The sequence below is a fragment of the Anomaloglossus baeobatrachus genome, chromosome 3 (assembly GCF_048569485.1).
Source record: "Anomaloglossus baeobatrachus isolate aAnoBae1 chromosome 3, aAnoBae1.hap1, whole genome shotgun sequence".
NCBI lineage: Eukaryota > Metazoa > Chordata > Amphibia > Anura > Aromobatidae > Anomaloglossus > Anomaloglossus baeobatrachus.
This window is the reverse complement of record NC_134355.1, coordinates 389,519,068-389,663,246: the sequence shown is the minus strand read 5'-3', so window position 1 is coordinate 389,663,246 and position 144,179 is coordinate 389,519,068. Positions and strand designations below refer to the sequence as shown.

The following is a 144,179-nucleotide window of genomic DNA, read 5'->3' as shown; positions in this document are numbered from 1 at the left end:
GACGGGAGAATCCTTACTGAATTATCAGTGTTCTCCCCCACTCTCTGTCCCATAAACACACTAATCTTAATGGAAATATTACCCGAGTGCAGATGCACATCGTCTCTACATAGGGATAATATTGTAGCAGGGTACCAGAACAAACCCCTGTGTCACACTTATCCTGTTTTGGGTATTTCCATAAACCAACAGACTAGTGACTCAAAGCCACTAAACAATTGCTCTCAAATAGTCACCATCAGCAATGTCTAGATAAGAATATTATTGGAACAATCTCACCACGGTGTAGATGTTGTTCTCTTGGAGTCATACCGTCCTCATCCTATGGTCACTAGCTGATCAACAGAAAAGTAGTTTATGCATGGGTCCCCCGGTTATTTCCAGGTACTTCACAGGATCCAGTTAACAAACACTTCTCAATGTACAATGCTCCACTCTCAACGCGTTTCCTTTATCATCAGGAGAGCGGCGTATATGGATCCAGAACGTGTCCTCACATCAGTGGACACATGCTACCAAGATAAAAGGGCGTAATTCAGTTTTTCACGCAAACCCATAGTACATTTGGCTAGCGGTATTCATATCCCATTTTCGCCTACTTACTGCGGTTCTGGCCTCCCACGTGTACCGACACACACAGCCATACCTCGTTCAGTTCAACCATGGGTATTTAAAGCCGCCGCCACGGCGTGTGACGTCACATCCGTCCGTCGGTCACATGACCGGAAATAGCGTACGTCACCCGATGACGCGTGCGCGTCACCTCAGGGCATGGTGGAACGCATCCTTCTGCGCTTGCGCAGCTGCATTAGGGGCGTTCAATCTTCACCTACCTCGACCCTTATTAACCCCATCCTACATCAGTGGGTAAACAGTACGGGGATCATAGGGCATAGATCACCATGCTATAGTTGAAACCTGTCACAGTCTGGTAAACACCACACGGTGAACAGGTAGTCCAGAAAGAATACAGCAAATTGGCATTTTCCTAAAAGACACGGAAAAAGGCTCAAAACATATGGTCACTTCGGATGTAAAAAAAAAAACCTAAACAAAAATCAGTTCTATACAAAGATACCTAAACTCACATGAGCAGAACGCTGCTCAGCGTTAATAACCATGGGTTGACAACTTATTGAGTAATACCAGGGGCCTGACCAGGTGGATTTTTAAATATATAGAAGAGATCATAAAGATTGAGGGCGCAAGTGGGTCATTGATGAAACACAAAGATAGAGGGAAATAGACACCTTCACCAACCTGCCCACTAGACTCACAACACTCCTCGAGAATCTTCCCTACCTATCATGTGGGGGTCGGCACCCTAAATAGACGGTGATTGGTGCCCCCACTCGGCCGGCGACTGACCCTCCTAGTGCTTAGGTCTGAACACTACACAAAGGGTGCAAAAGATAGTGTTTCATTCAAACCCCTTGGTTTCGTTGTGCCCAGCCAGTAGATCCACTTGGTCTCTTGTCTCAAGATGCTGTTATCCCAGTCACCCCCCCTCAATGGTATTGGAATCAGATCAATTCCCTGGAAGGAGATAAATTTGGGGTCTCCCTTGTGCTCATCGTTAATGTGCCGTGCCAGTGAGGTGTCATTCTTTAATCTGATGTCTCTCAGATGTTCTCCTATTCTTCTTCTCAGTTCCCTCTTAGTTTTTCCTACATATTCCTTATTACATTTACACGTGGCCTTGTAGATGACTCCTCTAGATTTGCAGTTGATAAAGGTTTTGATTTCATATTTTTTATTCATCACATTCGAAAAGAAATATCTCCCGGTTTTGATAAAGTTACAGGCTATGCACCTCCCACACCTAAAGCAGCCATTCACCTCACTAGGAAGCCAAGTCTTTTTATGGCTGTTTGTATTGGAGGTAGAAAAGTGGCTATGTACCAACCTTTCTTTCAGCGATCGTGCTTTCTTGTAGGTAACTGCCGGGTAGTCTTTTATCAGTGGGGCAATATCCTCATCCATTTTCAGGATGGACCAGTGTTTCCTGAGTATGTTATGTACCTCATCTGCACCGTTATTGTACGTTGTGATGAACCTAATGGTGTCATCTTTTTTATCCTTTTCTGCTGGAGTGTTTAGAATTTTGGTTCTATCCTTGCCTCTCACTTCTGAAAATGCTTGATTAATCACTTTTCTGGGGTATCCTCTGTCCTGCAGCCGGTCATTCAGATCTTTTGACTGTTTCAAGAAGAGCCCCTCCTCTGAGCAATTCCTCTTCAATCTTAGGAACTGCCCTTTAGGGATGCCCTTTTTAAGACTTGTAGGGTGCCCACTTTCCCACCTCAATAAAGAGTTTGTTGCGGTGGGTTTTCGGTATGTGCTTGTCAAAATCTCCCCAACATCGTTTTTCTCTATTAGCACATCCAAAAACGGCAATTTTCTACTGTTCACTTCAAAAGTAAACCTTAAACCCAGCGTGTTAGCATTAAGTGTCGATACCATTTCTGAAAGTTCAATCTCTGTCCCCCTCCACAGCATGAAGACATCGTCGATAAATCGACACCACAGGAGAATTTTTTCTCTATTCATCACCGACTCATCTCCAAACACCACAGTCTCCTCCCACCAGCCCAGGGTTAAATTTGCATACGATGGGGCACTAGGACTCCCCATCGCAGTCCCCCTGAGCTGGTGGAAGAAGGAACCCCCAAACAGAAATGTATTACATTTCAGGCCATAGTCCAGTAGTTCCAGAATGAACTTGTTGTGGCGTTCAAACTGCCTACCTCTTTTCCCAAGGAAATAGTTTATTGCCTGTAGTCCTACATTATGTTCAATTGAAGAGTACAGGGATTCAACGTCTATACTCACTAGTAGGGTGTCATCATCGATCGTTACATCTTCCAATTTTCTTATAAGATCAGTGGTGTCTCTTAAGTATGAGTCTAGGGCCAGCACAAAAGGTCTCAAAATATTGTCGATATAAAGTCCTGTATTCTGAGTGACACTGCCTATCCCCGATACAATAGGTCTCCCCTTCAAAGGTTCCAGACCTTTATGGATCTTGGGGAGGCAGTAGAACGTGGGGACGATAGGAAAAGATGGAAGCATGAAATCAAATTCAGTTTTATCAATTAGATTCTCAGTTATGGCTCTAGAGAGAATGTTTTTCAGCCTTACAAGATATTCATTTGTGGGGTTTGCCTTAACTATCTCATAGCCATTTTTATCATTAAGAATATTAAGGCACATTTTTTCATACTGGCAGACATCCATTAGAACAATGTTGCCCCCTTTATCTGACTGTTTGATCACGATCTCATTATTTCTTTCCAAGTCTACCAAACACTCCATCTCTACCTTTGTAAGATAGTATCGCTTCCTATGTGTGATTTTCAACGATTCCAGATCCCTGGTCACTAAATTACAAAAAACGTCAATAGATGTTGTTTCATTTAGAATAGGGGGCATCTTATTACTCTTAAGTTTAAGGTCCGTGAAGGGACCTTTTCCCTCAACATTTGGATTAGGGTCTTCAAGACTGAAAAGTAACCTCACGTCATCCAGTATCTCTAGTGGGATGCCCTGTTCTTTACAGATTTTTTTATTTTCATTACAGAAGAATTTTTTCCACCTTAACTTTCTTACAAAGAGATTTAAATCCTTAATGGCCTCAAAGAGGTTGAAATCAGAGGTCGGTACGAAAGAGAGCCCTTTGCTCAGTACTGTCATTTCTGGAGTGGATAATACTTTTTTAGATAAGTTTATGATCTGAGCGGCTCCACCTGAGGGAATCCCCCTCCCCCCTGACTCTTTTTGCTCCGTAAAAAATGTCCTTGCTCTAAAAAATGGCCAGGATTATAAGCACCTCTATTTTGGTACCTGCCTCTCCCTTTAAATTTATTTTTCCGATTTTTACCGGCTCCTTCAGTATCTGAAAAGTCTGTGTCTGTTGAGGTACCTTCGGTCTCACTAGGTTTACTAAATCTCTGTGGTGGAAAGTTATAGGCTTTATTTTCTCTGAAATCCTGCACGTCTCTTACATAAAATTTATGTTTTTTTTCCTTTAAGTGGTATTGATGTTTTTCAATGACGTTCTGTAATGTAGTTTCTTTTATGGCAAAATCCGCCTCCCCAGCGAATTTTCTCGTGATCTCTGTTTGCTCTTTTAATAGGGCATCTAAATTACTCAGGTTCTTTTTTTCCTCCTCTAATAGCAAGGTCATTAATTTAAGTGAACACTCCGTCACCTCTCTTTGCCAGCTGGCAATTAGATCGGAGTTTTTATACCTGAAATTGGGAGTCAATGAAATCCTTAGGTTTCTAGGGACTATTTTTTCTTTTAAATAGCATTCCAAAGATTGGATCTCCCACCAAGAGGTTACTCTATTTTTATAAATTTTAGTCAGTTCTCTGAAAGCCCCATTGATTGAGGGTGTGTATTTCTTTTGTATAAAACTTCCTTCCGAAAAGACTTCCCTTGCCTCCGAGACCCAAACACTTGTGTCAATTCCGGTTGCCAAGAAGCCAGCCATATCCCAGAAAACAGAAATATATAGCAAACTGGACGTGGTAATACTGTTTACCCACTGATGTAGGATGGGGTTAATAAGGGTCGAGGTAGGTGAAGATTGAACGCCCCTAATGCAGCTGCGCAAGCGCAGAAGGATGCGTTCCACCATGCCCTGAGGTGACGCGCACGCGTCATCGGGTGACGTACGCTATTTCCGGTCATGTGACCGACGGACGGATGTGACGTCACACGCCGTGGCGGCGGCTTTAAATACCCATGGTTGAACTGAACGAGGTATGGCTGTGTGTGTCGGTACACGTGGGAGGCCAGAACCGCAGTAAGTAGGCGAAAATGGGATATGAATACCGCTAGCCAAATGTACTATGGGTTTGCGTGAAAAACTGAATTACGCCCTTTTATCTTGGTAGCATGTGTCCACTGATGTGAGGACACGTTCTGGATCCATATACGCCGCTCTCCTGATGATAAAGGAAACGCGTTGAGAGTGGAGCATTGTACATTGAGAAGTGTTTGTTAACTGGATCCTGTGAAGTACCTGGAAATAACCGGGGGACCCATGCATAAACTACTTTTCTGTTGATCAGCTAGTGACCATAGGATGAGGACGGTATGACTCCAAGAGAACAACATCTACACCGTGGTGAGATTGTTCCAATAATATTCTTATCTAGACATTGCTGATGGTGACTATTTGAGAGCAATTGTTTAGTGGCTTTGAGTCACTAGTCTGTTGGTTTATGGAAATACCCAAAACAGGATAAGTGTGACACAGGGGTTTGTTCTGGTACCCTGCTACAATATTATCCCTATGTAGAGACGATGTGCATCTGCACTCGGGTAATATTTCCATTAAGATTAGTGTGTTTATGGGACAGAGAGTGGGGGAGAACACTGATAATTCAGTAAGGATTCTCCCGTCTTCCCATACGGTGGCATGCTATATTCATTGATTTTATGTGCACAATCACGTTTTTTATCAAGCAGTAATTAAAAGTTACATTTTAGGCGTCTTTTGTTCTATTAGTGGTATATCGCTAATTAATTATCTCTTTATTACCACGTCCAGTTTGCTATATATTAGTGATGGGAGTGGTCACAAAACAGCTGCATTTAAGGTGAATTACCAAAAGCTACTAACAGGGAAACTGACAGTAACCCATGCTACACCAACAGAAAGAAAATACATTTAACATAAAGAACCCCGCGAGATGAAGTGGAGCTCAGAACACAGAACTGTCACAAACACAAGTACAGAAAACACTCGTGATAATGGCTGAATGTAATTACGATATTGGTAACGGAATTACTGGTGATTAAATTAGTGTTTGGCGACACTTTCTGAAGGGAGCTATCCATCTTGTTACAGTAGTTACCGACCATAAAAATTTTCTTTACTTTGAGTGTGCTAAGTGTCTTACACCGAGACATGCTCGGTGGTCATTGTTTTTCAATACATTTAATTTTTTCATAACTTATTGCCCTGGGTATGAGAAAATTAAAGCCAATGCTTTGTCCATGAGTTTTCTGCAGGAGGGGCAAAGGCAACAGGGAAAGGAGAATCCCTGTTAGGAAACGGTCTCCATTCTTCAGAAAGGCGTTGTGGTTTTGGCGCTCAATACTGATTTTTAGTCTGAAATTGCTAAGGCTCAAGGTGATGCACCTTCTGGGGTTCCGGTGAACAAGTCATTTGTTCCTCTGAATCTTCATCTTAAGGTTCTGAGAGAGCATCAGTATTCTGTTCTGGCTGGTCACTCTGGGATTAAAGTTACTCTTATCTCACATTGCGTTGCTTTTGGTGGCCCATCATCCGGAGGGATGTGGTAACCTATGTGTTTGCCTGTGCGCGCTCGAAGACATGCCACACTCGTCTTTCGGGATGTGTAAATGTTCCCAACAAACCTTGGACAGACATTTAGATGGATTTTCTAACTAATTTACCCTCCTTTGCTGGTAATACGTTCATTTTGGTGGTGGACAGGTTTTGAAAACTGACAAATTTTATCACTTTAACCATCCTTACCTAAAGCGAAAACTTGAGCCCAGGTATTTGTGCGTGAGATTGTCAAACTCCATGGAGTACTGTTTAATATTGTCTCGGATAGAGGAACTCAATTTAACACAAAATTTTGGAGAGCTTTTTGCTTTCGGTTAGGGATTAAGCTATCTCATCTCATTCTTCGGTATTCCACTCTCAGTCTAATGGGCAACAGAATGTCTAAATCAAAATTTGGAGCACTGTTTACGTTGTTTTGATAATAAGGAACAGTGCTCCTCTTTACTTCTTCTTGACAAATTTACCATCAATAATCGCCATCATGAATCTTCTGGGGTATCTCCTTTTTTTACGTTTATTGTCGACATCCCCAGTTCTGTACTTATCAGGTGGGGCACTGATCAGGGGTACCTGGGGAGGACTGATTTGTCTCATCATTATCGTCCACATGGGAGAGGGTTCAGCAACATTTGCGTGAGATAGATTCTAAGAATAAACGTGCGGCTGACTGTAGATGTGTGCAGACCTGTGTGTGGGTGATCTGGTGTACTTATCTACTAAAAACATTAAGCTTAAGATACCTGTATTGAAGTTAGGAGCCCAGTTCATTGGTCCGTACAAAATTACAGCGGTTACTAATCCTGTTGCTTTCAGTTTAGCATTAACTACATCTTTCAAGAGCCATAATGTATTCTACAGATCTCTGTTAAAAAAAAAAAAATGTAGGTTCAGGAAAATCTCTTCCCTTACCTCTGCCTCCAGTCTTAGGGGTACTTTACACACACAGATAAATCTGTGGTTGCAGTGAAATTGTGGACAATCAGTGCCAGGTTTGTGGCTGTGTACAAATGAAACAATATGTCCATGATGTCACTGCAACCACAGATCTGCCAAAGATTTATCTCTGTGTGTAAAGTGGCCTTAAGTCGATGGGTCTTCAGAATTCCAGGTGTCCAAGATTGTTGGTTGTCCTTTTGTTTACCATGTGTTGCAATATTTGGTTGATCGATAGGGTCATGGTTCTGAGGAGAGGACTTGGATAGTACACTTGAATATCCATGCTGAGCGCCAGGTTAGGACCTTTCATCATCTCCATCTGGACAGACTGGGTCCTGAAGGTCCAGAGATCCCTCTTAGAGGGAGGGGTACTGTCACACGGAGATTTTCACAAAATTCACTGACAAAATTCACTGGCGCCATCAGGTTCTGTTCAGAATACTGACTGTGACACTTCGCCTGAATAACTTCTCTGAGGTCTATAATCAGCACTGTCAAACTCAGATGTCGACCAGCAAATTGGTAGTTCATAAGCAGGTTAGCAAGAGTTAATCTCTGCTGGTCTGCTTGTTATTATTATTAATATTTATTATTATTATAGCGCCAGTAATTCCATGGCGCTTTACAAGTGAAAGAAGGTATATGTACAACAATCATTAACAGTACAAAACAGACTGGTATAGGAGTAGAGAGTACCCTGCCCACAAGGGCTCACAGTTACAGGGAATGGGTGATGGTACAATAGATGAGGACAGAGCTGGTTGCGCAGTGGTGTGCTGGATTGAGGGTTATTGTAGGTTGTAGGCTTGTTGGAAGAGATGGGTCTTGAGGTTCCTCTTGAAGCTTTCCACGGTAGGGGAGAGTCTGATATGCTGAGGTAGAGAGTTCCAGAGTATGGGGGAGGCACGGGAGAAATCTTGTACGCGATTGTGGGAAGAGGAGGTAAGAGAGGAGTAGAGGAGATCTTGTGAGGATCTGAGGTTGCATGCAGGTAGGTACCGGGAGAGTAGGTCACAGATGTAAGGAGGAGACAGGTTGAGGATGGCTTTGTATGTCATGGTTAATGTTTTGAACTGGATTCGTTGGGCGATAGGAAGCCAGTGAAGGGATTGGCAGAGTGGCGAGGCTGGGGAATAGCGAGGGGAGAGGTGGATTAAGAGGGCCGCAGAGTTTAGGATAGATTGGAGGGGTGCAAGAGTGTTGGAAGGGAGGCTAGAGAGCAGAAGGTTGCAGTAGTCGAGGTCGGAGATGATGAGGGCATGTACTAATGTTTTTGCTGATTCTTTGTTAAGGAAAGCACGGATCCGGGAGATATTTTTGAGTTGTAGTCTGCATGAGGTGAAGAGGGCTTGGATGTGTGGCTTGAAGGATAGAGCAGAGTCGAGGGTTACTCCAAGGCAACGAGCTTATGAGACTGGGGAGAGTGAGCAACCATCAAGTTTGGTGGAAAGGCTTGTTGTTGGAGGAGATGAGTGAGGAGGAGGAAAGACAATGAACTCTGTTTTGTCCATGTTAAGCTTTAGGAATTGCGCAGAGAAGAAGGATGAAATAGCAGACAGACATTGTGGAATTTTGTTTAGTAGAGAAGTAATGTCAGGTCCAGAGAGGTAGATCTGTGTGTCATCGGCATAGATATGATACTGAAAGCCGTGGGACTCTATGAGCTGTCCCAGGCCAAAGGTGTAGATGGAGAACAGCAGGTGTCCAAGAACTGAGCCTTAGGGGACACCGACAGATAGGGGGGCGAGATGAGGAAATGGTGTGAAAATGGGAGATGCTGAAAGTTCGGTCGGTTTAGGTATAAGGCGATCCAAGATAGGGCCAAGTCTGTGATGCCCAGAGATGAGAGAATCTGTAGTAGGAGGGAATGGTCTACTTTGTCAAAGGCAGAGGACAGGTCCAGGAGGATAAGGATAGAGTAGTGTCGCTTAGCTTTGGTGGTTAGTAGATCATTGGTGACTTTGGTTAGGGCAGTTTCAGTAGAGTGATGTGGTCGGAAGCCAGATTGTAGCTGGTCAAAGCGGGAGCAGGAGGAGAGGTATGAGGACAATTCAAGATGGACATGCTGTTCCAGTAGTTTTGAGGTATAGGGGAGAAGGGATATGGGGCGATAGTTTGACACAGAGGATGGGTCAAGGGAGGGCTTTTTGAGGATGGGTGTAACGGAGGCATGTTTAAAGCATGAGGGGAATACACCACTTGTTAGTGATAGGTTGAAGAGATGGGTTAGGGATGGGATGAGGACTGCGGTGATGTTGGGGATGAGGTGCGATGGGAGCGGGTCAAGTGCACAGGTGGTTAGATGTGATCTTGAGTAGAGTGAAAAGATTGTTTTCTGTCATGGTGGAGAAGCTGGATTTGGAGGAAGAGGGGTGAGTAGCTACGATGAGGGGCTGTGGTGATTGTGGGCCAAAGCTTGCTCTGATGTTGTCAATCTTCTGCTTGAAGAAAGAGGCAAAGTCTTCAGCTGAGATGAGAGGAGAGGGAGGTGGTGCTGGAGGACGGAGGAGAGAATTGAAAGTGTTGAATAGCTGTTTAGGGTTGTGAAACAGAGAGAGGATATGAGGGATGAGAAGTAGGTTTGTTTTGCAGCAGTGAGTGTGGACTTGAAGGTGGTGAGGGACTCTTTATATGCAAAGAAGTGCTCAGTGGAATGAGACTTCTTCCATCTGTGCTCAGCAATTCTGGAAGCCCGTCTCAGTTCTTTAGTCCGACTTACGTGCCAGGGTTGCCTGTTGATTGTGCAGGTTTTGGTGTGTGTGAGGGGGGTAGCTGATTCGAGAGCTGCAGAGATTGTAGTGTTGTATAAAGTTGCAGCAGCATCTGCATCGTGTAAAAATGCAATATCTGTGAGAGGGAGAAGGGACTGAGAAAGTGCGTGTAAATCAAGGTGTTTGATATTTCTGCGAGGGTGTGAAAGTTTGTGGAGGGGGGTTGCATGCTTGGAGAAGAGAGGGAAGAGAATGTGAGTAGGTTGTGGTCAGACACGGGGAGAGGTGAGTTAGAGAAGCTAGATAGGGAACAGAGGCGAGTGAAGGTGAGGTCCAGCGTGTGGCCATCTTTGTGAGTAGCTGCAGAAGACCATTGGGTGAGGCCGAAGGAGGAAGTGAGTGTTAGAAGTTTGGAGACAGATGAGTGGGAAGTGTCAATGGGGATGTTGAAATCACCCATGATGATGGTGGGGATGTCGGTTGAAAGGAAGTGTAGTAGCCAGGTGGTGAAATGATCAAAAAAGGGAGTGGCTGGCCCTGTTGGGTGGTTAATGACAGCCAGTTGAAGGTTGGAGAGGCGTACAGTGCTGGCCAAAAGTATTGGCACCCCTGCAATTCTGTCAGATAATACTCAGTTTCTTCTTGAAAATGATTGCAATCACAAATTCTTTGGTATTATCTTCATTTAATTTGTCTTCAATGAAAAAAAAAAAATCGTCATAAAGCCAAATTGGATATAATTCCACACCAAACATAAAAAAGGGGGTGGACAAAAGTATTGGCACTGTTTGAAAAATCACGTGATGCTTCTCTAATTTGTGTAATTAACAGCACCTGTAACTTACCTGTGGCACCTAACAGGTGTTGGCAATAACTAAATCACACTTGCAGCCAGTTGACATGGATTAATGTTCACTCAACCTATGTCCTGTGTCCTTGTGTGTACCACATTGAGCATGGAGAAAAGAAAAAAGACCAAAGAACTGTCCAAGGACTTGAGAATCCAAATTGTGAGGAAGCATGAGCAATCTCAAGGCTACAAGTCCATCTCCAAAGACCTGAAAGTTCCTGTTTCTACGGTGCGCAGTGTCATCAAGACGTTTAAAGGCCATGGCACTGTGGCTAACCTCTCTAGATGTGGAAGGAAAAGAAAAATTGCTGAGAGATTTCAATGCAAGATTGTGCAGATGGTGGATAAAGAACCTCGACTAACATCCAAACAAGTTCAAGCTGCCCTGCAGTCCGAGGGTACAACAGTGTCAACCCGTACTATCCGTCGGCGTCTGAATGAAAAGGGACTGTATGGTAGGATACCCAGGAAGACCCCATTTCTTACCCCGAGACATAAAAAAGCCAGACTGGAGTTTGCCAAAACTTGCCTGAGAAAGCCTAAAACGTTTTGGAAGAATGTTCTCTGGTCAGATGAGACAAAAGTAGAGCTTTTTGGGAAAAGCCATCAACATAGAGTTTACAGAAGAAAAAAAAAAAAAAGAGGCATTCAAAGAAAAGAACATGGTCCCTACAGTCAAACATGGCGGAGGTTCCCTGATGTTTTGGGGTTGCTTTGCTGCTTCTAGCACTGGACTGCTTGACCGTGTGCATGGCATTATGAAGTCTGAAGACTACCAACAAATTTTGCAGCATAATGCAGGGCCCAGTGTGAAAAAGCTGTGTCTTCCTCAGAGGTCATGGGTCTTCCAGCAGGGCAATGACCCAAAACACACTTCAAAAAGCACTAGAAAATGGATTGATAGAAAGCACTGGAGACTACTAAAGTGGCCAGCAATGAGTCCAGATCTGAATCCCATAGAACACCTGTGGAGAGATCTCAAATGGCAGTTTGGAGAAGGCACCCTTCAAATCTCAGGGACCTGGAGCAGTTTGCCAAACAAGAATGGTCTAAAATTCCAGCAGAGCATTGTAAGAAACTCATTGATGGTTACTGGAAGCGGTTGTTCGCAGTTATTTTGGCTAAAGGTTGTGCAACAAAGTATTAGGCTAAGGGTGCCAATACTTTTGTCTGGCCCATTTTTGGAGTTTTGTGTGAAATGATCAATGATTTGATTTTTGTTTCATTCTCTTTTGTGTTTTTTCATTGCAAGAAAAATAAATGAAGATAATACCAAAGAATTTGTGATTGCAATCATTGTCAAGAAGAAACTGAGTATTATCTGACAGAATTGCAGGGGTGCCAATACTTTTGGCCAGCACTGTAGATGCGTACGGAGTGCACCTCAAAAGATGGGAGTGTAACAGAGGGTGGTAGTGGAATTGGTGTAAAGGAGCATTGGTCGGACAGGAGCAAACAAACTCCTCCACCATGCTTGTTACTGGGGCAGGGGGTGTGAGAGAGTTGGAGACCGCCATAAGAAAGTGCGGCAGGAGAGGCTGTGTCAGAGGGGGTGAGCCAGGTTTCTGTGATGGCAAGGAATGAAAGTTTATTAGTGATGAAAAGATCATGAATGTAGGAAGGTTTGTTGCACACGGAGCGAGCGTTCCATAGAGCTCCTGTTAGTGGGACTGGGGGAGCTGGGGCTGGGTGGATGAGTATGAGAGGTTGCGGAAATTTGTGATAGGTTGTGGATGAGGGTTTGGTGTGACAATAGGGATGTGGTGAGGAGGACCAGGATTAGGAGAGATATCTCCAGCAGTGAGGAGAAGCATTGAGAGTGTTAGTAGGTGGGAGCAGGAGAGGCCATGAGATGGTCGTATGTGTCTGGAGACACTGGGTGAAATGTGGAGGAAAATATCGGAGGGGAAGGTGAGATGGGTGGGAAGGAGGGAGGGAGAGATGAAAAGTTCATTACTGGGTTTAGGGATCCGATGGGGCAGTAGAACGTGAAGTATTATAGGTGTGAAAGTAATCATCCTTGTTCACCTGTTGTCGCAGAGCCAATTACATCTGCTCTCCTCCTATATATACTGACTAGACACTTCCATTAGTGCCAACCATAGTTTATTTTAGTTGGTCTAGGGACGTATGGTGATTCAGAGTAGCTGGTGCTGTGTGCAGCTGTGGAGTTTACCCTTGTTGCCTATTTGTTGCTATTCTTCTGGGGGAGGGGGGGGTTGGGGGAGGGAGGGGGAGTCTGGAGAGATAGCTGTTACCTGAACAAGGAAACAATCTTTGTTAGTTTGTAAAATAGTGTTGTAACATGTAAAATCAATAGGAAAAAAAAAATAAAAATGAATGCTGACGGCTATCCACTTTTGTTTTTATTTACCTTTTTCAATACTTGACTTTCAGAACTTATACAACGAAAAATACGGTAATTTTTTTTTTTTAAGACGCACCCCAAATTTGGAGGGGAAAAAAAAAAAAAAGGTAAAAAAAAAAATATGGGGTCCGTTTTATAATTTGGTGGTGTCTTACCAGGGAGAGGGGGCAGCAGCGGAGCTAAGGTCACAGGAGGCAGGAGCGGTGCTGGAGTACTGAAATACTGCGAGTAATATAGAGGGGGGCCCAAATACTCACTGCGGGTGCTGCTCTGCGCGGGGCCGGTGACGCGGCTACTGTGTGGGGGGGACGGGGAGTCACCAGCCATTCTAAAGATGTTGGCGGTCGGCGGTGAGTGCTTCAAATAATGGCGGTCAGAGTTGGCGCGAGTGCAGATGAGAGCTTGAGCCGAGTGCTCCATCTGCGCACACGCTGACCCTAGGCGCCATTATTTGAAACCCTGACTGCCGACATCTTCAGAATGACAGCACAGAGCAGCCGCTCACCGAGCAGAATGGAGCAGCCGAGCATATCGGCCCCACACAGAGCAGAGCGGTGCCGCCCGATGCACAGAACAGTGGTCGCACAGAACAGCATTGCACAGACCAGCAGCGCCGGCAGCACAGTGCATTGCTCGGAGCAACTCCCTGGCCTTCTTTGATCCCTCTGCACAACCCCCTGGTAAGCTACGTTCGGATTTTAAGACGCACCCCTCATTTTCCTCCTAACATTTTGGGAGGAAAAGTGCGTCTTATAATTCGAAAAAAGAGAATTTTGTTACTTACCGTTAATTCTTTTTCCTATAGTTCCGTATTGGGAGACCCAGACCATGGGTGTTTAGCTTCTGCCTCCGGAGGACACACAAAGTACTACACTTAAAAGTGTAGCTCCTCCCTCTGAGCTTATACACCCCCTGGTAGCCAGTCCTAGCCAGTTTAGTGCAAAAGCTTAAGGAGAATAGCCACCCACAAGTAGAACCGAGTAAGAACCGGAACAACCGGAGACTCTGTCCACGACAACAGCCGGTGATAACACACGGAACAAGAAAATTGCCAACAGGCAACAGGGAGGGAGCTGGGTCTCCCAATACGGAACTATAAGAAAAAGAATTTACGGTAAGTAACAAAATTCTCTTTTTCTTTATCGTTCCTTTGGGAGACCCAGACCATGGGACGTTCCAAAGCTGTCCCTGGGTGGGAATAAACAGAAAAAACTAAGAAGTAGGCGGAGCCTAACTTCACAAGTGGGCGACAGCCGCCTGAAGGATGCGTCTGCCCAAGCTCGCATCTGCCGAAGCATGAGCATGCACTTGGTAGTGCTTCGAAAAGGTATGCAGGCTAGTCCAAGTGGCAGCCTGACAGACTTGTTGAGCCGTAGCCTGGTGCCTAAAAGCCCAAGAGGCACCGACAGCTCTGGTCGAGTGTGCTTTGATCCCCGGCGGGGGAGGCACCTGAGTACTCTGGTAGGCGTCCGAAATGGTCGATCTAATCCAACGGGCCAAGGTCGGCTTAGAAGCCCAGAGACCCTTGCGCCGCCCTGTGGTTAGCACAAAAAGAGAGGTGCACCGCCTAAGCGCAGCGGTGCGAGACACATAGATCCGGAGAGCACGCACCAGATCTAGAGTATGCAGCGCTTTCTCAAAGCGATGAACAGGGGCCGGACAGAAGGAAGGCAAGGAAATATCCTGGTTAAGGTGGATGGGAGAGACCACCTTAGGAAGAAAGTCCGGGGTCGGACGGAGAACTACCTTGTCTTGGTGAAAAACCAAAAAAGGTGACTCCGAGGAGAGCGCAGCCAAATCAGAGACTCTCCTGAGAGAAGTTATGGCAACTAGAAAGGCCACCTTTTGAGAAAGACGATACAAAGAAACCTCCCTAAGGGGCTCGAAAAGGGGTTTCTGCAATACCGTGAGGACCAAGTTAAGGTCCCAGGGATCCAAGGGCCGCCGATAAGACAGAATGATGTGAGACGCACCTTGCATGAAGGTGCGGACCTGAGCCAGCCGGGCGAGACGCCGCTGGAACAGCACTGATAGAGCTGAGAATTGTCCCTTGAGAGAGTTGAGGGACAGTCCTAGCTGCAGACCGGACTGTAAAAAAGACAGAAGGATCGGCAACGAGAATAGCCAAGGAGAATGGCCGGAAGAGCGACACCAGGACAGGAAAATTTTCCAAGTCCTGTGATAGATCTTGACGGAGGAAGACTTTCGGGCCCGAGTCATAGTGGAGATGACTTCAGGAGGAATACCAGAAGCCGTCAAAATCCAGGACTCAAGAGCCACGCCGTCAATTTGAGTGCCGCAGAATTCGGGCGGAAAATAAGAATTATTCTTACCGTTAATTCGGTTTCTAGGACCTTCCACGACAGCATAGGAGGTTGTCTCTCCACGCCCTAATTGGGACAGGAAGCACAAGAGGTTTAAAAGGACCCTCCCACCTCTCATAGCCAGTGTCTTACAAAGAACCCATAGCATATGAGAAGTACAAACACATCCAGGAATATCGAGGATAAGGGAGGGAATTACCTGCTGTCGTGGAAGGTCCTAGAAACCGAATTAACGGTAAGAATAATTCTTATTTCTCTAGTCCCTTCCACAACCGCATAGGAGGAATACCAACGAATTGATACCTAGGGGGGACCACAGCCTGCAGGACCTTCCTGCCAAAAGCCAAATCCCTGTTGGAATCCAGATCCAAACGATAATGCTTCGTGAAAGTATGGAGGGAAGACCACATAGCCGCCTTGCAGATCTGCTCAGGAGAAGCCCCTGCCCGTTCAGCCCAGGAGGCAGAGGTAGCCTTGGTGGAGTGCGCCGTGAATCCAGTAGGCGGAGAGAGATGCTGAGCGAGGTATGCATCTCTAATGGCCCGCACAATCCAGTTGGCGACGGTACTCTTAGCCACCTTCCTGCCCTTATTTCGACCAAAGGGCTGGATGAATAGGTTATGATCAAGACGCCAAGGTGCAGTAACATCCAGGTAGTGCAACACTGTCCGATGAACGTCCAAAGAATGAAACATTTCCTCACCCGGAGTCCGAGGATGCTGACAGAAGGAAGGCAGGATGATGGACTGAGAACAGTGAAAATCCGAAACCACCTTGGGAAGGAAGGAAGGGTCCAGCTGAAAGACAATGCTGTCATCTCTGACGGTCAGATAAGGCTCCTGAATAGACAATGCTTGAAGTTCCCCGACTCTACGAGCAGACGTAATAGCCACAAGAAAGGCAGTCTTGTGACCAAGAGAACGGCTGTTACAGGAGGACAGAGGCTCAAAGGGAGACTGAGACAGTCCGGTAAGGACCACATTGAGATCCCAGCGAGGCGTCAGGACCCTCTGACGCGGACAGAGTCTACTAGCGGACACAAAGAAACGGCGGATCCAGCGATGATCCGCCAGAGCCGTGTCAAAGACTGCACTGAGTGACGAGACCTGAACCTTCAGGGTGCTAGGCCGAAGGCCCAGGTCTAATCCACTCTGGAGGAAGTCTAGAATCTGCGCAACGTTAGGCCGGAGCGGGTCAGGAGGCCGAGAACCACACCAGGAGGTCCACCTCTGGAGTACCCCACCTTGCCACCAGAGAGCAGAACACCGCTTGATCCAGACTCCATTCCCCCGGATGAACATCCCGACGACTCAGGAAATCTGCCTGAAGGTTTAGGGAGCCCTTTAGATGGACTGCAGAAAGGGATAGCAGGGACTGTTCCGCCCAGTTGAAGATCCGGGAGGACACAGACTTCAGGGGGCCCGATCGTGTACTGGCCTGATGGCGGAGATGTGCCACTGTGGTGACATTGTCCGAGTAGACCAGGACGTGAGAGTCCCGGACGAGATCCTGAGCCGCAAGGAGGGCTTCCCTGACTGCCCTGAGCTCCCGGTAATTGGAGGATTGGGAGCTGACATAAGGACTCCAGACCCCCTGAAATGGGGAGTTTGCCACCATAGCACCCCATCCCCGCAGGCTGGCATCGGTTGTCAGTGTAACCAGTGGCGTCTGAGTCCAGGCAACCCCCACCTGAAGGTTGTTGGGCCGCAGCCACCAGAGAAGGGATGAGGAGACGGTCCCCGAGAGGCGAAACCGTCTGTTCAGGGAGGACGGGAGTCGGTCCCAATGCGCCAGGATATGCTCCTGGAGACACCGAGAATGGGCCTGAGCCCACCTGACTGAGGGAATGCAGGACGTCATAGAACCCAGAGCCAACATAGCCGCTCGAAGGGTCGGGCGAGCCTGATGGCGAAGCTTTGAGATTTTGGCTAGCAGGGCCACCCTGTGGCCCTCCGGGAGAAAGGATGCCTGCCTGTCGGAGTCCAGCAGCACTCCGAGAAACTGCAGAGTGGAGGTGGGGTGCAACTGTGATTTTTTTGAGATTGGGGATCCATCCCAAGGACCGAAGGATTCCTAAAGACTTCTCCACATGGCTCCGGAGGGTCTGAGCGGAGGGAGCCACTAGAAGAAAGTCGTCCAAATATGGAACCAGACAGATACCCTGCAATCGTATGAAGGCGACCACCTCTGCCATGATCTTTGAAAAGATCCTTGGAGCCGAGGAGATCCTGAAGGGAAGTACATTGAATTGGAAATGAAGCACTTCCTCCCCGTGTAGAACCGCAAACTTGAGGTATTGCCTGTGACATTGATGGATGGGCACATGGAAGTAGGCGTCCTTCAGATCTATGGAGGCCATCTGGTGGTGCAGACCTATCAGGGGAATAGCCGATTTCACGGACTCCATCTTGAACCGCCGGTACCTAACCTGCCAGTTGAGACGCCGTAGATTGATGATAATCCGGACATCGCCAGACGGCTTTCTGACAAGGAAGAGACGGGAATAGTGGCCTATCCCTTCTTCCTGACTTGGGACTGGGGAAACGACCCCCGAGTGCAGTAGCTCCTGAATCTACGACCCCCGAGTGCAGTAGCTCCTGAATCTTTGCGTACAGTAGAGCCTGGGAACCCTGCGACGCCAGAGCCGTGACTCGGAGACCCGGAAGAGGGGGGAGATGAATTCTATTAAGAGACCCTCTGAGACGATCTTCAGAATTCATTGGCAGGAGGTGATGGACCGCCACTGGGGAAGAAACGCCGAGAGTCGTCCCCCCACCCGAGCCGAGTCACTGTTTGTCCTGCTGAGGACGTTGTTGATGGGGAGGGATGAGGATGTTTCTCCCTCTACCCTTAGGATAGCTCCACCGGCCCGCCTTCCCTTTCCCTCTGGGCTGGGAGGCCTGAGGCAGTGAGGGACGAAAGGACCGCTTCCTGGGGGGGTCTAGGATCAGGCAAGGCCTTACAATCATTCGCCTTGTCCAGAATATCATCCAGGGCAGGCCCAAACACCAAATCCCCTTTAAATGGAAGGGAGCAAAGTCTCATTTTGGAGGTGGAGTCTCCACTCTAGGCCTTAAGCCAGAGGGCACGTCTGGCAGAGTTAGATAGAACCGAGGTCTTGGCCGCCAGGCGGACTGATTCCACCGAGGTATCTGCCAAAAAACTGGTAGCCTTCCTAAGTAAGGGAAGGGATTCCAGCAACTCATCCCGAGGGGTACCCTGGGAAATATGAGCCTCCAACTGGTCTAACCACCTAAGTAGGGACCGGGACACACAATTGGAGGCAATGTTGGCCTGAATGGTAGAAGACGATGCCTCCCAGGATCGCTTCATGAGGCCCTCTACCTTTCTATCCATCTGATCTCTAAGTTGGGAAGTATCTTCAAAGGGAAGCGCCGTTTGTTTAGCTACCCTAGCCACCTGTACATCTACTTTGGGGACCTCCCAATGTAACCCAGAAGTTTCCAGAGGAAACCGGCGTCTGGGGTCTCTCCGGAAACGCTTCTCAGGAAATTCCCATTCCTGAGAGACAATATCCAGAATATTGGCATGAACCGGAAACCCTAATTGTTTGACGGTTTTCAGGCCAGCAAACATTTCATCCTGGATAGAGGGAAGAGACTGCACTTCCTCTAACCCCATAGTACTCCGAACCGCCCCAATAAGATCCCCCAAATCTTCTGAGGGAAAAAGGAAGGACTGGTCAGATCTCCCGGAGGAAGAACCTTCATCGGGACCCTCCGAGGCGGAATCAGCATCCTCATGATCAGACGGGGCTGACTGGAGTTTCCTTTTGTTTGGGGAAGAGGGGCCAGGAGCAGGGAGGGAGGCTAGTGAGGCCTGAATCTCCTGCTTCATCATGGACCGTAGCTCGTCTACCAGGGACGGCTGTTCAGCCCTAATAATCTGGTCCGTACATTGTTGGCAAAGCTTCTTATCCCAGACTGCAGGTAGCTTTTTTACACAGACTGGACACTTTTAAATCTTTTCAGTCCGTTCATAGCGGTCAGGTTTATCCGGTTTATCGGACCTCTCAGACCTCTCTGACTTCTCAGACTTCTCTGACTTTTCATTTTTGTCAAATTTCTTAGTGGCCTTGTCCTCCTGGAAAACACAGACCATAAAGAGCCATAAATATCCGTCTGAGACCTATGCATGAGGGACCACCCCCCCTCCGTACTTACTGTGGCAGGGGGAACACTGGGCTCTGCAGCTGCAGGGGAAGACATGTCAGGGAGCACAGCAGCAATCCTTACCGTGAATCTGAAGTCTTCAAGGCAGCCCTTATGCACAAGGGCCTGCCCCCCCCAGTGACCGGGAACGTTCCCCGCCTCCTGCATCCGGTCCCTGACAGGCCGTTTCAGCGTCGGCGTGTCCTCCACGCTGCCTCCGCGACCGGAAGTGCCCAACCGGAAGTTCGCTAGACCGGACGTCCCGCCCGCGGTAGCACTTCCGGATCGCCCAGCAGCGTGCATGCAGGAAGCGGCCGGCGGCTCAGGGAGGACGCCGGCCGGGGAGCTACACAGCCTGCATCACCCCAGAGGAGTTCCGGAAGGCTGGAGCAGCGGTCCCCCACAGCGTGAGGGAACAGTAGGGGAGGAGCGGCGAAGGCCCGACCGATACTGCCCGGCTTAAGGTAGGAACAAACAAACAAAAAAAATATATACTGTAGTTCGCCGGCCACCACAGCATAGGAGAAAAAGAAAACCTCTCCATGCCCCATGGGGACAGGAAAGACACTGGCTATGGGAGGTGGGAGGGTCCTTTTAAACCTCTTGTGCTTCCTGTCCCAATTAGGGCGTGGAGAGAACACCTCCTATGCTGTCGTGGAAGGGACTAGAGAAAACGGACCTTGCGAGAGCAGGTCTGGACGGTCCGGAAGATGCCACGGCATCTCCACGGACAGTTGGAGCAGGTCCGGATACCAAGCTCGCCTGGGCCAGTCCGGTGCAATGAGGATGACTCGACGGCCCTCCATTCTGATCTTGCGCAGGACTCTGGGCAAGAGAGCTAGAGGGGGAAACACGTAGGACAGACGAAACTGGGACCAGTCTTGAACCAGAGCGTCCGCGGCGAAGGCCTGAGGATCGTGGGAGCAAGCCACGTAAACCGGAACCTTGTTGTTGTGACGGGATGCCATTAGGTCCACGTCCGGAGTGCCCCACTTGCGGCAGATTGACTGAAACACTGCCGGGTGCAGGACCACTCGCCACCGTCCACGGATTGACGGCCGAGATAATCTGCCTCCCAGTTTTCTACTCCAGGGATGTGGACTGCGGATATGGTGGACTTGGAGTCCTCCGCCCATTGAAGAATGCGTTGGACCTCCAACATTGCCAGGCGGCTGCGTGTCCCGCCTTGGTGATTGATGTAGGCAACCGCTGTCGCGTTGTCTGACTGGACTCGAATGTGCCTAGCCGCCAACAGGTGGTGAAAGGCTAGGAGAGCTAGAAGCACTTCTCTGGTTTCCAGCACATTGATTGAAAGGGCTAACTCGGACGGAGTCCAAGTGCCCTGTGCTCTATGGTGGAGGTGTACCGCTTCCCAGCCGGATAGGCTGTCATCCGTGGTGAGAAACACCCAGGACGGAGTCAGGAAGGAGCGCCCTTGGGACAGGGAGAGGGGTCGAAGCCACCACTGAAGAGAGCTCCTGGTCCGTGGCGACAGAGCCACTAACCTCTGTAAGGAGGAAGGCCGCTTGTCCCAACAGCGGAGACTGTCCAGCTGCAGAGGACGCAGATGGAACTGGGCAAAGGGAACCGCCTCAATGGAGGCCACCATTTGACCCAGCACCTGCATCAGACGCCTGAGGGTATAACGGCGGGGCCTCAGGAGAGAGCGCACCGCCAACCGGAGTGACAGCTGTTTGTCTAAGGGCAACTTCACAAGTGCCGGCAAAGTCTCGAACTGCATCCCTAGGTACGTGAGACTCTGGGTCGGAGTCAGAGTGGATTTGGGAAGATTGACAATCCACCCGAATTGGGCTAGGGTGGCGAGAGTGAGCGAAACACTCCGCTGACAGTCTGTGCTGGATGTACCCTTGACCAGAAGGTCGTCCAGATAAGGAAGCACTGCTAACCCTGGAGGTGCAGGACCGCAATCACTGCTGCCATAACCTTGGTGAATACCCGAGGGGCCGTGGCTAACCTGAAGGGGAGAGCCACGAATTGGAAATGATCCTCTCCTATCGCAAAACGTAACCAACGCTGATGTGACACTGCGATTGGCACATGTAGATAGGCATCTCTGATGTTGATGGACGCCAGGAAATCCCCTTGGGTCATAGAGGCAATGACTGATCGCAGAGACTCCATGCGAAAATGCCGCACCCGGACATGCTTGTTGAGAAGCTTGAGATCCAGGATGGGCCGGAAGGTACCGTCCTTTTTTGGAACTAGGAAGAGATTTGAGTAAAAACCTCTGAACCGTTCCTGAGCGGGAACTGGGACAATCACTCCGTTTGCCTGCAAGGACGCCACGACCTGCGAGAAGGCGGCGGCCTTGGAGCAGGGGGGAGTTGAGAGAAAAAATCTGTTTGGAGGGCTGGAAGAGAATTCTATCCTGTAGCCGTGAGATATGATGTCTCTCACCCACTGATCGGAGACTTGCTTTAACCAAGCGTCGCCAAAGTGGGAGAGCCTGCCACCGACTAAGGGCGTGGCTGGAGCGGGCTGAGAGTCATGAGGAAGCTGCCTTAGTGGCAGAACCTCCTGCGGTCTTCTGCGGATGCGCTTTTGGGCGCCAGTTGGATTTCTGATCCTTGGCTGAGTTAGCGGACGAGGCGGAAGGCTTAGAGGATGACCAGTTGGAGGAACGAAAGGAACGAAACCTCGATTGATTCCTACCCTGGGCGGGTTTCCTGGTCTTGGTTTGTGGCATGGAAGTACTCTTCCCGCCAGTAGCTTTTTTAATGATTTCATCCAGCTGTTCACCAAACAGCCGTGAACCAGCAAAAGGGAGCCCAGCAGGAAACTTCTTGGAAGAAGCATCTGCCTTCCACTCTCGAAGCCACAAAATCCTGCGGATAACAAGAGAATTAGCTGAAGCCACCGCAGTGCGGTGAGCAGCCTCTAGCATGGCAGACATGGCATAGGATGAAAAAGCTGAAGCCTGAGCAGTTAAGGTAACCATCTCAGGCATAGATTCCTTGGTGAGGGAATGCATCTCCTCTAGAGAAGCAGAGATGGCTTTGAGAGCCCACACTGCTGCAAAAGTCGGGGAAAACGCGGCCAGCTTCATACACAGATTTGGCCACAAGGTCAATCTGACGGTCAGTGGAATCCTTAAGTGAGGTGCCGTCAGCCACCGACACAACGGTCTGGGCTGAGAGCCTAGACACCGGAGGGTCTACCTTTGGGGAGTGAGACCACTCCTTTCTGCCAAAGAGAGTTGCTCCTCTGACACTGGCGGATTGAGAGCCAGCACAGAATTAATAGAAGCAATCAAATCACTAAGATCTGAGTCACCCTCAGAGAAATCGATGGGATACATAGCCTCCGAGCCCCCAGTGAGGGCATCCTCCTCATCTTGAGAGTCAGCTCTTGAGACAGAGCCGTGGGATGGGGAGGGGGAGGAAACCCTGCGCCTTCTCTTAGAAGGACGGGGTCTGGGATCAGATGATGAATCCTCCGTGAGCTCCGATGGACGGAGGTCAGAGGATAGGAGTCCTCTGTCAAGAGTATTAGAGGCACCCTGTGAGGGGGGCTGATGCATATTCATCAAAGTCCTGGACAAAAACCCCATGGACTCAGCAAATGACTGGGATATGGACCTAGAAAAGGACTCTACCCAGGCCGGGGGTTCAATCACAGGTGCAGCAGCAGCCTGAGAGACCACTTGGGGTGAGACTCCAGGCTGTGGCACCGCCAAGTTAGAGCAGACATCACAATGTGGATAGGTGCTCGGCTCAGGCAGCAGGAGCTTACATGCAGTGCATGCAGAATAAAGCTTTGGAGCCTTGCTCCTTGTGTGAGACATGCTGCTGGAGTGGGGGCTTTGCAGAGAATGAACCCCAGGGAGAATATACAGAGGTCCACAACCGGAGACCGGCTGTGGCTTACCAGACCGCTGAGCGTGGTGTTGTGTGCCCTCCAGATCCCGAAGCCCGGTCCCCCAGTCGCAGCACCTCAGCAGAGATGAAGAATGCAGGATGTCCCAGAGCAGAGTGAACTCTGCCTGAGAAGAGGGCGTTCCTATAAAAGAGCGGGAACTGGAGGGCTATAGAGACCTGCAGGGAAGGAGGGACGCCCCAGCAGTGGGGAGTGTCCCTCCCCTGTGTAGAACGGCCGCCGGGAGGAGCCGAACCTGTCCCTCTGCATGAGTGACATGCGAGGGCAGGAAAATGAAACTAGGCCTCCGGCGAAGCCGGGGCCTAAATTTAAGCGGCGAGGCCGACAAGCAGGCACCATCGGCGCGGTTCTCAGGCAAAAGCTAGAGAACCCGCCGGAAAAGTTAAAACAATCACATACAGCATACTCTCCCCTTAAAAAAAAGAACCGGGACCCCCAACATAAACGTCTCAGGTACTTAGCTGCTGAGACGCAGGGCCATGTCCCTGGGGATGAGTGCTCCGGTCCAACAGAATCCTCAAGGGGCTGTGGATGGAGACCGGACTCCTGCCAGGCATGGAGACCGTGCTGGCTCCCACTTCAAGCCAGAGCCCAGAAGGGATGGTGAAGGAGCGCGGCATGTAAGGCTGCAGCCTTGTAAATCAACCTTAACAACACCGCCGACACAGTGGGGTGAGAAGGGACATGCCGGGAGTCCAGACATGGACCCGCTTTTCTTCAAACTCTTTCCAAAAGTCAAACAAATCAGATGAGAATGCATGTGTGGATGTATGCCTCCTGACACAAAGCAATAAACTGGCTAGGACTGGCTACCAGGGGGTGTATAAGCTCAGAGGGAGGAGCTACACTTTTTAGTGTAGTACTTTGTGTGTCCTCCGGAGGCAGAAGCTAAACACCCATGGTCTGGGTCTCCCAAAGGAACGATAAAGAAAATATGGTAATTCTTACAGATATAAAAATTAAAATCACTAAATAAACTTTGGAATTATTTGTTCTTAACTCTCCATAGTAATTTAAAACTTAAAAATCAACTAATATCTAATGTTTTAGTTATCTTTTCCAGTGATAGTCTGGCGAAGCCATAAATTCAAGGCAAGTACCAGGCTAGTTTGCATAGTTAACATATTACACTATGCCCAAATGCAAATGTATTGTGTACTTCTCAAACATATTATTGATCATCTTCTTACAACCATATTTGAATAGAAAAGTGAATGTATCAGCAGAGCATGACCCATTGGTTAAATTACATTTTTGTGTAAAATAGGATATGTCACCAGGTCAAAACCTGATAATTTTTGCACTCATTTTATGCCTGTTGCGTCTCTGAATATTTAGTGTTTTGGGTTTTTTTTGTTTGTTTTTCAAGAAAATTTGTAATCAGGGTTTTGTTAACTAATCTGAGAGCAGCAACATCTAGAGACAGGGCTCCTGCTTCCAGCGATGTGTCTCTCGGCTGCCTAGTGAGGTTTTGATAAACTTCTGATAATAAAATTGTGATTTTTATCTAGGACTAGTATACCTGCTGCCATGAAGACCACTAAATTCTTGAGCTCTAATCACTTAATCCTTATATCATGCTGCTCTGATGGGTAAGAAAAAAAAAATAACTGGTGACAGATTCCCTTTAAACCCACCAAACATTTCCAGAGATGTAGGCCTTTTCATTTAGTGCTAATTTTTCTGGTCTTTACCAAAGGGCAGGAACAAGCAGGACCAAGGGCATATGGTTCCTGGGCTGGTCCTTTACCAAACTCTTAAAGAAGTCTGTGACTGGATGGTCCTAACAGCCAGGCGTGTCTTTAAATGTGTGAGCGATCTGGCACAGTTGCAAAATAGATTTAAAAGATGTGGCGACGCGCGTACTTCTACTGTGCATAGGGGGTGCTATGATGTGTATTATAGTGTATTTAGGAGGGTATTATGCTACACATAGGGGGATATAGGGCATTATGCTGTGTATAGGGGGGTTATGTATACGTAATAGCGTATGGGGGCTGTGGAGGCATAATACTGTCTATAAGGGGCTATAGTGAATTAAAATTTCAGTCTGGTTGAGCGCTAATGAATGGGCTGCCAGCTTTGTGGATAATTGGTTTTATTATTAGTATTAATAAAAAGGGTAAACTCCTGTTTTATACAACGCGTTTCAGCAAAGTCTCTGTTGCTTTCCTCAGGTATAACAGCCCTCACTCCGGAGGGATTACCCATCCACTTACCACCGGGGTTGTGCGGGGGCGCACAACCTTACCAGGTGAGCAAATACAATTTTTATTAATAACTCCAGCCCACGGGTGCTTCTCATGTGCGCTACCCTTTTTCCTTTTCCAGTATAAGGGGCTATAGGGTTATTATGCTCCGTTTTGGTAGAAGTCTTGCAGTGCAGACACACACATACATATGTATATTTTCTGTTTTAGGAACATACAAGTGGATTTTATGTGCAAAATGGTTCTGCTAAATAAATCAAAAGGGTGGTGTGTGTGTGTGTGTACGTTCCACCGCAAGTCCTCCCATTTGGGGTCTGGTATGATTGCTGGGTCTTCTTTCTATAATGAATTGTCCTGTAGTATTCATAACTTTTTTAGCTGCATGGACATTTCATTATTGAACCACAACTAGGGCTTATTTTCGGGGTAGGGCTTATATTTAAGCTTTACACCAAAAATTTCTGCTAGGTCTTCTTTTGGGGAAAAAACGGTATTAGGCAAAATTAGGAGAACATGCAATTTCCAAGCCACATACTTTTCTTTCTGATATCTGGTTCTGTTCCTGGATCTATGCTGTATGCTTTGTTCTGCTGCTGAAGACATACGTTCCACTTGGGGGTGATCTCTTTTTTAAATAGTAAGCTTGACTTAGTTCAGTTCCTGTATCCAAATAGTAAGATCAGTTCTGCTCCCGTATTTATGCAGTAAATTTGGCTTTGTTCTGATATTTATGTAAGCTTGATTATGATCTTGTATCTAAGTTTAGTTCTATTCTCGTATTGATGCAGTAAGTTTTTCTGATCCCATATCTGTATACCTTGCCTGCGGATTCTGTCTCTGTTCTGCTATTCCTAGTTTGACCCTGCCTGACGACTACTCTCTCAGACTGCAGCCTTCCACAGGTAGTGATCTCCAGGGCCCTGTGTAATTCCAAATCCCTGTATAGGGGTTAAAGGGTTTCAGGGTTCTGGGGGTCCTGCTTGGTGAGTGGCTTCCCTCTAGCCTGTCCAATTACAGCCCGTCTGAGTCTGTGGATAAAGGCAGGCGCTACATCTATGCAGTAAGGTTGATTCAGCTCCCATGTCTATGTAGTAATCTTAGTTCTGTTCCGGTATTTATGCAGTAAGCTTGGGTCTTTTCCAATATTTCTGTAGTAAGCTTGGTTATGTTCCTGTATGTATGTCATAAGCATGTATATGCTTCTGTACCCATGTAATACATTTGTTTTCATTCTGTATCTAGGTTATAAGCCTTATTCTGTTCAACAAAACCAAGCTTACTATATAGACATGGGAGCTGAACCAAGCTTACAACATTACTCTGTTCACATATCTCTGTAGTAAACTTGATTAGTCTCAAGTATCTATGCAGTAAGCTTGGTTCTGGTACATTATGGAATAACATTATTTCTGGTACCGTATCTATGTAGTAACCTTGATTTGGCTTCTTAATCTATACTGATCTTAGTTATGTTCCTTTCTGTGAAGTAAGTTTGGTTTTGCTCTTGTATCTATATATTAAGCTTGCATCTGTTTCCGTATCTTTGTAGTAAGCTTGTTTCCACTTCCTTGTTTATGCATTATTCTTGGATCTGGTATACTAGCTATGTAATAAGCTTGGTATTGCATTTATATAATCAGCTTTATTCTTTTCTTGCGTCTATGTGTTAAGTTTAGTTCTGCTATCGTAGCTATGCAGAGACTTTGGTCTTTTTACTCTTCTGCTCTGCCGATGCCATGGTGATAGACTCTGGAAAACAGGTAGGCAGTTACTGTCCACTTGCCTTTAGGTCTCTAAGCCCATACACAAAAATAATAATAAAAAAAAAAAGTCTTGAATAACCCTTTTAATGGCCAATTCAAACAATAATAAAACACATTCACCCTCTTTGCGCAAAGCAGAAAGGGGGGGAAGCCTCTTCGGAGAATCCAAAAAATGTAATATAATTTAATAATTCAGGAAGAAATTCATAACCTTACAACAATCAGCAGTACCGTGACACGATCATGGAGCACCAATGGGTTGTCATGGCAGCGCGGAGTCAGATAATGACCCAGAGATGCTCATGCATCGCTCTTATCAGCAGAAGTGATCAGACAGTGTAGCCATAAAGACCCCTAGGGTTACCCCTTTTTGTCCCATTGTATATAAAACAAAAATAATAAAAAAAAAAAATACACATTTGATATTGCTGCGTTCAGAAATACCCGATCAAAAGCTAAAATTAATCTGATTAATACACAGTGGAGTGAAAAAATTACAAATGCCAAAATTAAAGTTTTTTGGGTGCAACAATATTGCATTAAAATGGAATAACAGGCGATCAAAACATTGCATGCATGCAAAAACTGTGTAATTAACGCCAGCTCAAGAGGCAAAAAAGTAAGCCGTCAATGAGCCCCAAATCCCGAAAAATGAGAACACTATGGGTCTCGGAAAATGTTGACAAAATTTTTTTCAACACCGTACAAGTAAAACTATACATGGTTTGGTAACTTCGAACTCATACTTACTTGGGGGAAATCATATTGCCAGGTCAGTTCTTTCAAAATAATGAACATAGTAAATAAAAAAAAAAAATTAAATAAACAAAAAACAAAAAAAAAACAAAAAAAAAAAACACACAATTGTGCAATTACACTTTATCCAATTTCACTGCACTAGGAATATTTTTTCCCCAGTTTCCAGTACAATATGGGGCAGAATGAATGGGGTTGTTCCAAATACAACTCGTCCCGCAAAAAAACCCAAACCTCATATGTTTATATTGACAGAAAAATAAAATAAAAAGTTATGGCTCTTGAAAGAAGAGAAGGAAAAAACAAACAACGAAAAATCTCCCAGGGGTGAAGGCATAAAGTGTAATAAAAAGTTATGTAAATGATAAAATCACTTTCGTTAAAAAAGAGAATTTTGTTTACTTACCGTAAATTCTTTTTCTTATAATTCCGTATTGGGAGACCCAGACATTGGGTGTATAGCTTCTGCCTCCGGAGGACACACAAAGTACTACACTAAAAAGTGTAGCTCCTCCCTCTGAGCATATACACCCCCTGGAGAACCAGATCTAGCCAGTTTAGTGCAAAAGCTGAAGGAGAATAGCCACCCACAAGTAAAGAGAGCAAGAACCGGAACAACCGGAGACTCTGTCCACGACAACAGCCGGTGATAACACGCGGAACAAGAAACTGCCAACAGGCAACAGGGAGGGTGCTGGGTCTCCCAATACGGAACTATAAGAAAAATAATTTACGGTAAGTAAACAAAATTCTCTTTTTCTTTATCGTTCCTATGGGAGACCCAGACATTGGGACGTCTCAAAGCAGTCCATGGGTGGGAATAAACAGAAAAACTGAGAAGTAGGCAGAGCCTAACTTCACAAATGGGCAACAGCCGCCTGAAGGATGCGTCTGCCCAAGCTCGCATCTGCCAAAGCATGAGCATGCACTTGGTAGTGCTTTGAAAAGGTATGCAGGCTAGTCCAAGTGGCAGCCTGACAGACTTGGTGAGCCGTAGCCTGGTGCCTGAAAGCCCAAGAGGCACCGACAGCTCTGGTCGAGTGTGCCTTAATCCCCGGCGGGGGAGGCACCTGAGTACACTGGTAGGCATCGGAAATGGCCGACCTAATCCAACGAGCTAAGGTCGGCTTAGAAGCCAAGAGGCCCTTACGCCGATCTGTGGTTAGCACAAAAAGAGAGGTGCACCGCCTAAGAACAGCGGTGCGAGACACATAGATCCGGAGCGCCCGCACCAGATCCAGAGTATGCAACGCTTTTTCAAAGCGATGAACAGGAGCCGGACAAAAGGAAGGCAGGGAAATGTCCTGGTTAAGGTGGAAAGGAGAAACCACCTTAGGGAGAAAGTCCGGAGTCGGACGGAGAACCACCTTGTCTTGATGAAAAACCAAAAAAGGTGACTCCGAAGAGAGCGCAGCCAAATCAGAGACTCTCCTGAGGGAAGTTATGACCACTAGAAAGACCACTTTCTGTGAAAGACGAAACAAAGAAACCTCCCTAAGAGGCTCAAAGGGGGGTTTCTGCAAGGCCGTGAGGACCAAATTGAGGTCCCAGGGATCCAAGGGCCGCCGGTAAGGCGGAATGATGCAAGACGCGCCCTGCATGAAGGTGCGGACCTGAGCCAGCCTGGCGATACGCCGCTGGAACAGCACTGACAGAGCCGAGACTTGTCCCTTGAGGGAATTGAGGGATAGTCCTAGCTGCAGACCGGACTGTAGAAAGGACAGAAGGGTCGGCAAGGAAAAAGGCCAAGGAGCATGGCCAGAAGAGCGACACCAGGACAGGAAAATTCTCCAAGTCCTGTGATAGATTTTGGCCGAGGAAGACTTCCGAGCCCGAGTCATAGTGGAGATGACTTCAGGAGGAATACCAGAAGCCGTCAAGATCCAGGACTCAAGAGCCATGCCGTCAATCTGAGAGCCGCAGAATTCTGGCGGAAAAACGGACCTTGTGAGAGAAGGTCTGGACGGTCCGGAAGATGCCACGGCACCTCTACGGACAGATGGAGCAGGTCTGGGTACCAAGCTGGCCTGGGCCAGTCCGGAACAATGAGGATGACCCGACGGCCCTCCATTCTGATCTTGCGGAGAACTCTGGGCAAGAGAGCTAGAGGGGGAAACACGTAGGACAGACGAAACTGGGACCAATCTTGAACCAGAGCGTCCGCTGCAAAGGCCTGAGGATCGTGGGAGCGAGCCACGTAAACCGGAACCTTGTTGTTGTGCCGGGATGCCATTAGATCCACTTCCGGAGTGCCCCACTTGCGGCAGATTGACTGAAACACTGCCGGATGCAGGGACAACTCGCCACTGTCCACGGTTTGACAGCTGAGATAATCTGCTTCCCAGTTTTCCACGCCTGGGATGTGGACTGCGGATATGGTGGACTTGGAGTCCTCCGTCCATTGAAGGATGCGTTGAACCTCCAACATTGCCAGGCGGCTGCGTGTCCCGCCTTGGTGATTGATGTAGGCAACCGCTGTCGCGTTGTCTGACTGGACTCGGATGTGCTTGCCTGCCAACAGGTGGTGAAAGGCTAGGAGAGCTAGAAGCACAGCTCTGGTTTCCAGCACATTGATCGAGAGGGCTGACTCGGACGGAGTCCAAGTGCCCTGCGCTCGGTGGTGGAGACATACCACTCCCCAGCCGGATAGACTGGCATCCGTGGTGAGGATCACCCAGGACGGGGCCAGGAAAGTGCGCCCCTGAGACAGAGAGAGGGGCCGAAGCCACCACTGAAGGGAGCTCCTGGTCTGTGGCGACAGAGCCACTAGCCTGTGCAAGGAGGAAGTCCGCTTGTCCCAACAGCGGAGAATGTCCAGCTGCAGAGGACGCAGATGGAACTGGGCAAAGGGAACAGCCTCCATTGACGCCACCATCTGATCCAGCACCTGCATTAGGTGCCTGATGGAATGACGGCGGGGCCTCAGCAGAGAGCGCACCGCCAGATGGAGGGACTGCTGTTTGACTAAGGGCAGCTTTACAAGTGCCGGCAGAGTCTCGAACTGCATCCCTAGGTACGTGAGCCTCTGGGTCGGAGTCAGAGTGGATTTGGGCATATTGACAAGCCACCCGAATTGGGCTAGAGTGGCGAGAGTGAGCGAGACACTCCGCTGACAGTCTGTGCTGGATGAAGCCTTGACTAGAAGGTCGTCCAGGTAAGGAATCACTGCCAACCCCTGGAGGTGCAGAACCGCAACCACTGCTGCCATGACCTTGGTGAATACTCGAGGGGCCGTGGCTAACCCGAAGGGGAGAGCCACGAATTGGAAATGTTCCTCTCCGATTGCAAAACGTAGCCAACGCTGGTGTGAAATTGCAATTGGCACATGCAGATAGGCATCTCTGATGTCGATGGATGCCAGGAAATCTCCTTGAGTCATTGAGGCAATGACTGATCGCAGAGACTCCATGCGAAAATGCCGCACCTGAACATGCTTGTTGAGAAGCTTGAGATCCAGGATGGGCCGGAAGGAACCGTCCTTTTTGGGGACTAGGAAGAGATTTGAGTAGAAACCTCTGAACCGTTCCCGGGCGGGAACCGGTACAATTACTCCGTTGGCCTGCAAGGATGCCACGGCCTGAGAGAAGGCGGCGGCCTTGGAGCAGGGGGGAGTTGACAGAAAAAATCTGTTTGGCGGGCTGGAAGAGAATTCTATCCTGTAGCCGTGGGAGATGATATCCCGCACCCACTGATCGGAGACGTGTTGAAACCACACGTCGCCAAAGTGGGTGAGCCTTCCACCGACTAAGGACGTTGCTGGCGCGGCCAGATAGTCAAGAGGAGGCTGCCTTAGTGGCAGCAGCTCCTGCGGTCTTCTGTGGACGCGCCTTTGTGCGCCAGTTGGATTTTTGGTCCTTGGCTGAGTTAGTGGACGAGGCCGATGGCTTAGAGGATGACGAGTTGGAGGAACGAAAGGAACGAAACCTCGACTGGTTCCTACCCTGGGCAGGTTTCCTGGTTTTAGTTTGTGGCATGAAAGTACTCTTCCCGCCAGTAGCTTCCTTAATAATTTCATCCAGTTGTTCACCGAATAGCCTGGATCCAGCAAAAGGGAGCCCAGCAAGGTACTTCTTTGAAGAAGCATCTGCCTTCCACTCTCGAAGCCACAAGATCCTGCGGATTGCGAGGGAATTAGCCGAAGCCACCGCAGTGCGGTGAGAAGCCTCCAGCATGGCAGACATGGCATAGGATGAAAAAGCTGAAGCTTGGGAAGTTAAGGCAACCATTTCGGGCATAGATTCCCTGGTGAGGGAATGCATCTCCTCCAGAGAAGCAGAGATGGCTTTGAGAGCCCACACTGCTGCAAAAGATGGGGAGAACGAGGCCCCTGCTGCCTCATATACAGATTTGGCCAGAAGGTCAACCTGGCGGTCAGTGGAATCCTTAAGAGAGGTGAAAAAGGGAAAACGGTCATCAGAACCACGCTTTGGGAAGCGTTTGTCAGGACAGGCCCTAGGCTTGGTCACAGTGGCCTGAAAACTGGAGTGGTTAAAGAACACACTCCTTGTCCTCTTAGGCAAGGTAAACTGGTGCTTTTCTGCCAGAGAGGGTTGCTCCTCTGATACTGGCGGATTGAGGTCCAGTACAGAATTAATGGACGCAATCAAATCACTAACATCTGAGTCACTTTTGGACAGATCAATGGGGCACATGGAGGTAGCCTCCGATCCCCCTGTAAAGGCATCCTCCTCGTCCTGCGAGTCAGCTCTTGAATCAGAGCCGTGGGACGAGGAAGGAGAGGGGACCCTGCGTCTCCTTTTAGGAGGACGGGGTCTGGGACCAGATGATGAATCCTCTGTGAGCTCCGCTGAGAGAGCCCTAGCAGCAGAGGCACTCTGTGAAGGGGGCTGATGCATGTTCAGCAAAGTCCGGGACAGCTGTCCCATGGAGTCGGCAAAAGACTGGGAGATAGACCTAGAGAAGGATTCTACCCAAGCTGGGGCTTCAGCCACAGGAGCCGGAGCAGCCGGAGAGACCACTGGGGGGGGGATTCCAGGCTGAGGCATTGTCAGGGCAGAGCAGGCATCACAATGTGGATAGGTGCTCGGTTCAGGCAGCACGAGCTTACATGCAGTGCATACTGAATATAGCTTTGGAGCCTTGCTCCTCGTGTGAGACATGCTGCTGAAGTGGGGGCTCTTGCCAGAGTGACCCCCAGAGAGTATATACGGAGACCCACAACCAGAGGTTGTGGCCTACCAGACCGCTGGAGCGGTGTTGTGTGCCCTCCAGATCTCAAAGCCCGGACCCCCAAGCACCTCAGCAGGGATGCTGCAGCCAGTGCTGATTGCAGAGAAAACGCTGATAAAATGGCGCCGGAGCGAGGAGAGGGGGCGGGGCCAACCCTGAGCGGGATCTGGAGGGCCAAAGAGACTTACAGGGGAGGAGACATGTACTCAGTGAGGAGTGTCTCTCCCCTGTGCAGAACGGCCGCTGGGCGGAGCCACACTGTCCCTCTGCATGAATGACATGCGAGGGCAGTGAAACCGAAAGTAGGCCTCCGGCGAAGCCGGGGCCTAAATTTGAGCGGTGCGGCCGGCGCGCAGGCACCATCGGCGTGGTTCTCAGGCGACAGCCAGAGAACCCGCCGGAAATGTCACAAAAAACACTCAGCACACTCTCCCCACATAATAAAAGTACAAGGACCCCCATATATAAACGTCTCAGGTACTTAGCTTGCTGAGACGCAGGGCCATGTCCCTGGGGATGAGTGCTCCGTCCAGCAGGATCCTGAAGGGCTGCGGATGGAGACCGGTCTCCTGCAAAGCATGGAGAACCGTGCTGGCTCCCACTTCAAGCCAGAGCCCGAGGGATGGTGAAGGAGCGCGGCATGTAAGGCTCCAGCCTTGGAATCAACCTTAACAACACCGCCGACACAGTGGGGTGAGAAGGGACATACTGGGGGTCCAGGCTTGGACCCGCTTTTCTTCAAAATCTTTCCAAAAATGAAAAATCAGATGAGAATGCATGTGTGGATGTATGCCTCCTGAACACAAAACAATGAACTGGCTAGATCTGGTTCTCCAGGGGGTGTATATGCTCAGAGGGAGGAGCTACACTTTTTAGTGTAGTACTTTGTGTGTCCTCCGGAGGCAGAAGCTATACACCCAATGTCTGGGTCTCCCATAGGAACGATAAAGAAATTATTTTTATTAAATATCAAGATATTGTCCAGTATTTTTGCTAGCCTTTAGTTTCTCCATTCAAAAGTAAGTTTTTATGATGCTAGGCAGAATTAATTTAAAGAAATCTAACCAAGATCTAATAACTGCTGGAGACCAATATTGTACTTGAAGGTGTGAATCAAACTTGCACAAATTTTACATTTTCCATGGGATGGAATGGAGTTTACTGAGGATGTACAATTCATATCTCAAGCCAAAAAGGTTCCCTTTCTAAACCACAGATTTAATAAAAATGGCGATAAAAATGTAGCAGTTGAGCTATCTTCAACTGCTGAGAATAGTGTCATGATTGTAATTTTATTTTTATATTTTGTAGCAAGAACATTGTTTAGTGCTGGTAAGGCCGGGGCCACACGGGGCACTATTTCGATGCTCGCATTACACTCGTCTCATGCTGGCAGTACAGCAGAGCAGAGTGTCATGCTAGTATCCCTGCGACTGAGCTCTGACTGTGCGAGCAGACCTCAGCTGCGGGGGGGCGGGACAGTGCTGCGGAGGGGAGGGAGGGATTTCTCTCCCTCTCTCCTCCGCAGCCGGCTATTGTGATTCTCGCTCTGCACTCGCGGTACACCGGTGTACCGCGAGTGCAGTGCGATTTTTCTCTCACCCATTACACTTGAATGGGTGCGAGAAAAAGAGTCTCGCATTAGTCACAGCATGCTGCAATTGTTTTCTCGGTCCGATTAGGGCTGAGAAAATAATCGCTCATGTGTGCTGACACACAGGCTAATATTGGTCCGAGGGGAATGCGATGTTTTATCGCACTCCACTCGCACCATTTTTCTCGCCGTGTGTCTTAGGCCTAACATGGAGTGTTGTTGCTTCAGCCATTACCATACATTGTGCTATTCCATTTAGCTCCTTATTCAACACCTATAAAGCTAACATCAAACATTTAGGCTTAATTTTTCATTTTTTCTTTTTACAAAGGTAGTAATGTTGAAACAAATATAAAAATGCACAAATTGCAGAATGTTAAATAACATTGTAGCTTTATTTAAAAAAAATAGTTTAACAAAATGTTATGATTATTACAGTATAGATAAACTAAACCTGGCTAAGGGTATGTGCGCACGTTGCTTTTTACCTCCTTTTTACCTGCTTTTTTGCTGCTTTTTCTTCTGCGCTGTTTAATGCCAAAATGGATGTGTTCTTCTATTCAAGCAAAGTCTATGGGAATTTGGGTTTCTTGTTCACACTATGTTGTTCAAAATGTTGCCTTTTTGTGGCCGAACTTTGGTCAAAAACTCAGCTTTGCAGTGCAAAACCCAAATGGCAAAAACAATTGACATGTTGCTTAACATAGTGTGAACAAGAAACCCAAATTCCCATAGACTTTGCTTGAATAGAAGAACACATCCATTTTGGCATTAAACAGCGCAGAAGAAAAAGCAGCAAAAAAGCAGGTAAAAAGCAGGTAAAAAGCAACGTGCGCACATACCCTAAATGAGGACCGCCTCAAGGCTGTTCTGGGCAAACATCAGAACAACATTATACCAGGTGACTAGAAAGTCATTGCACACACAATTACCATGCCTGTCAGATCATTAACCAGGTTTTATTTCCACTGTCCACAAACTACCAGAAACATTTCTCCTAATAGTAAAAACTGGCAAAAATACAGCTGGTAAATTACAAGGAAATCTTATTTAACCCTCAACTGGTGAGGTGGGGTTCGCAATAACCCAGGGAATTTTGTTCAGCTAGCACTCATTGGAAAATGCTGGTATGAATCATCAATGTATTACATTTTCTGATACTTGTGGGTGTCAAAAATTTGGTATACTCATGTGTAATCAATCGCCAATAAGAAAACGATTAAAACAAACCTGATCTTTGCATTTTCTGTAAAAATTAGAGATTTCTAAACACTGGGATATAGGAAGCCCCACATCACCAGTTGCGTGACAAAAATCCCACCTCACCAGTTGAGGGTTAATAGGCTCCTCAGGTATCATCCATTCCTGCAAACAAAGTTTAATCCGTCATTTTAAACTCCTCACCTCTCTTTCAGTCCACACTTAGAAGCTTTTTCTCCATATATTCAGATTCTAAAGAGAGTCATGTAACCTTATGAAAGGGTAGGCCTGTTACAATGTATCAAGCTAGGTGGAAACTATAGTGTGCAGACCAGGGCACATGGAAAACATTTGTGCTGCTGCCCTGTTTAGCTCACTGACAAATTGCAGCAAATCCTCAGCCTTGAGCAGGACTAAAATATAACCAGATACAGAGCCTTAAAGGGAACCAGTCACCTGAAATTTCGCTATTAAACTAAAAGAATCCCCTTCTGCAGCTCCTGGGCTGCATTCTAGAAAGGTTCATCTTCCTACTGGACCCCCTTTCAGACATAAATAAACACTTTCTAAAATCTTACCTTTTGGTATGCTAATGATGTTTTATGGTCACGGGGGCGAGCTGTATTTCTTCCGTTATTCCCCCCTCCTGCCGCTGTTCGCCGTCCCCCAGTGTTGATTGACAGATGACGCCGCTGCTCTCCTGTTACTCAGTGCTCCTGAAGTCTCGCGCATGCCCAGTGGCAGTATCGCGGGACTGAGCACAGTTCAAATTGCGAGGTGATCGTATTGCGCAGGCGCGAGATTATGGGTGGGTACTTGAATGACGCTGGTGATAATGTCATCTTTAGCGTCATTCAAGTAAATAGGTAGTGTATTTTTAACTAAATTTAAAAAAAAATAAAAATTAAAAAGTGGGCTCTTGGCTATTTTTGATAAACAGCACAGGTAAAGCAGATATCATCAGGCTGCAACTCCCATCTGTGGGCTTTTTACCTTGGCTGGTAGTTAAAAATACAGGGTAGCCCATTCCTTCCAAATTTTTAAATAACCAGTCAATGAATAAGCAGACAGCGGGGGGGCTAGTATTCTCAGGCTGGGGAGGACCATGGATATTTCCACCCCACCCCCCCCTCCGCTCCAGCCTAAAAATAGTAGCCCGCAGCCGCACCATAAATGTAGCATTCATTAGATGCGACAATTCCACCACTTTACCAGACTCTTCCCGGTTGCCCTGGTGTGGTGGCAATCAGGGAAAAACATGGGTTTGACACCAGCTGGGATTTATGTGCAGGCATTTATCACTGGCATTAGTAACGTAGAGGTGTCTGAGACTCCTCCCATTACTAACCCTGAAAAAAGTATAAAACACTCCCCCAAAAGGCCTTGTTCACCAATTTAAAAAGAAAAAAAAAACATGAAAATTTGATGTAGTCCAGGGACTCCGATGTCCAAAAAAACGATATCTGGAAGACACATAGGGAGAGCTTAAATAAATAAATACACTAGGCAGACGCTCTGTCTCCACTTTAGCTCTCACAAAACCCATCCAAAGTAATCCATAGAGATCCAGTAATGTCTCGTGAGAAATTCAGTGTGTCGTGCTACTGTAAAGTGCGACCCAGGAATTCCTCCCGAGTAATAATGCAGTGACGTCACCGACCGGCAGTGACCCTGTGAGAGCACGGATCAAAGCTTTTGCAGAGTCCTGCTGTTTCACAAGTGGTGGTGGGCGCTTAAACACACATTTTTATTAATAAATAAAGCTGAAATTTCTATGTTATGTGTCCATCTATTATCTATGTAGCGATGTTGATATACATGTGTCTATATACACAGAATATATGTATGTTTTTAGGTTAGTTACATCGCTAAATTTAACTACATGCGTTTGTGGGTATATGTATTTAAATATGTTAATTACTGTCATTTTTTCAAATTGTAGGTGGAAACTGTCTGCACTGTGGGATGCTGCTTCCAAGGACTACAGCAACAAAAATAAGCGCCATGTGTGGTGAACCATTCTTTTTTTTGTTTTACATTACAGCATTACAGATAGAAATGTTCATAAGCGGTGGTGACATAAGCTGTGGTGATCTGTTCGAGATCACTTTAATAAATTCCAACTCACGGCCAACCAGAGTGTCTCGTCACTATGCAGAAAAAAATAAATAAATAAAAAAAAAAAAAATTGCCTTCTATGATGAGCATCAGTTCACTTTAACAAGCCAAAGCGAACGGACGCAAGATATACAAGATAGATGGTTTCCTCTGGTGAACAGCAAACCTGAAGGGGCTGGAGCAGTTTTGCCTTGAGGAATGGGCAAAAGTCATGATTTTAGGGAAAGGAGGGGAGTGAATAGTTATGCACACTGAAGTTTTCAGTTAATTTCAGTTATTTTGCCTTATTTGTTGTTTGCGTCACAAAAAAAACAAATGGTCACAGTTGTAGGCATTTTCTTTACATGAACTGATGTAAATACTCAAAAAAAAAAAACAAAACCTGAAAACACCAAACCTGCGAAATTCCAGGCTGTGAGGTAGCAAAACATGAAAATTGCCAAGGGGGTGAATACGTTTGCAAGGCACTGTACATTCAAGGATACCATTAGGCTACGTTCCCATGGTCAGTGTTTGTTGATTTATTGACCCGGCAGAATTTCTGTGGTTTTTTGTTGGGTTTTTTTAAAGCTGCGTTTGTCTCTTTTTGGTGTGTCAGCCTTTAAATAAAGCGGCTTTGTTTTTGAAACGTCCTGGTATTGACATTTACAGGTGCGAATTACATACGTTTTTGATGCGTTGACACTGAGTAAACGCATTCAAAATGCATGTGTTTTTGTATTCCTGAATCTAATGCATGTCTATGGAGACAAGTAACCCATCAGGTAAATTTCCATTGCTAAACCCACAGTGGGATTTTTTTTATGCAAAAAAAAAAAAAAAAATACACTTGTGATCATAACAAAAATCAATAACTCAATCATTTAGTCGTCACATTTTGGGATTACATTCATTTATGATATTGGCAATTTTCACACAGTTTTTTGAGGAGTTTAAAACCCATCAGTATCACAAAGAACTTTTGTGGGGAGTTTTTCTTTTCCCGTGTAGTGTTTCCTACAGTGTTTTTTTTGTTTTGTTTCATGAAAAAGATTTTTGCAATTGGACAGCACCTATTTTGGAGGGGCTTCATTCGGGATCTGCTTCAAAAAAGTGACATGCTCATTTTTTATTTTTTTTTTTTTATAACCACCAGTGTTTTCCAAAACCTTCAGGAAAGAAAACTGAAAAAAAATAATCTGAACAAAGAATTTCCCATTGAAATGAACAAGAAGAGGATTTGGGGTTGGAAAGGTTCCACTCCAAAACATTCCTCAAAAACCTCTGTGTGAACATAGCCTTAATGTTACTGCTTGGCTGAAGCAGCAGACACGATCTCGTGTTCTCCAGAATAAATGCCAACGTGTAGCTGGTCATCTTGAACTGCAGCCCAAGACATCTGCTTTGTGGAGAACTTTGCGGTCCATTCACCCGTACTGTTAACCACTATGACCCCTCCACTTCCGTCGACCCGTGTTTTCATGTAGTTTAGACCCGCTTCTGCTGCGTCTTCTGTGGACATTCCTGGGAAGGAAAAAAAAACAGATATTCCAGATCTCATAGATGCATATTATCTTATTCATAGCAGAAAAACTGCAACCATGTGAAAAGGATTGTGCTTTATACATAAAGGGAACGTATCATCAGTAAATTATCTGTCGTTTAACCTCTTAGACGCCTTTAATTTAAAACTTCACTTTTCCTTTGAGCTGTATAAAGTTCACTTTTTTTTTGCTAGGTGAGTTGTAGTTAAGAATAACACTCCTTATTTCATGAAAAAAAGTACTGAAAATGGGAATTGGAGATGGAACTGAAAAAAACATGAAATTATTCCAATTTGTGTATTTAGTTTTTATGACTTACACTTTGCGGTAAAAATCACTTATGGCTTTGTTCTAGGCAACAGTACAGTCATATTTTATACAGTTAAGTTTTTTTTAATTTTCTCTTTATTTTACTAGTTAAAATAAACTTAAAAAAAAGCTTCAGACGCCATATATTCAGGGCCATAACTTTCACACAATTATGAGAGAAGTGATGTTAATTTTTTTTGTTTTAAAGATATCATTATTTATGTTTGGGGATAACGGGGGTAATTTCACCATTCATTTTTTAACATTCTTTATATTTTTAAAAGGGAACGTTAAATCATGTCTGGTTGCTTTACTGGAACAACATCTATTAGGGAGAAAATGAAGTTACCCTATATTCTTCCTGCCGTCCCTCCCTTCCCATCATTGGAGCGGTGCAGTGAGCACATAGTTCTGCTCACTTAACCGTGAGCACGATGTAATCACTTCTCAGCACACTAATTGATTGCCTGCTGAACAGCATGCGTGTAAGTACGTGCGTGTAAGTACGTGTGTGTAAGTACGTGTGTGTGTGTGTGCGAGAGTATGTACGCGAGAGTGTGTACGTGTGTGCGCGCGTGCGTGCGTGTCAGCGCAGAATAACTGTTCAAACCAAGTACAGGCGCATCATGGCCTGGCCAAACATTTCAGTGGCCACTTACCACCTGTTTGTTTGTTTTCCTCTCCATCGCCTACCTCTTGGATAGACAGCTCTGGCTTCATAGATCCAGAGGAGAGCAGTAGAAGGAAAGCTAGGAGGAGGGAAGGTGCACTTAAATATTTGGCCACGTCATGATGCACTGAGTACCTGTAGTTGGCTTTAACAGTCATTTTGGGCTTCATTTTTCAATGTGTCAACAGGTGATTACAGTGCGCTAACTGTATAGCGAGTGGTGACTATAACAGTTCCCTGAAACTGCCCAGAAGACTGGAAGCAAGAAGCTACAGGGAGGATAGAACTACTTATTCTTTCTATGGCAGCTCTTTCAGTAAATCAGCCAGAGAAGATTTAAATGTTATTTACCTAGAGATTACCACTATATCTGCTGGTTAAATTGCATTCATGGATCTGAATCTGTGATTTGTTTACTGCCTACATATTACAATGCAATATTGTAGTATTGCAATAAATTGTAAAATTGATTGCGTCTTATGAAGCCCAGCCTGGTTTTTATAAGTGTGGAAATATTGCAAAAACGGAGATCTTCAATTAAAAAGTTTGTATGAAAGCGAGCGATGGATGTCAGAAATGACTCACCCACATTCCTAATTTCTTAAAAGCAGCAGTCACAATTAACACCAGCATCTAAGAGGTTTAAGGCTATGTTCACACTAGAAAAATGATTTTTCTTAAGAAATTTCTTGAGCATGAAGTATTAGAACACCTGCATTAAAAAAAACCACACCAATAACACACCGAAAAACGCATGCGTTTTTACCACGTTTTGGTGCGTTTTTTGCAGGTTGGTCCCTGCGGTTTTTAATGCTTTAACAGCAGTAAATAATACAGATAATAGATAATTGATAGATAAATAGCTAGATGGATAGACAGAAAAATGGATAGATGAATTAAAAAAAAAATAAATAAAAAAAAAACATGGGGTCCCCCATATCTTTTGTAGCCAGCTAGGGTAAAGCAGACGGCTGCAGCCTGCAGACCACAGCTGGCAGCTTCACCTTGGCTGGTAATCCAAAACAGAGGGCACCCCACGCTGTTATTTTACATTAAATAAATAATTTAAAACAAAAAAATGTGGGGTTCCCCCCAAATTGGATCACCAGCAAAGCAGGTAAAGCGGACAGCTGTGGTCTGGTATTCCCAGACTAAGGAGGTCCACCATTATTGGACACTCCACAGCCTAAAAATAGCTGGCCACAGCCGCCCCAGAAGTGGCGCATCCATTAGACGTGCCAATCCTGGTGCTTTGCCCCAACTCATCCCGTTGCCCTGGTGTGGTGGCAAACGGGGTAATAAATGGGGTTGATGCCAGATGTGTAATGTCACCTGGCATCAAGCCCTGGGGTTAGTGACGTCACGCATCTATCAGATACCTGACATCACCAACCCAGTCAGTAAGAAATAAAAAATAGACAACAAAAAAAAGTTTTATTTGAAAAAAAACACTCCCCAAAACATTCCCTCTTTCACCATTTTATTGAAAAGAACAATCAAATCCGGGTCCGGCGTAATCCAATAAGGGGGTCCCACGACGATCCATACCATAGTCACTGTCCCAGTCAATGAAGAACAGAATGTTCCCCATTGGCTGGGAGAGTAGTGCAGTGACCTGAGCCAACATCAATAGGTCAGCCCAGGTCACTGCTGGGGATGACGAGCGCTGCTGTCAGGAGGTTAAGAGGAGATTATTACCTGCTGTGACGATCTCCTGCACTCCTGACGTCAGCGCTGTCACTGACTTACATTGCCTGCCGCGTTCTCAGCGATGAATCGCGGGAGCCCGTGACGTCACCGCTAGTGACAGTCTCGGGCCACCCACGAGATGTGACGTGAGAATGCGGCGGGCAATGGAAGGCAGTGACAGCGCTGACGTCAGGAGTACAGGAGATTGTCACAGCAGGTAATGATCTCATCTAACCTCTTGACATCAGCGCTAGTCATCCCCGCGGCTGCCCGCTCTGCAATGTGAGAAGCTGCTGATACTGCAGTGCGGGCAGCCGCGGGGCTGGCAGGGAGCGGGACACAGACTGCACGGGCACCCGACGGAGGTCACACGGAAGTGATTCCGTGCGGCGTCCAGGGATTGAATGTGATCTGTGCGTTTACTCTCTGCTCCGCTTCCTCTTCCTGTCATAATGACATCACTTCCCTGCAAGACGCAGGGCAGTGATGAACATTATGTCCCGAAAAACGTGAAATAACGCGGGAATAACGCAGTGAAACGCACAGAGTTTGCTACCTGCATTATTCCCTGCGTGATTTCATGATTACATTACAGTCAATGGAGTGAATAACGCAGTTGGCTGCAGAAAAGAAGTGACATGCTCATTCTTTGTCTTAAGAAAATCTACTGAAAGAATTTTCTTAAGAAAAAAAAACGCAGTGTGCGCACAGCTAATTTTTTTGCCATAGGTTTTGCTGGGGAATGTCTTCAGAAAGGTTACAAGAATTTCTGAAGAAATTTCTGCAGCAAAAACGCACCAAAAACGCAGGTAAAAAATGCAGTGTGCGAACATAGCCTTAAACTGTTGCGATCAGCTTAGCTTCCAGTTACTCTCGGATTACCAGCATTCGAGTTGCATGGAGCGGGCTCAGCTCACAAAATGGCATAAAGGTGCTGTGTATATATAAAGTGCTGAGCGGCAATGTGACAATGTGGCAGGTGTCTACTTTCGAAAAATATATAGTTATTTTTTTATCAATTTATTATTTAATGATTTGTACACGTGAAATGTGTGGAAATTCTCCTGGCTACCAGAGGTGCAAAATATCAAGAAACCCCTGGCAGTGAAAGGGATAAAATGAACAATATATCCACGTGATGGAAAATATTGCATAATTAACGGCATATTTATATACACCTTTGTGTCCTTAGTCGTACATGTGCTGTGAATGTTCTCAAAAGATCTGAACCCACTCCATACAGTACGAGTGCTGGCTGTGTTCTGCAACTAGCATTAGATGCGGTGATCTGAGCCATGAAGTTAAATTTATCTTAAATGTGATTTATTTTGAAAATCCTTGACTGAATGATAGTATAGTCCCTTTTGAGAAATTAAGTTTAATCTCCACAAGTTACAGCTGTCAGTCAAGCTAGGTGGTCAAACGCTGAATACTGAAAACTTCGATTCAGGCATGCTCTTATCCTGCAGACTCTAAGGCTATGGGCCCACGGGCGCTCGTACCTGCGGATGTATCCGCAGGTACGAGCGCATGTTTCCCGCAGCTGCCCGCCGGCGTCTGCAGCTATTTTTAGCTGCGAGATTACAGCGGAATAGCTGCGGGAAACATGCGGACATTCATGCGGCTTACCTGCGGACGTCCCGGCCTCTATCTCCATAGCGGAGGGCCGGGACATCCGCAGGTAATTCCGCATGAATAATTGACATCCAATTATACATGCGGATGCCTACATCCGCAGCATGTTTGGCAGCCGCACTTTCCGCAGCGTGGACACAGCACTCCCCATGTCCCATAGGATAACATGGGGAGTGACTGTACATGCTAAAACCTGCGGATTTATCTGGAAAATCCAGAAAAATCTGCAGGTTTTCCGCAGCAAAATCCGCACAAACAAGCTTCCGTGGGCACATAGCCTAATAGTAAAGATATGTGACCTATAGGCCGTAAGCTGGCGTGGTGCACCTTACATTGTGTGTATTTAGATTGCAGTATATTGGCATTGTGACCAGATATTGGTAAGTATGGCTCTTCTACTGTTATTTTTTTCCAAACAAAACCTATTAAAAACTAGTATGTTAACTGTTTACTGTGAGCACTTTGAAGCACAAAATGGAACTACTAAGCATATACAAGTAGAGCAAAGTTCTCCCTTACTACAGTATTTACTATAATAGGAGGCATACACTACAGAGTAATAAAAACAAAAAAAAAAACAAAACACATTGTTTGCTGTGTCGGTTGTAAAAATTAAATTACACTTCCAAGAATAGTATAAAGGGAAGTGTGAAAGAAAAAAAAAAATGGCACAATTAGGAAAATGGAAGCCGCTAGGAGTAGCAGATGCACCCCCACCACAATCCGCTGTAGTACTATCACAGCATAATGTTACATCCAAGAGCAACATCATCAGTATTCAAGAGCATTGTCTGCCTGATCTCAAATAACTAAGATCAATTTTGGAACTTTTTTTTTTAATTAAAAAAAACAAACATGAAATATAGTATACAGGCAGTGGGACTGAACTACTGGGTATGCAAGATCACCGACACCGTATTCTAAGAGAGCATTAAAAGAACACCAGGGAGCACCACCACAGGCATGTAACAGCATGAGACTAGACACAGGTGATGTGGAGAATACTCCCTTAGCCCCTTCACGATTTGCTTTCCATTTTTTTTTTCGCCATTGTTCTTCCGAAAGACGTACATTTTTTATTTTACAGTCAATATGGACGTGTGAGGGCTCATTGTTTGCGGAACGAGGCATACTTTTAAATTAAACCATAAGTTTTACCATATAATGTACTGGAAAACAGCAAAAAGATTCCAAATGCGGAAAAAAATTGCAAAAAAAGTGCAATAGCACTATTGTTTTTGAGATATATTTTATTCACTGTGTTCACTATATGATAAAAGTGATGTGTGGGTGTGATGCCTCAGGTCAGTGTGAGTTTTTTGTAGACACCAACCATAGGTTTACTTTTATATAAGAGGTTAAAAAAAAAAAAAATCAGAAGCTTGTCTGAAAAAAGTGGCGCACGTTTTACGCCATATTCCGTAACCCGTAGCGTTCTCATTTTTCGGGATCTATGGCTCAGTGACTGCTTATTTTTCGCGTCTCAGGCTGCCGTTTTTAACTGTACCATTTTAGTGCAGATGTTACGTTTTGATCGCCTGTTATTGCATTTTGCGCAAAATTCGTAGCGACCAAAAAACGTAATTTTTGCGTTTGGATTTTTTTTGCCACTATGCAGTTTACTGACCAGATTAATTTTATATATCGAGCGTTTCTGAATGCGGCGATACCAAATGTGTGTACATTTTTTATTTTTTTAACCCTTTGATTTTCAATGGGGCAAAAGGGGGGTGATTTGAATTTGGTTTTTTTTTTGATTTTTAAAACTTTTTTTAACTTTTTTTTTATTATTTTACTAGTCCCCCTATGATCTATGGATCAACAATCCGATCGCTCTGCCATATCTGCTGATCACAGCTATACAAGCTGTAAACAGCAAATATGCTCATTTTCTGCCTCACCCAGCTCCGGGCCGGGTGAAACCGAAAGTAATTCATGTGAGCTACAGGAATCATCCCAGGACCCTGTGCTACCATGACAAACACCGGAAGTCACGTGATCACGTCACGTGACTTCCGGTATCGGACGGTGAGTAAATGTTTACCGCCGATGCCGTTATAATGGAGCTGTCACATATTGACAGCGCCATTTAAGGGGTTAAACGGCACGAGCAGATAATGATTCTGCTCGTGCCTGGCAGGTACACATCTCAGCTGTGAAAATCAGCTGAGATGTGCGTTGATCGCGGCAAGCTGCCGGCAGCAGACCGCGGGTAGTAACACTATGACCGCTAGGACGTAATATTGCTGCCTGCGGTTGTTAAGGGGTTAAGCAAAATATCACATGTTTTCACAAGTTTAGGAGATATTCCCTATTCACAGGATAGGGGAAAATTTCCCCAAGGCTGGGATTCAAACCGCTTTGATCCCCCACCGATCCAGAGAACCGGAATCTGAAGAGCCCTGTGCGAATGAAGCAGAGGTCGATCATTTGCTCTGCTGCTTTATTTGTTCTTATGGAAGCACTGAAGAGCAGCTGAAAGCAGCGCTCCACTATCTCCGACAGTCAAATTAAGAATGGAGTGGCAGAGCACATGACTGACCACCGCTTCCATGACATGTGGCTCTTCAGAGCCCTGATTCTCAGGATCAATGGGGGTCCCATTGATCAGAACCCAACGCCCCATATCACTGTAGGCAATAACTTCCAAACTTGAGACCCCTTTAATCCAACAAAGAAATTTGATAATTATCATGAAACAGCCCTTTTAATGAGGATGTACCAGGGACAGTAGAGAGTAATTGTTTTTTATTCAATTGCGCATTTTTAATATGATTCATCTCAACCTTTACAGTGAGCACACAAATTACAATAGCCAGCTGCTCGAAGATGTCCCCAAGTTATAACCAACCACTACAATAAATGTGATAAATTGCTTCAATAAATTACAGAATAAATCAGCATGTTCCTCTTTCTTGGCATAACCCTGGTTACACGCAATATATAATGATTTACCTTCTTCCATATAATGTAGAATAAGTCTCGCCAGCGTCACTTTCATAATACTTTCACCATGTCCAGTGGTTGATATGGCACCAATATTGTTATTGGCGTAACCTCCAGAGCCTGAATGTTGTAAGAAAAGTGCAAAAAAGCAGGGAGTTATTTCTTTGTTTGCTTTTCTAAGATATCTGATAAATATGAAGATATAGTAATTACACATTATAGGAAATGAATTGCGTATTCACTGTCCAAAATACTCTAACCATGTCAAGCCACTTTACAGGAAAGATGTGTGACAGCATGTAATCATCCGGCAGTTAAAGTCTATATTGTAAAGAGAATATGCCACTACTCAACACTAATGTCTTGGCAACAAAGGATAATTGTATGCCAATCACACATTACTTATATGCTCATATCTAGTTACTCGCAGACAACTGGGACTGGCAGACCTAACTGGATTTAAAAAAAAAAAAAAAAAAAAATCCAGTTCCAGCCTGGAATTGATCCAACATTAAGGAATAAGTAGTAGTTTTTCGTTTGTGAACCCTCCCCATACACACCTATTGCCAATCCACATTATACGCATATATAGCCTGGGTCTCAGCGTCCCATACACGGTAAGTTTTTTAACTGCATGAGAGGACACACACAAGCTAGGGACCCCAACGTAGAGAAATACTTTGGCGTAGTGTTGGGGCTCTTCTGCATTGATCAATTCAGTAGCTAAATTTCTCTTTATTCATATATTCATGGCAGTAATGCAGGTTCCATTTTTCACATTTCATTCTAACAAATAGCTATTGAATTTTTCATGTCAGTATTCACACAGCAGTTTCTGCTATTCCATGTATTCCCCTTCCATAGTCACTGGTGTGCATACCTTATCTCCCCATAATGGAATTGATCCAAGACATTTGGCTAGACACTGGTCACCATAAAAGTATATGAGGACCAGAATCCAGCGATTAAAAATAGTGGTAGAAAGAATAGGTATATAGGAGCTGGTGTGCTTTACTTACCAAGGCTCCCGCGCGGCTATAACTGCACCAGCGGCCGCCCATTCACTCCGGGGCTGCTTATTAGGCTTATGCATATGTACTGCTTTCCCCACCCACTGGCGTCTGTGATTGGTTGCAGTCAGATGCGCCCCCACCCAGACTAGCAGCGTGCCAGCTGACTGCTTCCAATTACAAAAGCTACGTGCATATATCGTGATATCAAAATAGATAAAAAAAAAAATTGGCATAGCGTGCTTTGACAGTTCACGTCAGCCCATCACTACTCACATCTGATCAGGTACACTCTTAGGCTATGTGCGCACGTTGCGTATTTGCATGCAGTTACGCTGCGCTCTGCACCGCAGCGTAACTGCATGCGTCCTGCGTCCCCAGCATAATCTATGGAGATTATGCAGGAGCCGTGCGCACGTGGCGTATTAGAGCGCAGGGCTTCGGCTGCTGCCCGAAGGGCGCGTTCTAAGAAGTGACATGTCACTTCTTTCCTGCGCTCTGCCTGCATCCCCTGCTCTGTCTATGGGAGAGGCTGAACTCAGAGCGCATGGAATCAGCTTTTGTGTTTTTTTTTTTTCACTATGGACTCTTTCTGCAGCGATTTGAAGCGCACGTGTGCTGTTCAAATCGCTGCAGAAATTTCTGCAGGGACAGTACGCAACGTGCGCACATAGCCTTAAAATAAAAAGGTATGCACTGAAACTCCATACTTCTCAGCACATTACAATGCAGTCTATAACATCTAGTGGACATTCCTTAGAATACAAATTTAGAAATAGCCCTGTTTCTTACAACAAATGTAAAGGTTTCTTTTGTACAGCATGTTGCTTTTTTACATTTAACTTATTTTTTGTGGGCACCAGTGTTGTGTGATACCTAAAGGGAGTACAGTCCTGTAGGAAATAAATAAGGCGATGAAGATCTTTTTCCAACGTCCCCCTGAACAACCTTCAGTGCCTCCACTCAAATGGATTGGAGAGATTTTTTTGGGGGGGGAGGAATATCTCTTTGTTCAACACGGGAAGTTATATGCATTGATACATGAGTGGCATGCATTCAATCTGTACAAGATTAAAAGACAAAGAGCCTGATTCCAGCGATGTATCAGTTTATTAGGTGCAGCAGTTGAGACACCTTTCTGCACTTTGCTACATCTAACCCCGCTTACACCATGGCGCTCTATGTACTAGTGAGCGGTTTATCATTGCTGGGGCCATGGTCTGACCAGAATTCACATGGGAACCTAGTCTAGCAGCGATAAGCTAGTGTTGATAAAATACTCACTGCATTAAAACAGCACAGCCTTATCAGTGACACATCCCTGAAATCTGTGCCTCAGCCCCTATTCTCCTGATGCCCACAGATTACATAGCAACAACCTGCTGACATATTTCCTGTAAGTTTTAATGAAAAGTTGCATGATGGCGACTTTGATTGTGAAGGGGTTACAAAGTTCGCTAGAAATGTCAGTTTTGAAAATACACTTGTATTCGGGCATGATATATTTACAGAGGTTTTCCCCTACTAATTTAAACTCACTTGCAAATCAAAAAGGTCAGTGGAGCCTCTGTTAGGAGTCTCGACACGGAAAATAGCCAGATATCCGTCCGGGAAGGAGCTAGCCAAGTAGTGGCTCTTTTTAGGAGACCACCATAACTACCAAATTAAGTGGCCTTTTAGTCAATATCCAGCTCTTGACGAGTTTAAAGATATGACAAGGGACAAACCAAGGTCAGGTATCCATCCACAGACAGCCGTTTCGGGGTATTGCCCCTCATCAGTGTGGAGTAGTATTCTGGCTAGGTGGGAGCAATGCTTTGTAGACCAGCAAGATACGAAAAATAGCCAGATTATTATCTGGCTATTTTCAGTGTTGAGACTCCTAACTGAGGCTCCAGGGATCTTTTTTGATTTGCACACTTCCCAGGGAGCAATGCACCTAGAATTTCACTGTGTTGAGCACCCTCGCTGGCTGCCAGCAGTGTTTTCTCTGGCTGGTCTCCCCGAGATCAGCGATTGTTTTGTCTTAATTTAAACTCGCTTGTCATGGGACCTAACTTCATAATAATCAATTTTTAATATACCATACCTTTATTACCTGCCCTTCTCCGGTAAACCTAAGTCAGTGTGGCTGTTTTATTACTGTATTGTGACGCAGCAAGGCGTCTTCCAATCTGGGAACTGGAATTGGACATGCTCAACAGTGCACATCAGTAGGGGGGGCAGAGTTACCTCATACTGAATAGCATGCTCAGATCAAACCTCACCACTCCTCTCTACCTCCATCCTGCCGAAGACTTGAAGTGCCCTTGCTTCAGCTGAGAAGAGCTGCAATGTGCTAATGATTAGAAAGCTTCACAGAGCTTGACAGCAGAAAGCACGCCACTACATTCAGTAGAGTCAGACTGGAACATGCATGACCAAGCTGAGATCAAGTAGTTGGACGCTCGGACGGGCTGGCTAGTGTACAGAGTATAATGGAAGGCAATGGGGAACACAAGTATTTTTCTTGGAAATATTCAGGCAAAATGTTAGCATTCCGCATTGACTTCCATTATACTCTGTACACAAGTCCAGCCCGTCCAATTGCTTGTTACAAGTACCAAGCATGGAAGTGCTTATCACGATTAGTTACCAGTGATAGATTTTATGGGGGGGACCATAATTTTTGTGATCTGACAAATATACACAATCTACTTATGTGCTAGTACTGCGGGTCCCCTTTTAAGGCAATATTATGTTGAAAAGAAAGGAATTGGATCGTGATGACATTGGTAAATCTAGCGCAAAAATTTGTTCATTAGCAAACTGATCCAAGTGAGCCTGATTATGGCTGGTTTGTTTCAAAAGTTTATAGCTCAATTTATTAAAAAGAGGTTGTCTAGAACTCCGACGATAACTTCTCAATTGTTATATTCCCCCATGTAGAGTAAAAACACCCTTTACGTCCCTCCGGTGCCGGATCTCCTGTGATGTTATGTCACATGAGCCCTGCAGCCAATCAGTAGCCACTTCACTCATTTCCTTCAGATGAGGACGACATACAGAAGTAGTAAGCTAATCAGACATCCTCTGAATGTCAGTTATGTCTGAAGGAAAGGAGAGTGAAGCGGCTGCTGTTTGGGTGAAGGGCTCATTTGATGAGCCTCAACACCGGAAGCTGTGTTTATTTTATGCAGTGGAATTCAACAATAGTGAAAGAGTTCTCAGAGTAATGGACAACCCCTTTAATGTTATTTTAAAGAGTTTTCAATGTTTTAAACATGTAGCATTGTAATCAACACTAAATGTGCAACACCTGATGTTACAAAGAGGAAGTCACAAAACTGGTGTAAACAGAGCTATACATCATTAATATCATTGGGGCATATGTATTAAGCCAAATTGGACAAAATTCTGGTGAAATTTATGCCCCCAAAACTCTAAGACTTAAGGGGGCTTTACACGGTAACGATATCGCTATCATGCGTACCCGCCCCCATCGTTTGTGCGACACGGGCATATCGCTGCCCGTCGCGCACAAAATCGCGCTCCCCCGTCACACGGCTTACCTGCCCTTCGACGTCACTATGGCCGGCGATCCGCCTCCTTTCTAAGGGGGCGGGTCGTGCGGCGTCAAACGAACGTCACATGGCAGCCGTCCAATAGAAGCGGAGGGGCAGAGATGAGTGGGACAAACATCCCGCCCACCTCTTTCCTTCCGCATTGGTGGTGGAGGCAGGTAAGATGTTCCTCGCTCCTGCGGTGTCACACACAGCGATGTGTGCTGCCGCAGGAACGAGGAACAACATCGCTAATGAGAGGTAAACGATTTTTGGCTTTAGGACGGCCTCTCCACGGCAAACGATTTTTGCCACTTTTGCGATCGTTTTAGGTCGCACATAAGTGTCACACGCTGCGATACCGTTAATGACGCCGGATATGCGTCACTAACGACGTGACCCCCGACGATAAAACATTAACGATATCGTAGCGTGTAAAGCCCCCTTTAGACTTTACTGATAAATGTGCCACATTGCCGGTGGTTTTTGGGAAAAGCACTGAAAAAGGTAGTGTATATTGAGGTCCAGGCAATCTTATTTTAAATGGGCCATTCACATGGGTAGCTGTCCATACAACATCGGTTGACCAGCTTTCAGGAGCAGCATGAATGAAAAAAACAAGTACGTAAAAAAAGAGCAACAAAAAGCTAAAATTAAAATAGCTAGACTGTCAATACGGAATACAAGGGCTCTGTTTGTCACTATTTGGCACTGAAAAGCAATGTGGCCACACTGCAAGCTGAGAAGTGCACTCTCTCTGATTTGAGAATGCTGGTTATACTGACATCTAGTGGCCAAAGTGAAAATTGTAATCAGGATACTATTGATTTCCAGAGGTGTTGGTTCACAGTTCAGCTGTTGTGGCATTCTGTTGACATCTGCAGCCAGTCACCAAGTCTTGTGCCATCAAACTCAGCATGACTGCTGAGCACACGGATTGGCTGCAGCTGTCACATGCTGTAGAGGGGTAGTCACTGCCGTGGAGAGCGGTTGCTAGAGAAGCAATGTTAACAGTAAATACTGATTATTTTGTCATGTTAAACAAAACAAAAAGCTTTGGACATTTTTTTTTTTAATTAAACTGATAATCCCTTTACAGTGAAACCATCTTTATCAGGTTATATAAAATTGGAGTATTTCTTCACTAGTCGTGGCCTGTAGGTTTGTTATAACAGCTCACACATTTCCATTTTGTTTTTATCGCTGAATTAAAAGGACAAGTTCCATAAAAAAATGGATTAGGTTTGCAAACATAGTTGAATACTTGATTAGGGTACTTTCACACTTGCGTTGTTTTTTTTTTGGCGCAATCCACTGTCTTGGGAAACAGCGGAATCCGTTAACGGATTCCGTTGTTTCCTATAGACTTGCATTGATGACGGATTGTGCCAAAAGTACCTGTGTTGCTTCCGTTGGCCGATGCTCCGTTGCTTCCGCCAAGCGGAAGCAACGCAGAATGTAACGTTAAATGCTGGCGTCAAAATGACGCCAACCAACGGATTCCGTTGGTTCCGTTAAAATTTATAATGGTTCCCTATGGTAGCGGATTCCGTTGCTAAGTGCTTAACAACGGAATCCGCTGCTGGATTCCGCTAATTTATTCTGCGCATGCCCAGAATGAAAAAAAAATAAAAAAATAAATAAAAACAGAGCCGACGGATTCCGTTAGACGGACGCCTAACGGATGCAACGGTCTGTTATTTCACAGGAATCAGCTAACGGATTCCTGTGAAATAACGGACCCGTTGCATCCGTTGACACCACAAAAATAACGGATGCGTCAAAACGACGCAACAACGGATCCAGCGGATTCAACACAACGCAAGTGTGAAAGTACCCTTAGAAACTGGCCGGCATTATAGGTCTACTGCACTATGTTGGCCAGTGTTTCTCAGCTCCAGTCCTCAAGGACCACCAGCAGATCAGGTTTTCTGGATTTCCTTAATATTGCACAGGTGATGGACCTATTCCCTGTGCAATATAGAGGAAATCCTGAAGCCCCTTCAACTGTGCAATACTGTAAAAATCCTGAAAACATAATCTGTTGGTGGGCCTTGAGGACTGGAGATGAGAAACACTAATGTAGGCTTATGTGTCTCCATGGTAACAGACCACAAACAAACCATGTGCAGTCTGATCCCAGAGTCATACTTCACCATGATAAATGTTCAATAGATGAACAAGCAGTGGACAAATGAAAAAGGTATGAATAGAGACTGACCTGGGGAGTTTCTCTTACCTATACAAGCTGTATCACCAACTCGTCCGACCATTTTATTTGTCATTCCACCAGTAGACGTTGCACAGGCCACGTTACCTTTACAGTCAATAGCAACAGCGCCAACAGTTCCCAAACCTCTACCAATAAAGAAATATTGAAGGTCAGTCAAGAAAACAAGAAAAAGGCAAAGGCTAAGTTTAAAAACAAAACTCATGTCTACTGAGATCAGAATCTCCATGATCTAGATGAGGGGTCGCAAACACCTGGCCCGTGGGACGCATTCAGCCCCTTAGGCTGCAGCATGCGGCCCGCAAGCACTACAGTACCTGTGACAACTGCAGCCCTGTCCAAGGGGCCACAATGGCAGCAGTTCTTTTTAGTTGAATGTGAGTCCTTAGTCTTTTTTCTCTTCTAGTCTGTACTGCATAATGGGGACCAGGATGGGGGTCATCACTACAAGAATGGGACCAGGATGAGGGACTTTACTACAAGAAGCTAAAATGGGGACATTACTGCAAGATAGGGAACAGGATGGTGGCTTTTACTAAAAGATGGGGATCAGGATTGAAGCTTTATTACTAGATGGGGAAAAAAAAAAAAAATAGTTGAAAAATATTGTGCCACTAAAGAAGGGAATTTTGTTTACTTACCGTAAATTCCTTTTCTTCTAGCTCCAATTGGGAGACCCAGACAATTGGGGTGTATAGGCTATGCCTCCGGAGGCCGCACAAAGTATTACACTAAAAGTGTAAAGCCCCTCCCCTTCTGCCTATACACCCCCCGTGCTCCCACGGGCTGCTCAGTTTTGGTGCAAAAGCAAGAAGGAGGAAAAAATTATAAACTGGTTTAAAGTAAATTCAATCCGAAGGAATATCGGAGAACTGAAACCATTCAACATGAACAACATGTGTACACAAAAAAACAGGGGCGGGTGCTGGGTCTCCCAATTGGAGCTAGAAGAAAAGGAATTTACGGTAAGTAAACAAAATTCCCTTCTTCTTTGTCGCTCCATTGGGAGACCCAGACAATTGGGACGTCCAAAAGCAGTCCCTGGGTGGGTAAAATAATACCTCGTAATAGAGCCGTAAAACGGCCCCTTCCTACAGGTGGGCAACCGCCGTCTGAAGGACTCGTCTACCTAGGCTGGCATCCGCCGAAGCATAGGTATGCACCTGATAGTGTTTCGTGAAAGTGTGCAGGCTCGACCAGGTAGCCGCCTGACACACCTTCTGAGCCGTAGCCTGGTGCCTCAAAGCCCAGGACGCACCCACGGCTCTGGTAGAATGGGCCTTCAGCCCTGAGGGAACCGGAAGCCCAGCAGAACGGTAAGCTTCGAGAATTTGTTCCTTGATCCACCGAGCCAGGGTTGATTTGGAAGCCTGTAACCCTTTACGCTGGCCAGCGACAAGGACAAAGAGTGCATCCGAGCGGCGCAAGGGCGCCGTACGAGAAATGTAGAGTCTGAGTGCTCTCACCAGATCTAACAAGTGCAAATCCTTTTCACATTGGTGAACTGGATGAGGACAAAAAGAAGGTAAGGAGATATCCTGATTGAGATGAAAGGGGGATACCACCTTAGGGATAAATTCCGGAACCGGACGTAGAACCACCTTGTCCTGGTGAAACACCAGGAAAGGGGCTTTGCATGATAGCGCTGCTAGCTCAGACACTCTCCGAAGAGAAGTGACTGCAACTAGGAAAACCACTTTCTGCGAAAGTCGTGAGAGAGAAATATCTCTCATTGGCTCGAATGGTGGTTTCTGAAGAACCCTCAGCACCCTGTTCAGATCCCAGGGTTCTAAAGGCCGCTTGTAAGGAGGAACGATGTGACAAACCCCCTGCAGGAACGTGCGTACCTGTGGAAGCCTGGCAAGGCGCTTCTGGAAAAACACAGAGAGCGCTGAGACTTGTCCCTTAAGGGAGCCGAGCGACAAACCCCTTCCCAGTCCAGATTGAAGGAAGGACAGAAAAGTGGGCAGGGCAAAAGGCCAGGGAGAAAAACCCTGAGCAGAGCACCACGACAGGAAAATTTTCCACGTCCTGTGGTAGATCTTGGCGGACGTTGGTTTCCTAGCCTGTCTCATAGTGGCAATGACGTCTTGAGATAACCCTGAAGACGCTAGGATCCAGGACTCAATGGCCACACAGTCAGGTTGAGGGCCGCAGAATTCAGATGGAAAAACGGCCCTTGGGATAGCAAGTCTGGTCGGTCTGGTAGTGCCCACGGTTGGCCGACCGTGAGATGCCACAGATCCGGGTACCACGACCTCCTCGGCCAGTCTGGAGCGACGAGGATGACGCGGCGGCAGTCGGCCCTGATCTTGCGTAACACTCTGGGCAACAGTGCCAGCGGAGGAAACACATAAGGGAGCTGAAACTGCGACCAATCCTGAACTAAGGCGTCTGCCGCCAGAGCTCTGGGATCTTGAGACCGTGCCATGAACATCGGTACCTTGTTGTTGTGCCGGGACGCCATGAGGTCGACGTCCGGCACCCCCCAGCGGCAACAGATCTCCTGAAACACGTCCGGGTGAAGGGACCATTCCCCTGCGTCCATGCCCTGGCGACTGAGATAATCTGCTTCCCAGTTTTCCACGCCTGGGATGTGAACTGCCGAGATGGTGGAGGCCGTTGCTTCCACCCACAGCAAAATCCGCCAGACTTCCTGGAAGGCTTGCCGACTGCGTGTGCCGCCTTGGTGGTTGATGTATGCCACCGCTGTGGAATTGTCCGACTGAATTCGGATCTGCTTGCCTTCCAGCCACTGCTGGAACGCTTTCAGGGCAAGGTACACTGCCCGTATTTCCAGAACATTGATCTGGAGCGATGACTCTTGCTGGGTCCACGTACCCTGAGCCCTGTGGTGGAGAAAAACCGCTCCCCACCCTGACAGACTAGCGTCCGTCGTGACCACCGCCCAGGATGGGGGTAGGAAGGATTTCCCCTTCGATAATGAAGTGGGAAGAAGCCACCATCGGAGGGAAGCTTTGGTCGCTTGAGAGAGGGAGACAGTCCTGTCGAGGGACGTCGGCTTCCTGTCCCATTTGCGTAGGATGTCCCATTGAAGAGGACGCAGGTGAAACTGCGCGAAAGGGACTGCCTCCATTGCTGCCACCATCTTCCCCAGGAAGTGCATGAGGCGCCTCAAGGGGTGTGACTGGCCTTGAAGGAGAGATTGTACCCCTTTCTGTAGTGACTGCTGCTTGATCAGCGGAAGCTTCACTATTGCTGAGAGGGTATGAAACTCCATGCCAAGATATGTCAGCGATTGGGCCGGTGTCAGATTTGACTTCGGAAAATTGATGATCCACCCGAAACTCTGGAGAGTCTCCAGGGTAGCTTCGAGGCTGCGTTGGCATGCCTCTTGAGAGGGTGCCTTGATCAGCAGATCGTCCAAGTACGGGATCACCGAGTGACCCTGAGAGTGTAGGACCGCTACTACAGTAGCCATAACCTTGGTAAAAACCCGTGGGGCTGTTGCCAGACCGAACGGCAGTGCCACGAACTGCAGGTGTTAGTTTCCTATGGCGAAGCGCAGGAAGCGCTGGTGCTCCGGAGCAATCGGTACGTGGAGATAAGCATCTTTGATATCGATCGATGCAAGGAAATCTCCTTGGGACATTGAGGCGATGACGGAGCGGAGGGATTCCATCCGGAACCGCCTGGTTTTTACGTGTTTGTTGAGCAGTTTCAGGTCCAGGACAGGGCGGAAAGACCCGTCCTTCTTTGGGACCACAAACAAGTTGGAGTAAAAACCGTGGCCCTGTTGCTGAAGAGGAACAGGGATCACCACTCCTTCTGCCTTCAGAGTGCGCAGCGCCTGCAGAAGAGCCTCTGCTCGCTCGGGAGGCGGGGATGACCTGAAGAATCGAGTCGGGGGACGAGAGGTGAACTCTATCTTGTAACCGTGAGACAGAATGTCTCTCACCCAGCGGTCTTTTATTCGTGGCAGCCAGGTGTCGCAAAAGCGGGAGAGCCTGCCACCGACCGAGGATGCGGAATGAGGAGGTTGAAAGTCATGAGGAAGCCGCTTTGTTAGCTGCCCCTCCGGTGGTCTTTTTAGGACGTGACTTAGACCGCCATGCATCAGAGTTCCTTTGCTCTTTCTGGGGCCTTTTGGACGAGGAGAATTGGGACCTGCCCGCGCCCCGAAAGGACCGAAACCTCGACTGCCCTCTCCTCTGTTGGGGCATGTTCGGTTTGGGCTGGGGTAAGGATGTATCCTTTCCCTTGGATTGTTTGATAATTTCATCCAAACGCTCGCCAAACAATCTGTCGCCAGAAATTGGCAAACTGGTTAAGCGCTTTTTGGAAGCAGAATCTGCCTTCCATTCCCGTAGCCACAAGGCCCTGCGGAGTACCACCGAATTGGCGGCTGCCACCGCCGAACGGCTCGCAGAGTCCAGGACAGCATTAATAGCGTAAGACGCAAATGCCGAGGTCTGAGTGGTAATGGACGCCACTTGTGGCGCGGACGTGCATGTGGCTGCTTCAATTTTGCGCTTGACCTGCTGAGATAGCTTGTAGCGCCCATACGGCTGCGAATGCTGGGGCAAAAGAAGCGCCGATCGCTTCATAGATGGATTTCAACCAGAGCTCCATCTGCCTGTCAGTGGCATCTTTGAGTGAAGCCCCATCTTCCACTGCAAGTATGGATCTAGCCGCCAGTCTGGAGATTGGAGGATCCACTTTGGGACACTGAGTCCAACCTTTAACCACATCAGGTGGAAAGGGATAACGTGTATCCTTAAGGCGCTTAGAAAAACGCTTATCTGGACAAGCATGGTGATTCTGGACTGCCTCTCTGAAATCAGAGTGGTCCAGAAACATACTCGGTGTACGCTTGGGGAACCTGAACCGGAATTTCTCCTGCTGAGAAGCCGACTCCTCTGCTGGAGGGACTGAGGGAGAAATATCCAGCATTTGATTGATGGATGCAATAAGATCGTTCACTATGGCGTCCCCGTCTGGAGTATTAAGATTGAGAGCGCCCTCAGGATCAAAATCCTGATCCGCTACCTCCGCTTCATCAACTCGAGATTCCCCTCGCTGAGACCCTGAACAATATGATGATGTCGAGGGAAAATCTAAGCAAGCTCGCTTAGTCGGTCTGGGGCTGGGGTCTGTGTCAGAACCCTCAGCCTGGGATCTATGAGATACCCCGGGAGGACATTGTTGGTCCAACTGAGGGGGGCCAGGGAAAAAAGATTCAACAGAGTCCCTGTGCTGAGATACCGGCCTGTACTGCAAGGCTTCTAGTATCTTAGCCATAGTCTCAGAGAGTTTTGCAAACTCTGTCCCCGTCACCTGGACATTGTCAGCAGGTGGCTCCCCCTGGGCCCCTCTTAGCAGAGGCTCTGGCTGAGCAAGTGTCACAGGGCCCGAGCACTGTACACAATGAGGGTCAGTGGAACCTGCCGGTAGCGGGGTCGTACATGCGGCGCAGGCAGCATAATAAGCCTGTGTTTTGGCACCCCTGCCTTTTGTGGGCGCCATGCTATTATCTTCCCTGAGCAACACAATAGGGTATATAGCCAGAAATCAACTGTGCACCATACAGTGTAAAGTATATACCATAAACATATACAGTATAGTTACACTACTGCACAATGGGGCTAGCACCACAGGTGCTGCTTACCACCCGCTTCAAGCGGTTGTGAGGCCACCCAAGTCCCTGCCTGGGTATCCCAGACTTTGTCCCCCTCTGCTGCGTCCGAGGAGCTGACAGGAATGGCTGCCGGCGTCCTGAGGAGAGGAGGGAGTCGTGGGCGTGGCCGAGAAAGTGCGGGAACTGGAGCCGCACTGTGCACAGTGAGAGGGGTGGAGTATGCAAAGCATGCTCCAGCCCTCAGTGCTGCTCGTTCTGTGCAGCTTCCCGCCCTTCCCCTGCCTGTCAGGGCTGAGGGCGGGAGGAGAAGGAAACTAGGCCGCACAAAGCCGGGGACTCGAGTAATAAGCGCGGCCGCCGTATATGCGCGGCCAGCGCGGAAGTCCCCGGCGCACTACAAGTCCCAGCCGCGCCGCAGTGTTTCCGTGGCAGCGGCGGTCAGCGCGGCAGTCCCTATACATAAAACACACTCAGCAACGCTGAGTGTGTAATGGCACATTTTAACCCGGTCAGCGCCGCGGTCCCCGGTGCACTAGCACACCCAGCAAAGCTGTAGTGTTGCTGTGCGCGGTCCCCACAGGAATACAGAGTACCTCCACGTAGCAGGGCCATGTCCATGAACGGTACCCGGCTCCTATCCAGCAGGCTCCACAGGAGTTGTGGATGAAGCACGGTCTCAGTGCCTAGAGACCGATAGGATCCCACTTCACCCAGAGCCCTGAGGGGGATGGGGAAGGAAAACAGCATGTGGGCTCCAACTCAACCTTAACAACACCGCCGACAAGAGTGGGGTGAGAAGGGAGCATGCTGGGGGCCCTATATGGGCCCACTTTTCTTCCATCCGACATAGTCAGCAGCTGCTGCTGACCAATCTGTGGAGCTGTGCGTGCATGTCTGCCTCCTTCGCACAAAGCAAAAAACTGAGCAGCCCGTGGGAGCACGGGGGGTGTATAGGCAGAAGGGGAGGGGCTTTACACTTTTAGTGTAATACTTTGTGCGGCCTCCGGAGGCATAGCCTATACACCCCAATTGACTGGGTCTCCCAATGGAGCGACAAAGAAAATGTTGTTTAATGTACAAACTAAAGTAAACAAAAGTTTGTTGTTGACCATAAGTACCCAACTATAAGCTGTACCAGTATCCATATATTAGGCCACTTATGGCAGCCACAGTATGGGATGCCAGCTTTACTATGACAAAAAATATACCACTTATATTCTTTATAAGTATTACTAAAACTACAGTGTTAGTAGCTGTTGCAATACTTCTAACTACATGAATGGAAATCTGTCAGCAGTTTTTTGTTATATAATCAAGCGCAGCATAACCTAGGGTAAGAAAGCCGGATTCCAAGGATGTGTCACTTACTGCACTGCTTGGTGTAGGTTTCATAGAATACTTGTTTTGGCTGATGGAGATGTAAAGAACTAAAAGGTACCGTCACACACAACGAGATCGCTAGCGAGATCGCTGCTGAGTCACGGTTTCTGTGACGCAGTAGCGATCTCGTTAGCGATCTTGTTATGTGTGACACCTACCAGCGATCAGGCCCCTGCTGTGAGATCTCTAGTCGTTGCAGAATGGTCCAGGCCATTTTCTTCAAAGGCGATGTCCTGCTGGGCAAAACGCATCGCTGTGTTTGACACTGTGTGACAGGGTCACAGTGACTGCTGAGATCATTATACAGGTCGCTACTGCGACCTGTACTGTTCCTGCATCGCTGGTAAGATCTGACTGTGTGACATCTCACCTGCGACCTCCCAGCGACTTACCAGCAATTCCTATCTATCAGGTCGCATCGTTTTCGGAATTGCTGGTAAGTCGTTGTGTGTGACTGGGCCTTTAGGCTATGTGTCCACGAGAGAATGTTGCTGCGGATTTTTGTGCCTCAAAATCCGCAGCTTTCCCCCAGAATCCGCACCTTAGCATAGCTGCGGATTTGACGCGGATTTGACGCGGATTTGGTTGCGGATTTTGATGCGGATTTTGTCCATTGTACTCTAATGTGTTTCTGAATAAAGCTGACTGTTTTGAAAGCAAAAAAAAGTCTCTTTGTGTCATTTCCTGTCCCAACCCTCCTTTCTTCTCCATTATCCATTTTGTTAGCAGTCTCACAATGTGCTTATACAGAAAATCTGCGGCCAACACCACTGGGCTCTTACATTCTAACAGGCTGTATATAATAACCCAGTGGTGGTGGCCGCAGCTTATAGCCAAAAAATGTGGTCCCATGTTCCCTTTCACTGTTATTTAAAAAAAAAAAAAAAAAAAAAAAAAAAAATGTGCTCCGCTGTATTTTCACTGTCCAGCCCGATGCAAGCAAGCAACTGAGGGCTGTGCTTCTCAGCGGGATAAGGCTGAAGCATTCTCTGCCCCTCCCGCTGAGAAAAACAGTCCTCAGCTGCCCCTGAAAATGGCGGCTTCATTGTGAAGCGCCATTCTCAGGTGCTGTACCGAGGCTCTGATGCATTTGGCTGGCTGGGTAATCTGAAGGGGTTAATGCCAGTTTTCTGCAAACTGGCACTAAGCCCGAGGTTCATAATGTCATGCCTGTGTAGACACGGCCATTATGAACCTCCGTTTGGTAATAAAGAAAAGAAAACACTTTTTGAAAAATTTTATTTGAAATAAAAACACACAAACATCCCTGATTCCCATCTTTATTACTCCCAAGCCTCAGAGGTTAATCCAGGACAATATCACAGGAAAGCTCTCTGTCGGCTGCTAGGAGCGGCAGAACTCACTGGCCGGGTCAGCTCAGTTCATAGCTGAGCTCGGGTCAGCTGACTTCAGAGCATCAGCTGACCCGGGCACAGAAGTCAGCCGGTCAGCTGACTTAATTCGCGAGCGCGGGCGGGTCAGCTGAGTGCACATCGACAGCTGAATAGTCGGCCGATGTGCACTCATCTGACCCAGGCACGGACGTCAACCGGTCCCAGCAGACGGAAGAGAGCTTTGCAGCATCTCGTACACTGACGGCTGCTGGGACCGGCTGACGTCCGTGCCCGGGTCACATGACTGCACATCGTCAGCTGACTTAATTCGCGAGCGCGGGCGGGTCAGCTGACTGCACACCGACCAGCTGATGTGCCGGGCTCCGATGTGCACTCATGTGACCCGGGCACGGACGTCAGCCGGTCCCAGCAGACAGAAGAGAGCTGTGCAGCATCTCGTACACTGACAGCTGCTGTGACCGGCTGACGCCAGTGCCCGGGTCAGCCGGGTGCACATCGGAGCTGTCATGGATTATCGTCGGGGGATTCAGGGAGTAATAAAGATGGGAATCAGGGATGTTTGTGTGTTTTTATTTCAAATAAAATTTTTCAAAAAGTGTTTTCTTTTCTTTATTACCAAACGGAGGTTCATAATGGCCGTGTCTACACAGGCATGACATTATGAACCTCGGGCTTAGTGCCAGTTTGCAGAAAACTGGCATTAACCCCTTCAGATTACCCAGCCAGCCAAATGCATCAGGGCGGCTGGATGAGCCTCGGTACAGTACCTGAGAATGGCGCTTCACAATGAAGCCGCCATTTTCAGGGGCAGCTGAGGACTGTTTTTCTCAGCGGGAGGGGCAGAGAATGCTTCAGCCTTATCCCGCTGAGAAGCACAGCCCTCAGTTGCTTGCTTGCATCGGGCTGGACAGTGAAAATACAGCGGAGCACATTTTTTTTTTTTTTTTTTTAAAAAGAATTGTGAAAAAAGAGCTGGGATCCTGTTTTGCCAGCTAAAAGCAAGCAGCCTGTAACTAGCTGCTTTTAGCTGGCAATCCAGAGTCCGGTCACAACACGACTACACTGCCACTACTCTACACTACAAAATGGTGAAACTTCCTCTTCCTGAACTATCCTACATCACTTCCTGCGGATTTGTTTGCGAGATCCGCACCAAATCCGCAGGAAAAAGAGCCTGTGGGAACAGACCTGCGGATTTCTTGCGGATTTTACACCTTGCATTGACTTGCATGGGAAAAATCCGCACCAAAATCCGCAACAATAATTGACATGCTGCAGATTTTTCCGCATCAAAATCCGCGGCAAATCCGCCGCGGAAAAATCCGCAGCATGGGCACAGCATTTCCAAAATGCCATTGAAATGGCTTGGAAGTGCTGCTGCTGCAGATTTTCGGCAAATCCGCGGTAAATCCGCGGCAAATCCGCGGCAAAATCCGCGGTAAATCCGCAGCGTGGGCACATAGCCTTAGTGTCAAACTGTATAACCCTGCAGCCTTCGGTGTACACTGTGCATTGTGAGTAAGCTGCTAATCAGTGTTTGGGTTACACAGATTAGCTAGGTGAGAGTAGTCTGGCAGCAATCTCCGGCTGATAAAATACTGATTGTATTGAAACTAAAATGTTTCTACTCCCAGGAAACCCACAATGGCATATCTTGATCTAAAAGGTGAACAAATCCTTCTAGAATTCATGTCTAGTGCCATTTCAGATGTTGACTGAATTACCAAGCTTCTTTGGACAGCCTGAAATCAGAATGCCTTCCCTACAGTAAAAAAAATGGAAAAAGCTTGCTGTATTTTGGCAAATCCCTTATAAGGGTCAATGAAACCCTGGTATTTCTGTGAATCCAAACTGGGCATCAAAAGGATAGACATGAAAGAAAAAAAAAAAAAAAAGCTTACAATTGAAACGCCACTGGGTTTGAACCAGGTGTTAGATTCTTCCTCCATCTCTCTCTTGACCGCTCCGTGATGAGTTGTTCCCCATCAACTTCAGGGATGCCTTGTGCCTTAGCAAAGAGAGATGCTCCTTTACAAGTCAGAAGCATGTGATCTGTCTAAAAGAAAAAAAAGTGATTGGGTATGTTGTAAGCAATTGGTTTTCTCAATAATAAACAATTAAATGGGTTATTGTTAAATCATGTTCTAAATTTAAAAAAAAAAAAAAAAAAAAATATATATATATAAATTTTTGTTTTACTTTTTTATTTTAGCATTCAGACAAACATCTCTGCTCGGTTTCAATGGATCTAGTTGAAGGAAGACTGAATTAATTTACATATAACCCTCTACTTCTTGCTGGACCCAAATGTTTCTTCTTTATGTCAAGTATTCAACAGGGAAAGTGAAACCATTTTTGTCCCTTACAGCACCTTTCATGGAAAAAAGATATTTTTAATTTCTGCACTATGATATGTGGATTATTTTTTACACTGCACAAAATATGAACCTTTATGGTGGCATATGAGGTGGATTGAGCAGAATGCAGACTTTAGTGTCGCTGTCAGAGGTGACATCATCCTGATGGGACAGATGAGCAATGGGACATATACTCTATTACACCCTCTTCATCCTCCTTTCTAATGTGCTTGCCAGAGTTTGCAAAGAAGGCCAATATGACATGTTTGGTACCGCCACTGCTGGGATGGTTGCTGCTAGCAGTACCAGGGGTGTTAAAGTTACTCCTAGTGGCAACCATATTCCTTTCCGATATATTATGGTTTTTTTTGTTTATTTTTATTGTCCTGACTAGTCTGTTGCTTGTGCCATGTTTGGGTTTTGCATATATTTTGAAGAAAGCAAAAATAAAAAAAAAAAAAAAAAAAAAAAAAAAAAGCTGAACCTTAAATTAAATCGCTATATGCAGAGAAAATAGTTTTCCACAATAGCCATCAAAATCATTGTGGCGACTGATTGTTAAATGCCAAAAAACAGTTGCAAAACTTTTAACCCTTTGTTTTAAGTAATGACATTTAATCAAACTGAAAAGTAAATTAATATGGTAATTTGCAAAAGTTGCTACGAGGCACTGCTAAAAAGTCTTTGGCTTTGTGTTCTTTTTTGTTTCTATGTTATATCAATGTTATGTTCAATGTTATATCACATGAAAGCCTTGTGTGTCCAATATACAGTATGTTTTCAAAATTTTGTTCTTTGCTTATGGCAATAGTGTTCTACACATGCGGGAAAACAAAATGTCGGAGTCTAATGCGATAATCACAGCAACAGAGCAGTGGAGTGATAAATTCTTGTTTCTGCAAAGAAAGTCTGCAATGGATATTTATGGTGATATGCCACAGACATTGGGGGATCAACGCCCTTCATATTCCACAGTTAAGAAATGCGTTGCCAAATTGATAATGGGCCATTTCAGCACCAATGATGAGGAATGTCCTAAACGACAGAGAGTGGTTGTTGTTCCGGAGATCATCGATGCTGTGCACAACCTCATACTGGAGAATCGACAAGTTACAACTAAAGCAATAGCAGATATCATGGGGATTTCCCGTGAATGTGATTGTGTCATATCCATGAGTATTTGGACATGAGGAACCTATCTGCAAACTGGGTCCCCAAATGTTTGACAACAGATCAGAGAAGCATGCGAGTGAAAACTTTTCGGTCCATTTGTTAGCATTTCCGGACTGATAAGAACTTCCTGGATCGACTGGTCACTATAGAGGAGACCTGGATTTATTTGTATGACCCTAAAAACTAAGAGCAGACAAAAGAGTGGAGGCACAGTGGTTCTTCTTGTCCAAAGAAGTTAAGGGCACAAAAATCAGCCACTAAGGTGATGGCATCTGTGTTTTGGGATAAGGAAGGCATGCTGCTAGTGGACTACCTTCATAAGGGTTCCACCATCAATGCAAGGTATTACATTGAACTTTTGGACCAATTGAAGGCAGGTCTGAAGGCCAAAAGGCGTGGCAAGTTGTCCAAAGGAATCTTTTTCCTTCAAGACAACGCCTCCAATCACACTGCACAAGGGACCAAGGCAAAACTGGCAGATCTGGGCTTCCAGCTGGTTGACCACCTCCCTATTCACCAGATATAGCTCCCTCCGACTATCATCTGTTTCGAAACCTGAACAAACACCTCAAGGGTAGAAAATTTCACACCATTTCTAATGCCATAGCTGCTACGGATGCCTGGTTAGAGGCACAACAAAAATCCTTCTTTTTGCTAGGCTTACAGAACTTGAAATACCGATGTAAGAAGTGTGTTGACATCAGTGGAGAGTATGTGGAATAAATGTAAAGTTTAATCTTCCTATCTTGGTTCTTTCTGGGTAAAGCCAAAGACCTATCAGCAACCCCTTGTACACTTCGGTTCAGGATTGGTAAATATGTGGCAACAACAATAGCAGTATGGCTGGGAGGTGTGTGGTATCTAGAGTCGACAATTAAAACAGGTATTCCAAAATTAAAGACACCATTTTATTAAAGTTGAAGAAATAAAAAAGGCCACGTGCTTTTACAACATTGGATGGGGCCAGAATATGTAGGTAGAATCACAATGTAAATTTTATAAAGATTAACTGGAATACAAGTTCTAAAGAAATGATTCTGTATTATAAGGATAGAGATGTGAAAGCACTGAAAAATGGAGGACAGAATTATGCACCCTACATACAAAGACAGGTCTACAAGATATCACCACAATTATGCACAAGTGTAAGTCTTATAAATCTCAATGCATGTGTACTGAGCGAGACTGCGCTCCTCTAGTCGGATTCTAGCTGGGAGCATATATATCGCATACTCGTGATCGCTGTTCCTGGCTCTGAAGCCATCAAATCTAGGAGCCAAAGCCATGGCTCACTCTGGAATTGGTTACTGTAAAAAGTCACTTTGCTAACAAGTAGACCCATAGCTGTACGGAGGGAGGCCGTTACATGTTCTACACCACATTACTGTACAGAGAATATTCCCCAGACATCACATAGGCAAAGAAGCAGGGTAATTATATGGAAAGCAGCTGGAATAATCGTCTTATTTACCTCTGGACTTTCTGTGACTCTGTGCATTATATGTAATGCAATTTTCTACATTTCGTATACAGATAAAAGCTATATGTAAATCATCCAGAAGTATAGTATACACAAGTACATTATGCCCAAACCATGTGAATCCACTGCATGTGTGTTTGGGTTGCCATTGGCTGGCATTCACAGGAGGATTGTGATAACAGGTACTAGGCCTTCAGCAGACCCTCAACTGTCAGGACATTGAGATGCTTCCTGTGTGCGTGTTAAATGCCGCTATCAGTGACTGAAAGTGGCATTTATATGGTTAACTGAAATGCACTTGATCGTTGATTAAATCAGCCATCAAGTGTAAGGAAAGATGTAGGCTGAGTCCGGATCAATGTCAGGGACAAGGCCAAAGATAAATATACGTAATCTGTCGTGAATAGGTTAATATTATTCAAAAGCTGGAGAAGTTTGTACGGACAATCAGCATAAATGGGGTTGTTCGTGATTTTAGACAACTTGTCCGGTAGCAAGAAAAAAGAAAAAAAAAAAGGCTTGGCAAAAGGTCACGGTTGCAGAGGTTGTGTATTTTCAGCACTGTATTTTTGGCTACATTTTTGGGTGCATAAAGTCAATTTTTACTGGTGGTCTAAGGTCACAAAATGAACATATGTATTAATAATGTATGGGGGTCACAGAGGGAGACATTTCTATTGTAATGGGGAGACAAACAGACATTACTATACTACAGTTACATTATATATTATATTAACGGCCTTCAGCTCGATCTTGTGCCATGGCGACTTTATAAATGAATGCTCTGTAGGAAGATCGATGTTGTGCAAGCCTAATAGGTCCACCAGGGTACTATGACATTTTTACAGGTTGTTACTAAAAAGTTTGTGTTACACAGCATATTTCAGCTAAAGAAGTCTAATGTAAAGGCCCCTTTAAACACTGCAACATCGCAAACGACATCGCTGTAACGTCACCGGTTTTGTGACGTAATAGTGACCTCCCCAGCGACATTGCAGTGTGTGAAACATCAGCGACCTGGCCCCCGCTGTGAGGTTGCTGATCACTACACATCTCTCAGGACCATTGTTTGGTCCTTTGTTTCTCACTGTGCAGCATGATCGCTAGAAAGTCTCAGTGTAAAGGGGCCTTTACAGCGACTTAGTTAGCAACTTCCCTTTCAAAAAGCTGCTTTACAACTTCCCCAATGACTAGCTAGGTCGTTCTGCAGGTCCGTATCGCTGTTTCGTTGTTTTCCAGGTTTGCCTGTTTGACAGCTCACCAGCAACTCACCAGAGACTTTGTAGCGATCCCGGCCAGGTTGGGATCACTAGTGGGATCGTTAGAAAGTCTCAGTGTGTAAAGGGGCCTTAACAGAGGAGTCACACTTTATACCCTATTAAAACAATGCTTATTATTGTACTGGCAATATAGTTATCTGCAGTAATGGTAATTCCAGACAATAGGGTCTCTGCCAGCATATAGGTGCGATTACTTAAGAGTCTCAGCTTGGCAGATACTGAACATAAACCATACAGCACCCACAGATCTCATCATTAAAATACCTTTTCCATTACAAGTCGGGCCAGTTTTATTGGGTTAGCAATGCACTTGACTGCAGAAACAGCTCCTGAGGTTAAATCCTTGCCATCCATGATAATAGCATCCATCTCCACTTCTCCCTCTTCATTCAAAACAGATCCATGGCCTAAGGAAACAAAATAGAAAGGTAACACACAAAAGGCTAAATGCAGAGATATGTTCAAGAGGAAAAAAACATCTACGTCTATAGCTGAACTCCTCTCTAGATCTGGAGCAAATGATGAGACACTTTGTACTGTGCCCTACATCGGTGGAATCAAAGCATAAAAACGCAGAAAATTAACAGTAAAGAAGTTACTTTGACTTCTATGTATAATTAGTATTTAGTCATTTTGAAAATGTTAAATGTATCACTCCAGGGTTTTGTATTTTCACAGCTGGAGTGGTGTCAATAATGTACAGTCTATGGCCCTAGTAATATATTCCCAAATGCCATCTTCTTCTCTGGGCCTATCCACTATCTTGTGACTGCAGCTTCTCACTGACCAAGTAAGTGCTTTTAACGGGTCCCAGCCCTGTTCCAGCTCTCAAGCTCACCCCAGCAAACATTGGGGCGATCCGGCAAGTCAGAAACTGCAGGGACCGACCGGAGTACCACCGAGGACAGCAGATAGGTATATTACTGAGGGCAAGGAACATGCATTAGAGACACCACACCAGGGGTTAAAACAAAAAGTTTTGTATTATACAAAATAAGAAAGCTCTACTAACTGATACACCAGTTTCTTGGCACAAAATGACAAAGCAAGGGGCCACATCTTAAGGCCCAGAGCCATAAAGTTACCTGTCTGAGGATTCCATTCCCTCCTTTCCTAAAGAATACAAACTGCATTTTATGGTAGACTATAAACTCTAAATGCAGGCTGGATGTACAGCAGTCTTACTTTTTAACTAGAGATCTGCTCTTTGAAGTGTTTTCCTACTTAAGTGCTTGACCTGTTCAGAGGTTGGGCTGGGATTCTCATCAATATCAAAAATTTATAAATTACCCCACATAGCGGTACCGGTGACTACATAGTTCAGAGTCAAAAACTAAAGAAATGAGCTGGAGCATATATTGGAATAAGTGCAACATGAAGGGTGCACAGTCACATTGTAGCCATAAACGTAACCTAGGATAAAAATAAAATGAGCAAACACTCTGCAAAAAGTAAAAGAAAATGGTAATAGTACATGCAAATAACATAGGGTACTTAATTGATACTATTTTGATCAAAATAATGTAAAATCCATCACACCGTGACAAGGTGTACCCAATCAGGATGGACCTATCTGTAGTATTTCACCTAAGCGCAAGCAGGCCTCAATAGTTGGGGCAGAGTAGGACCCAAGCTTAATCACCAGATATTGCACTTATACCAACATATGCTCCAGCTTATTTCTGTAGTTTTGTTTTAGTTTTTTTTGTACTCTGCACATAGAGGCATGGCTCCACGTTTTGGGCTGTGCATTTAGTCTATATAGCTTTCCACGGGCAGGTGTTTAAACAGTCAGGTCTGACTTCTCCTCTACCCTAGTCTATTGAGGCCTGCAATTGGAAGAAAAAAAAACGAAAAAACAAACACACACACACACACACACACACACACACTTCAAATCACCCCCTTTTGCTCCCATTGAAAAGAAAAAAAAAAAACAACCCACAATAAATACACATTTGGTATCACTGTGTTTAGAAATGTCCGACCTACCAAAATATAAAATTAATCTGACTGGTAAACACCATGACGAAAAAAATAAAGAAATTGAAAAAGCCAGAATTACGTTATTTTGGGGTGCCGTAACATTGTGAAAAAAATAAGAGTCGATCAAAACGTTATATCTACCCAAAAATGGTATCAGTAAAAAAGTCAGCTTATGATGCAAAAAAGAAGCCATCACTGAGCCCAAAACTTAAGAATGATACGGTTCTCAGGAAATGGTGCCAAAAAACTTACCACTTAAAAAAAAAACAAAAAAGAAAAAAAAAAAAACCTCATACATGTCTACAAGCTCGTAATGAGCTGGAGCATCATCCTGTCAGGTCAGTTTTATTGTTTAGTGAACATGGTAAATAAAAACACAAAAAACAAAATTGTGAAATTGCACTATTCTTTGCAATTTCACTGCACATATAATTTTTTTTCCCATTTTCCAGTATACTAAATGATAAAATGAATGAAGTCATTCAAAAGTACAACTCATCCCGCAGAAAAAGTCCTCATATGGCTATACTGATGGAAAAATAATAAAGTTATGATTCTTAAAAGGGGAGCAAAAAAACAACAAAGAAAAAAAAGAAGGGTGGTAAAGGGGTTAATACAAAGATAGGACCATCCTGATTGGGTACATTTTTTCGCAGTGGAATGGCTTTTCTAGTTTTTGCTAAACATATTGTCAGCTAAATACCTGGAGTTATTGTGTTATTTACATGTACTATTAGTATTTACTTACTGCAGGGCGTTTGTTCATTTTGTTTTTATCCTAACTTATGACAGTCATGATTCAGCAGTCAGTCACTTGATTAATAATAATAATCTTTATTTCTATAGCGCCAACATATTCCGCAGCGCTTTACAATTCAGGAGGATCATATACAAACAAGTAACAGTTATAGAAAATACCATATTTAGAGGAAAAAAAAAAAAAAAGACAACCCTGCTCGTGAGAGCTTACAATCTACAATGAGATATGAGGGGGGGGGGCAAGGTACAAGTGCTTATTTACAATGACAATGCAGCCATCTCACGGAAGTGGGGGATAGATAATGGTTTCCTGGACCGGTGGGCCAGAGCCTTGAGATGCATTTGGGTGCCATGGAGTTTGATGTGGAGTTATGTTGTGAGAAGTTGTAGAGGGACTATGTGAATCGAATCTGATTAGGGAGTGTGATAGGCTGCCCTAAAAAGATGCGTCTTTAGGGTGCGTCGGAAGCTGAGTAAGTTGTGATTTGTCCTAACTTCTTGGGGTAGAGCGTTCCAGAGGGTTGGTGCAGCTCATAAGAAGTCTTGGATCTGGGAGTGGGAGGTTCGAATTAGTGTGGATGTTAGTCGAAAGTCGTTTGCAAAGCGTAGAGAACAGGTGGGGTGATAGAGAGGAGGGTGGAGATGTAGAGGGGGTGCCGCACTGTGGAGAGCTTTGTGGGTGAGAACAAGCAATTTGAATTGGATCCTATGATATATGGACAGCCAGTGCAATGACTGGCACAGAGAGGAGGCATCCGAGTAGCGGTTAGCCAGGTAGGTGACCCTTGCTGCTGCATTAAGGATGGACTGTAGAGGAGAGAGTCTAGTTAGGGGGAGACCAATTAATAGAGAGTTACAGTAGTCAAGGCGAGAGTGGATCAGGGCCACAGTGAGGGTTTTTGTCATTTCCATTGTGATAAAGGGGCTTATTATAGAGATGTTCTTGAGGTGCAAGCGGCAGGTGCAGGCAAGAGATTGTATGTGGGAGGTGAAGGAGAGATCGGTGTCAAGTATAACACCCAGACAGCGGGCTTGCTGCCTAGGAGTTATTGTGGTGTCACACAGAGAGAGGGAGATGTCAGGTTTAGGAAGGTTGGAAGACGGAGGGAAAAGCAGAAGTTCAGTTTTTGAAAGGTTAAGTTTCAGATAGAGTCGCTTGTGTTCTGTAGTACAGCGGGGGTGAGTTCAGGGGATGAGGTGTATAGCTGTGTGTCATCAGCAGAAAGATGGTACTGAAAGCTAAATCTGCTGATGGTCATCCCAATTGGGGCAGTGTAGAGGGAGAAAAGATGAGGGCCAAGGACTGAACCTTGAGGGACCCCAACAGTGAGAGGAAGAGGAGAAGATGTGGAGCCAGCAAATGATACACTGAATGAGCGGCCAGAAAGATAGGAAGAGAACCAGGAAAGCACAGTGTCCTTTAGGCCAACAGAATGGAGTATAGAGAGGAGATGGTGGTCAACAGTGTCGAAGGCGGCGGAGAGGTCAAGAAGGATAAGCAGAGAGTGGTCACTGTTCCGTTTTGCTGTCAACAGGTCATTGGTCACTTTGACAAGGGCAGTTTCTGTTGAGTGTAAAGGGCGGAAGACAGACTGTAAAGGATTTAGAAGAGAGTGAGTGGAACTGTGCCATGAGGACTCACTTTTCCAACAGAACTGGGCACCCCAGTTTTGTGGCGGTCCCACAGAACAGACCTCAATCACATATATAAGCTCTTCTAACATTTTTTTCACTTTAAACTGTACTGTTTCTCAGTTTTTGCTGTAGACAATGTGATCCCTACTCGGAGGTGTGTTTAACTTCTGATGATATTTGGTGTATTTCATAAGAAAAACTGTGATGACCGCATTATGTGCACAGCTATAATGATTCCTGATGGGTAACTGCTGTATACATAACTGGGCAGTGCTGTTTTAGTTAAAAGAATGAGATTTTGGGCTGTCAGTGAGGGGAGAGTAGGCAGATGATGGGATTCTTCTATGCTTTACTGGATCTCTCCACCCAGAATTTCAGTCCCATCTTTTACTAGATAGTCGGGTTCTTTACAATGTCATGAGGGGGATTTCTGGGCATATTTTCAAATTCATTAATTCTTAAATAAAAAGGACAGCCAAAGACTGGTGATAGCTAGAACTGAGCGAGCCCGAACAGTAAAGTTCGGTGTTCGTACCGAAAACGGATTTTATAAAGAAATCAGTGTTCGCATTCAGGTGCGCTATAAATGTAAACTAGTACAGCGAGCATCGGTGTGCTCGGTTACACTCGGTGCTCGGCACAGTTATAAGTCTCTGGCAGTGTTTGAATGACTTGCGCAAAAAAAACCCCACACACTTGCCCTCCGTCCCACGGAACTGCTCTTTAGTGGCTGGCTGTATGTAGGCAGAGAGAGACGAACAGCCCAATCAGTGACTCCCAAAGGGATTCAGGTTAAGGCCAGGATCCGAACACAACTCTAGATAAAGTCCGGCTGAACCTGAACTTCAGCGAGTCTGCTCATCTCTAGTGATTAGAGACAAACGGACCTGTTGAAGTTCAGCTGGACGTGACCTGAAACCCATTGAAATCACTGATTGGCAGTTCGATTCTCCACCCACACACTTTTTTTTTGTTCACACTACGTCCAATAACGATGTTGTTACCCCTAGTACAAGCCATTCAAGACACTGCAAGCAGATAGCACTGGGCCGAGCACCAAGGGTACTCCCCTGGCACATCGATGCTTGAGTGGTTAACACACAAAGCACCTGACCACTGATTTTTTTGTAATATCTGTCTTTGGTACATACCCAGAGCTCTACTATTCTGGTTCGCTCATCTCTACCATTGACAGGTGCTCTTTGAAAGTGCACAGGCCAGCTTTGCAGGCGATCACCACATTTACGTCCCCATCGGTCCTGGTCTCGACCCCAGCTCACAGCATTATAGGAGATGTAGCCTGCAAACAGACGGAAATTGCTGCAGATTGGAAGAGCGGCTGGTAAACTAATTGCAGAGCTGGAAGAGGCTTAAAAAAATGTATCTGAAATTCAACAAAATAAAAAAAAATAAATGTTGATGTCTTTATTGGGGCTAATCATGAACGGGATGACAATTTTTTTAAAAACTGAAATTGTATTAGAAAACAAAAAAAAACAAAAAAAAAAAAACCAGTATAGAAACCAATAGCAGAATTTGTCTGCATTTTCCAAAAGACATTCTGATTTGCAGAGTATTTTACATGCTGTGGCAACCTTATTTATTGAATAGTGACTTATATGTCAGTTGCAATTAATATACCAATATTTTGAAGTGAAGTAAAGAAAAAAAGTTAGCTCACCGAGTTGCTGTTCACCGCTGTCTTTGTGGACCTGGCGCGGGGAAAGCTTGGCAGCCAAATGTACGATATAGAAAAGAAGTCCAGCGCAGTCCTCAGGATGTAAACTTTAAAATCATCAATATTTATTTATTTGTGAAATCCAATAAAAGCCATGTTCATGCACATGAGAAAGACTATGTGTCAAAACGCGTAGTTCTGTGGGGTCTCCATATCTGTATCCCGTGTATTTTTTGCTGACCGCTTTATACTTTATGGCTTTTATTGGATTTCACAAATAAATATTGATGATTTTAAAGTCTACATCCTGAGGACTGCGCTGGACTTCTTTTCAATATTTTGAAGTGGAAAGCATCCGAGATTCAAATAAATAAAAAATAAAAAAAATTGGTAGAAATTGTTTGCAAGTTGTATGCAATTCCCATTCCCCCTTTAAGTTGATAACCCATATATTAGGTTGGCTAACTGATTGACAACCTTTTCATTGTTTGACTAGACATACCACCAAAGCAGATGCAAATTCATCGTGAAAAATATATACATTTTTTTTGTGTCACCTCTTGCAGCGAATCTTCACCTGCATTGAAAAGTGGATCATCTTCTAGCACCACCACAGCTTCCTCTACAGCTGTAAGTGCATCTCCTCCTTCTCTCAGGATATCATAACCTCGCAGAGCGGCCCTCTTTACTCCAGTACGATACCCTTCTTCATATTCCTTCATGATCGATCCAGCGCCACCATGGACAATAATAACTGGCTTCATATCTACTAGAAGTAAAATTAAAAATGAGGGTTTGTGCATAACTTGAGTATTGGGATGCAGAAATTTCTGCATCTATTGGCAGAGAAAACTGTGGCAAAAACTGCATCTTTCTAGAATTTTTGGACGCCAATGATTATTATAGAGAAAATCGATATAGATGATAAATAGCGATAGACCATAGAGGTAGAGAATAGATAGAGACAGACATAATTGTACAACCCCCCCAACATAACATTGATCCCTGTTGAGCTTAAAAAAAAAGCTTAAGAGCTGCCAGTCTCCGCTCACGCTGCGCGAGACCCAGGAAACTGATGAGCTTTGACATCAGGAACGTCGCCACTCAACAGAGTGCCAGGTGTTGCGGAGCGCAGTGTGAGCAGGGAGTGGCGGCCACTCAAGGGCTATGGAGTCTCGTTCTGCACCTCCATAGCATTTCATACATGTAATCAAGAAACACTATGGGTACTGCTGGACTATGATGGAGCTGTAAACATTGCTTTCTAATGAAATTGGTGAATATGGCACAGTATCTTGATTTTGTTATTCTTTGTATGTCTTTCAGGTTTCCACTGGTGGACTACATCTAATTCCATGGATTTTGTTTTTCTTTTAATAAAATAATGAACTGGGAAAATGTGGGGGAGCATCTTTTTGGATAAAGTACTTTTGTGGGCGTTTTATTGTCTTTACTTACTGGGTTAGTAATCAGGCTGTCTGATAGACATCTCTTCATTACTATCACCAGGGCTTGATGCCAGCTGACATTACACAGTTGACATCAACCCGACTACCAATACCCCGAATACCAAAGCACCAGGGCAATAGGAAAAAGCCGGGGTGAAGAGCCAGAATTGGCTCATCTAGTGTGATGCTGCTTCACTTCTGGGGTGGCTGCGAGCTGGTATTTTAGGCTGGGAAGGAACCAAATAACAATGGACCTTCCCAGCCTGATAATATCAGCTCATAACTATCTGCTTTACCTTGGCTGGTTATTAAGAATAGGGGAGAGCCCACGTCAATTTAACTTATTTTAATCATAAAACTCTTTCCAATAAGCTCCACAGTTTATAATTTTATTATGTCTGTCACTCTATTGTTTATCTCTATAGATCTGACAGAAATTAAGAGACTCTTCTCCAATGATTAATGTAAAAATCCTTTATTGGTACAGCAATACAAAGGGATATACTGTACATATTAAAACCACTTAAAGTCAAAACAAGGAAACGTGTAGGATTAAAAAGCAGACCCAGGGCACAAAATAAAAACACTGTTTTCTGAATCAAACCAACCACATTGGTTGCATAAAGAACAGTTAAATAATGGATGGCCGGGTGATGCACAGGGCCACTAGGCAAATATACACACGAAAGTGAAGGGGGAATATGTGAATAATGGCTCCAAGGTGTGACCGTACGAAGTCTCACAAAAGGGAGAACTAAGCCAATGCAAACAAAAATGAGCAGACCGAGGGGTAAAATTAAATAACTAAACATAACCATTACAATACGTTAATACACCTGTAACCAACACCGGAGCATAGACACCATATGAATGTGTCCTAGGGAGCATTTGACACTCATTGACACTGAGGCCAAACAGATTTTTTTTTTTTTTTTAAATATACATATAATTGCCTTATTCTGTCTGTCTTGCTCCAAAATGACGTCATTACAGTGACAACCGTCGCCACAGCGCGTGCACTAAAGAGCCTGTGACCAACAGCTCAGCTAACTGAACAGCCCGAAATACGGGCCAACAGGACGACGCCCGACATTTTTCCCCGCACCCACACGGAGCCCCGACTCCCCGATGAGTGCTGAACCCCCAAGAGCCCACATCGGCAACCCAGCCGACACATACTCACCGCTCGCGTCCGCCCCCCGCACACATTACCCCACTCGGCTTCACCCCCCGCATGTATACACTGAACACACACACGAATAGTCACCTGTCCCCAGCACTGACGTCCTCCGCGCCATAGCCCCGCTCGGCTCTGCCCCCCGTACACATTACCCAGCAGGATGGGGGCACATGTCAGGATGGTGGCTGCACCACGATGGGGTCACATACCAACATCGGGCCACATCACAGCATCAGCATATTTTTTCTTAACTTTACACTATTCATGGCCTTCTTTCATTACAAGCCATGGACATCATTAGACTCATCCATTAAAACTGTTCCTTCTGTTGTTTGTCATTTTAAAACCAATAAACAATTATAAGAATACTAAATTAAACCTAACCCATCCAGTCCACTCATTACATTATTATTCAACCTGCTAACCTACATACACATTCTAGACTACCAGATACGTTAGAATCGGGCCACCTTCTAAATATATATATATATACACACACATATACATACACATATACATACACACATACATATATATATACATATACATATATATATATATATATATATATATATATATATATATATATATATATATATATATATATATATATATATATATATATATATATATATATATATATATATATATATATATATATATATATACACACACACACACACACACACACACACACTCTAGGTCTATAGTATAACAATGTATGCAAGAAGCAAGCAGCAATGCTACAAAAAAGCAGCAAATCTGCAATCATGTTTATACCTGCATTTTTATAGCATTTTTGATGGAATTTATTGAAGCTAATGTGTGAAAAAATAATGAAAACTGAAAGACTTGACTTGTGGCAGATTATTTTCTGCAGAAAATCTGCTAGTCACAAATAAGCAACATGTGCATGACACTTCAGGATTCTCATTGACTTCGCTGCCATCAGGATTCCCTTCAGGTTTTGTGACAAATCTGCACAAAAAAAAAAACAAACAAAAAACACCAAAATATGGAATAACGCATCATGAGTACACAGCCTTAGGCCGGGGCCACACGAGGACTAGTGTGATCCTCACATGACACTCGGCAGCACAGCGGGAGCTGAGTGTCATTGCGATTGGGGTCCAATCGTGCGATCGGACCTCAGCTGCGGGTGGCGGGCCGGTGCTGAAGAGGGGCGGAGCCAGTGCTGAGGAGTAGAGAGGGAGGGATTTATCTCCCCCTCTCTTCTGTTGCTGGCTATTGCCATTCTCGCTCTTCACTCTCGTTACACCGATGTACTGCGAGTGCAGTGCGATTTTTCTCTCGCCCCATAGACTTTAATGGGTGCGAGAGAAAGAGGATCGCATTGCACCTGCAGCATGCTGCGACTATTTTCTCGGTCTGGTTAGGGCTGAGAAAATAATCGCTCATGGGTGCTGGCACACAGGCTAATATTGGTCCGAGTGGAATGTGATGTTTTATCGCATTCTACTCGCTCCGATTTTCATGCCTTATGCCTTCATGTCTTAGGCCTTAATCACTATACAATGAAATTGGATCAATTGTTTTCAGGTCCTTCCACGAGGAATGAAGTTTATATCCTCGCAGTAGCCTCACTTTCTATAAGGTGACCAGGCAGCATTTTAACGCTATTAGGCTATGTGCACACACTGCATTTATGCGGTCTTGGGTACAGTTTTGTCACAAAACTGTATGCTTACCCTTATGCCAGCAAAGTCCGTGAGAATGCTGAGGTGCTGTGCACATGTTGCTTATTTTTCCCTTGCAGATATGGTGCAAAAACTAAATTGAAGCATTAAAAAAAAAAAAAAAAATTGTCAACGTTTTTCTACCCCAAATGCATGATAACTGCATGGAAAAAAAACTGCATCAGAAACACCGCAATAAGCAAGTTTTTTTTCTGCCAGGAGATGCAGAATACTCAGAGGGCGTATATAGCCTTACCCTGTAGATCACCCTTATATTTGCACGTCAGGACACAACAGATTTCCTTGAAGATTTTACTTTGAAACTAAAGCAGAAATAATAAATTTAGGAATTCTCAACACAATACACACGCGCTTGTGTTATAGAACAGAACAAGCTTAATAATTACCAGAGTAATACATAATCAATTTAAAAAAATAAATAAACGGAGTTTGCACTTTTTCAACCTCTGACCTGAAATAAACATGTTTTATAGGTTTTACTGATTAGCCGTGCCTACAGACTAAACGTCGCTGTCAACAAAAATTTCTCAAACTCCTCTGTGATCTATGTGACATCATTGTAAAACATACCGGAGAAAACACGGGTCTTTTTAATAAAAAGATTTTCTATATTTACTTCTCTCCAGTGATGCTGTCTCCGCCTCTGCTGCCTCCCGCTCCTTATCGCAGCTCATTATACTCACTGAATATTCAGTGCCCTGTGGAGCTGAAAGCGCGGGAACAGCGCTGGGGACTTCAGTGCCGGGGACCGCATCGCTGGGTGAGTATACAGCAGAGTGTGAGTGTGAGTGTGTGCGTGTGTGCGTGTGTGTGTGTTGAGAACCTAGAAGCCGAAACATTGCGGTGACAGCATCGGGGACTCATCATAGTTCCCAATGAACTCTGATGAACGCGTGAAGCTGTAGCGCGGGTGTCATCAGGATGCCATCAGAGTTCATTGGGAACTCCGATGACCTCCTGGATGTTATTGTGCTTTGTGAATACTCACCTGTCCTCGCAGTGCTGTCCTCGGCGGTGCTGTACCCGCGATGCTCTGGCTTCCTGAGTACGGTGAATAATCGATGAATATAATGAGCGGCGGTCAGGAGCAGGAGGCAGTAGAAACGGAGACAGCAGGTAAATATGAAAAATCGTTTTATTTCATAGACCCGTGTCTTCTCCGGTACCTGTCACACGCATGCAAACACGGATGCCACACATGAGACACACGTATGACTGGTACCTGAATAAAACACAGACGTCTGAAATAGGCCTAAGGCAGACTTATCAAAAGGATTTATTTCTTGGTCAGTACAGACTTAGACTGGACAGTCTTAGGCCCTGTGCGCACGCTGCGGTTTTTACCGCAGTTTTGCTGCAGAAAATGTTCATATCCTTTCTGCAGTCCTTCCCCAGCAAAACCTATGGTAAAAAAAATGGTGTGTGCACACTGCGTTTTTCCCCTACAGGTTTTCCTGCAGAATTTCTGCAACCAAAAGAATGTGCATGCCACTTCTTCTCTGCAGGTACCTGCAGTTTTTGCCATAGATAATGGTAAAAAAAAACGCAGGGACCAACCAGCGGGCAAAACCGTGGCAAAAACGTGGGTGCGGTGCTGATTTTTCTTAAGAAAAGTCCATTTTCTAGTGCGCACATGGTCTTAAAGAGGACCAACCACCAGGATTTTCCTATATAAACTAAAGCCAGTGCTATAATGGCGCTGATTCTATACATACCTGTAGCTGTGAGATCAGATGTATACTTTCTCACATCAAATACAGGCAAGAAAAGTTTGTGAAATGCACTGTTATTTACTGATCGGTGCAACAGGTTTTGCTAGTTATTCCCGCTCTTGTCTGCCTGCCTGTCCTTCCTCCCCCTTTCTCTGTTATTACAGGGAGGAAGAAGGAGGGTGGAAGGACAGGGGGAGGAAGGACAGGCAAGCAGATAGGGGCAGGAATAATATGATAACACTGACTGAGTAGGGCACATACGGAGGACACGCTGGTGCTGGCATGTACTGGATATGACGACACTGACTGAGCAGGGCACATACGGAGGACACGCTGGTGCTGGCATGTACTGGATATGATGACACTGAGCAGGGAACATACGGAGGACACGCTGGTGTTAGCATGTACTGGATATGATGACACTAACACCAGCGTGTCCTCCGTATGTGCCCCGCTCAGTGTCATCATATCCAGTACATGCTGAGCAGGGCACATACGGAGGACACGCTGGTGTTAGCAAGTACTGGATATGATGACACTGAGCAGGGCACATACAGAGGACATGCTGTTGTTGGCATGTACAGGATATGATGACACTGAGCAGGGCACATACAGAGGACACGCTGGTGTTAGCATGTATAGGATATGATGACACTGAGCAGGGCACATACAGAGGACACGCTGTTGTTGGCATGTACAGGATATGATGACACTGAGCAGGGCACATACAGAGGACACGCTGTTGTTGGCATGTACAGGATATGATGACACTGAGCAGGGCACATACAGAGGACACGCTGGTGCTGGCATGTACAGGATATGATGACACTGAGCAGGGCACATACAGAGGACACGCTGGTGCTGGCATGTACAGGATATGATGACACTGAGCAGGGCACATACAGAGGACACGCTGGTGCTGGCATGTACTGGATATGATGACACTGAGCAGGACACATACGGAGGACACGCTGGTGCTGGCATGTACTGGATATGATGACACTGAGCAGGACACATACGGAGGACACGCTGGTGCTGGCATGTACTGGATATGATGACACTGAGCAGGGCACATACAGAGGACACGCTGTTGCTAGCATGTATAGGATATGATGACACTGAGCAGGGCACATACGGAGGACACGCTGTTGCTGGCATGTACTGGATATGATGACACTGAGCAGGGCACATACGGAGGACACGCTGTTGCTGGCATGTACTGGATATGATGACACTGAGCAGGGCACATACAGAGGACACGCTGGTGCTGGCATGTACTGGATATGATGACACTGAGCAGGACACATACGGAGGACACGCTGGTGCTGGCATGTACTGGATATGATGACACTGAGCAGGGCACATACGGAGGACACGCTGGTGCTGGCATGTACTGGATATGATGACACTGAGCAGGGCACATACAGAGGACACGCTGGTGTTAGCATGTATAGGATATGATGACACTGAGCAGGGCACATACGGAGGACACGCTGGTGCTGGCATGTACTGGATATGATGACACTGAGCAGGACACATACGGAGGACACGCTGGTGCTGGCATGTACTGGATATGATGACACTGAGCAGGACACATACGGAGGACACGCTGGTGCTGGCATGTACTGGATATGATGACACTGAGCAGGGCACATACAGAGGACACGCTGGTGTTAGCATGTATAGGATATGATGACACTGAGCAGGGCACATACGGAGGACACGCTGGTGCTGGCATGTACTGGATATGATGACACTGAGCAGGGCACATACGGAGGACACGCTGTTGCTGGCATGTACTGGATATGATGACACTGAGCAGGGCACATACAGAGGACACGCTGGTGCTGGCATGTATAGGATATGATGACACTGAGCAGGGCACATACAGAGGACACGCTGGTGCTGGCATGTACTGGATATGATGACACTGAGCAGGGCACATACGGAGGACACGCTGGTGCTGGCATGTACTGGATATGATGACACTGAGCAGGGCACATACAGAGGACACGCTGTTGTTGGCATGTACAGGATATGAGGACACTGAGCAGGGCACATACAGAGGACACGCTGGTGCTGGCATGTACTGGATATGATGACACTGAGCAGGACACATACGGAGGACACGCTGGTGCTGGCATGTACTGGATATGATGACACTGAGCAGGACACATACGGAGGACACGCTGGTGCTGGCATGTACTGGATATGATGACACTGAGCAGGGCACATACAGAGGACACGCTGGTGTTAGCATGTATAGGATATGATGACACTGAGCAGGGCACATACGGAGGACACGCTGGTGCTGGCATGTACTGGATATGATGACACTGAGCAGGGCACATACGGAGGACACGCTGGTGCTGGCATGTACTGGATATGATGACACTGAGCAGGGCACATACAGAGGACACGCTGTTGTTGGCATGTACAGGATATGAGGACACTGAGCAGGGCACATACAGAGGACACGCTGGTGCTGGCATGTACTGGATATGATGACACTGAGCAGGACACATACGGAGGACACGCTGGTGCTGGCATGTACTGGATATGATGACACTGAGCAGGACACATACGGAGGACACGCTGGTGCTGGCATGTATAGGATATGATGACACTGAGCAGGGCACATACAGAGGACACGCTGGTGCTGGCATGTACTGGATATGATGACACTGAGCAGGGCACATACGGAGGACACGCTGGTGCTGGCATGTACTGGATATGATGACACTGAGCAGGGCACATACAGAGGACACGCTGTTGTTGGCATGTACAGGATATGAGGACACTGAGCAGGGCACATACAGAGGACACGCTGGTGCTGGCATGTACTGGATATGATGACACTGAGCAGGACACATACGGAGGACACGCTGGTGCTGGCATGTACTGGATATGATGACACTGAGCAGGACACATACGGAGGACACGCTGGTGCTGGCATGTACTGGATATGATGACACTGAGCAGGGCACATACAGAGGACACGCTGGTGTTAGCATGTATAGGATATGATGACACTGAGCAGGGCACATACGGAGGACACGCTGGTGCTGGCATGTACTGGATATGATGACACTGAGCAGGGCACATACGGAGGACACGCTGTTGCTGGCATGTACTGGATATGATGACACTGAGCAGGGCACATACAGAGGACACGCTGGTGCTGGCATGTACTGGATATGATGACACTGAGCAGGGCACATACAGAGGACACGCTGGTGCTGGCATGTATAGGATATGATGACACTGAGCAGGGCACATACAGAGGACACGCTGGTGCTGGCATGTACTGGATATGATGACACTGAGCAGGGCACATACGGAGGACACGCTGGTGCTGGCATGTACTGGATATGATGACACTGAGCAGGGCACATACGGAGGACACGCTGGTGCTGGCATGTACTGGATATGATGACACTGAGCAGGGCACATACAGAGGACACGCTGTTGTTGGCATGTACAGGATATGAGGACACTGAGCAGGGCACATACAGAGGACACGCTGGTGCTGGCATGTACTGGATATGATGACACTGAGCAGGACACATACGGAGGACACGCTGGTGCTGGCATGTACTGGATATGATGACACTGAGCAGGGCACATACAGAGGACACGCTGGTGTTAGCATGTATAGGATATGATGACACTGAGCAGGGCACATACGGAGGACACGCTGGTGTTAGCATGTATAGGATATGATGACACTGAGCAGGGCACATACGGAGGACACGCTGGTGTTAGCATGTATAGGATATGATGACACTGAGCAGGGCACATACGGAGGACACGCTGGTGCTGGCATGTACTGGATATGATGACACTGAGCAGGGCACATACAGAGGACACGCTGGTGCTGGCATGTACTGGATATGATGACACTGAGCAGGGCACATACAGAGGACACGCTGGTGCTGGCATGTACTGGATATGATGACACTGAGCAGGGCACATACAGAGGACACGCTGGTGTTAGCATGTATAGGATATGATGACACTGAGCAGGGCACATACGGAGGACACGCTGGTGCTGGCATGTATAGGATATGATGACACTGAGCAGGGCACATACGGAGGACACGCTGGTGTTAGCATGTATAGGATATGATGACACTGAGCAGGGCACATACGGAGGACACGCTGGTGCTGGCATGTACTGGATATGATGACACTGAGCAGGGCACATACAGAGGACACGCTGGTGCTGGCATGTACTGGATATGATGACACTGAGCAGGGCACATACAGAGGACACGCTGGTGCTGGCATGTACTGGATATGATGACACTGAGCAGGGCACATACAGAGGACACGCTGGTGTTAGCATGTATAGGATATGATGACACTGAGCAGGGCACATACGGAGGACACGCTGGTGCTGGCATGTACTGGATATGATGACACTGAGCAGGGCACATACGGAGGACACGCTGGTGCTGGCATGTACTGGATATGATGACACTGAGCAGGGCACATACAGAGGACACGCTGGTGCTGGCATGTATAGGATATGATGACACTGAGCAGGGCACATACAGAGGACACGCTGGTGCTGGCATGTACTGGATATGATGACACTGAGCAGGGCACATACGGAGGACACGCTGGTGCTGGCATGTACTGGATATGATGACACTGAGCAGGGCACATACGGAGGACACGCTGGTGCTGGCATGTACTGGATATGATGACACTGAGCAGGGCACATACAGAGGACACGCTGTTGTTGGCATGTACAGGATATGAGGACACTGAGCAGGGCACATACAGAGGACACGCTGGTGCTGGCATGTACTGGATATGATGACACTGAGCAGGACACATACGGAGGACACGCTGGTGCTGGCATGTACTGGATATGATGACACTGAGCAGGGCACATACAGAGGACACGCTGGTGTTAGCATGTATAGGATATGATGACACTGAGCAGGGCACATACGGAGGACACGCTGGTGTTAGCATGTATAGGATATGATGACACTGAGCAGGGCACATACGGAGGACACGCTGGTGTTAGCATGTATAGGACATGATGACACTGAGCAGGGCACATACGGAGGACACGCTGGTGCTGGCATGTACTGGATATGATGACACTGAGCAGGGCACATACAGAGGACACGCTGGTGCTGGCATGTACTGGATATGATGACACTGAGCAGGGCACATACAGAGGACACGCTGGTGCTGGCATGTACTGGATATGATGACACTGAGCAGGGCACATACAGAGGACACGCTGGTGTTAGCATGTATAGGATATGATGACACTGAGCAGGGCACATACGGAGGACACGCTGGTGCTGGCATGTATAGGATATGATGACACTGAGCAGGGCACATACGGAGGACACGCTGGTGTTAGCATGTATAGGATATGATGACACTGAGCAGGGCACATACGGAGGACACGCTGGTGCTGGCATGTACTGGATATGATGACACTGAGCAGGGCACATACAGAGGACACGCTGGTGCTGGCATGTACTGGATATGATGACACTGAGCAGGGCACATACAGAGGACACGCTGGTGCTGGCATGTACTGGATATGATGACACTGAGCAGGGCACATACGGAGGACACGCTGGTGCTGGCATGTACTGGATATGATGACACTGAGCAGGGCACATACGGAGGACACGCTGGTGCTGGCATGTACTGGATATGATGACACTGAGCAGGGCACATACAGAGGACACGCTGTTGTTGGCATGTACAGGATATGAGGACACTGAGCAGGGCACATACAGAGGACACGCTGGTGCTGGCATGTACTGGATATGATGACACTGAGCAGGACACATACGGAGGACACGCTGGTGCTGGCATGTACTGGATATGATGACACTGAGCAGGGCACATACAGAGGACACGCTGGTGTTAGCATGTATAGGATATGATGACACTGAGCAGGGCACATACGGAGGACACGCTGGTGTTAGCATGTATAGGACATGATGACACTGAGCAGGGCACATACGGAGGACACGCTGGTGCTGGCATGTACTGGATATGATGACACTGAGCAGGGCACATACAGAGGACACGCTGGTGCTGGCATGTACTGGATATGATGACACTGAGCAGGGCACATACAGAGGACACGCTGGTGCTGGCATGTACTGGATATGATGACACTGAGCAGGGCACATACAGAGGACACGCTGGTGTTAGCATGTATAGGATATGATGACACTGAGCAGGGCACATACAGAGGACACGCTGGTGCTGGCATGTACTGGATATGATGACACTGAGCAGGGTACATACGGAGGACACGCTGGTGCTGGCATGTACTGGATATGATGACACTGAGCAGGACACATACAGAGGACACGCTGGTGTTAGCATGTATAGGATATGATGACACTGAGCAGGGCACATACAGAGGACACGCTGGTGCTGGCATGTACAGGATATGATGACACTGAGCAGGGCACATACAGAGGACACGCTGGTGCTGGCATGTACTGGATATGATGACACTGAGCAGGGCACATACAGAGGACACGCTGGTGCTGGCATGTACTGGATATGATGACACTGAGCAGGGCACATACGGAGGACACGCTGGTGTTAGCATGTATAGGATATGATGACACTGAGCAGGGCACATACGGAGGACACGCTGGTGCTGGCATGTACAGGATATGAGGACACTGAGCAGGGCACATACAGAGGACACGCTGGTGCTGGCATGTACTGGATATGATGACACTGAGCAGGGCACATACGGAGGACACGCTGGTGCTGGCATGTAAATATCAAACCACTACACATGCAGAGCGGAATAGTGAGGCCACTGACCTGTGTCCGCAGTGTCCCGCGCTGGTTAATGGTCGCCGCACACACAGCTGCACACCTGTTACCAGTCACGAAGAGCTCAGCATCTCGCAGCGGGCGCACGGGTCTACTCCAGTGCTCCTGGGGTCACGTGACCCATACGTTCTCCAGCTTCTACTACCACGCCCACCACTTTGGAGACCGCCCACCCGTGACGTCAGGACGTCCTCTCAGCGCGCGGGTCGTGGTACTATTGTTTTCTCCGGAACAGTCCATTTTGGGCCGAGGTGCTGTATATTCAGTACACGGCCACTGTCTCCTTCTGCAGGTGCGATATTATTACACCGTGGAGGGCCTGTACGTATATAGTCACGGGAACACTCCCTGTGGATGTACACGTCACGGGAGGCAGGGGTCGCATCACGTGGAGCCTGCCCGGGCGCCTTCAGATCACCGGGCATTCGGCCCCTGTGCGGTAGTATCGCGTACACCTGGCCAGTGGACAGTATAGAGCAGAGTATTATGGACGGTGACTGCTGCATTGTGTGGTTGGCCAGTGTTCTCCACAGGACTGCCTGAATCCAGCCTAGGCCCTCATTCACACCTGCATTTTTATTCTCTGTGAAGAATAAGGCTGTGTTCACACATTGCATCTTTTATAAGGCCCTGTGCGCACTAGATGGAATTTCCCGCACATTACCCTCGGATTTGCTGCATGTTATGTCCATAACATCTCTGCAGTGATTCAGCAGCAAAACCTATGGGGAAAAAATGCTGTGCGCAGTATGCGGATTTTGACAGCTGCATGTTTTGCTGTGGGATTCCCGCAGCAAAATAAATTGCATGTCACTTCTTTTCCGCACGTCTGTGGGATTTCACTCCATTGACTGTAATGTAATCGTGAAATCCCGCAGGGAATAACGCAGGCAGCAAATTCTGTGCGGTTCATTGCGTTTTCCTGCGTTATTCCCTCCGGTATTTCGCGGTTTACCTGCGGTAATGTACATCGCTGCCTGCGGTTTGCAGGGAAGTGATGTCATTATGCCAGGAAGAGAAAGCGGAGCAGAGGGTAAACACACACATGTCAAACACAGACATATTAAATACACAGAAATCAAACGTACATATAAAAATAAAAAACGTGGGCTCCGACGTATTTTTACCGTCCAGCCGAGGTAAGCACACAGCGGTGGCCCGGTATTCTTAGGCTGGGGAAGGTGAGGGCCAGGATTAATGTCCCACCCCCCTCCCCCCGCAGCCGAGAATATCAGCCCGCAGCTGCCCCGGGACTGTCGCATCCATTATGTGACAGTCCCGGAGTGTCCCCGGCTCTTCCAGATTGCCGTGATGCGGTGGCAATCCAGGTAATAACGAATTAATGGCAGCGGATCGCTGCCACTAAGTCCTGGCTTAATCATGGCAGCGTCTATGAGACAGCTTCCATGATTAACCCGTAAGTAAAGTGAATAAACACACCGAAAAATCCTTTATTTTAAATAAAATGGCAAAAAAGCCCCCTCTTTAACCACTTTATTACTCCCCCCAACACACAGCTCTGGCGTAATCCACACAGGTCCCATGACACTTGCAGACTGCTGCAGCCTCGTAACAAGACTGCAGAGGTAACCACAGCTCATTTCTCACGGTCGGTAATGTGAACACATTACCGCTCGTGAGAACTTCAGTGTGTCCTCACAGGGACTCTATCTATCCCTCTATCTATCCCTCTATCTATCCCTTCTCTCTCTACCTCTCTACCTATCTATCCATCTCTCTATTTATCCTTCTATCTATCCATCCCTCTATCTATCTATCCCTCTATCTATCTATCTATCCCTCTATCTATCCCTCTACTTATCTTATCTATCTATGCCTCTATCTATCCCTCTATCTATCCATCCATCCCTCTATCTATCCATCCCTCTATCTATCTATCCATCCCTCTATCTATCTATCTATCCATCTATCTATCCCTCTATTTATCCATCCCTCTATCTATCCCTCCATCTATCTATCCCTCCATCTATCTATCTCAGAAGGAAATTACCTTTTTTTTTTTCCTTTCAATTTGCTTTATTGCATTGAATGCATTAAAACACATGTACCAACCTGCGGATAAAACGCACCAAAATCGCAACAAAACGCATGCGGATTTCGGTGTAGTTTTTTTTTCGCAGGTGCGGAAATCTTTCAGAGCCTGCTGAATTTTCTTAAGAAAATTCCATTTTCTAGTGCGCACAAGGCCTTACTGCGTTTTTGGTGCGGTATTAAGGTCACAAAGATGTACCTAAATGCATGCATTTTCTTTTCCCAGCAGAGTCTATGAGATTCTATTTTGCTGTCTGCACAGTGCATCTTTTTTTGGATGCATCTTGGCTGCGTTTTTAAAGATGTAGCATGTACATTTTTGTGGGGTTTTTTTTCTTCAGTGTTTTTGAACCCTTCAATACAATGCGTTTTAAAAGTAAATAGATTTTAATTTAAAAACGCATTGGTTAACCCCTTCAGCCCCAGAGCGTTTTCCGTTTATGCGTTTTTGTTTCTTGCTCCCCTTCTTCCGAGAGCCGTAACTTTTTTATTTTTCCATCAATCTTACCATATGAGGGCTTGTTTTTTGCGGGACGAGTTGTACTTTTAAATTAAGCCATAAGTTTTACCATATAGTGTACTGGAAAACAGCAAAAAAAAATTCCAAGTGTGGAAAAACTGCAAAAAAAGTGTGATCGCACAATAGTTTTTGGGATGTTTTATTCACGGTGTTCACTTTATGGTAAAACTGATATGTGGGTATGATGCCTGAGGTTGGTGCGAGTTTGTAGACACTAAACATGAATAGGTTTACTTATATCTAAGGGGTTAAAAAAAATCACAAGCTTGTCCAATAAAAGTGGCGTACATTTTGCGCCATTTCCCGAAGCCCGTAGTGGTACCATTTTTGCGCAGATGCTACATTTTGATCGCTTGTTATTGCATTTTGCGTAAAACTTGCGGCAACCAAAAAACGTAATTTTGGTGTTTGGAATTCTTTTGCCGCTACGCCATTTACCAATCAGATTAATTGATTTTATATTTTGATAGATCGGGCATTTCTGAACGCGGCGATACCAAATATGTGCATATTTTTTATTTTTTTAACCTTTTAATTTTCAATGGGGTAAAAGGGGGGTGATTTGAACGTTTAGGTTTTTTGTTTTTTTTTATTTTTTTACTTTTTTTTAATTTTACTAATCCCCCTAGGGGGCTATAGCGATCAGCAATCCGATCGCTCTGTCCTATCTGCTGATCACAGCTACACAGCTGTAAGCAGCAGATATTATCACTTCCTGATTCACTCGGCTCCGGGCCGAGTGAAACCAAAAGTGACTCATGATAGCTACAGGCATCATCACATGACCCTGTGCTACCATGGCAACCACCGAAAGTCACGTGATCACGCACGTGACTTCCGGTGGGGGCGGCAGTAAGTAAAAATAATGGCCGTGCGCATATACATCTCGCTGCCAGACTTTGGCAGCGAGATGTAAGGGGTTAAATGTTGCGGGTGGAATGCGATTCCACTCGTAACATGCAGGCACACATGTCAGCTGTTGAAAACAGCTGATATGTGCGCGGATCGCCGCAACCTGCCCTCGACAGGGGGCGGAGCTTAACCTTACACGATCCATGACGGATAGATCCGTACCCGTACCCTTCCTCCTGCCTAGTGATGTCTCTTTCTGCTCCATCTATGCCGACAGGCTCCAGTGATAGGCTATGCATTTTACAGTGCATTTTTATCAGGTTTTTTTTTTCCTGCCAGGAGATTCAGATCGCATGCAGAAATAAGCCATAATGTTGCACGTGACCAGTTTAGCTAATCACAGGGCTCAGCAACTTGTGCTATTTACCTTGATTGCTAAGCTCAGTGATTGGTCCAATAGTCACTGGTTTTAGTCATGCCATCATAGCTGTGCCCTGAAAATAGACCAGAGCAGTAGAAAAGAGGAATAGCTGGTCCCATAGAGAAGTAACCCTGATTTTATTGTTTTTCCCTAGCACAAGCTTAATGTCATTCAAAGAATTCAGACAGAAGATCCCTTTAACCACTTAAAAGGAACCTGTCACCAGATTTTTCCCTATTAAACTAAAATAATCCCCTTCTGCAGCTCCTGGGCTGCATTCTATGAAGGTGCACCTTGGCCCTGACTCCCCTTCCAGACCCCAAAAATAACTTTATAAAACTTTTCCCTTAGGTATGCTAATTACCTGTGTTGGCCAGATGGGCGGGCTCATTTTCTGCTCCTGTCCTCCCTCCTGCCGCTGATCGCTGTCCTCCTTTCTTGATTGACGGGATGACACCCTCCGTCATCGCCAGTTCGCTCTGCCATATTGCGGGCAGAGCAGAAAACAACTGCCCTCACTCGCGCTGGTGAGCTAAATGCGTAGGCGCAAGATTATGGGTGGGTACGAACATGGCGCTGGTGAGGTCATGCACAGCGCCGACCTCACCAGCTCCATGCTCGTACCCGCCCATAGTCTTGCGCCTGCGCATTTAGCTCACCAGTACAAGCTAGGGCAGCTATGTTTTCTGCTCTAGCCACGATATGGCAAAGCGAACTGCGCTTGCGCAAGCCGACCTAACTGCACAGGCGCGAGATTTGAAAATGCGACGAGGAGGATGACAGAGGGCGTCATTCCGTCAATCAAGAAAGGAGGACGGCGATCAATGGCAGGAGGGGGGAAAGGAGCAGAAAATGAGCCCGCCCATCTGGCCAACACAAGTAATTAGCATACCAAAGGGAAAAGTTTTATAAAGTTATTTTTGGGGTCTGGAGAGAACGGCGGCAGCTATAGGCATAGAAGTGGTGTCAAGGTATAGTAAAGTAGCCATGCGCTACACAATGAAACCACCTATTGCGCCACCTGGTGGAAAACAACGCAGTTAGCATTTTTATCTCAAAAATGGAACGAGATAGAGAAAAAAAGTGAATTACAAAGTTGTAGGGCATCATCAATTCAATACGAATCTACACCTTGCATACAGAAATGCTATGATTAGAGTGTGTAAAACTCATAAGGCTGCAGACGTGAAGTGATACCTCATGGAGACCTTCCTACAAGGCATTGGGTATGGTGGCTGCATGGAGTGGCCTCCACGCTTACCTGACCTGACCCCATTGGACTTTTTTCTGTGAGGTCACATCAAACAGCAGGTGTATGCAACCCCTCCACCAACATTGCAGGACCTACGACGACGTATCACAGATGCTTGTGGAAACGTGTCACCTACCATATTGCACAACGTGCAGCAAGATACAGTATGCTGTCCAGAGACCAGATGTGCATTGCAGCTGACGGTGGCCACTTTGAGCATCAAAGTTAAATGAGCGCCATATGCGTGACCAGCATTCAGTGTTTTGGGGGGGTCATGGGTTTCATATCATAGCATTCCTGTATGCAAGGTGTTGATTCGTATTGAATTGATGATGCCCTACAATTTTTTAATTCACTTTTTTTCTCTCCCGCTCCGTTTTCGAGATAAAAATGCTAACTCCAGTGTTTTCCACCAGGTGGCGCTATAGGTGGTTTCATTGCGTAGCGCATGTATACTTTACTATACCTAGACACCACTTCTATACCTACCTATAGCTGCCGCCGTTCTCAAGCTAATGGCGGTGGACAGGATATGGGTGGACACACTGTATAACCTAAAGCCAGTGCTATACTGGCACTATCAGGCTGATTCTCTACATACCTTTAGTGGTCAGTTCGGGTGTTTAGGTTTTGAAATCCAAGAAAGTAAAGTTTATAAAATTATTTGCTTGTTGAGTGAAAGAAGCAAAGGAGCAGATAATATATTCATAGTTATCCCCTCCCTCTGTTAGAATTATCATAAGGCTAGTTTCACACTTGCGTTTTTTTCCTTCAGTCGCAATCCGCCATTTTGGAAAACAGCGGAATCCGTTAACGGATTCTGCTGCTTCCCATAGACTTGTATGGACGACGCATTGCGACTGATGGTCCTGCGTTGCATCCGCCGGGCGGAAAGAACGCAGCATGTAGCGTTTTTCTGCGCTTCCCTGAGCATAAAAAAAACGCAATGTGCTGGATTCCGTCTGCGTCCGCCATTTTTATAATGGAAGCCTATGGTGGCAGAATCCGTCATTTGACGGATTCCTGTGACGCATCCGTTTTTACACAACTGCGCATGCTCAGTTGAGTAATTGTTGAAAAAAAAAGCTACAACGGATTCTGTTGTTTTGCAGTATCCGTCGCATCAGTTGTGCCACTATATGCAACGCATCCGTTACATTCGTCACACAATGCAATGCGACGGATGCCACACAACGCAAGTGTGAAACTAGCCTAAGCAGTATGCAAATGATTCGCTTTGTCTCTTGCAGGACCTGTGTGAGGTCATACCCATGTGACGAGAAGGGGCAGGGCATCAGCCAACAGAGGTGGATACCAGGTCACATGGGTATGACCTCACACAGGTCCTGCAAGAGACAAAGTGAAACGTTTGTATAATACTTGTGCTTATTCTAACAGGGAGGGGATAACTATGAATATATTATCTGCTCCTCAGCTGCTGTCACTCAACAAGAAGCTAATTTTATAAACTTTACTTTCTTGGATTTCAAAACCTAAACATCCGAGCTAAACACTACAGATATGTAGATAATCTGCCTGATAGTGCCAGTATAGCACTGGCTTTAGGTTATATACGAAAATCGTTGTGATTGGTTCCATTTAATGACCCGTGACGTGCTATGTCCGTCATGGAATGTCTCCCTTCCTTTGATGCTGGCTCGCATGCCGAAACCTCATGTCATCTTTTCTTGCGCACATCTGCTGTTTTAATCAACCTTCATCTGCCTCTAAAAGCCATGTCTGTCATCACAGTACTAATGAAAACCAGCCAATGGCCTGCATTCATAGGAGACTGATTTCTTTTTTATACAGCAATGCTGCAGCAGATTCAAGTCTAAAGGCCACTTTACACACAGAGATAAATCTGCGGCAGATCTGTGGTTGCAGTGAAATTGTGGACAATCAGTGCCAGGTTTGTGGCTGTGTACAAATGGAACAATATGTCCATGATTTCACTGCAACCACAGATCTGCCAAAGATTTATCTCTGTGTGTAAAGTGGCCTTAAGGCTATGTGCCCACGCTGCGGATTTTGCCGCGGATTTTCCGAAAATCTGCAGCAGCGGCACTTCCCAGCCATTTCTATGGCATTTTGGAAATGCTGTGTCCATGCTGCGGATTTTTCCACGGCGGATTTGCCGCGGATTTTGATCCGGAAAAATCTGCAGCATGTCAATTATTGTTGCGGATTTTGGCTTTAGAATTGGGAAAAAACAATAAAAATCCACACCAAAATCCGCGGCAAATCCGCGGCAAAAAAAAGGTGCGGATTTGCCGCGAAAGTCGCGGATTTTCATGCAGAAAAATCCGCAGGTACATTCTACCGTGGACACATAGCCTAAGGGTGTACAGTGCAAAATAGAAAACAAATATGGGAAAAAATATGGTGTACAGTGCAAAATAGAAAACAAATATGGGAAAAAAATATATAAGTTCAAATCACTGTCCTTTTCCACATTAAAGAATAAGAAATAAAAAAAGCAAAACATATTTGGTAACGCTGTGTTGGTAAAAGTCCGATCTATCAAAATATAAAATGAATTAATTGGATTAATAAACAGCATAAAGAGAAAAGCAAAACTCCAGAATTGCGTTTTTTTTTCGGTTGATGCAACAACAGAAAAAAATGTAAAACCAAGCAATCAAAACATCTTATATATCCAAAAATAATATCAATAAAAACATCAGCTCAGGGTGCAATAAACAAGCACTCAGACAGCTCCATATCCAAAAAATTGAAAGCTCTCAGAAAGTAGCAATACAAGCAAGATTTATTTTTTATTTTTTCAAAATTTCTGAATTTTTTTTTCATTACTTAAAACAAAAAAACTCACCTTGTCTTTAGTGGGTTAACTACAGTACACAGTAAAAAAAAAAAAAGTTTAAAAGAATATGAATTTGATAAAAAATTATAAATATTTAAATTACCCTCTCTTTTACCACATTCAAGATTAAGAAATAAAAAACCCACACATTCATTGTGTCACTCAAGCATAGATCACACATTCTATATGTTACACAAGCATAGAGTACACATTCTACATGTCACACAAGCATACAGCACATTCTACACGTCACACGCATAGATCACACATTCTACATGTTACAGAAGTACAGCACACATTCTACTCCTCACACAAGCATAGAAGTACACATTCTACACGTCGCACAAGCACAGCGCACACATTCTACAAGTCACACAAGCATAGCCCAAACATGGGTGATGTCACACAGTTATGCTCGACAGGTGAGCACAGAGTTAGTGGATCCATTGGACCAAAGGTACCCATCACTGGTCTGGAGGAGCAAACTGGATTGGCCACCGAGTCTTAACTAAAGCCACCGGAGGTGACGATAGGCACACATGCTGGTAGGTAGCCGACAGAGGGCAGTCTCAGGGAATCAACGGTATCTCGGTATCTGGCGCCACGGATACAGTCTTTGATTGTAGAAGCAGCAGCCCATAGGATTCAGCCGGCGTGGATACTTGCAGCAGCGGATATCGTAGGAGGCGGCCGACGTGGACTCTTGCAGTAGCAGCAGATTTGTCATGCACTGAAACACAGGAATCAACAACAGCACAGTAACAGCAGCGGCAGCAGAAAGGGACCTGATAATTAGCAATGAATAGAACTCGTTGCCCAGGCACCTCTATGAAGGGGAAAGTGCTTTAAATACTTGATGCCTCTCAGCTGAGCTAAGAAGCACTTCCGGGTCAAGGCATACTGCCCCTTTAAGAAAAGGGGTGTGTCCACACACACTTTGTGGTCATTCCCAGGAGGCCTTTGCGGCATGCACAGGCCCTGGGAGACAGCAGCAGGGAGAGGGGATGGATCAGCCACCACTGGACAGCCAGGTAGGTGAGAGTATCAACGCTGGGGAAGGGGAGTTAAACAAAGTGGGGATGCCATTAGGGGTGTTACAGTACCCCATTTAGGCGCCCCTTTTTTTCAGGAATCTCTAAAGGAGAAGAGGGACATATATATTCTCCCTTGGCTCCCATGACCTCTCCTCAGGGCCAAACACTTTCCAGTCTACTATGAAGTAGGTTTTACTTCGGAAACTTTTCACAGCAAGAGTCATTTACCTCAAAAGTATCCTGATCAGGAGTGAGGTACCTGGATCCCTGTAGTAACAGCTCAGAATGGCGGGTTTGAGGAGGGACACATGGAACGAGTTGGATATTCGTAAGGAAGCCGGGAGCTTTAGCTTGTAGGATACCTCATTAATCCACTGGAGCAACTCGAAGGGACCAATAAAGTAGGACCCAACTTGTAAGATGGTAAGTTGAGCCAAACATATCTGGAAGAGAGACATACCTTGTCTCCAGGCCTGAACAAAGGGAAATCAAGGCGTCTTTTGTCTGCATGCCTCTTCATACGGATGCAGGACTGCTCCAGGCATGACTTGGTCTCCGTCCAGACTTCAGAGAAAGTCTTGACGAGGAATTCGGCCACAGGATTGACGGAGGTGAGCGCAACTGGGAACGAGATATTGGGTCGCTGTCCATACACTATGTGAAATGGGAGTCTTGGTAGAGGATTCACTCACGTGATTGTTATATGAGAATTCTGCCCAATGAAAGCACATGACCCAGTCGCTATGGTGCTTGTTGACGAAGGAACTGATTCACCCTTTCCTCTTCACCATTGGACTGCGGATGGTAGGCCGACGAGAAGCCCTTGATGACATCCAGTAGCTTGTAGGTGGTCATCCAGAACCGAGACGTAAACTTGACACCTCTGTCGGACATGATGTTGAACAGGAGATATTGCAGCAGGAAGATGCGTAGGACAAAGTGCTCAGCACTGACGCAAAGGGAAACCTGTTCAGCGGTGTGAAGTGACCATTTTTGAAAACCTGTCTAATACCACCCAAATGACAGTGCAACCAGAGGATTTCGACAGGTTGGTGATAAAGTCCATTGCAATGTGTGCGCTGCTAAGGAGCGGATGGCATTAGTAGAGGAAGCATTCGCCTAGCAGAAGGTTTCTTTGGGGTTTTGTTGCGGGCACCTGAGGGACAGGCCAAAACAATCTCCAGGATATGTTGTCGCAGAGTTGGTCACCTGTAATGCCGAGAGATCAGCTAAAGGGACTTTTGCTTTTCACCTTGACCGGCCAGCCTGGAGGAATTACCCCACCAAAGATCTCCCTTCCTGTGTGATCTCCCTTCCTGTGTGCTCCATTAATTAACATCTTCCCAGGAGGGACTCAAGACAAGACTATAGAAGCCATTGACAGCATCCTGGAAGGCCATTCCGCCAGAGGGGTCTTGATCGACAGGAGAGAAAGCCCTCGAAAAGAATCCACAAGTTACCGTCTTACCCACAGCAAACTTCTGCATCGGCACCTGAGGATGAAGTATCTACTTCCAGGATGAATTGCTTATTATGCTCTGGTCTATCCAGAGCCGAAGAGAAGACCAGACGTGGGCGACAGACACGTCTTCCGCTTCTGGGGTCCACACCTTTGTACTCACCCCTTTGAGGATCAGAGCCAAGATGGCAAGACTTTGGGACGAGAATTGCGGATGAACTACTGATAATAATTGGCGAGACTAAGGAACCGCTATGTTGCTTTCAATCCATTGGGACGAGGCTACTTCAGTACCGCCGATACCTTGTGCGGGTCCATCCGCAAGCCGGTTTCCAAGATTATTTAGCCTAGGAAAGGCAAGGAAGACCGAATTTGGCATAGAGATGATTCTCCGTAAGTCTCTGCAGCACCTGATGAACATTCCTTCGGTGAGTAGGCAAATCAGGAGAGAACACAAGGATGTCATCCAGGTACACCACAACACAAGAGTAGAGTAGATCCCAGAATATATCATTGACAAATTCCTGGAAGACTTCTGGAGCATTGCTGAGCCTGATACTCAGAATGGCCATCCCGGGTATTGAAAGTCGCCTTCCAATCATCTCCGGACTGTACCTGGACGAGGTTGTACACACCACAGAGATCGAGTTTGGAAAAAATCCTGGAACCTTGGAGCCGGTTGAACAATTCCGGAATGAGCAACGGCAGGTATTTGTTCTTCACCGTAATTTGATTGATACCTCTATAGTTGATAAATGGCCGAAAAAAACCCATCCTTTTTCTTTACAAAAAAAGTATCCAGCTCCAGCTGGTTAGGAAGACTTTTGGATGAAACATATTGCCATATTCTCCTTAATGTACTCGCACATAGGTTTGGTCTCAGCCTGAGACAGAGGTTAAATACGACCACGGGAAGAAGTAGACTCAGGTAGAAGGTCAATAGGAAAGTCGTACAGTCTGTGTGATGGCAGAGTCCCAGCCTCTTTATTCTCAAAGACGTCTGCATAGGCTCAGTAGGTGAACGACAGACCCAGAAGATTAGAGGGTCTCAGAGATTGCACGGAAAAAAGACAGCTTTCGTGGTAGGAGTGACCCCACCTGAGCACAACCACAGATCTCCAGTCCATAATCGGTTCATGCTTCCGAAGCAACGGCAGGCCCACTAACAGCGAATGTGACATTCCCAGAAATACGTGGAGGGCAATTCTTTCTGTATGCAGCACTCACACACGAACATCAACTTCCTCAGTGACGGTGGGCTCCCAGCACAGTAATGAGAGTTTATAGCTGACGAACTGGAATCCAATACCGATCCACTATGACTTCCTGAATGAAATTTCCATGGGAACCAGAGTTCAGTAGGGCTGTCTCGGAGAACCCGGGAGTCGCCACTAGTTACAGACACAGTCATACATAGGGGTGAAGAGGACTTGCTCTCCCCTAGGGTAGCCTCTCCTACTGACCCTAGGCAGGACAGTTTCACGACTTCTTAGGACAGAAACGAATTAGCTAAATAGGACTTCCACAGTAGTAGCACCCTTCCCCGTTGCAAAGGACCTCATGCTGGGGTTTCGCCGGATGCTCTTGATCCACTTTTGTTATTCTATGGTAAGTTTCCCTTTGTCTGAGTAGCAAGAATGCGGCTGAAGAAACTCGGCCCGGCTCGTCGAACACCTTGCGGAATTTTTCTAAGAAGACAGGCAAGTTCTGGATCATGTCTCTCCCACAGTGGGTTGATCCAATCTGCTGGGCAGCTGGGAAGGTGAAAGTGCCGGCGTCCCCACCTGGGAAGGGGGGCACAACCACGCAGAAATGCTGGTACGGGCGTTACACACACAAAGACACTGCACGCATCACATATGTAAAGTACATATAAGCATCAGAGGAGTACACTGTTTTCCTCACAGAAGTGCGGAACACACAATGAACACATACAGTATATCAGACCAAATACACAAAGCATGTGCACAATTATTACTGAAATCATAGAATGGTAGAGTTGGAAGGGACCTCAAGTGCCATTGGGTCCAAACCACTGCAAGTGCAGGTTTTCCTAAATCATCCCAGCTATATTTTTATCCATCTTCCACTTGAAGATTTGCATTGTTGGAGAGCTCACTACCTCCCATGGTAGGCTGTTCCATTCTTTGACTGCCCTCACTATCAAAGTTTTTCCTAATGTCTAATCTAAATCTTTTTAGTTTCATTCCATTGCTTCTTGTACTTGCTTTTGCTAATGAGAATACACTAGTTCTCTCTGCACTGTGACTACCTTTCAGATATTTGTAGACCACTAATAAGTCTCTCAGCCTTCTCTTTTGCAAACTAAACATTTCTAGTTTTTTCAACCAGTCTTCATATGACATGGTTTGCAGACCTTGTACCATCTTGATTGCTCCTGACCATCACTACACAAACTACAGTACATCATAAACATCAATCACAGCTAAGAATATTTATCACAGACAGATTCACACATACCAAATATACACACAACATACATACCATATACACACATGTACAGGCACATACCAGATTTACAGGCACATGCACATACTATATATGCACAGGCACATACAGTATATAAATATATACACATAAAAGTTATACAGGCAGATACAATACCATGTACACAGACACATACACACATATCATACTGTGTATACAGGAACATATGCTAAATATACCCAGGCATATATACTATGTATACACACAGGCACATACACATATATAGGAACATACACAGGCTGACTTGAGGGGTCGATTCCAGGATAGAGGGTATAGTGGTAGAAGTATCCATAAGGGTTACAGACAGGCCAAAAAAAATGCATCTAGGGCACAATTGTTAACAAATGCCCCAAAAAAATATGATGAACAGGATAACGTAGTGAGGTTCATTGGTACATACAATCAGGAGTGGGAAACAATGCAGGATATTATGCGTAAACATTGGCCCGTATTGTTATCTGATCCAGTTTTGGGACATGTCCTTACCCGCAACCCTCTAATGACCTCTAGGAGAACCAGGAATTTAAAGGACTTTTTAGTCCAGAGCCACTATATTCCACCAAGTATTAATCCATTTGGTTTCCATGGTCGTCCGCAGGGTTGTTTCCTTTGTGGACACTGTTTGGCTACTTGCGCACGCTGCATCTTTTTGTGTTCACAAACTGCAGCCAAAACTGCAGCCAAAATGCAGCCAAAACTGCACCTTGTCAGAGAGAGCCTGGAAATGTCACAAAAAACGCATGTAATTTTAGGTGCGTTTTTGGTGCGTTTTTGGTGCGTTTTTGGTGCGTTTTCGGTGCGGTTTTGGTGCGTTTTTGGTGCGTTTTTCACACCCTGCGTTTTTGTGACAAATGTTGACAAAAACGCAGGAAGAATGAACATGCTGCATTTTATTTGTCACAAACCTTTGACAAATATAACGCTGACAAATAAACTGCAACGTGCGCATGACAAATCTGACTTCTCATAGACTTTGCTGGGAAGTCAAATGTCAGAAAGTTCTGACAACAAAACTGCAGCCAAAAAAGCAGCAAAAAAGCAGGAAAAAAAGCAGCGTGCGCATGTAGCCTTTGGCTTGCGGTAATGTCCAGCTTGGCTTGCGGTAATGTCCAGCGTAGCAGTACTTTCAGTACATTGGATGGTAATAAGATCTACCAGATTAAGAAGTACATCACTTGTGGGACTACCCACGTGGTGTATTTCGCTACCTGCACGTGCTCCCTGATCTACGTGGGGCGCTGACATCACGTGAGCTCTGCGTTAGGGTCAGGGAGCACGTGAGGGACATTACCGCAGCCAAATCGGAAGATGATATCACCTTGCTTAAAACACTGCCCAGGTATTTCAAAACTCACCACTCCTGTGACCCCTCAAAATTGAAAATAAGAGGTGTAGATACCATAGAAGGGGGCATCAGGGGAGGCGACTTGAAAAAATGTCTGGCGCAGTGTGAAACCAATTGGATTGAGACTCTGGACACCCTGGCTCCCAGGGGTCTAAATGAGGCAGTAAGTTATGCTTCATTCCTGTAGATCTCTATGGTTGTATCCTATAGGACCCCTATTCCTTGTTCTTCCAATTTCGGTTTTATTTTTCCCTGTTTTTGAGTAATCTGTTGGATTACCAGCCTTTCTTGTCTTAATTAAGGAAGTGTCCGTATTGGCAATTTTGTCATGGACTGTTGACGGCATATGCTGGGATTTGTCCTCATCTGGATTAATTGTGTCATTTTCTTTCCCCCCTTTTTATTCCCATCCTTCCCTATCATCATTTTATATATTTTTATATTTTTGCTTTTTTAAATTTCCTCCAATCATGCCGGTAGTGTGACATATATGTATATATATTCTTTTGCTTGTAGATAATAAAGCACAATGATGAGCGACCAATAGTGAATGGAGAAGCCATGAACACCACATTACATGAAGATTTTTATGTATACTTATGTAATTATATTTTTATCTTCATGTGCTATCCATAGGGTTAATAATGTTATTGTCTTCCTATTGGTTTTTGCATTGTGCAGTCCCAAAGAAAGAAGGAGAAAAAAAACCGTGTCTATTTAAATTATCCCGCCCTTCATGACGCGACGGCCGAGGTCTCGTGAGATGTGAGTAGGGAGCTGATGTGTGCGGGATGATGGTGTCCCTGGACACCTGTGGACACTGCACATAAAACTGGCAGTCTTGAAGGTTAGACTACCTCTCTATCCCCCTGATGAAGACTGGTGACCCCAATAATTGAAACGTATGTAGGGCGTTGCTCAGGTATCCTTTCCTGGTAGGTGGTGTGTGCATGGGAATTACGGGCTGGTTCATGCATGTTTATTAACAATGTAAAAAGCTATTGTTAAATGTTATCAGCCCTAGCATGGGTGTTTTATGCTGTATCCTAGATTGTGTGCTGCAACATATGTAAGTGTACACTATGTCTATAAAATTTGTACTAATATGCAATGGTGGCACTCTGCAAGAATCATCATTAACCCTATACCATGTCATCTGCCGTCCAGTGAATTTGTAACATCTTTTAATTATTGATGATTTTATGGATTCTCATCACTTGTTTTCCAATAAATGTATTTGATTTTTGCTCCTTAAAAACTTGTTCTGTTTCTCCTTCAATTATTTTTAGAGCTATCGCTTTTTTATTTTTTGCTGATGAAGGTGTATGGTAGTTTTTTTTGCACAACAAGATTATTTTTTCAGCTATACCATATTTATTGTCATATGATTTTTTTATTTTGTTTTATTCCACTTTTTTGTCAGCTCTATGGTGAAAAGACATAGTACTTGTTATGTATTTTTTTTACATTGTTCATGAAAGGGCTTATCTGGTGTTACAGTTCTAGGAATTGGGTTGTTCCAGACACGATGATACAAAATATATGTACTTTTTAAAATTTATTTTTACATAAATATACATATTTATTGGTATAATATTTTTTTATTTTTTTTTTCTTGATTTTATGATTTTTTTTAACAAATATTTTTCCCTTTTTTGTTTTACTTTTTTCACTTTTTTACTTAGTCCTGATATGAGACATTAACTTTTTTTTCTCTGATCACTGGTGTAATGTATTGCAATGCACATGGATTGCAATAGATTACACCTGTCAGTGTGACACTGAAAAAAGCCTTTGAGACCATGCCCAATTGATTAGGAGAGGGACCGCACTCCTTCTGCCAGTTCCTTAAATTATGTGATCGCTATTGATTGAGACATGTAGGTTGTAAAACAGTCTGGGGCAGTGAAGGGATCATTTATGCCGAGCTCCTAGCAGCAATTATTTCGGCACAGCTCCTATGCCCGCATGATTGCCAGGATTGTCTGATCCCCTTCCTCACCATAACATAAACTTACATCAAATGTTGTGAAGAGGTTACGGGTGTTCTTTGTTTTGGTCCGCATTCTTTCAGTTGTGTCTATATTGAAGTGTATTTTAATCAGATATTTTCTTCTCTTCACCATGGAAGTTGTGGTTTTTGTAATCCAGATTTGTGCAACCGAGTCATTATTTCTAACATTTTAAAAAGTCGCTACAGTTTTGAACAAGTGTACTCTAGTTCCCCCTTGAGTGTTTTTTTTATATGCCTGAAATAACTTTTGAGAAAATGTTACGGTATAGATTAGCCTGTTAAATGTTACCATGACCCTGACCCCACCTCCAACTTGTGCCAATATGAAGGAGAAGAGGTGCTGGGTAGCTGACAGACTGCACTGTGACCTCCTCCTGTCGCGGTAAAAAAAAGTTGAAAAATTTCATGTAAATAATCTTTTTCTATTTACAGTCCTTTATTATTGGAAAAAAAACCTTACACATACTGGTATTTGGCATTATTGTAATGACCCAAACCATAAGATCATCTTGTCCCTAAAAAAAAAAATCGGATTGCATTCACAGCAATGTCATTCAATGAAGCAGTATCCATCTGCAAGATTTTCCTCAGATGTAATTGGGCTAAGGACAAAATCACAGCATGCTGTGTATGGCCACGTATATATCCCATGGCACTCACCAATGTAAGTCTATGGGTGCAAGAAAATAATTGGACGGAACACAGATGGTGTGTGCTTTCTGATTTGTTTCTCGTGCCCAAAGACTTGTATTGGCGGGTATCATGCGATATACGCACATAAATTCCTAGCGAGTGCCCTCCTGGCAACCAATAATAAAAACATAGATAGATATCCTGCAGCTATATAATTTCACAGCCTCACTACATATTATACACTTGCACCATTTAGTGCCTTTCATGTGGTACTAAAGAGTGTTTAGCTTGGTTTAAAGAGGACCAACCACTAGTGATGGACGAACCCCCCCCCCCCCGATATTCGCCCAAACTTTTTGTAAAGTCTGTGTTCGGGGTCGGAGATAACGCAAACTTGCGTCCAAACCCCGAGCTTGGACTTTACAGTTATGGGTCGGGGGGCTGTAAAATAAAGAATATAGTTAATAATAAACATTGTCATTATACTTACAGGTCCCGCGACGCATCCTGCAGACTCTGTCTCCCGGCCGCTTTTCCTTCCAGGTCCGTTCATTACCTTCTGGTGGTATTCACTGCACTGCTCGTCACTCGGCAGTCTTCGGCTGTTTTTGACCGTGTTCACGGTGTCGTCAGGGTTCACCCGAGTCTATGAGCCATGGACTCGATTGAATTTTGACTGTCACTGTGCGAGTCTTGCATTGGTATCACCCGGCACGGTGCACACTTTCCTGACAGGAGCGGGTCGGCTGCATGTATTTCCATGCAGCTGAGGCGCTCCTGTCAGGAGAGTGTGTGCCGTGTCGGGTGATCCTGATGCAAGACTCGCAGGAGTCATACGCAAGGGGAATCATACCCTGTCAGCCTGCTTTTCGCTCTGTAGAGACGCTTGTCTGTACAGAGCGATGAAGCAGACTTGACATTGCTCTCCCTGTGGACTTGGACGGACTAAGAATTTTTTTATAATAAAGATGAAGTCTCTAAATTTTTTTTGTTTTATTTCTAATAAGAAAAAAATGTCTGTGTGTTGTCTTTTTTTTTTTTTTTTACTGTTTACTAGAAATTCATGGTGGCCATATCTAATTTGGTGTGACACCATGAATTTCGGACTTAGTACCAACTGAAAGTACAAAGCTAGTATTAACCCCTTTATTACCCATCATGACGAGCTAGGTAAAGCGCCTGGAAATGGCACTAAGAAACAACGCACCATATCCAGGGGCGGCTGCGGGCTACGGATTTCAGCGTGGGGGGCACAGAACACTTGGACCTTACTACGCTGAGAATCCCAGACCCCAGTTACCTTGTTTTACCTGACTGGCGATCAAAATATGGCGGGAGCCTACAATTTTATTTTTTTTTTTATTTTTTTTTTTTAAATTAAAAAAAAAAAAATTTGCTTCCCAGTATTTTTATTGCCAGCCAAGGTTAACCCCTTCACGACCATGGACAGAAAGATCTGTCATGGTGCCCTGGGCCTTAAAGACCAAGGACGGATCTTTCCGTCATGGCGGAATCACGGCACCGGAGCCCCCAGTGACTGCGATTGGTTAACACAAACCGTAGATTCGGGGAGGAGGGGACCTGTACCTGACCTCAGGAGGGGTGGTGCCTCCTCCCCGGACCTACGGAGGCTGTGATTGGCTGAAGAATGCTGCTCAACCAATCACAGCCACTGTAATGTTCCAGCCATTTAAAGTGACTGAAACATTGAAATCCAGCCCTGACCAGTGCAGCTGTAGCACTGGCCATTGGCTGGAGCTGGGTGACCTCACTGGATCACCCTCCCCCAGCTCCAGTAGCTCTGATTGGAGAGATCGGCCTTGTGACCGATCTCTCCAATCACAGTGGACCTGTTGCCGGTGACCGCCCCCATCAGCTTCTCTTGTCGGTCCGTGCAGCACGCCAGCACAGTGAGTTTATACAGTGCAATGGCAGGGCGACAAGCTCCGGTCCCATGCTGTTATGGGACCGGAGCATGGGACCCGGAAGTTGCCGTGCTGCCATTGCACTGTATGAAACCGGCGAAAATCCTCCCGATCCACCACCGCCGCCGCCGCCCTCCATCTGCCACACTGCCACCGCTGCCCCCGATCTGCTGCCCGCCCCTCACCTCCGTGATGTGCTGCCGGCCCCCTCTCCTCCGTTATGTGCTGCCCGGCCCCTCCCCCTCGTGATCGGCTGCCCGCCCCCTCTCCTCCGTTATGTGCTGCGCGCTCCCTCTCCTCCGTTATGTGCTGCCCGGCCCCTCCCCCTCGTGATCGGCTGCCCGCCCCCTCTCCTCCGTTATGTGCTGCGCGCTACCTTTCCTCCGTTATGTGCTGCCCGACCCCTCCCCCTCGTGAACGGCTGCCCGCCCCTTCTCCTCTGTTATGTGCTGCTCGCCCCCTCCCCTCCGTGATGTGCTGCCCGCCCCCCCCCCCCACCTCTCACCCCCGTGATCGGCTACCCGCCCCCTCCCCTGTCACCCCCGTGATGTGTGCTTTCTCCCCTGTCATCCCCGTGATGTGTGCTCCCTCCCCTGTCACCCCTGTGATGTGTGCTCCCTCCCCTGTCACCCCTGTGATCTATGCTCCCTCCCCTGTCACCCCCGTGATCTATGCTCCCTCCCCTGTCACCCCCGTGATGTGTGCTCCCTCCCCTGTCACCCCCGTGATCTGTGCTCCCTCCCCTGTCACCCCCCCGTGATCTGTGCTCCCTCCCCTGTCACCCCCGTGATCTGTGCTCCCTCCCGTCACCCCCGTGATCTGTGCTCCCTCCCCTGTCACCCCGTGATGTGTGCTCCCTCCCCTGTCATCCCCGTATGTGTGCTCCCTCCCCTGTCACCAACGTGATCTGTGCTCCCTCCCCTGTTACCCCCGTGATGTGTGCTCCCTCCCCTGTCACCCCCGTGATGTGCGCTCCCTCCCCTGTCACCCCTGTGATGTTGCGCTTCCTGACCTGTCACCCCCGTCATGTGCGCTCCCTCACCTGTCACCCCCGTGATGTGCGCTCCCTCACCTGTCACTAGCGTGATGTGCACTCCCTCACCTGTCACCAGCGTGATGTGCGCTCCCTCACCTGTCAGCCCCGTGATGTGCGCTCCCTCACCTGTCAGCCTCGTGATGTGCGCTCCCTCACTTGTCACCCCTGTGATGTGCGCTCCCTCACCTGTCACCCCCGTGATGTGCGCTCCCTCACCTGTCACCCCCGTGAAGTGCGCTCCCTCACCTGTCACCCCCGTGATGTGCGCTCTCTCACCTGTCACCTCCGTGATGTGCGCTCTCTCACCTGTCACCCCCATGATGTGCGCTCCCTCACCTGTCACCCCCGTGATGTGCGCTCCCTCACCTGTCACCCCCGTGATGTGCGCTCCCTCACCTGTCACCCCCGTGATGTGCGCTCCCTCACCTGTCAACCCCGTGATGTGCGCTCCCTCACCTGTAACCCATGTGATCTGTGCTCCCTCACCTGTCACCCCCGTGATCTGCTGTCTGCTCTCCCTCCACCTCTCACCCCCGTGATCTGTGCTCTGCTCACCTGTCTTCCCCGTGATCTGCACTCCCTCTCGAACCTCTAACCCTCCCCGATCTGCTGCCTCCTTCATCTCCTGTGATCCTGCTGCCTAGATCCATCCTGTAGGGTAACTATCCCCAATCTCACCTCCCACTCCCCTTCCCTCCCATCCCCCCTTCCCCCCATCCTCTGCCGCTCCTGCATCCACTGCGCCCTCTCCCATCCTCCCCCACCCTATCCCAGCCGCCGCCGTCTCACATTCACAGATGCTCCCTTTATATGCCGCTGCCCCCCATCTGCTGCCCCCCCATCTGCTGCACCCCCCCATCTGCCGCCAGCCCCCATCTGCCGCTGTTCGGTTACATCCTGTAAGTACTGTTCGTGGCTTTTTTCTAACTATCCCCAATCGCATTTCCCACTCCCTCCCCCGCCTCCTCCCCCACCTGCTTGCCGCTGATCAGCTACGTGATTGGCTGATCAGGTACATAATTGTTGCTCTAGTTTTTGCTTTTTTTTGTGCACTCCAAATAAAAAAAAAAACAAAACAAAACTTGAACAATTAGGTACCTGATCAGCAATCGTCCTGCAGTCATACTCGACTTTGGACAGGACTTCTTTTTTCCATCCCACCTAGTCCCCCCCCTTTTTTGCAGAACATTCGTGCGTGCGCCCTGTTTTTTTTTTTCTATGCCATGGGGGTCTAGTTTCCAAAATGGGGTCACATGTGGGGGAGCTCCACTGTTTCGGCACCTCAGGGGGTCTCCAAACACAACATGGAATATGCTAATTATCACAGACAATTTTGCGTTTGAAACGTTAAATGACGCTCCTTGCATTCTGAGCCCTGCTGTGCGCCCAAACATTTGATTTACACCACATATGAGGTGTCTGTGTACTCAGGAGAAATTGCACAATACATTTTATTGTGCAATTTCTCCTGATACCCTTGTGAAAAAAAAGCTACCTGGTTGAAGTAACAATTCTGTGGTAAAAAAAATTTTTTTTATTTTCACGGCTCAACTCTATTAACTTTTGTGAAGCCCCCAGAGGTTCAAAGTGCACAATAAACATCTAGATAAATTCCATGAGGGGTCTAGTTTCCAAAATGGGGTCACATGTGGGGGAGGTCCACTGTTTCGGCACCTCAGGGGCTCTCCAAACGCAACATGGTGCGGCTAACGATTCCAGCTAATTTTCTGTTCAAAAAGTCAAATGACGCGCCTTCCCTTCCGAGTCCTGCCGTGCGCCCAAACAGTGGTTTTTCGCCACATATGAGGTATCTGCATTCTCAGAAGAAATTGCCCAACAAATTTTGGGGGTTCATTTAATCCTGCTTCCCTTGTGAATATGCAATATTTGAGGCTAAATTAACATTTTTGTTGCAAAAAGTAAAATGTTCATTTTTTCCTTCCACATTGCTTTAGTTACTGTGAAGCACCTGAAGGATTAATAACCTTCTTGAATGTGGTTTTGAGTAGCCTGAGGGGTGCCGTTTTTGGAATGGTGTCACTTTTGGGTGTTTTGTGTCATGTAGACCTTTCAAAATCGCTTCAAATGTGATATGGTCCCTAAAAAAAGTGGCTTTGTAAATTTTGTTGTAAAAATGAGAAATTGCTCATAAAATTTGAACCCCTATAACTTCCTTAAATTTTTATTTTTTTTCCCAAAATTGTTCTGATGTAAAGTAGACATGTGGGAAATGTTATTTATTAATTATTTTGTGTCATATGTCTCGTTGGTTTTAGAGCATAAAAATTAAAAGTTTTAAAATTACAAAATTTTCAAAATTTTCGCGAAATTTCCGTTTTTTCACAAAGAAATGCAAAAAATATCGGCTTAAATTTACCACTAACATGAAGCCCAATATGTCCCGAGAAAACAGTCTCAGAATCACCGGGATCCGTTGAAGCGTTCCAGAGTTATAGCCTCATAAAGTGACACTGGTCAAAATTGCAAAAAATGTGCTGGTCTTTAGGGTCAAAATAGGCTTGGGGCTGAAGGGGTTAAGCCAGGCAGATGGGGGTGGCAGCCCATAGCCATCCACATTATCTGCGCTGAGAATCAAAAATACTGCGGAGCACTATGTCATTTTTTTAATTATTTTTTTTATTTTTACACTACTATGTGTGTGAGGGACCCAACAGCCAATCTCAGACGCTGTCACGCAGAATGGGTGACTGTGATTGGCTGTTGGAGTAACCTGAAATCTGCCCATACATTTTAGATGCTAGAATGTATGGGCTGGTTTCAGGTTACTCCAGCATCCAATCACAGACGCACACTCTGTGACAGTGTCTGTGATTGCTATTTTAACAGTAAAATAAAACAACACAGAGAAAAAAAATATTTTATTAGAAATAAAAGAGAAGACATTTAGGACTACATCTTTATTACCCAAAAAAACCCTTCCGACACAGTCCAAAGGCGAGCATCTTCAGCTATGCTAAATCTGTCTGAGGAGAAAAACACTGCTCTCACAGACTCATCTGAGAGCTGTCAGAGACTTCCCCCGAGTGCACAGATGAGGTCACCATGAATTTCTAGTAAACAGTAAAAAAAAACCACAACACATAGAAACATTTTTTTATTAGAAATAAAATCCAAAAACATTTATAGACTCCATCTTTATTATAAAAAAGTCCTTAGTCCGACATAGTCCACAGGGAGAGCAATGTCAGCTCTGCTTCATCACTCTGTACAGACAAGAGTCTCTACAGAGCAAGAGGCAGGGAAAGCAATGTCAGCTCTGCTTCATTGCTCTGTACAGACAAGCATCTATACAGAGCAAGAAGCAGGGAGAGCAATGTCAGCTCTGTTTCATCCCGCTGTACAGACGAGCATCTATACAGAGCGAGAAGCAGGGAGAGCAATGTCAGCTCTGCTTCATCGCTCTGTGCAGACAAACGTCTCTACAGAGCGAGAAGCAGGCGGACAGTGAGGGTATGATTCCACTTGCGTATGACTCTTGCAAGTCTCGCATCGGTATCACCCAAAACGGCGCACTCTCTTCTGACAGGAGTGCCTCAGCTGCATGGAAATACATGCAGCCGACCCGCTCTTGTCAAGAGAGTGTGCGCCGTGCCGCATGCCGGGTGATACCAATGCAAGACTCGCACAATGACAGTCAACATTCAATCGAGTCCAAGGCTCATGAACTCAGGTGAACCCTGACATCACTGTGAACACGGCCGAAAAAAGCCGAAAACTACCGAGTGATGAGCAGTGCAGTGAATATCGCCTGAAGTTAATGATCGGACTTGGAAGCAGAAGCGGCTGGGAGACAGCAGCTGAGCGGGTCTGCAGGACGCGTCGTGGGACCTGTAAGGATAATCATAATGTTTTTTACTAATGTGCTTTTTTTACAGCCCCTGGACACAAACTGTAACACGAGTTTCCCAGGAAAATTTGTGTTCGGGACCGTGTGCAATAACACTACAGTACAGACCAAAAGTTTGGACACATCTTCTCATTCAAAAAGTTTTCTTTATTTTCATGACATTGAAGGCATCAAAACTATGAATTAACACATGTGGAATGAAATACTTAACAAAAAAGTGTAAAACAACTGAAAATATGTGTTATATTCTAGGTTCTTCAAAGTAGTCACCTTTTGCTTTGATTACTGTTTTGCACACTCTTTGCATTCTCTTGATGAGCTTCAAGAGGTAGTCACCGGAAATGGTCTTCCAACAGTCTTGAAGGAGTTCCTAGAGATGCTTAGCACTTGTTGGTCCATTTGCCTTCACTCTGTGGTCCAGCTCACCCCAAACCATCTCGATTGGGTTCAGGTCTGGTGACTGTGGAGGCCAGGTCATCTGGCATATCACCCCATCACTCTCCTTCTTAGTCAAATAGCCCTTACACAGCCTGGAGGTGTGTTTGGGGTCATTGTCTTGTTGAAAAATAAATGATGGTCCAACTAAATGCAAACCGGATGGAATAGCATGCCGCTGCAAGATGCTGTGGTAGACACGCTGATTCAGTATGCCTTCAATTTTGAATAAATCCCCAACAGTGTCACCAGCAAAGCACCCCCACACCATCATACCTCCTCCTCCATGCTTCACGGTAGGAACCAGGCATGTAGAGTCCATCCGTTCACCTTTTCTGCGACGCACAAAGACACGGTGGTTGGATCCAAAGATCTCAAATTTGGACTCATCAGACCAAAGCACAGATTCCCACTGGTCTAATGTCCAATCCTTGTGTTCTTTAGCCTAAACAAGTCTCTTCTGCTTGTTGCCTGTCCTTAGCAGTGGTTTCCTAGCAGCTATTTTACCATGAAGGCCTGCTGCACAAAGTCTCCTCTTAACAGTTGTTCTAGAGATGTGTCTGCTGCTAGAACTCTGTGTGGCATTGACCTGGTCTCTAATCTGAGCTGCTGTTAACCTGTGATTTCTGAGGCTGGTGACTTGGATAAACTTATCCTCCGCAGCAGATGTAACTCTTGGTCTTCCTTTCCTGGGGCGGTCCTCATGTGAGACAGTTTCTTTGTAGTGTTTGATGGTTTTTGCCACTGCACTTGGGGACACTTTCAAAGTTTTCCCAATTTTTCGGACTGACTGACCTTCCTTTCTTAAAGTAATGATGGCCACTCGTTTTTCTTTACTAAGCTGCTTTTTTCTTGCCATAATACAAGTTCTAACAGTCTATTCAGTAGGACTATCACCTGTGTATCCACCAGACTTCTGCACAACACAACTGATGGCCCCAACCCCATTTATAAGGCAAGAAATCCCACTTATTAAACCTGACAGGGCACACCTGTGAAGTGAAAACCATTTCCGGTGACTACCTCTTGAAGCTCATCAAGAGAATGCCAAGAGTGTGCAAAACAGTAATCAAAGCAAAAGGTGGCTACTTTGAAGAACCTAGAATATAAAACATATCAGTTGTTTCACACTTTTTTGTTAAGTATTTCATTCCACATGTGTTAATTCATAGTTTTGATGCCTTCAATATGAATCTACAATTTTCAGAGTCATGAAAATAAAGAAAACTCTTTGAATGAGATGTGTCCAAACTTTTGGTCTGTACTGTATGTATTCTGTACGGATCCCAAACTTTACAGTTCGGGTTCGCCCATCACTACCAACCACAAGAATTTTCATATGTAAACTAAAGATCGGATGTATACTTTCTGAAATATAGGCAAATAAAGTTTGTGATATGCAATGTTATTTAATGATAGGTGCAATGGAATATCTAATAGGTGGGTTGGGTTTTGCTAGTTATTCTTGCCCCCGTCTGCCTGCCTATCCTTCATCCCCCTGTCTCTGTTATTGCAGGGAAAGGAAGGATAGGCAGGCAGACAGGGGCAGGAATAACTAGCAACATATGACATGAAATCAAAATAAACCTTTTGGTAAAAATTAGTATAAATAAATACGTAAACCAGTTTATAAAATGGTGTCAATTTTAAGTACTTTGTGTCACATAGGCCTCCCAAAGTCAAATCAAATGTCATGTGGTCCATAAAAAAATTGGTTTTGTAAAATTTTTGTTGGAAAAATTAGAAATTGCTGATAAACTTTTAACCCTTCTAACTTCCTAACCAAAAACAGTTATGTTCCAAAATTGATGATGTTAAGTAGATATTCATGTATTAACTATTTTGTGTGAAACAATTCTGTGGTTTAAGGGCATAAAAATTGAAAGTTTTAGAATTGCGAGATTTTGTAAATTTTCGGTAAATTTCCAATATTTTCACAAATTAAAGCAAAAATATTGTCCTAAGTTTACCACTATCAAGAAGTACAATATGTCAGAAAATACAGTCTCAAAATCACTGGGATCTGTTCAAGCATTCCAGAGTTAATACCACATAAAGTGACACTGGTCACAATTGAAAAAATTGGACTGGTCTGGAAGGTAAGAACAGGCTTCAGGGAGAGGGAGTTAAAAACCTTTCCTTTTAGTAATTGTTAGATGGAAGTTAGTGGGAGCCACTGCAGTTTACTTTCCCTTCAGGTATTCATTGCATTTTACACTCATGGTCAAATTCGTTGGTACCCCTCATTTAATGAAAGAAAAACCCATAATGGTCCCAGAAATAACTTGAATCTGACAAAAGTAATAATAAATAAGAAATGTATTAAAATGACCAAATGAAAGTCAGACATTGCTTTTCAACCATGTTTTCACAGAATTAAAAAAATAAATAAAACTCATGAAACAGACCTGGACAGAAATTATGGTAGCCTGAAAATAATGTAACAAAATGGACATGTTAAATCAAGGTGTGTCCACTAATTAACATCATAGGTGTCTACAATCTTGTAATCAGTCAGTGGACATGTATATAGGGCTTCAGATACTCATTGTGCTGTTTGGTGACATGGTGTGTGCGACACTCAACTGGACCAGAGGAAGTGAAGGAAAGAGTTGTCTCAGGAGATTAGAACAAAAATTATAGATAAACATGGTGAAGGTAAAGGTTATAAGACCATCTCCAAGCAGCTTGATGTTCTTGTGACTACAGTTGCACATAAATTTAAGATCCATGGAATTGTAGCCAACCTCCCTGGATGTGGCCGCAGGAGGAAAATTGATGACAAATCAAAGAAACGGATAATACGATAAGCGACAATTTGAATTCCTCAAGCTCAAGGAACATCAGTGTCAGATCGCACCATCTGTCATTGTTTGAGCCAAAGTGGACCTCATGGGAAATGACGAAGGAGGACACCATTGTTGAAAAAAATCATAAAAAAGTCAGACTGGAATTTGCCAAACAACATGTTGACAAACCACAAAGTTTCTGGGAGAATGTCCTATAGACAGATGAGACAAAAATGGAACTTTGTGGCAAGGCACATCAGCTCTATGTTCACAGATGGACAAAGGAAGAATATCAAGAAAAGAACACTGTCCCTACTGTGAAACATAGAGGAGGCTCTGTTATGTTCTGGGGATGCTTTGCTGCATCTGGAACGGTGTCTTGAATCTGTGTTGGGTACAACAAAATCTCAAGACTATCAAGGGATTCTAGAGAGAAATGTGCTGCCCAGTATCAGAAAGCTTGGTCTCAGTTGCCGGTCATGGGTCTTGCAACACAAAACAATGCTAAACACACAGATAAAACATCCAAGAATGGCTAAGAGGAAAACATTGGACTATTCTGAAGTGGCCTTCTATAACCCCTGGCAAAAATTATTGCATCAACTGGCTCTCAGGATGTTCATTCCATTGTTTACTTTTGTTTAAAAAAAGCAGATCACAGACATGGCACAAAACTAATGTAATTTCAAATGGCAACTTTCTGGTTTTAAGAAATACTAAAAAAAATCATGAAAACATAATATGTTAGCCAGTAACAGTTACTTTTTAAGACTTTTCATTCCCAAAACTAACACCTGCATCAAATAAGATCTGCTTGTTAGTCTGCATCTAGAAAGGAGTGATCACACCTTTGAGAGCTATTGTACCAAGTGGACTGATGAATCATGGCTCCAACATGAGAGATGTCAATTGAAACATAGTTGAGGATTATCAAACTCTTAGGCGGGCTTTGCACGTTGCGACATCGCAAGCCGAATCTGCGATGTCGCACGCGATAGTCCCCGCCCCCGTCGCAGGTACGATATCGTGTGATAGCTGGCCTAGCGAAAATTATCGCTACGCCAGCTTCACAAGCAGTCACCCGCCCTGCGACCGTCGCTCTGGCCGTCGCCCCACCTCCTTCATAAGGGGGCGGGTCGTGCGGCGTCATAGCGACGTCACACGGCAGGCGACCAATAGCGGCGGAGGGGCGGAGATGAGCAGGATGTAAACATCCTGCCCACCTTTTTCCTTCCGCATATCCTACGGAAGCCGCGGTGACGCCGGTAGGAGATGTTCCTCGCTCCTGCGGCTTCACACACAGCGATGTGTGCTGCCGCAGGAACGAGGAACCACATCGGACCGTCGCGTCAGCGTAATTATGGATTACGCCGACGCTGCAGCGATGATACGATTACGACGATTTTGCGCTCGTAAATCGTATCATCTAGGCTTTACACACTACGATGTCGCATGCGATGCCGGATGTGCGTCACTTTCAATTTGACCCCACCGACATCGCACCTGCGATGTCGTAGTGTGCAAAGCCGCCCTTAAGAGAGGGTAAATCAATATGCAATGTTGCAAAAGATGTTGGTTGTTCACAGTCAGCTGTGTCTAAAATCTGGCTCAAATACAAACAACATGAGAAGGTTGTTAAAGGCAAGCATACTGGTAAACCAAGGAAGACATCAAAGCGTCAAGACAGGAAACTTAAAGCAATATGCCTCAAAAAAAAATGCACGACAAAACAAATGAGGAACGAATGGGAGGAAACTGGAGTCAATGTCTGTGACCAAACTGTAAGAAACCGCCTAAAGGAAATGGGATTTACATGCAGAAAAGCTAAACAAAAGCCATCATTAACACCTAAACAGAAAAAAACAAGGTTACAATGGGCTAAGGAAAAGCAATCGTGGACTGTGGATGACTGGATGAAAGTCATATTCAGTGATGAATCGCGAATCTGCATTGGGCAAGGTGATGATGCTGGAACTTTTATTTGGTGTCGTTCCAATGAGATTTATAAAGATGACTGCCTGAAGAGGACATGTCAATTTGCACAGTCATTGATGATATGGGGCTGCATGTCAAGTAAAGGCACTGGGGAGATGGAGGTCATTACATATTTAATAAATGCCCAAGTTTACATTGAAATTTTGGACACTTTTCTTATCCTATCAATTGAAAGAATTTTGGAGATGATGAAATCATTTCTCAAGATGATAATGCATCCTGCCATAGAGCAAAAACTGAAAACATTCCTTGAAAGAAAACACATAAGGTCAGTGACATGGCCTGCAAATAATCCGGATCTCAATCCAATTGAAAATCTTTGGTGGAAGTTGAAGAAAATGTTCCATGACAAGGCTCCAACCTGCAAAGCTGATCTGGCAACAGCAACCAGAGAAAGTTGGAGCCAGATTGATGAAGACTACTGTTTGTCACTCATTAAGTCTATGCCTCAGAGACTGCTAGCTGTTATAAAAGCCAGAGGTGGTGCAACAAAATACTAGTGATGTATTGGAATGTTCTTTTGTTTTTCATGATTCCATAATTTTTTCCACAGAATTGAGTAATTCCGTAATTTTTTCCACCTGTTGGTCTTGAAAAGTAACCGTTACTGGCTAGCAAATTATGTTTTCATGATTTTTTTTTTGTGTTTCTTAAAGCCAGAAAGTTGCCATGCCATTTGAATGGACTTTAGTTTTGTGCCATGTCTGTGACCTGCTTTCTTTAAACAAAAGTAAACAACTGAATGAACATCCTCAGAGCCAGGTGAGTCCATAATTTTTGCCCTGGGTTGTATGAGCCCTGACCTAAATTCTAATGAGCATCTTTTGAAACAGCTGAAAAGTGCCGTCCGGAAAAGGCAATTTTCAAACACGAGACAACTGGAGAAGTTTACTCTTGAGGAGTGGTCAAAATACCTGTCGAGAGGTGCAGAAGACTCATTGACAGTTACAGGAATTGTTTGATTGCAGTGATTGCCTCAAAAGGTTGTGCAACAAAATATTAAGGAAGGAAAGAAGGGACCATCATTTCTGTCCAGGCCTATTTCATGAGTTTTATTTTCTTTTAAATTCTGTGGGAGCATGGTTGAAAAGCAATGTCTGACTTTCATTTGTTCATTTACATTGATTTTTTTTATTTATTATTACTTTTGTAAGATTCAAGTTATTTCTGTGACCATTGTGGGCTTTTCTTTCAAGAAACGAGGGGTACCAACAATTTTGACCACGTGTGTATATACCTGTCCATATTGATCTTGCTACAGTGACCTTTTTCCATCTTATTTATACCATATGGGTACTTTCCTGTGGCTTCACAGCGAAATAACGTGGGAGTAGAAAGCGTCCTTTTTCCAAAACCTGTGAAAATGAAAAATAAGCAAACTGCCTAATTTATGATATAATGAGTGAATCATCTGTTAGCAGGTGGAGAAAAACAGGTTGAGGAAGACATGACAAAGTGACAGTGATGTGGGAGGAGAACGGTGGGCTAAATTTGGAAGAACATTTATAAATGCATGGCCAGAGAGCATTAGAAAAGCATGACTGTTTTAGAAAGTAGGAATATATTCAGACAATGCTGTTGACAGTGCTGCTAAAACTGGATCTGAAAAACTACATGACAGTTTGCAATGTTGTAGCATTTATTTATTCAACCCTCCACCTTGGGACTAAAAAGTGACTATACATTTCTTATGTAATCATTCTACCTGGTCAACTCTGACTCCTGTTATTTTGATCAGATCAGATGTACCTTTCTCCAGCTGACTACTGCAGTGGCATGGAGAGTGCTGTAGTAAGTCTGGAGTGAAACTTGTGTGTGGGATTGCATCGCATTGCCCAGACTGACCGCCCGCTCTCCAGACAGGAGCGTGCAGCTGCCTAGAAATACATGAAGTTGCACTCTCCTGTCAGGAGAGCGAGTGGCTAGTGCGATGCGATTCTTACACAAGTGAAACGCCCACGCCGGGGCTTGCAGGGCTTGCACGGTCACCGGGCCGATGGTGTTCAGGGTCGAGCTGTGAGTGTCCCGGCCCGGCTTCCGTGACCCCAGCGGGTTTCATTAAAGAGTTTGACAGTCCACTAGAAGTGGGGTAATGGGAAGAGGGTAGCAGGATTCCTGGGAGCACATCACGGGTTGCAGCGGTGACTGTGGTCTCGGTCTCCTTCGCCGTGGACCCCCTCTCCCTGCAACTCTTCTCTCCCCCAGGAATGGTATGGGACGGGAACGGGGGTTGCGAGCAGCGCCCCCTGTGGTATGCGGCCAGGTGTTTAGCCGCCGCTGCATAGTCTCTTTCCGGGGCAGGTGTTACGGGCAGCTAAGATGGAATCGCTCCCCACAGTTGGAGCAGGGAAGCCACGGGAGGTTGATGAGAAGGGGCGTCAGTCCTCGGGAGAACCGGTGTACAGGGCGGCGACATTTACTCACAAAAGTCTGAGTGCGATTTCCAGTTCCTTTTTATTCGCCCGGTTTGTTCCAACATCGCACTGGGTGCCGGTCCTCGTCGTTGTAGCCTCCGGTCGGTCCCGGGCAGGTCTGAGGCAGGGTCCGGTAAGCTTATCTGAGGATCTCTCTGTCATGTGCGTTTGGTTGCTGTCCCCGTGGCGTGAAGCTTCTTGGGGACTCGCCGCCTGTCAGTCTCTCTTTCTCCCTACTCTGGTAACGCCCCCTCTCTCCAGGACACCACCAGGACATTCTCCACGATCCTCACTACCTGTCCCCATTCCCCTACTCCAGGTGTTACTAGCCCCTGGTCTGGCTGGTTCCCCCTGCAGGAGCTACCCCTGCAGAGGTCTGTCTTTGTTCACATTCCAGACGGTTCTGGTTAGACTTCCTGCCTTCTCTGCAGCTCACTCCTAGCTTAGGCCCCCACCCTACCAGAACGTCGTCATGGTGACCTGTCTGTGTGAAGCCACCTGCTTCCTGCTCATTTAGGCTGCTTTCACACCTCCAGGTTTTTGCTATGCGGCACAATCCGGCACTTTGCAGGAAAAACGCAACCAGTTTTTTTTGCTGCCGGTTGCGTTTTTCCTGCATAGACTTTAATTAGTGCCGCATTGTGCCGCATGGCCTTGCGTTCCGTCCGGTTTTTGCCGCATGCGGCAGATTTAGCCGATGCGGCGGCCGGATGGAACGTTGCCTGGCACGTTTTTTGTGCGGCAAAAAAAACCGCATCGCGCCGCATCCGGCCGATGCGGCGCTTTTCCCAATGCATCCCTATGGATGCTGGATGCGGCGCGATGCGGCAAAAACCGCATCCGGCCGCCACATGCGGTTTTTGCCACTGCGCATGCTCAGTAGCATGCTGCAAGCGACAAAAACCGGATGGGCCACATGTAAAAAACTTATGCAAAGGATGTGGTATTTTCACCGCATCCGTTGCATAGGTTTCACAGCCGGATTGAGCCGCACGGCAGCACTGAAATAAGGATCTCTGCTCCTACGTTATGCTGCTCTCAGATTAGGTGTTAAAAATCTGGTGATAAATTAGCTTTAAAAATATAGTACAAAGAAGGAAACCTGAAAGACATAAAAGAGAGAAATAAAAACAAGAGACTGTCCCTCATTCACCAATTTATTAGAAAGCAAAGTTCCCAGGTCCAAACATAGTAGTTCCCACGACGTTACTCAATTACTGAGATCAAAAGGTTGTAGAACCCCAGAACGAGGCTTCATAGACCTTGAGCAGCAGCCACTCCTAACTCACATTGCGCTCCGTGCCTCCGGGCAACTATGACATCACCGCTCAATAGAGTCTCATCACAGTCACCAGGAGTCTATGGAGCCTTGTTCTGAGCCTTGTTCTGAGGCTCCAAAGCTTCGTAATAGAGGAACGCCATGGGAACTGCTGGACTACATTGGACCGGGGAACTTTTTTTTCTAATAAATTGGTGAACAAAGGACAGTCTCTTGTTTTTCTTTCTGTCTTTTTATGTCTTTCAGATTTCCTTCTTTGTACTATGTTTTTAAAGGGAATCTGTAACCAGTTTATTAGCACCTAATCTGAGAGCAGCATAATGTTGGGGCAGACATCCTCATTTCAGCAGTGTTTCACTTACTGGGCTGCTTAGTGTAGTTTTTATAAAATATCTGTTTAATCAGCAGTCAATTATCATTAGAGGACTACTTGGTGTGCTGCCAGGTAGTCCAGGATATTCATGAGCTCTGTATAACTTCTAGATCTGCAGCACAGAATACATTGATTTTATATAAAATGACAGCAAACAGCTTAGTAAGTGACACATTGCTGGAATCAGGGTCTCTGTCTCTACATTATGCTGCTCTCAAATGGGGTAGGAAAAACTTGGTAACAGATTCCCTTTAATAAATTGTTAAATCAAGGAATATGTTCTGAAGTGTTTTTTAAAATAAATTATGTTTGTGTATTTTTTTTACTTACTGGATAAGTAATGGGGGTGTCTGATATACACTCACAGGGCCGCCATCAGGGTATTACAGCTATTACTGGTGTACGGGGCCCAGTGAAAAGGGGGGCCCGGGGTAATTACTTAGCTGTGTTAAGCCCTGGGCCCAAGTCAGGCTCCCCTCTTCACCAGGCCCCAGTCACAGCTGTAGCAGAGGGGCCTGGCGGTGTCGCTTCGGCCACTAGAACACATCGCTGAGTTGTAGGCGAACTCCTTCACTGGCATCGCATGCAAATTACCTATGTACTGTTGGCAAGGTAAGTGGAGACTGGAGGGGCAGCCGGCGGCCTTGAGCTATCACCGGGCAGGGGCCAGGGCACGACAGGGTACGTGAACCCTAAGCCGTAAAGTAGCTTCACGCGTTCCAGTAATTTACCTGACGGGGGTGAAGACTTCAAGTGTTATCCCCAACCCACTCCAAAATCGAAATACTAGCGCACCGATGGGATAGGACTTTCCCACTACAGTCCAAAGAAATCCTACGCGTGAACCCTGAGAGCAAGCTCACTCCGTTAGCCATACGGGTGAGCGGGACCCGAAGAGTTTTATACCCACGGGTCCAACAGAGAAGAAGGTGGCAAGGACAGGGACACAGGCTAACAGCAACACCAAGGGCACGGATCCAAGCATGCTCCCCGCAGGCTGCAGTGGTGCTGAATTCTGGTTTACAAGCTGTCGGTGTAGTTATTCCAGGACTGAGTACATTGAAGACCCCTGTTCCTATCCCCCACGGCACCCAAATACCATCCCAACCATCAACGGGCCCCGGGACACAAACGCCCTACCCACAGAGGGGTTAAACATCAGGCTGCCACACCATCGTCACCGGGCTCCCCAACGTCAGCGGTTGTCCCTCACATTACCACACACCGTGGGTGGCATTACGAACTTTCAAAAAACCCTCTATACATATCTCCCCCCTTCTTTTAATCGAGTGGCCGCGCGACTCCCGGGTCCGGAGACCCCTCGAGCCACCGCGGATCCGGATCCGAGCAGCAGCGGTAGCCTGGCTGCTGGCACGGGGGCGGTACACAGTAATACCTCCTTCTGCCCCTCTAGTCTATATTTGATATCTCAGAGGACTGCTGCAGCCTGGTTCATTGAGTTTGCTTTTGGCCGTTGTGACTCTCTCACAACCTTAACAGGTGAGTGTGCTTAGCTTATTTCTACCCTGGTTTTGTTGAAGGATAAGACCCTATTGTGCCTTTTGTTTTCCAGTTTTTTTCCTCTTCGGCAAGGTAAGTGGAGCAGAGCAGGGTGCAGGTGGTCATCCTGCTTTCCAGTGCGCAACATTGTGATGAGGTCATCACTCTGCGAACTAACCACAGTGCTGCGGGTAACAGAGTGACAGAGGTGGCGGGGACGCGGACGGCAGCCAGAAGATAAGGGCTCTGTCAACTGAAGACGATCAGCAAGGGTGGTGGGGGGCCCACTGACCCCAACCCCTGCCTTGCTTCAGCTGGATTCACGTTGAAGGGCTCACAATCCAGCTGAAATGCATCTCGGCTCAGAGAGGATGCCATGCGATGTGGGAGGCGGGGAGGAGGAGTAAATTTTTTTTTATTTGTGCAGTAGACCAATATGCCAGGAAGGGGCCATATATACCAGGAGGACAACATATATACCAGGAAGGGGACAGAGCCTAGGAGGGGATATATATATATACCAGGATGGGGACAAATAAATCCAGATGGGGACATATATATTCCAGGAGGACGACATATATGCTAGGAAGGGCACAAATAAACCAGGCTGGGGACATATATACCAGGATGGGCTCAAGAGAGGGACATATATACCAGGAGGATATTATACAGAGGAGCAGTGTATGTGTGTGTGTATGAGGGCTATATACAGAGGGGCAGTATGTGTGGAGGATATATATATAAAGAGGGGCAGTGTGTATAGGAGGATATATATATATATATATATATATATATATATATATCAGGAGGGGCAGTGTGTATATATATATATATATATATATATTATATATTATACAGAAGAGCAGTGTAGGGGGATACTATACAGAAGAGCAATTTGCGGAGGGATATTATACAAAAGAGCAGTATGTGGTGGAATTTTATACAGGAGGAGCAGTGTGTGTGGGATATTATAGAGAGGGGCAGTGTGTTGGGATATCATACAGAGGATCAGTGTGTAGGGGGATAATATACAGAGGAGCAGTGTTTGTGGGGATTTTATAGATAGGAGCAGTGTGTTGGGGGGTTACTATACAAAGGAGCAGTTTGTGGGGGATATTATAGAGAGGAGCAGTGTGTGGAGGATGTTATACACAGGGGCAGTGTGTGTGAGGGGATGTTATACAGAGGAGTAGTGTGTGTGTGGGGGGGGATGATATACAGAGGAGTAGTGTGTGTGTGGGGAATGTTATACAGAAGAGCAGTGTGTGTGGGGGATGTTATACAGAGGAGCAGTGTGTGTAGGGGATGTCATACAGAGGCGGAGTGCGTGTGGGGACATTATACAGAGGAGCAGTGTGTGGAATGTTATACAGTGGAGTAGTGTGTGGGGGGATATTATGGGGCAGTGTGGGAGAGATATTATGGAGTGGGGTGGTGTAGGGAGTTTATTATTATTTTCTGAGAGAAATACTTCATTTTTGGAACAAGAACACTTATGGCCATGAGTGTGTGCGTGTGTGTGTGTGTGTGTTTGTGTGGTTATCTATATACAGTATATATATATATATATATATATATATATATATATATATATATATATATATATATATATATATATATATATATATATATATATATATATATATATATATATATATATATATATATATACACACACGAGCGTATATATATATATATATATATATATATATATATATATATATATATATATATATATATATATATATATATATATATATAGTGCCTTGTGAAATTATTCGGCCCCTTGAATTTTTCAACCTTCTCCCACATTTCAGGCTTCAAACATAAAGATAAAAAATGTAAATGTCCCAGGTTATTGTACCTTTTACACACAATCCCTTCCTATATTCCTGCTTCGTTCTGGGTCGGACTACAACGTCAATTTAGGTGCTTTGTATGGGCCTCTAAACACCCGAGAATCCGCTGGGAAACCCTAATCCGCCCGAAAGAGGCAGGCGGGACAGGTCTGCCGGATTGTCGCCGCTATTACTTAGCTGCCGCACACGCTCGTGTACTGGACTTAATCCATAACCATGCGTCGAAATTATGGGTTCGCATGGCGATTGATATGTGCCCGACTCTGGTTGGAGCCCTGCCGTGGCTACGCTCATCCCCTCCCCCAAATAGCCCAGACATATCCTACACAACAGCTAACACACTGAAAACCCTGAGTGGCCCCTATATGAAAAAAGTGTTGCTGGATGGAAACAGCCCTATGTTTCCCATTTCAGGAAACCCTAAGTTTGGCCCGGGATGTACCGCTCCGACATTTCTGGGTTGCCCCAAAACCCGCCCCCTACGACTATGCCACGTTGCTCCTAACGGGGTATTGCTACCAATCAACATGATCCTAGGTGACATTCCTCCCAATCCACGCCACGAATTTGAATACAATCAGCTCCAACACTTTTTTGCATCAATCCCTGAGAAAGGAACACTAATACGCCCCTTGTCAACATTTGAATCTCTTTGCCTTGCAAAATCTATTATTCCACACATGACCTCGGTCATTTACAAATTGCTCTTTGAAAAAGACCTCCTCTCACTTCCCCCATATTGCAAGGCTTGGGAATCAGAATTACAGAAAACCTTCACAAAAAAACAATGGGATAAATGTTTTTCCCTCTCACACAAATCAGTTATAGCTTCTAAATCACAAGAGACAAGTTATAAGATCATATCAAGGTGGTATAGGGTTCCAATCACATTAAATAAATGGTTTCCAGGGGTTCCGGATATATGCTGGCGTTGCGGAGTGGAGGTGGGAACTGTGATACCAATGTGATATGACTGAAAGAATGTGTGATTAGATAGGAATCATAAAAGATAGGAGTGATCCCAGATATTATTTGACCTATCAATAATTCAGTATCAAAGAGATGTCCTTTGGAAGGCCAATATGATGACCAAAGAATACATGTCTTGAAGCAGTTTCAAGATAATAAGGAAGTAACATTTACAGTTCCACTTACAGGAAACTTGTGGTTAGCTTAAAGACAGGTTGAAGGAAGCTTGCATATGAAATTTACGGCTCATTGCAATATTTCACTAACACTATGGTCAAACTGTGGTCGGTCAGTTGTCAACTGGCAGGATGTGCAGGAAATGTGCAGGAAGCTGCCGGTGCCCACAGCATTTTGTGGTCAAGTTACATGAACATGACTCAGCTGTCACATGCTGGTGACCATTTTAACACAACCTACAATGTTTTCCTATAAAAATACACCAGACTCGCTTAATGTTAGGGAAACCTTCCAGGACATTGAAGTGTACGTACGCACTGTTCCTGTGATGCAAGATGCCATGTTGATTCCTTATCATTAACTCGAGTTCCCTCCGATGTGAAAGGATTGCTACAACATAACGGTAATGTTGATGCATATTTCTGTTATTGTATAAGTTTCTATGACTATAGTTCTTATGCCTATGTACCATTGACTATATATATTCATGTGCTATTAAAATAAATAGTATCTTGCTATAAAGAATATTAGTATTCGTGCCTGATTAGGATATCAGTGAGCGCTTCGTAAGTACGGGCTTTCAGCCCCCTTTTTAGTAGAATTTAGCAAGACAGGAACGATGTCGCACATATGGTGGTCGTGCCCCACCCTGAGCGCCTTTTGGAAAGGAGTTCTCAGGACTATTCTGGAAGTGATGGGAATCTCAGTTCCGCCATCCCCAGAAGCAATCCTGCTATACATGTTCCCCATGTCCAAATCCAAGTATAAAAAATCATTGCTCAAACACCTACTGCAGGCTGCGAAAACAGTGATCCCCAGACACTGGAGATCGCTGGACCCCCCGTCCATGGAGGAGTGGTTTGCGGAGGTGGCTACAATTTACCGAATGGAGTCTCTGACCGCGTGCTCCCAACAAGAAAGAGATATAGTTGCCAAGACTTGGTTTCACTGGGAGGCATTCTTATCCTCTTCTCTATACCGGCAAATTTTGACATAAAGTGCAATGCCCTGAGTTTCTTCTTCTTCTCCTCATCTCCTCTTACTTTATAGTTTACTCCTCTTCTTTCCCTACTTCAAATGTTGTTCTTCTTTCTTTTAGGATTAAGAGTTCCCCATGTTGGGAGACCAAAGTTGATAACTCACCTGTATACATGCCTGAATATACAAAATATTTTTCTTTTTGTTTATGTCACTCCCTGATTTGGGGATTTGCTATCTCTAATAATTCTGGTGATACAGCATGTCAGAATGTTAACACTGTACTGAATCAAATTCCTACCAAATTGATATACCGATTCTCATTGCGTAAGTGACTAATCAAATCGCTTTAGTGTTTTTCTTTCTGTATTTCAATAATCTGAAAATCAATAAAAATCTATTGAATAAAAAAAAAAATGTAAATGTTATGGTGAAGAATCAACAACAAGTGGGACACAATTGCTTATTTTCAACTTTTATAAAAAATAATAAACTGAAAATTGGGGCATGCAATATTATTCGGCCTCTTTAAGTTAATACTGTGTAGCACCACCTTTTGCTGCGATTACAGCTGCAAGTCACTTGGGGTATCTCTCTATCAGTTTTGCGCATCAAGAGACTGAAATTCTTGCCCATTTTTCCTTTACAAACAGCTCAACCTGAGTGAGGTTGGATGGAGAGCATTTGTGAATAGCAATTTTCAGCTCTATCCACAGATTCTCGATTGGATTCAGGTCTAGACTTTGACTTTGCCTTTCTAACACCTGGATACATTTATTTGTGAACCATTCCATTGTAGATTTTGCTTTATGCTTTGGATCATTGTCTTGTTGAAAGAAAAATTTCCATCCCAGTCTCTGGTCTTTTGCAGACACCAACAGGTTTTCTTCAAGAATGGTCTTGTATTTGGCTCTATCCATCTTCCCATCAACTTTAACCATCTTCCCTGTCCCTGCTGAAGAAAAGCAGGCGCAAACCATGATGCTGCCACCACCATGTTTGACAGTGGGGATGGTGGGTTCAGGGTGATGAGCTGTGTTGCTTTTACGCCAAACATATCGTTTGGCATTGTGCCCAAAGAGTTCGATTTTGGTTTAATCTGACCAGAGCACCTTCTTCCAAATGTTAGGTGTGTCTCCCAGGGGGCTTGTGGCAAACGTTAAACAATAATTTTTATGGATATCTTTGAGAAATGGCTTTCTTCTTGCCACTCTTCCATAAAGGCCAGATTTGTGCAGTGTATGACTGATTGTTGTCCTATAGACAGACTCTCCCATCTCAGCTGTAGATCTCTGCAGTTCATCCAGAGTGATCATGGGCCTCTTGATTGCATCTCTGATCAGTCTTCTCCTTGTTTGAGATGAAAGTTTGAGGGACGACCGGGTCTTGGTAGATTTGCAGTGGCATGATACTCCTTCCATTTCAGTATAATCACTTGCACAGTGATTCTTGGGATGTTTAAAGTTGTGGAAATCTTTTTGTAACCAAATCTGGCTTTAAACTTCTCCACAACAGTATCACGGACCTGTCTGTTGTGTTCCTTGGTCTTCATGATGCTATCTGTGCTTTAAACAGAATACTGAGACTATCACAGAGCAGGTGTATTTATATGGAGACTTGATTACACACAGGTGGGTTATATTTATCATCATCATTCATTTAGGACAACATTGGATCACTCAGAGATCCTCAATGAACTTCTGGAGTGAGTTTGCTGCACTGAAAGTAAAGGGGCCGAATAATATTGCACGCCCCAATTTTCAGGTATTTATTTTTACAAAAGTTTAAAATAAGCAATAAATATCGTTCAACTTCACAATTGTGTCCCACTTGTTGATTCTTCACCATAACATTAAAATTTCTATCTTTATATTTGAAACATATATATATATATATATATATATATATATATATATATATATATATATATATATATATATATATATATATATATATATATATATATATATATATATATATATATATATATATATATATATATATACAGCTGTGGCAAAAATTAAGAGACCACTGCAAAATGTTCAGTTTTTCTGTTATTTCTCCTTATAGGTATATTTTTGAGTTAAATGTAAATTGTTCTTTTATTCTATAAACTACTCACAACATGTCTCCAAATTTCCAAGCAATAAATTTTGTATTTATTTTCTGAAAATGAGAAATTGTCAAAATAACAAAAAAATGCATTGCTTTTAGACCTCAAATAATGCAAAGAAAACAAGTTCATAATCATCTAGAAACAACAATACTAATGTTTTAACTCAGGAAGAGTTCAGAAATGAATATTTTGTGGAATAACCATGATTTTTAATCACAGCTTTCATGCGTCTTGGCATGCTTTCCACCAGTCTTTTACAGTCCTTTTGGGTGGCCTTATGCCACTTCTGGTGCAAAAATGTAAGCAGTTCTTCTTTGTTTGATGGCTTGTAACTATCCATCTTCCTTTTGATTTACATTACACAGATTTTCAATGGGGTTCAGGTCTGGAGACTGGGCTGGCCATGACAGAGTTTTGATGTGGTGGTCCTTCATCCACACATTGATTGACCTAGCTGTGTGGCATGGCGCATTGTCCTTTTCAGCTTTGCCCAACACCTGGTCATCTAATGGTTAGACGGAGACCTGGAGAGGATTACAAGCTACAGTGTGTTGCACCCAGTGTGAAATTTGGTGGAAGATCGGTGATGATCTGGGGATGCTTCAGCAAGGATGGAATTAGGCAGATTAAACTTTGCAAAGGACATATGAATCAAGCCGCATACAAGGTTATCCTGGAAAAACAGTTGCTTCCTTCTGCTCAAGCAATGTTCCCAAAACTCTGAGGACTGTTTTTTTCCAGCAGGTCAATGCGCCATGCCACACAGCTAGGTCAATCAATGTGTGGATGAAGGACTACTACATCAAAACCTTGTCATGGCCAGCCCAGTCTCCAGATCTGAACCCCATTGAAAATCCCTGGAATGTAATCAAGAGGAAGATGGATAGCCACAACTAGCTGTCAAACAAAGAAAAACTGCTTACATTTTTGCGCGAGGAGTGGCATAAGGTCACCCAAAAGCAGTGTGAAAGACTGGTTGAAAGCATGCCAAGACGCATGAAAGCTATGATTAAAATCATGGTTATTCCACAAAATATTGATTTCTGAACTCTTCCTGAGTTAAAACATTAATATTGTTGTTTCTAAATGATTATGAACTTTTTTTCTTTGCATTATTTGAGGTCTGAAAGCAATGCATTTTTTTGTTATTTTGACCATTTCTCATTTTCAGAAAATAAATACAAAATTTATTGCTTGGTGTCGTCTTCAAACTTTTGACTTGGACAGCTATTCAGAATATGATTAGTTATGCAGATTCTTGTCATGTCATTACATTGTTACTGTTTTTCTCCTGGTGGTGGAAAATTCTTTTTCTTCCTGTATACTACAAACTGCAACCTGTTCTCACATTACCTAATAGCTCAGTGTGTTATTAGGTTGATTCCCAAGTGAAAGCTCACTGTTTCAATTTAAAAAGCTGCCATGAAGAAGATTTCCCATGAAAACAGAAACAGCATCATCCAGTGGTCTCTCAGCCAAGAAATTAAATTGCCAAACTGTATCATGTTAGTGCCACTACAGTTAGATGGACTTAATTTTGTATTCTTCTATCTATTCAAAAGCCAAGAGGTGGACGTCCAGACAAAATATCAAAGTCAACAAGTATTCCCATCACAAGGTCTCTTAGTTCTGGCAGGAGAAGCACAGCACCGGAGGTGGCTTCTATGTTTCATAATAGTGAAATCAAAGACATTTGGGCAAGCACTGTACAATGCTCATTACACACGTCTGGAATTGTGGCCCAAAAATAGGTGAAGAAACCTCAACTTCAATATCATCATAAAAATCATCGGTTCGAATTTGCAAAAAGTGCAAATAGTGGACAGTAGAAGATTAGAAAGGGATGATATAGACTGATGAGACAAAATCAATACACTAGGCTCTGATGCCTGCAAATGGGTCTGGAAGAAACAAGGGATACTTGACCAGGATCGATGGTGATCTCAATGCTGAGCTATATGTGAGTATCCTCCAACACAAATTACTTCATACACTTGAGTCCTATGAGTAATAAAAGGATGATATAGTGTTTCAGCAGGACAATGACCCGAAGCATACGTTGAGATTACCGAAGAAATGATTCAATAATAATGAAGTACAAATAATAGATTTGCCCCCACAATTCCCAGACCTCAACCCAATCGAACACTTGTGGGTAGAATTGAAGAAAAAGCTGTATACACAACCCAAGTGAGTCGACCAGTATGTAGCAACATTGGGAATGTGTACAAGAAACCTGGGATCAGATTTTGGTCGAGATATGCTTTAATCTGATGGAGAGCATGCCTAAAAGGATTCAGGCAGTTGTGAAAGCCAAAGTTGGATTTATAAAATACTAACAAAATAATAAAAATTAAAATTTAGATTATTAGGAGAAAAACAATAACACTTCAGTGATATGACAAGGATCTGCATTTAATCATATGCTAAATATTTGGAAGTCAAATCTATGCATGAGACAGCCAAGATGATTGTCTATAAAATGAAGGTAGTTTTTACACAGAGATTTTTGTAGGCATCACTAACTGTCATGGCCACGTCAGGATCTGTGAACACTACAGATTCTGGCACTCTGCCTGCTAACTTCTCTGAGGTCTGGGATCAGCACAACGAAATGTGGGCATCAACCCACAGGCTTAGGCAGGCTAGCAAGAGTTAATCTCTGCTGTTCTGTTTGTTAGTCTCTTTGATCACATGGTGTGAGGGAGCCAATCATGTTTGCATCCCTCCAATTTATGCTGGCTGGACTATTTCATTAATGCTAGCTATAGTTAACCTATCCTGGTCTGGTGAGGTGTTGTGATCCAGACTTACTGATGGTTGTTGTGCATTATTGCTGTAAGCAATTGTGTTTACCCTTGTTGTTTTTTTGTTGCTACCTTCCTGCTCTTGCGTTTCTTCTTAGTATATTACTGTATGATCCTGGGAGTTTGCCGTGTGTCTTGAGTTTTGGTGTTCCCCTGTCTGTCTTAATCTGTGTTACTATCACAACTATACTATTCCCTGTGTGGAGGCAGGTAACAGATTGAATCTCGCCAGGAAAAGATCCAAGCTATCTCAACCATTAGAGATAACCCTGAGGTTAGGGATAGAATATGTGTCACGATTCCTCTGTGCAGAGCATCCTCACACTAGGACATGCTGTGCTGTGGTTTCCTGGGTTACTGAGCTGGCAGGTTGATTCACTGCGCAGGATTCCATGGTTGTTCTAGAGAGGTGTTGCTTGCTCGGGTGTTTCATCTTGCTGGTAATTACTTTGCTTTTTTACTAAGCATGCTCCCCCAGAACCTTGCCAGTCATACATTCTGGTTCTGTTGTTGTGCTATTGGCCTGTGTTTCTGCTAGTGTTCTGATCTTGTTTCTTGACCCAAGACTATTGTTTTGACTCCACCCTGCCCGCTCCCTGTTCCTGTCGTGACCTCCTGGCTTTAGATCTCGTACCATTACTGACCACATCTCAGTTTACTCCCTGAATCCATGAATCCATACGTGTCCTCCTGTTAACAGATCCCGGCTTTTCTGACTACTCTTCTGTTTGTACAACCCGTAAATAGTGACTGCATTACATTATGTTCCCCTAGCATGAGGGACAGTATAGGAGCTCCTTGTCCCTTGTTATCCTACAGTCATACCATGACAGTAGTCTCACTTTCGAAGCTGTAGCGGATGGTGAGATATGGAGCATGGAAATCAAAAGTTCAAAACATTGTTACTGTTTTGCTTGTCAGTGTATTTCACCTACTATTCATCTTTTATTGGATACTTTGATAAACTACTGATTTTCATTAGATATATTTTATTTCTTACATAACAAATGTATATCTATATAAATTTCTGTTTCACATATTTAATTTCTTATCATCTTACCTTCAAAGCTTTTTTTTTTTTTTTTCTTCAGTCTTCCAGTCAGAATTTCAGCTCAAAGCGCTCATCATTGGAACAAATCCTTATTGTGACGATTCTCTGTGCAGAGCATCTCACAGACTAGGAGATGCTCTGCAGTGTATACTGAACTGGCAGCTTGGTTACTACACAGGCGTCCAGGTCGGTTCTGGGAGTTGTTAGTTACTCAGATGTGCCACCTTCCAGTTAATTACTTAGGCTGCTTTGACACATCAGTTTTTTGCAATCAGGCACAATCATTGCTTTGCAGAAAAAACGCATTCATGTTCTTTTGCCACTGGGTGCGGTTTTTCCTCATAGACTTTTATTAGCGCCGGATTGTGCCGCATGTACTCGCGTTTGATCCGGTTTTTGCCGGTTGCGGCAAAAATCATTAGTACGGCGGCCGCACAGGACGCAGAGAGGAACGTTTTTTGCCAGCGGCAAAAAACTGCATAGCGCCGCATGCGGAGCTGTGCAGCATGGTGCATAATGAAAGTCTATGCGCGCCGAATCCGGTGGCATGCATCAAACGCTGGAAGCATGTACCGGATTCGGTTTTTACTTCTGAGCATGCCCAGAAGTGATATAAATTCATTGCTTGTCAGAAAATCACTCTCTCTCTCTCTCACTCTCACTCTCACTCACTCACTCACTCACTCACCGATCACGAGCGCGGCGCTGTACGGCTGTCACACTGCTGGCGGCTTCTCCTGATTTGAAAATGCCGGCCGCCCATTAGTCAATCTTGTATTCACTGCTTCCCCCGCCCACCGGCACCTACGATTAGTTGCAGGCAGACACGCCCCCATGCTGAGTGACAGCTGTCTCACTGCAACCAATCACAGCCACTGGTGGGCGGGTCAATTTCTGCAGTAAAAAAAATAAATAAATAATTAATTAAAATAACCGGCGTGCGGTCCCCCCCAATTTTGATACCAGCCAAGATAAAGCCACACGGCTGAAGGCTGGTATTCTCAGGATGGGGAGCCCCCCAGCCTAAAAATATCAGCCAGCAGCGGCCCGGAATTGCCGCATCCATTAGATGCGACAGTCCCGGGACTCTACCCGGCTCATCCTGAATTGCCCTGGTGCGGTGGCAATCAGGGTAATAAGGGGTTAATCATGGCAGGCATCTATGAGACACCCCCAATGATTAACCTGTAAGTGAAAGTAAATAAACACATACACCCAAAAAATACTTTATTTGGAATAAAAGACAAAAAAACACCCTCTTTCACCATTTTATTAAAATCCCCAAATACCCCTGCAGGTCCGATGTAATCCACAGAGGTCCCACGACGCTTTCAGCTCTGCTACATGAAGCTGACAGGAGCGGCAGTAGAACACTCTATCAGCTCCACGCAGCAACTGAAGTGAATCGCGCTGTCAGCAGTGATGTCACTGAGGTAGTGCCGGGGTGTGTGCGGTGATGATGCGTGCGGTAGTGCCTGTATGTGCGGTGATGATGCGTGCGGTAGTGCCTGCATGTGTGGTGATGATGCGTGCGGTAGTGCATGCATGTGGGGTGATGGTGCGTGCGGTAGTGCCTGCGTGTGTGGTGATGATGCGTGCGGTAGTGCCTACGTGTGCGGTGATGATACGTGCGGTAGTGCAGGGGTGTGCGAAGATGATGCGTGCGGCAGTACCTACGTGTGCGGTGATGATGCGTGCGGTAGTGCCTGCGTATGCGGTGATGATGAGTGTGGTAGTGCAGGGGTGTGCGGAGATGATGCGTGCGGTAGTGCCTGCGTGTGTGGTGATGATGCCTGTGGTAGAGCAGGGGTGTACGGAGATGATTCGTGCGGTGATGACGGGGGCGATATTGCCGGTGTTTGTGCAGAGATGATGGTGGCGATAGTGCCGGTGTTTGTGCAGTGATGATGGGGTCTCTCTCTCTCTCTCAGCATAAAAAAACAAAAGAAAACGGATCCGTTTTTTTACCGGATCCATCGCATCAGTTTTTACACAATCGGAGACAGATCCGTTGCATCAGGCACAAACCGGATTGTGCCTGATAGCAAAAAACTGATGTGTGAAAGCAGCCTTAGGCGGGCTTTGCACATTGCGACATCGCAAGTCGATGCTGCGATGTTGCACGCGATAGTCCCTGCCCCCGTCGCAGGTACGATATCTTGTGATAGCTGCCGTAGCGAACATTATCGCTACGCCAGCTTCACATGCACTCACCTGCCCTGCGACCGTCGCTCTGGCCGGCGACTCGCCTCCTTCCTAAGGGGGCGGGTCATGCGGCGTCACAGCGACATCACACGGCAGGCGGCCAATGGCGGCGGAGTGGCGGAGATGAGCAGGATGTAAACATCCTGCCCACCTCCTTCCTTCCGTATAGCCGCTGGCGGCAGGTAAGGAGATGTTCCTCGTTCCTGCGGCTTCACACACAGCGATGTGTGTTGCCGCAGGAACGAGGAACTACATCGTACCTGTCGCGGCACCGGCATTATGCAAATGTCGGAGCCTGCACCGATGATACGATAACGACGCTTTTGCGCTTGTTCATCGTATAATCTAGGATTTACACACTACGACATCGCAAGTGATGCCGGATGTGCGCCACTTTCGATTTCACCCCACCGACATCGCACCTGCGATGCCGTAGTGTGCAAAGCCGCCCTTAGGCTTCTTTACTGAGCATGCTCCCCCAGAACTCTGCCATTTGTATTATCTGGCTCTGCTGTGCTGCTGTAGCTTGTGTGTTTGCTTGTATTTTGAACTTGGTATTCTGAGCCTGGACTGTAATTGTACTTCTCTCTGCCCGCCCTCTTTTCCTGTTGTGTTTTCCTGCCTTTGACCCGAACCGTTACTTCACCACATCTCTGCTTGGTCCCTTTATCTACTATGTGCTCTCCTGGTATTTTGACCCTTGGATTGTGACCTGACTATGCCCCTGATTAGCCCTTATGATTATATATGACCTCCTGTTACCCTTTCGCCCATGTGACCCCGTACGGTAGTGACTAGCGTTACACTTATCATAGGTAGGAATAGACTTTCCAGAATTACATATATTTTCTGAGGATGATGAGCGAATGTTGCATGTAATATTGTGTTGGTGGAAGTTGTCTTTCTAAATACAGTTGAAACCAGAGGTTTACATATACTATCTAAAAAGACACATCTACATGTTTTTCTCACTATCTAACATGAAATCAGAATAAACCTTTCCCGTTCAATTAGGATTACCAAAATGTTTATATTTGTCAAATGCCAAATAATGAGAGAGAATGTTTTAAGGCATTTTTATATTATTTTGTGCAAAGTCAAAAGTTTATATACATTTCATTAGTATTTAGTACCATTGCGTATGACTTAGATCAAACGTTTTTGGTAGCCTTCCACAAGCTTTTCACAACAGTTGGTAGGAATTTTGTGCCCATTCCTCCTGACAGAACTGGTGTAACTGAGCCATGTTTGTAGGTCGACTTGCTGGCACTTGTCTTTTCACCTTTGCCCATAAGTTTTCAATAGGATTGAGATCAGGGCTTTGTGATGGCCATTCCAAAACATTGACTTTGTTATTCTTAAGCCACTTTGTAACCAGTTTGACAGTATGCTTCGGGTTATTGTCCATTTGGAAGACCCATTTCCACCCAAGCTTTAAGTTCCTAGCTGATGTCATGAGATGTTGCTTCTGTATTGCCACATAATCTTCTTTCCTCATGATGCCACCTATTTTGTGAAGTGCACCAATCCCCACTACAGCAAAACAACCCCACAACATGATGCTGACACCCCCGTGTTTCACAGTTGGGATGGTGTTCTTAAGCTTCAAAGCTTCTCCCTATTTCCTCCAAACAAAATGATGGTTATTATGGCCAAACAGTTCAATTTTAGTTTTGTCAGACCACAGGACATATCTCCAAAAATTAAGGTCTTTGTCCCTTTGTGCATTTGCAAACATTAATTGGGCTTTTTTATGTTTCTTTTGGCATCATAGCTTCTTCCTGGTAGAGTGACCTTTCAGCCAATGTTGCTACGGTATTCACTGTGGATAATGACACGATCATACCAGTTTCCGCCAGCATCTTTGCCTTTTTCTTGGGTTGATATGCACATTTCTGACCAAAGCACACTGTCACGTTCGTCTCCCTATTTTTAGAGACTAGTGACAGGTTTTTGAGTGGAGCCACTCTTTACCATCTAGACTCCTCATTTAAATGAAGTTTACTTTCTGGTGGTGCTTTATGAGTTAATGTCAGTTTGCTTACCAGCAGCTCAAAGCAATGCAGGTCAGCTGTAGCTGCTTTGAGCCCACACCCCTGTAGGTTTAAATAGTGAGGTTTTCCCAGCAGTCCTTGCTGTTGATAGAATTCATTGTACTCTGGCAATCTTGGTGGAAGGAGCTACTGGTGAATTGTCCTTTGCGCATCCAACTTCTACTTTTAAAGCCATGAATTTTGGTGTTCGTACCCTTCTTTTTAACTCCCTGTCTGTTCTTCCTTTCCTTCTTGTTTATTAGTGCAGTGGTGGGACTAGTGTCTTCCGCCGGCCATCTCACTAGCCAAGGTGTTAGCAGGGCTAGTGAGGGATTAGGTATCCGGCTCAGCGACGGGTTGAAACACCCCATATAGGGACACTAGGGAGCTGAGGTAACAGCTTGAGGTGAGTTCAGTAGGTGTCCCCTCACCTCCCTCCCTAGCTGCAGGGCCCACCGTTGTTAAAGTTTCCCCATTGTCGCCCTTGTTTGTTGTGTGTTTTGTAGTGTGTCACACACTCATAGGTCTGAATGCCAGTGTCATGCAGTGCTTTCGGACATCATCATCTCTGAGCGTGACATTATCAATAGCCCAATATTTTTTTCTGTGTCACTAAGGGTCAGGCTGCAGTGCTCTCACAACTGATTCACTCCATCTCCCTGGAGGTGTCAGGCATGTGCTCTCAGGTTGTGCAGCAACAAGAATGTATTGCTGGGTTTCTGGTCTTGGCACACACCCAGGCAACACCAAACCCCAAGATTGCCCTCCTGGATACATTTTCTGGTGGGAGGAATAAGTTTACCACCTTCAGGGAGGCTTGCAAATTATACTTAAGGCTCCGCCCTCAATCATACGGGAGTGAGAAACAGCGAGTGGGGATTGTTGACGCTCTGATGTGGGGAGATCCCCAGTCCTGGGCCTTCTTTTTGGTGTCCGACTCCCAGTCATTTCAGTTGGTAGATTAATTTTTCATGGCTTTGGCTCGTATAAGGTGACCCTGGTTGTGTCACGTTTGTGGAGTCTAAATTCCGAAAGCTCCAGCAGGTGACGAGGCTAGTGAAGGAGTATTGCTCGGCGTTCCGGAGGTGGGCCACTGACACCCAATAGAATGACCCTGCACTTAGGAGTCATTTCTGTCAGGGTTTTTCAGGTAGGCTTAGGGACTCTCTGGTACAATACGCCGCCCCGGAGTCGCTGGAGGCTGCCATGGCCCTCGCTATCAGAGTGAATCGACAGCTCAGGGAGAGACCCTCTCAGACCCTGCCCCTTGTCATTATCCCCAGGGAGGAATTCACACTGGAGCAAGCCGATGAACCCATATAGTTGAGGAGAGCCTTCCTTCCCTCAGATGGAATCGCTTGCGGTTCGTCGTGGGTCTGTGTCTTGTTTCTACTGTGGAGACAATGGTCATTATATTGGGGCCTGTCCTTTAAGGCCTAAGCAGAGTCCGTCTGGTAATAAACCACGTTCTCCTAGTCGCTTGGTGGGAAGCAACCAGGCAGTTTACACTGGGTGCAAACTTATTAGGCAAGTTGTATTTTAGCTGACTTTTTTCATTATTGATCAGCAACTATGTTCTCAATCATCACAAAAGACTCATAAATATCAAAGCTTAATATTTTTGGAAGTTGGAGTGAGTTTTTTTTTAGATTTGGCTATCTTAGGAGGATATCATTTGGGCAGATAACTATTACAGTGCAGAATTATTAGGCAACTTAATAAAAAACAAATATATTCCCATCTCACTTGTTTATTTTCACCAGGTAAACCAATATAACTGCACAAAATTTAGAAATAAACATTTCTTAAATGCAAAACAAATCCCCAAAAAATTAGTGACCAACATAGCCACCTTTCTTTATGATGACACTCAATAGCCTACCATCCATAGATTCTGTCAGTTGCTTGATCTGTTTACGATCAACATTGCGTGCAGCAGCCACCACAGCCTCCCAGACACTGTTCCGAGAGGTGTACTGTTTTCTCTCCCTGTAGATCTCACATTTTATGAGGGATCACAGGTTCTTTATGGGGTTCAGATCAAGTGAACAAGGGGGCCATGTCATTATTTTTTCATCTTTTAGATCTTTACTGGCCAGCCAGCTGTAGGGTAGTTGGATGCATGTAATGGAGCATTGTCCTGCATGAAAATCATGGGTTTTTTTAACGATATTGACTTCTTCCTGTACCACTGCTTGAAGAAGTTGTCTTCCAGGAACTGGCAGTAGGTCTGGGAGTTGAGCTTCACTCCATCCTCAACCCGAAAAAGTCCCACAAGTTCATCTTTGATGATACCAGCCCATAACAGTACCCCACCTCCACCTTGCTGGAGTCTGAGTGGAGCCCTCTGCCCTTTACTGATCAGCCTCTGGCCCATCCATCTGGCCCATCAAGAGTCACTCTCATTTCATCAGTCCATAAAACCTTTGAAAAATAATTCTTAAGATATTTCTTGGCCCAGTCTTGACGTTTTATCTTATGTTTCTTGCTCAAAAGTGGTCGTTTTTCAGCCTTCCTTACCTTGGCCATGTCCTTGAGTATGGCACACCTTGTGCTTTTTGATACTCCAGTAACGATGCAGCTCTGAAATATGGCCAAACTGGTGGCAAATGGCATCTTGGCAGCTTCACGCTTGATTTTCCTCAATTTATGGTCAGTTATTTTGCGCCTTTTTTGCCCAACACGCTTCTTGTGATCCTGTTGGCTATTTGCAATGAAACACTTGATTGTTCGGTGATCACGCTTCAAAAGTTTGGCGATTTCAAGACTGCTGCATCCCTCTGCAAGACATCTCACAATTTTGGACTTTTCAGAGCCAGTCAAATCTCTCTTCTGACCCATTTTGCCAAAGGAAAGGAAGTTGCCTAATAATTAAGCACCCTTATATAGGTGTTGATGTCATTACACCACACCCCTCCTCATTACAGAGATGCACATCACCTTATTTACTTAATTGGTAGTTGGCTCTCAAGCCTATACAGCTTGGAGTAGGACAACATGTATAAAAATTATCTTGATCAAAATACTCATTTGCCTAATAAGTCTGCACACTGTGTTTATTTCCTCAATTTATATGTCCCCGTTCATCATTTCAACACAGGTGTTTATTAGTAAAACTGAGACAATCTCTGTGCTGGTAGACAGCGGAGTCAGTGCTAATTTGGTGGATTCTTGCTTTGCTCAGACTCGGGGTCTGACTCATAGTGCACTGACAAGATCCATTCCCATCCAGGCTATCGACTCAGCGAGAGAGAGTTCACCCATACTGTGCCTAACCTCAACCTGTAAGTGGGCTAGGTGCATAGTGAACATCTGTCTTACTATGTCTTAGATGGTCTTCCCACTCCCATCATGTTGGGTCCTCCCAGGTTAAAGAGGCATAACCCTGTGATTGACTGGCAGTCGGGCGGTAGTCTGATGGGGCAGTGCCTGAGTGCAACCATTTTGGTGGTTCTTATTATAAAACCGTCACTCTGCCTGTCAGTAGTAACTACCAAGGTATCTAGGAAAGGAGATGGTGTGCTACTCTAACCTCAGGGGAAGAGAAGGCCTCATGGCGGCCCCGGTAGAGTAATCGTGGGAGGGTAGTTGTTTTTTCTAAGTGTATACCGAAGTGTAAGGTGTTGAATGGACGGAGAAATTCCTTTGTTGTCAGTTCTGTGAGGAGTTTTCCTCTACTACCAGGTGCTTGCATGAAAATAAAGGTTCAGGTATGGCCCTGTGTAAGAATGAGTATGTATGGGTGTCCACTAGTGAGTCAGATGCCCATAGATCTGAATGCCAGTGTCACGCAGTGCCTTCAGACTTTGTCATCTCCGAGCGCGATACATGTTCATTTCTGGTACACAGAACTGGTCACTTCCTGAGCGGTATGATGGCCTGGACATTCACATCTTGTTTGTACTTGCATATAATTGTTTGTACAGATGAACTAGGCACCTTCAGGTATCTGGAAATTGCACCCAAGGATGAACCAGACTTGTGTAAGTCCACAGTTCTGTTCTTCAGATTTTGGCTGATTTATTTTCACTTTCCCATAATGCTACACAAAGAAGTAGTGTGTCTCAGGTGTGCATTAAAATACATCCACACGTGTGTCTCCAATTAACTCAAATGTTGCCAATACACCTCATAAGCTTTCAAAGACATGACCTCATCACATGGCCTGTCCCATATTGTTTAAAGTCATAGCACTCTTAAGCCAGCTTTACACCTTACAATTAGGGATGCGATCTCGTATGCGATGTGACACGCCCAGGTCGCATATGCGATTGAATGAGATTGCACGTAGGTCGTTCATTTGCTGTCACACGTGCGTTAGTAGTCTATGTGAAATTGATCAATTTTGTGTGCGATCCTTTAGATCATGTGTTCCGTGACGTATGCATCGGGCACCCTTTTTTTTTTATTTATTGACTTGACAAGCGTGTGTAATGTGTAGGGATGCGTTTTTACTATGTCATCTGCCATTCAGCTCTGCTACATGGCCGCTAACAGCAGACACAGACAGCCATGTAGCAGAGCTGAATGGCAGATGACAGCAGACACAGACAGAGCCGCACTGTCAGAATGAACTCGGGTGAACTTCACCCGACTTCATTGTCATGCTGTGGCTCTGTCTGTGTCGCATCCTGATTAGCGGTCACCAGTGAAGGACTCACCGGTGACCGCTAATCCCCTGAGTGACTGAATTGAGCAGCCCTCTCTCATATACTCACCGATCCCCGATCCCCGGCGCTGCACGGCATTCACACTGCTCCGGCGGCTTTTACTGTTTTGAAAAAGCCGGCCGCCCATTAAACAATCTGGTATTCCCTGCTTACCCCGCCCACCGGTGCCTATGATTGGTTACAGTGAGACACGCCCCCCACGCTGAGTGACAGGTGTCACACTGCACCCAATCACAGCAGCCGGTGGGCGTGTCTATACTGTGTATTGAAATAAATAATTAAATAATTAAAAAAAACGGCGTGCGGTCCCCCCCAATTTTAAAACCAGCCAGATAAAGCCATACGGCTGAAGGCTGGTATTCTCAGGATGGGGAGCTCGTATTTCGTACTACCAAACATCCAATGTATGAGGAATAAACGACGTGTATGCGATCACCGTATTTTCGTTCAATATCGATCGCATGTAGGTTTCACACGCAAACACGTCACGAACGATGCCGGATGTGCGTCACTTACAACTTGACCCCGACGACGGATTGAAGGATTTATTGAAGTGTGTAAAGCAGGCTTTAAGGGTGCTTTACATGCTGCGACATCGCTAGCAATAGCTAGCGATGTTGTGCGCGATAGCACCCGCCCCCGTCGTTCGTGCGACATTTGGTGATCGCTACCGTAGTGGACATTATCGCTACGGCAGCGTCACACGCACATACCTTGTCAGCGACATCGCTGTGACCGCCGAACAATCCCTCCTTCAAGGGGGAGGTGCGTTCGGCGTCATAGCGACGTCACTGCGGCATCACTAAGCGGCCGCCCAATAGCAGAGGAGGGGCGGAAATGAGCGGCCAGAACATGCCGCCCACCTCCTTCGTTCCTTATAGTCGGTGGACGCAGGTAAGGAGATGTTCATCGTTCCTGCGGTGTCACACATAGCGATTTGTGCTGCTGCAGGAACGACGAACAACATCGTACCTGCAGCAGCAACGATATTATGAAAAGGAGCGACGTGTCAACGATCAGCGATTTTTGACACTTTTGCCTTCGTTGATCGTTGCTCCTTGGTGTCACACGCTGCGATGTCGCTAACGGTGCCGGATGTGCGTCACTAACGACGTGACCCCGACGATATATCGTTTGCAATGTCGCAGCGTGTAAAGCACCCTGTAGTGTATGTAAACTTTTGACTTTGCAGAAAGTAATAAAAATGCCTTAAAATACACTCATTATTCTGGCATTTGGCAAATATAAATAATTTTGGTTTCTAATTGACCTAAAACAGGAAAAGGTTTATTCTGATTTCATATCAGATAGTGAGAAAAACATGCATATGTATCTTTTTAGATAGTGTATGTAAACTTCTGGTTTCAACTGTACATGTGTAAAGATGAAAACTTCAGAATCCTTTTCAATCGATTTATGAAAAAATGTAGCTCTTGATTTGCTATATTTTCAAGTCAATTTTCTATTAAAATTGTAATTTAATTTGAACAAAATGTCAATCAATAAATCTAACCCCGAGACTCCAACATTGAAACCTATTGTTTTGTGTAGCTCCTCTTTTTCCCACAGCCCTAAGAACAAATTAGCATACGAGGGCATACAAGTTACCCCTATTGTTGTTGTTGCCTATAGCTTTAGCCAAAAGTGATCATGGGAAAAGAAAAGATTGAGTAAGGCCCTGTGCACACTTGCCGGTTTTTGCAGCAGATTTCCTGCGGTTTTGCTGCATGTTTCGCTGCAGAAAATGTTCATAACATCTCTGCAGTGAATCACCAGCAAAACCTATGGGAAAAAAAAATGCTGTGCGCACTGGGCGGATTTTGACAGCTGCATGTTTTGCTGCGGGATTCCTGCAGCAAAAACAATTGCATGTCAATTCTTTTGCGCATGTCGCTGCGGGATTTCACTCCATTGACTGCAATGTAATCGTGAAATCCCGCAGGGAATAACGCAGGCAGCAAATTCTCTGCAGTTTATTGCGTTTTCTTGCGTTATTCCCTGCGGTATTTCGCGGTTTACCTGCGGTAATGTACATCGCTTGTCTGCGGTTTGCAGGGAAGTGATGTTATTAAGACAGGAAGAGGAAGCAGAGCAGAGAGTAAACACACAGAGATCACACTCACACACATCACAGACATAGAACACAGACACAGACACATAGAACACACATAGAAAGCAAACGGAAATATAGAAAAAAAAACACGTGGGCTCCGCTGTATATTTACCTTCCAGCCGAGGTAAACACAAAGCGGCGGCCCGGTATTCTCAGGCTGGGGAGGGCGAGGGGCAGGGTTAATGTCCCCCGCCTCCCTCCCACCTCCCGCAGCCGAGAATATCAGCCGCAGCTGCCCTGGGACTGTCGCATCCATTATGCGGCACTACCCGAGTGTCCCCAGCTCTTCTAGATGCCGTGATGCAGCGGCGATCCAGGTAATAAGGAGTTAATGGCGGCGGATCGCCGCCACTAAGTCCAGGCTTGATCATGGCAGCGTCTATGTGACAGCTGACATGATCAACCCGTAAGTAAAGTGAAAAAACACACACACCGAAAAATCCTTTATTTTAAATAAAACACAAAAAAGCCTCGTTCACCCGTTTATTAACCCCTCCCGAAACAAAGCTCCGACGTAATCCACAGCTCCGGCGTGATCCACAGGTCCTGCGCTGCTTACTTCCAGCCGCGACTGACACTGACACAGGCTGAATGCAGCCTCGCAGCGAGACAGCAGAGGTAACCACAGGGCATTTCCCACGGCCGGTAATGTGAACTCACTGCCGACCGTGAGAAATGCAGCGATTTGTCCTCTATCTATCTATCTATCTATCTATCTATCTATCTATCCCTCTATCTATCCCTCTATCTATTCTTCTATCTGTCTATTTATTTATCTATCTACTATCTATCTCAGAAGGAAATGATTTTTTTTTTCCAATGTGCTTTATTGCATTGAATGCAATAAAGCACATGTACCAAACCGCACGCGGCAAAACCGCGGCAATGCCACGAACAATACCGCAGTAAAACCGCAGCAAACCGCATTCAATGCCTGCGGAATTTTCTTGAGAAAATTTCATTTTCCAGTGCGCACATAGCCTAAGTGAAAACTAATGAGATGATTAAAAACTTGTCATGATTAGAAAGGTTTTAGATGCATGGATCCCAGGGTATTTATTGGTGTGCACTTTGATACCACATTGCAAGTCACCAATTATTTAACTTAGTGCACC

At 45.5% G+C, this 144,179-nt stretch overlaps 1 protein-coding gene across 3 annotated transcripts; it reads right to left on the bottom strand.

Moving 5' to 3' along the window:
• Window positions 1–35,873: 35,873 nt before the first annotated feature.
• ASRGL1 (asparaginase and isoaspartyl peptidase 1) lies at window positions 35,874–87,706 on the bottom strand. Of its 3 annotated transcripts, XM_075340232.1 has the most exons (8): window positions 87,547–87,706; window positions 79,236–79,302; window positions 75,232–75,423; window positions 68,861–69,003; window positions 64,208–64,362; window positions 53,982–54,100; window positions 47,200–47,310; window positions 35,874–39,921 (listed from the first exon to the last, which is right to left on the bottom strand). In XM_075340232.1, the coding sequence occupies exons 3-8, from the start codon at window positions 75,416–75,418 to the stop codon at window positions 39,704–39,706; spliced, it is 933 nt and encodes a 310-aa protein (XP_075196347.1). In that variant the 5' UTR covers window positions 75,419–75,423; window positions 79,236–79,302; window positions 87,547–87,706; the 3' UTR covers window positions 35,874–39,703. The 3 variants fall into 3 exon arrangements, with proteins under 3 accessions (XP_075196347.1, XP_075196345.1, XP_075196346.1); XM_075340230.1 differs by lacking the exon at window positions 79,236–79,302; XM_075340231.1 differs by lacking the exon at window positions 79,236–79,302 and having other exon boundaries at window positions 75,232–75,420.
• Between the last annotated feature and the right edge of the window lie 56,473 nt (window positions 87,707–144,179).

What these genes read in the sequence shown, in the direction of transcription:
- ASRGL1 (XM_075340232.1), bottom strand. Translation starts at nt 75,418, where the DNA reads ATGAAGCCAGTTATTATTGTCCATGGTGGCGCTGGATCGATCATGAAG. An exon ending in TGATCCACTTTTCAATGCAG is followed by an intron (nt 69,004 to 75,231) that starts GTGAAGATTCGC and finishes TTGTTTCCTTAG; the next exon opens with GCCATGGATCTGTTTTGAAT. An exon ending in TGGTGATACAGCTTGTATAG is followed by an intron (nt 47,311 to 53,981) that starts GTAAGAGAAACT and finishes TACAACATTCAG; the next exon opens with GCTCTGGAGGTTACGCCAAT.